The sequence below is a fragment of the Eulemur rufifrons genome, chromosome 2 (assembly GCF_041146395.1).
Source record: "Eulemur rufifrons isolate Redbay chromosome 2, OSU_ERuf_1, whole genome shotgun sequence".
Lineage (NCBI taxonomy): Eukaryota > Metazoa > Chordata > Mammalia > Primates > Lemuridae > Eulemur > Eulemur rufifrons.
This window is the reverse complement of record NC_090984.1, coordinates 18,406,195-18,538,250: the sequence shown is the minus strand read 5'-3', so window position 1 is coordinate 18,538,250 and position 132,056 is coordinate 18,406,195. Positions and strand designations below refer to the sequence as shown.

At 58.8% G+C, this 132,056-nt stretch overlaps 10 protein-coding genes and 2 non-coding genes across 34 annotated transcripts in view; 7 read left to right on the top strand and 5 right to left on the bottom strand.

The window, feature by feature from the left end:
- The window catches only part of PWWP3A (PWWP domain containing 3A, DNA repair factor), an 18,688-nt gene extending 1,889 nt beyond the window's left edge, over positions 1–16,799 (top strand). The window contains exons 3-14 of one of the 2 annotated variants that reach the window (XM_069480940.1): positions 1–51; positions 1,523–1,593; positions 3,165–4,031; positions 5,065–5,166; positions 7,302–7,372; positions 8,771–8,847; positions 9,334–9,394; positions 11,600–11,675; positions 12,087–12,137; positions 12,784–13,220; positions 14,790–14,878; positions 16,390–16,799. The exon at positions 1–51 is cut by the window's left edge and continues 35 nt beyond it. In XM_069480940.1, the coding sequence (XP_069337041.1) occupies positions 1–51; positions 1,523–1,593; positions 3,165–4,031; positions 5,065–5,166; positions 7,302–7,372; positions 8,771–8,847; positions 9,334–9,394; positions 11,600–11,675; positions 12,087–12,137; positions 12,784–13,220; positions 14,790–14,878; positions 16,390–16,450 (2,014 nt within the window). In that variant the 3' untranslated portion in view covers positions 16,451–16,799. Of the gene's footprint in view, positions 52–1,522; positions 1,594–3,164; positions 4,032–5,064; positions 5,167–7,301; positions 7,373–8,770; positions 8,848–9,333; positions 9,395–11,599; positions 11,676–12,086; positions 12,138–12,783; positions 13,221–14,789; positions 14,879–16,389 lie in introns of those variants that run through there. The other variant, XM_069480941.1, reaches the window with a different exon arrangement.
- A 2,334-nt stretch (positions 16,800–19,133) lies between these two features.
- Positions 19,134–19,206, bottom strand: TRNAF-GAA (transfer RNA phenylalanine (anticodon GAA)). The gene has a single exon. It is a non-coding gene; the product is annotated as a tRNA-Phe (tRNA).
- A 130-nt stretch (positions 19,207–19,336) lies between these two features.
- TRNAN-GUU (transfer RNA asparagine (anticodon GUU)) lies at positions 19,337–19,410 on the top strand. The gene has a single exon. It is a non-coding gene; the product is annotated as a tRNA-Asn (tRNA).
- A 191-nt stretch (positions 19,411–19,601) lies between these two features.
- NDUFS7 (NADH:ubiquinone oxidoreductase core subunit S7) lies at positions 19,602–28,049 on the top strand. Its single transcript, XM_069456496.1, has 8 exons — positions 19,602–19,731; positions 22,281–22,317; positions 22,937–23,005; positions 23,376–23,493; positions 24,706–24,885; positions 24,962–25,008; positions 26,273–26,361; positions 27,872–28,049. The coding sequence occupies exons 1-8, from the start codon at positions 19,716–19,718 to the stop codon at positions 27,967–27,969; spliced, it is 654 nt and encodes a 217-aa protein (XP_069312597.1). The 5' UTR covers positions 19,602–19,715; the 3' UTR covers positions 27,970–28,049.
- A 1,140-nt stretch (positions 28,050–29,189) lies between these two features.
- GAMT (guanidinoacetate N-methyltransferase) lies at positions 29,190–32,303 on the bottom strand. Of its 5 annotated transcripts, XM_069456467.1 has the most exons (7): positions 32,062–32,295; positions 31,018–31,163; positions 30,772–30,835; positions 30,382–30,449; positions 30,114–30,224; positions 29,731–29,871; positions 29,452–29,516 (listed from the first exon to the last, which is right to left on the bottom strand). In XM_069456467.1, exons 1-6 carry the CDS (start codon positions 32,240–32,242, stop codon positions 29,755–29,757), a joined length of 687 nt encoding a protein of 228 aa, XP_069312568.1. In that variant the 5' UTR covers positions 32,243–32,295; the 3' UTR covers positions 29,452–29,516; positions 29,731–29,754. The 5 variants fall into 5 exon arrangements, with proteins under 5 accessions (XP_069312563.1, XP_069312553.1, XP_069312585.1 ...); XM_069456462.1 differs by lacking the exon at positions 29,731–29,871 and having other exon boundaries at positions 29,190–29,516; positions 32,062–32,303; XM_069456452.1 differs by lacking the exon at positions 30,382–30,449 and having other exon boundaries at positions 29,190–29,516.
- Positions 32,304–37,462: 5,159 nt separating this feature from the next.
- DAZAP1 (DAZ associated protein 1) lies at positions 37,463–64,353 on the top strand. Of its 9 annotated transcripts, none has more exons than XM_069480948.1 (12): positions 37,463–37,667; positions 47,296–47,336; positions 48,048–48,214; positions 48,497–48,562; positions 50,268–50,375; positions 51,662–51,710; positions 55,045–55,127; positions 57,911–58,064; positions 59,491–59,520; positions 59,877–60,017; positions 61,210–61,386; positions 63,411–64,353. In XM_069480948.1, exons 1-12 carry the CDS (start codon positions 37,639–37,641, stop codon positions 63,584–63,586), a joined length of 1,221 nt encoding a protein of 406 aa, XP_069337049.1. In that variant the 5' UTR covers positions 37,463–37,638; the 3' UTR covers positions 63,587–64,353. The 9 variants fall into 9 exon arrangements, with proteins under 9 accessions (XP_069337049.1, XP_069337048.1, XP_069337047.1 ...); XM_069480947.1 differs by having other exon boundaries at positions 50,265–50,375; positions 63,414–64,353; XM_069480946.1 differs by having other exon boundaries at positions 50,265–50,375.
- A 2,824-nt stretch (positions 64,354–67,177) lies between these two features.
- On the top strand, positions 67,178–68,940 carry RPS15 (ribosomal protein S15). The gene is made up of 4 exons (XM_069456438.1): positions 67,178–67,221; positions 67,550–67,635; positions 68,452–68,686; positions 68,791–68,940. Exons 1-4 carry the CDS (start codon positions 67,219–67,221, stop codon positions 68,902–68,904), a joined length of 438 nt encoding a protein of 145 aa, XP_069312539.1. The 5' UTR covers positions 67,178–67,218; the 3' UTR covers positions 68,905–68,940.
- A 9,534-nt stretch (positions 68,941–78,474) lies between these two features.
- On the top strand, positions 78,475–92,865 carry APC2 (APC regulator of WNT signaling pathway 2). Of its 2 annotated transcripts, none has more exons than XM_069456423.1 (14): positions 78,475–78,615; positions 78,710–78,800; positions 78,896–79,076; positions 79,904–80,012; positions 80,121–80,234; positions 80,588–80,665; positions 80,881–80,979; positions 81,475–81,865; positions 82,354–82,449; positions 85,026–85,165; positions 85,392–85,469; positions 85,688–85,804; positions 85,940–86,154; positions 87,098–92,865. In XM_069456423.1, exons 1-14 carry the CDS (start codon positions 78,475–78,477, stop codon positions 92,148–92,150), a joined length of 6,903 nt encoding a protein of 2,300 aa, XP_069312524.1. In that variant the 3' UTR covers positions 92,151–92,865. The 2 variants fall into 2 exon arrangements, with proteins under 2 accessions (XP_069312524.1, XP_069312529.1); XM_069456428.1 differs by having other exon boundaries at positions 80,118–80,234.
- Positions 92,866–94,959: 2,094 nt separating this feature from the next.
- On the bottom strand, positions 94,960–98,811 carry C2H19orf25 (chromosome 2 C19orf25 homolog). Of its 2 annotated transcripts, XM_069456408.1 has the most exons (4): positions 98,788–98,811; positions 98,423–98,554; positions 96,688–96,866; positions 94,960–95,711 (listed from the first exon to the last, which is right to left on the bottom strand). In XM_069456408.1, the coding sequence occupies exons 2-4, from the start codon at positions 98,550–98,552 to the stop codon at positions 95,613–95,615; spliced, it is 408 nt and encodes a 135-aa protein (XP_069312509.1). In that variant the 5' UTR covers positions 98,553–98,554; positions 98,788–98,811; the 3' UTR covers positions 94,960–95,612. The 2 variants fall into 2 exon arrangements, with proteins under 2 accessions (XP_069312509.1, XP_069312514.1); XM_069456413.1 differs by lacking the exon at positions 94,960–95,711 and having other exon boundaries at positions 96,575–96,866.
- A 3,113-nt stretch (positions 98,812–101,924) lies between these two features.
- On the bottom strand, positions 101,925–108,792 carry PCSK4 (proprotein convertase subtilisin/kexin type 4). Of its 7 annotated transcripts, XM_069480936.1 has the most exons (15): positions 108,598–108,792; positions 108,216–108,320; positions 106,619–106,711; positions 106,414–106,542; positions 106,235–106,311; positions 106,052–106,140; positions 105,616–105,788; positions 105,307–105,519; positions 104,235–104,335; positions 104,054–104,157; positions 103,866–103,983; positions 103,488–103,667; positions 103,132–103,256; positions 102,483–102,605; positions 101,925–102,368 (listed from the first exon to the last, which is right to left on the bottom strand). In XM_069480936.1, the coding sequence occupies exons 1-15, from the start codon at positions 108,790–108,792 to the stop codon at positions 101,983–101,985; spliced, it is 2,211 nt and encodes a 736-aa protein (XP_069337037.1). In that variant the 3' UTR covers positions 101,925–101,982. The 7 variants fall into 7 exon arrangements, with proteins under 7 accessions (XP_069337037.1, XP_069337034.1, XP_069337036.1 ...); XM_069480933.1 differs by having other exon boundaries at positions 101,925–102,605; XM_069480935.1 differs by lacking the exon at positions 108,598–108,792 and having other exon boundaries at positions 108,216–108,531.
- Positions 108,793–109,699: 907 nt separating this feature from the next.
- Positions 109,700–113,874, top strand: REEP6 (receptor accessory protein 6). Of its 2 annotated transcripts, none has more exons than XM_069456398.1 (5): positions 109,700–109,884; positions 112,429–112,522; positions 112,614–112,752; positions 112,976–113,144; positions 113,775–113,874. In XM_069456398.1, exons 1-5 carry the CDS (start codon positions 109,770–109,772, stop codon positions 113,810–113,812), a joined length of 555 nt encoding a protein of 184 aa, XP_069312499.1. In that variant the 5' UTR covers positions 109,700–109,769; the 3' UTR covers positions 113,813–113,874. The 2 variants fall into 2 exon arrangements, with proteins under 2 accessions (XP_069312499.1, XP_069312491.1); XM_069456390.1 differs by lacking the exon at positions 113,775–113,874 and adding an exon at positions 113,306–113,613.
- A 6,086-nt stretch (positions 113,875–119,960) lies between these two features.
- Positions 119,961–126,001, bottom strand: ADAMTSL5 (ADAMTS like 5). The gene is made up of 14 exons (XM_069456377.1): positions 125,963–126,001; positions 125,030–125,102; positions 124,788–124,890; positions 124,331–124,403; positions 124,139–124,230; positions 123,824–123,884; positions 123,625–123,733; positions 122,300–122,427; positions 121,943–122,054; positions 121,508–121,594; positions 121,221–121,384; positions 120,877–121,060; positions 120,731–120,802; positions 119,961–120,462 (listed from the first exon to the last, which is right to left on the bottom strand). Exons 3-14 carry the CDS (start codon positions 124,841–124,843, stop codon positions 120,161–120,163), a joined length of 1,440 nt encoding a protein of 479 aa, XP_069312478.1. The 5' UTR covers positions 124,844–124,890; positions 125,030–125,102; positions 125,963–126,001; the 3' UTR covers positions 119,961–120,160.
- Between the last annotated feature and the right edge of the window lie 6,055 nt (positions 126,002–132,056).

Here is a 132,056-nt window from a genome sequence, read left to right as displayed (position 1 = left end):
GAGAAAAAAGGAATTTTTTCTAGATGTTCAAATACTCTCCCTAGAGGAAAAGTTAAGTGTTATGTTTTTTTAAATACTGTTGTCTTTTTCTGTGCGGAGTTCCGATACTAAGTTCCCTGCCTCCCCAAAAAAGCAAGGCCCACTCTTAAGGGCTTATTACCTGCTTGGTTATTCTAACTCATTAGTGGTCATACTAACTGTAGGAGGGGAACAGTTAATTTAATTTTATGTCAGTTTGGAAATTGAAGATCTAAACAAGGTATTCTCTGAGAGTTACAGAGGGATCTGTGCCAAAATTGAATAAATGTAAATTATACACAGGGTGAACACTCTTTGGGGTTTTTTTTTTTTTTTTTGAAACAGAGTCTCACTCTGTTGCCCAAGCTAGAGTGAGTGCCGTGGCGTCAGCCTAGCTCACAGCAACCTCAAACTCCTGGGCTCAAGCGATCCTACTGCCTCAGCCTCCCGAGTAGCTGGGACTACAGGCATGCACCACCATGCCCGGCTAATTTTTTCTATATATATTTTTAGCTGTCCATATAATTTCTTTCTATTTTTAGTAGAGATGGGGTCTCGCTCTTGCTCAGGCTGGTCTCAAACTCCTGAGCTCAAACGATCCGCCCACCTCGGCCTCCCAGAGTGCTAGGATTACAGGCGTGAGCCACCGCGCCCGGCCTCTTTGGGGTTAAAATAGGGATATTTCCTTCCCAGGGACCTTTGTGTCTTTGTTTGGGAAACCTGTGTGACAGGCCCATCAATTCTGAAATATTTGGATTTTGAGCCTGTCAAATTATTGAGCATTGAGAAGGCAAATAATTGATCATCAGGCAGCACAGTATTGTTCTCCTCGAGAGTATCTGGTGGTGGGAAGGTGTAGATCATCTGGGGTGGTGGTGATTGGAAGGCCCAGATCCTATGTGGTGTGGCACGGGCATGTCTGGCGGGAGAACTCCCAGTTCTGAAGGGAGCCGCCTGGCTCCCTTGCCGCTCTTCCTTGGGAGCTTTCTGTGCCCCACTCCTTCCTGCTCGTGGATCTTCAGAGCTGCCTCCTAAGCTTGCTTGGCCCCAGCTCACACTTTCCCTGCGGCTGGGAAGGTAATTGAATACTCCAGTTTAAAAGGAAAGCACATCCTTTTAAACTAAAACACACCTGCTGGGCTGTAAACAGCTTTTAGTGACATTATCATCTACTCTGAAAATCTAACAAAGGAGTTATTTGTGCAGTTGAAAGTCAGATTTGCCTCATAAAAGTCACAATTTGAATTCATTTTTACTCTTGAATCCAGCCAACCTTTTCTGTCTTAAAAGGAAAAAAAAAAAAAAAAAACCACATGCACCAGGGTCCTTGCTGCCTGTAACCTCAGGCGTATGAATTCCTAGTTGGCTGTGACTTTTGGTTTAAGTGGAAGGTTGAGGAGGAAAATGAATTTAATTCTTTTGTCATCTAAAGAAAAACGTGTTTGAAAATGTCTCCGTGGTGGCATTGGCTGGTGGTGTGTAACGGTCGATTCTGTCTCTGCAGAATTAAGGTGAAAAGCACAGACGTTGAGGTCCTGAGGAAGTCTCAGATTGAAGCCATTGCCTCCTCCTTAGGTAAGAGTGCGTTTCCAGGTGACCATTGGGTTTCACAAAGTGAGAGAGAGTTTTTGGGGGAATAGAGAGACTTAGCTTTCTAGGTGAAAATTCTCCCTATTCACCACTTTTTTTCCGTACAAGGCAACATGAACCCCCTGAGCTGAAGGAGAAGAAAAAATGGATCTGCTTCCTTAAACCTTCCCACAATCTGCCCCTAGAGCCAGTCCTGTTCTTGGCCCCAGCGTGGTCAGGGTGAGCATCCGTGTTCTCCAGTGTGCACAGGAGGTGGGCCACGCCGGCTCCGTGAGCAGGGGCGGTGTTTCCTTTTCTCTTTCCTCATCCTACAGTAAGACTTCTAGATGGTTCTGTTGCTCCCTGGCCAGTCGGGTCTCAGCCCAAGCTTTGAGAAGCAGCTGGTTATGTGTTTGCCATTTGAAAGCAGAGCCCAGGGGAGGAGGAGTTGGTGGCTGCCCATGATGCGTAGGTCCTGTTGTAGGTGGGCACCAGGCAGGGCCGACGTGGGACTCTCTGCTTCCCACGCCCTCTGCATTTTGTAGGTGAGACAGACCTTGCTAAAGCCAGGCCAGGGACGTGCCACCCCCACGCCCTGGGAGCAGCAGTGACTGCGCCCACCTAGTCGCAGTTCAGCAAACCCAGACGTGGCCGTTCCTTCCTCTTCTCAGAGTGGGAGCATTTATTCCAATTGCCAAGAATTGTTTGTCTTGTGAAAAGATGGACCAGAATTCCTCCCGATGGTGCTTATAAAATAAGGCTATTTTCCTATTTTCCGAGAAAAGTGGTTGCTTAGGGCGGGTGCCCCTCTGCACACCTGAGGCGGGCTGACCGTCCTCTCTCATGGCCCCTTCTTCGTTGGCCCAGGTGGTGTTGGGGGGCTGGTTATTTGTGAGTGCTTTTAATGTTAAGCAGGGGATACTATTTTGATTGCGGTATTGTACCTACTGAGTCGTGATACTGCATCCATCATCTTGTTCAAATAAATAGCTCCATATCTACGTGTCGGAATGAATAAATAAAACTATTGCAGCAGGGAAGTTGGGCTGCAAACTAAAGGCCCACGATGCTCTTTTCTGGCTTTGAAATGCCCTTGGAAAGAAGTATTGAAAACTTACCAGCCCACAATGAGTCTTTTTAATCTGCTATTCCTTGCTCCCCTCCCCCCAGACCAGGAATACATTGCCAGCAGAGTTCTTTATGTAGTTGGCATTGGTTTTTATTGACCCTGATTGAATTTGAAATTGTATGGCTGAGAGAGGATTTGCAAAACATTTGAATACATTTTGCTCATGGTATTGTTTTGTAACTTGGAGGAATTTATCTTTTTAGCCAATCAGGTTAAGGTCAGTAAATTTGTGTTTTAAAAAAATGAAGCCTCGAAGTCCTGAATGAATAGCTGCTGTTTTGTGGCCTTGTCTCCTTTCTGAGGAAATGTAGGTGAGAAATGTGAGCCTCCCCCTGACCCATCCAGGCTCAAAATCCAGGGGTCGAAGTTAGGCAAGCATGCTGTCAAAGCGATGCCGTGACAGCGATGCCTGGGTATCTGGACGTAACCAGGCGTTATTTATTTTCAGTCCATGCGACCTCGCAGAACGAGGTTCTTGCTGCACCTCTGGAGGAGCTGACCTACAGACGATCACTTCGGGTGGCTCTGGATGTTCTGAGTGAGAGAGCCAGTCTGAGCCAAGAAGGCTCTTCAAGGACAGTAGGAATGGCTCCATCTCGGAGAGGGAAGCAGCCCGCGGAGCCAGCCCCCTCACTCTGCGATTCGGACTATTCCCCACCTCAGGGGAGGAGGGAGTGTGCACCGCAAAGCCTGTCAGGTCCATCCCCTTGTGAAAAGGACGCCCGGTACAGAGCGAACCACAAGAAGGGGCTCGGGAAAAGTGCACACCCTGGAGGCCTGCTGGCCCCTGCGGCTGGAGATGGTTCTCGGGATGGCAGCGGGGCCAGAGTGCACGGCAGAGATCAGACTCTTGCAAGTAAGAGGGGAAGAAATTCTGCACAGAAGCCCAGCCCGTGCCAGAAGGTACCTTTGCCATCAGAGGAAGAAAATGGCAAAGAGAGTGAGAGAAAGGCAGGCAGCTGGACAGCCCTGTCCCCCTCCTGCAGGGTCAAGGAAGATGATCCGTGTGCCAGGGCCGAGGGCCGGGACCCGGGCCTGCCGTTGGGCAGCCTCACGGTGCCCCCGGGCCCTGCGCACTTGGCCTGCTCAGAGGCCGGAGAATGTCCCTCCAAGAGGCTGTGCCTGGATGGCAGCCAGGGGCCGCCAGCCACTCCGCTGGAGATGGGGGCCCCGGGGCCCGAGCTGTCTCCCAGGCAGGGGCTGAGGGAGCGCATGACCCTGCGCAGCGCCGCCAGGCCCAGCCAGCCTTCCCCACATGCTCCCGCTGAGGACACAAGAAGTCTCCGTCTCCCGGATTCCAGGAAGCTGGAGGAAGGTAAAGTTTGTCAGGGGAGGACGAGGTGCTGGGAGAGCCAGCAGGGTGGAGTTGTGGTTTCCCCCACGGCCATGTTCTAGCAGGCGCTTGTGTATTTTTAACAAGGTCTTGATGAGATTGTTGCCAGAATAGATTCAGAGCAGAGATTTCTTCATTCCTTCTTGTTCGTCTCCCCACTGGGCTATAATTACTTCAACTTCTCCCAAATATTTGTGATTTTAGTTTTGTTGGAAGCGTAGGGCAGGGCAGGGAGGCTGGGGTGGAGGGTGGCAGCGCCCTGCTGGCGCCGGCAGCGGGGAGCGTGTGGCTGTGCGCAGGCCGTGTCTGCGCCCCAGGGATTAACTCTTTTCTTCGTAATTCTCGCAGAAGCAGTAACGCATTCCCTCTAAATGGGGCAGGAATCTCAAAAATGGTTAACTCATCTAAAAGGCTTCTGACTTTTTAGGATTCCTATGTTGATGTGTTTTTGTGTGGTGGCCGCCACGCACCGAGCTAGCACTGTAGCGTCCCACTGTTTCTGAAATGCAGGCTGGGAAACATTAATGACTGCACGGTCAGCCGTCCGAGGATCTGTTCTCTATAAACTCGTCACTAGGTCTGTCTTTAGTGCACACCCCTCTCCTGAGGCCACCTCCTTAGCAGGACTGAAGGCTGCGGGGAGCTGACGTGTGTCTTTCGCCTCTGTGAGGACACAGTGGCTGCACCCCTGCCCTGTTCCCTGCTCCTGGCGTCCGTAGAGCGCTGCAGCCCGGAGGAGTAAGCCATGGGGACAAAAGGAAGCCCACCCAGAACGCACGCAGTGTCCCGGCCCCCAGCCTGCCTCTCGTGCTTTCGCTTGCGACATGAAAGGCATTCTCTCTTTCCTGTCGAGTATCTTTCTCTGAAGCGACTTTAGGCGAAGCGCCCTGTTTGAATTTGGCAGTGTGGGATCTTTTCTTTATGCCTTGGTGGTCATGTGTCACGAAGAGTTTTCTTGGGATGAGTCATTGAGACAGTGCGGTGACAGTGAGAGTCTCCCATGACGTTGTTGCAGATCTTCAGTCTTCCGAAGAGTCCATGGAGTTCAGTTCCATCAACTCCATCCTGGAGGAAGACGAGGATGATGAGGAGCCGCCGAGAATCCTTTTATATCACGGTAAGAAGTGACCACGGAGTGGCCTTCGGCGGTAATGCTACAGTCAGCAGCAGTGTGGGCTAGTGTTCTGAGACTGTCCCTGACATCTGCCTCCGCAGGTCTTTCGCTATTTGATTTTTCTGCTATTGAACTGAGACCTGGAAGGGACCTTAAGAAGTGCCACGTTGGTCCTCTGTCTCAGGAGTAAGGCACACAAAGGGGAGCGCAGGGCTCCTGGGAAGAGGCAGCCCGGCCCTCCCTATTAGACACTGCTCCTTTGCTACCGTCAGTCCCTTCCTCACGTCCCTGCAGTGGGAAGGAGGGATGGCTGGTGGGGAGACGGTTGTCGCCATTGCTGGGGTGTGGCCGCCGTCAGCCTCCTTTGGCGATGGCCTCTGGGCGTCTGACCAGGGAGGCAGGGTCTCCAGCCCCTCCCATAAGCAGCTGTTTGCACCAGAGGGAAACCTGCCTTTAGGTGCCACGGAGCGTCTGTGGAAGGGGTTTGAAATGAGACCCAAAGGTTCCAGCCAGCAATGAGCAGAAAGTCAGTTTGCTTCATGAAGGAAGTAATTTAGAACCAGTGACATTTTTTAGACTCTCCCATTAACCATCCATCTTAACCTAGTCTAACCTTTTTTTTTTTGTTTGAGCTTTTTTGTTAAAAATTATAGATTCACAGGCTGTTGCAGAGATAGTGCGGGGTCTGGAGGGCCTCTCACCCGGTTCCCCCACGGTGATACCCCATGAGACTGCAGGGCAGTCACACAGCTGGGAAGCCGCGTGTGCGTGCAATCTTATGTAGTTCTTTTTTTGTCCAAAGTGCTTGAATGGTTTTCCGTCATTGAATGAACTTAATTACAATTTTGCATTTTCCCTTTTTTCACCTGATGCTAACCCAGATTTTTTTACTTTTCCGCATGATCTTGTAATCCTTCTTAGTGGCGACTGGTTATTATTTTCTAGGGGTGGCAAGTTTTCACTCACTGAGTCCTGCCTCACCCGTTGGGCGTGTCTGGGCTCCAGGACCTCGGGTGCTACAGGGCCCCCGTCCTGGGCTCCAGGAGACCGTTTCTGTGGGATCTGTTTCCAGAGTGGGGTTTGGCCGCAGAGGAGGGCGCTGTGCCTTCCCCAGGGGCCTTTCCACCCCCACCGCCCCCAGCCGGGGTCTGGTCGCCAGGGCCCAGGTGTTTGCTCTTTTGTCTGTCGGCGGCTCGAGCTGGTTCGCGTCTAGCCCTGTTTTTCACCTGTCAGCCAAGCGTGGTCTGAGGAGTCACCGATGGGCCTCTGAATTGGCCATTTGTCTGCATGGCCCCACCTGGTGGGAACCCGTGCAGGTTGTGTGGGCAGTAGATGTCTTCCCCAGCTTGTCTCCACTTTCATTTGGTCTTTTTTTTTTTTTTTTTTTACCTTACAGGCATTTTGATTTTTCTAGAATTAAATATTGCAGCGTTTCCTTTCTCCTACAGTGTCAGCTGGGAACCTTTGTTCCGTGTGTATAAGAACAGCCTCTGTTTTCTCCTAGTGTTTGTGTTACTTGATTTTTTTTAATTTAATTCATTCATTTTGGGTTTTTTTTTTTGGTATAGAAAACGTAGTTAAATTGCATTCATATATAGTTTTGTAGTTATCTCTTGGTTTAAATAATTTTACCCCATTTTTATCCTAGTTTCTCAGATAAGCCTTGTGGAAACTTGGAAATTAAGTTCGTAGGTTTGGATCTTTATTGTGTGCTACTAACCTCATTTCTGTTTAGTACACACTCTTTCTTGATAGTGTCTTATTTCAGAGTAATTTTAGATTTACAGAATTGCACGTAGAGGACAGAGAGTCCCACCTGCCCTCGCAGCTTCCCTCTTGCTGCCCCGCACGTTTGTCCCAGCTGAGAAGCCAGCACCGCACCATGCTCCGAACCGTTGCCATTCTGTTTTGCGGTCTCGTAATTGGCAGTTAGTCTTAAGTGACACGCGTTACAAATCTGCCTTTCAAATTCTCTTGATCTTTTAAGTGAATTTTGTTAAAATCAGATCTAAACAATATCACAATAATCATGTTTTCTCAAGCTGTTGCACTTGGTGCTTGATGTGGATCTGACTTGTCTATTCTATCTTTTGTTTTTCTTTCTTTCTTTCTTTCTTTCTTTCTATTTTTAATTCTAGAACCACGTTCGTTTGAAGTAGGAATGCTAGTCTGGCTTAAATACCAAAAATACCCCTTCTGGCCAGCAGTGGTAAGAACAATCTCCTCCGTCTTTTAAGAGCAGTTAGTCAAATCCCATGAATTTTATTCCACTCGTCCTCAATTCTTGACAGTTTGACCTGAGTTTATGTTTTCATTAATTTGTCATTGCTGGGGAAAAACAGTAGGTTTATGAAAATTTCTGGGGATACATTTACCTAAATAAAGGAATCTGGTCAGTTTGGCATGAACAGGTCACATTTTTGCCAGGCAGGCTTAGAAAAACCTGCCTGAAAAAAGTCTTAGTGATTTGTTCATCTTAAATACTGTGTGTTTCAAATTTTTTTCCCCATGAAAGTTCATTAATTTAGATTTTGTGGTAGGGATGGGTGGTATGGATAGAATCGGATATCTGGCACCCTGTCACGGTTCCCGGTGTGGGTGGTGAGGTCGGGCGTGCGCAGCCCTTGGCCATGCCGTCTGCACACCCAGCCGTGGTTTCAGTGTCGCTGTAGGGAGGCGCCTCCCGGCCCTGCCTCCCCTCCGGCACGGACAGGGTTCTGATCATTCTAGCTAGAGTTCTTTTGCTTTTCTTTTAGAGACAGTGATGTCTAAATCTAAAAGGTATCTGCTCTGCAGTAATTAAGAGGTGCTTTTGTTATTTTAAAGATTCTTATCTCACTAGAGCCACCAATGCCTCCATATGACTCTGGTCACAGAAAACATAGACTTGAACTTGTTGCGGTGTTTGTTGGACACGATACGTGGGTTAAATACATTCATAGCAGAACCAGGCGCCTCCTGGCCAAGTCTGTGGGGGCCCCTCCGTCGGTGCTCAGCACCCGCATGACCTCCTTCCTGCACCCTCATTTCTCTCAGTTCATTGGGTCCCTGCCAGGCTAACAAGTCACTAATGTGACAGGTTCCTGGGGTGTGAGAGCAGGCCGCCTTGTCCAAGGCCCAGCACTGTGTGGCCTTGTTTTCCCACCGTAGCCCTGGGAGGCCATGGGATGGCTGGGCTGTGGAGGGAGGCTGGACCCATGGCCCCTCCCGTGTGGTCTGGGCTTGTTCTTGGGCCTTTCTGAGTTCACTTCACTCATCCAGAAAGTGAGGAGAATAAACCTGCCCTGTTGAGCCGCTGGGAGAGTCGGTGGGGACGTTATTTAAGGAGGCAGCTGGCAGTGGCAGGTGTGGTTCCTTTCACTGAGAAACCAGAACAGACCCAGCTGACTCTGCGCAGAAGTAGAAGTACTTAAGAGTGAGGCATGGGCAGAACTCAGGGCATTTCGTTGCTGTGGCCTCTGCCAGGGTCGCCCCGGATCCGGTGGCGTTGCCGTGGCCGTGTTTCGGCTGCTCACGAGGCAGCCACATGAGGTGATATCAGAGAAGCAGTCACAACCCACCATCTCTTCTTTGTGTTGACGCTTTGTGTCCTTGGATTTGCCTACAGGTCAAGAGCGTCAGGCGGCGAGACAAGAAAGCTAGCGTGCTTTTCATCGAAGGAGACATGAACCCAAAGGGGCGGGGGTAAGGCCACTGTTCCTTGCTCCTTGCGGTGGCCCCAGGTGGGGCCTCGTGGCTCTTGGGGCAGCATATAGGCCTCAGCCGCTGTGCCGAGCCCGGCCAGGTGCCTTCCAGCGACTTCCCCCTTGCTAGGAAGGGAAGCCAGCAAAGGCTGTGTGCGAAGGAACCAGCCAACACTCTGGTTTCAAACCCTACTTGCTGGCTGTGAAAGGCGGTAGACGGGCCTCGCCTTGGACCCCCCATTCCCCAAAACTACAGCAAACCTGATCTGTGTGGGGGCTGTGAAGACAGCATCCCTCCCCCCTGAATTTGGCCATTTTGTTAGTTGGTCGGTCATTTGCCCATCGTTCCCTGCTCGGTCCCTGATACTGGGACGTGTAGCCCGAGTGGGGATGTGCCCTCACGGCTGAGGGACCGTCACCCTCGACAAACAAATGCATTGAGTGAAGTTCCTGCCCGTTAACGTTTCCCTCTCTCTGCTTCGTCAAGGATTACGGTGTCTCTGAAAAGACTAAAGCACTTCGACTGTAAAGAGAAACAGGCGCTTCTGGTAGGTGGATTACAGCATGCACTTGCCTCTTTGGTTTATTTTGTAGCTCGTGAATGTGGACAGTCAGGAGAGTGGCACTTGGAGCTGGCACTGTGCCCACTCTGACAACAACTTTGGGCATCGGTCACAACCCCCTGGGAAGTTCCTGCCCTGTTTCCCCATTTACAGGGAAGGAAACCAAGGCTTGGGGTGGCAGGCAAGGCTGCAGCGGAGAGGTGGGTGCAAGGCGAGCTCCTCCCTCGGCCGGCTGTCCCCAGGCCGCCCTTTAGGACAGGGCACCCAGGTGGGAGCCCTTTGAGTTCAGAGCGCAGGAGGCCCAGGCGCTGGATGTGAGCCTGACGGTCCATGGGTGTCACGTGGCCGGCGGTTCCCCAGAGCAGCTCCCTACGTCCGTGTGTCTGTGGTCGGCTTTTCTCATGCACCCTGCAGACAAGCTACACGGAGTTTGCCCAAGTCAAAATAGTCTGTTTCAAGTTTGGAAACCCTCATTTCATTGTAGCAGCTTTAAAAAGAACAACAAAACCAGAACACTGGGGTAGGTGGATGAGGGGTTCACGGGGTCCTTGGCAGCTCTGTGCAGTTGTTTTTGCTTTTCGGGACTTGGGTTAGGCCTCCTGTGGGCAGGGGTCTGGCCTGCTCTGCCAACTGACTGCAGCCTCAGCCACCCTGAGGGCGGTGGGTGTGGGTGGGCTTTTCCTGTCCTTATGTGTGCCCCTGTGGGAGGCTGGCGCCCATGTCACATCCAGAGCCTATGCCTCCAAGGGGACCCGGCTCCCTGCCGGCTGCTTGGTTTGTTCCCTGAAGCTCTTGGGGCACCCGGGGTGCTGGGAGGGGCGGTGGCCACGGTGGGCCTTGTGCCTCTGAGACACTGACCAGTGGCCTGGCTGTGCTGAGGTCACTCTAGGAAGTGTCCCTTTCGCTCTGGGGCCACTGAGATGTGTCCAAGACTAGAAGGACGTGTCGGGCAGGAGGAGAGCAGGCTCCTTGTTGTAGCTGTGTGTGTTGAAACACGTGGAGGATGGGTTGTCTGACACCACGGTGCGGGTTACAAGGACGCAGGATTGTCCTCGTGCCCCAGGACGCTGGCAGGGTGCTCACGGCTACTTGAGCAGTCAGGCATGTAGGTCCCGAAGTCCGGTTCATGTCAGTGGTAGTAAGTATGGCCCCCAAGGACTGGTTTTGGGGAAGCAGTTTGTTAGGTAAGCACTGGGGGCTGCCCGGCCGGCGGAGATCTTGGGGTGCCAAGCCTCTTGGCTCCACAGGCCGGTTACCCACCTGGGGATCTATGGGGCTGCTCTGTCACCTTCTCTAAGGATCCGCCCAGCTGCCGTCCCAGTTGCCGGCCTGAGCCTGGCCAGAGCCACAGCTGCCTGCACCGGCCTGATACCTGCTGAGGGGTGGGCGCCCCCAGTGCCCTGGCACAGGTGCTGTTGGGAAGGCTGGGCTGGGACAGCAGTTGGGATGTCAGGCGGGGTTGACCCAGGTGTGTCGTCCCGTCCCGGCTCCTTGATTTCGCCTCGATGCCCCTGCCCTTTGGTGGCTGGTGGTATCTTGGGTCCAAGTTGCAGCTGCCAGAGGTGGATGGACGGGGCTGTCATCGTTTTTTTGCTGGTGAGGACGGGGAGGCCTGGGCGCATCCTGGCGCTGACACACATCCCTACCCCGGGCTGGCCCGCCTTGTTCCAGGTAGTGCAAGCAGGCACAGGCGCCTTTTAGAATGAGATGTTTCATGGCGTGTTTTATTTTTATTTATTTTTTACTTGCTTAGAGACAGGGCCTTGCTCTGTCTCCTGGGGTAGAGTGCAGTGGCATCATCACAGCTCACTGTATCCTCCAACTCCTGGGCTCAAGTGATCCTCCCGCCTTGGTCTCCCAAGTAGCTGGGACTATAGGCGTACGTACACCATGGTGGTACCCTGCTCATAAGACTTTTTATGTTTTCTCTGTCTGATGACGTATTGGCCACACCCGAGGTGTTTTGTGCTATCTACGCCTTAGGACTGGCCCAGCGAGAGGGGTCACTGGTCGCCATATTTTGAGGAGTTCAGAGCCCGGACCTGGGCTTGGTGCATTTCTGCCAGGCCCTTAACAGGAGAGGAAATGGGGGCTCCAAGGTCAGGTCCAGAGCTCCGAGAGTGGCCTCTGGAGCAGGTGCGGGGGCGGCCCACACTGCCGTGCTGATGCCTGCTGTGGGTCTCGTTGCAGAACAAGGCCAGAGAGGACTTCGACCAGGCCATCGGCTGGTGCGTGTCCCTCATCACCGACTACAGGGTCCGGTTAGGTGCGTGGAGGCTCTGCACGGCCCAGAGCAGGGGGGCGGCCATTCCCTGTGGTGGGCGGAGGGCAGGCCCCTGGGCGGAGTGGATACAACTGGCAGACACGGAAGACGGGGTTTCCTTTCAGTGAGAGATTTGGTTTCCATCCGTCCCAAGTCTGCGGTCGGGAATTTATAAAACGTGGCCTTGTTAGTAAAATGCATTGGTGTCCTGTGGTCCCCCCAGGAGACTCATGCCCAGCAATGTTTCCGGGGGTGGTGGGAGCAGCAACCGTGACCTTGACACCGTCGTGGGAGGAGGTGTCTGGGTCAGGCTTAGACTGAAAGTCCCCCAAGGAGGTGTTTTGGTCCCAGAGCCTGGAGGACGTCTCCAGAGTCTCCTCTGTCTGAACGTGGCTCCCCCTCCTCCCCCTGCAGGTTGTGGGTCCTTCACCGGTTCTTTCCTGGAGTATTATGCTGCCCACATAAGTAAGTCTCGGGCCTGTCTGTGGAAGTACGAGCTGCTTCTCAGCCCCTGAGAAAACGGTCTTCAGTGTCTTGGGCTGTGACAGTGGGTGTATTGGCCTTGGGCCATCCACATCCACACAGAACTGGGCCCCCCAGGATGCGGTGGGGCTGCTCCCTGAATCTGGCCTGGGCCCCTGGGCACGTGAGCCACTCACCCTGTCCCTGCTGAGGCTGGAGGCCGTCACTGAACGCTAAAGCATTTGACCAGCACTTCTCCTTGCCTGTGCCACGTGTTGGTGATTGAGGGCAGAGGGTTCTCCCTCCTCCCCCCCACCGTCCCCGACCCTGTTAGGGAGTGGAAATAACTGTATTGATTCTTCATCAGTCGGGGGGTGCTCTGCTCTTCAGGGTTGAACTTGGCTAAAGGGCCCAGTTAGTGGGGAAATATCAGGGATCCTCCCAAAGGAAGAGCCTTCACAACGTGGAAATTCCTCTCCAGAGGCTCTCGGGGAACCTGAAGCCCTCTGAGCCACCCCTGGGTCCTAGAACCCCAGCCTTGGGCAACCCGAGTGTGGCTGGGGAGGGTGTGACGTTTGCTCAGTGGTAGCGGGAAGGCGGCAGAGACCCGTCCGCCCAGCGCTGGCCCCCGGTGGTGCATCCTTTGCAGGCTACCCCGTGCGGAAGTCTATCCAGCAGGACGCCCTGGGGACCAGGTTCCCACAGCTGAGCCGAGGGGACCCCAAGGAGCCAGAGGTGGACAGCGCCCTGGGACGGAGGCAGCCCTATAGGAAGGTGCTTCCCGATCGCTCTCGGGCTGCCCGTGACCGGGCCAACCAGAAGCTGGTGGAGTACATTGTGAAGGCCCGCGGCGCCGAGAGCCACCTGCGTGCCGTGCTAAAGAGTGGGCGGCCATCGCGCTGGCTGGAGACCTTCCTGAACTCCAGCCAACCTGTGACCTGCGTGGAGACGTACCTGGAGGACGAGGAGCAGCTGGACCTGGTGGTGAAGTACCTGCAGGGCGTCTGCCAGGAGATGGGCAGCACCGTGCTGACGCGCACCCACGGCGACAGGATCCGGTTCGTCCTGGACGTGCTTCTGCCCGAGGTGACCACTGGGTGCATCTCTGGGGGCTTGGGGATTACATGCTGCGTTTGAGGACGGGAGCTGTCTGAGGTAGAGGTGACTCGGGCTGGAGGAGGCTCGGTTTCCTCAGCACATGAAGGGTACCAGGGCCATGTCCTGGGACGCCCGGCGAGAGCCTTGAAACCGTGGTTAGGATGGTCCATGATCTTGGACTTCAGCTGGGCTGGGGCTTGGTGAGGTTTATGCCTGGAGCGTGAGGGAGGCCCCGCTGGGTGTCTACATGAGAAAGATGTTATCAAACTCAAAACCATTCACCTCCGTAACTGGAAACTTCCACACAGTCAGCCCTCATGAGCACATGGGCCCCCTGGGATGATTTCTCTGGGCAAAAAAAAACCTCAAAACATTTTTCACCCGTAAATACTGTAGTGCGTTTCTTTAAAACTGGGCATTTCTGTCCTGAGGGGACCCTAGGTGAGGTCTGGGGACATTGGTGGTTATGATTGGGGTGGGTGGAAGCACCTGCAGGGCCCAGGACAGCCCACCCCAGAGACTGCCCCAGGGAACCTGCTCTCCACCGTAGCACAGCACTGTTACTTCACCTTAAAGGTTAACAGTGTTTCCCTAATGTCGGGTATCTGTCGTGTTCTCAGATCCTTTCAATTTTTTTTTTTTTTTTTTTTTTTAGACAGAGAGTCTCACTCTGTTGCCTGGGCTAGAGCGCCATGGCGTCAGCCTAACTCACTGCAGCCTCCAACTCCTGGGCTCAAGCGATCCTCCTGCCTCAGCCTCCCGAGTAGCTGGGACTACAGGCATGTGCCACCATGCCTGGCTAATTTTTTATATATATATTTTTAGTTGTCTAGGTAATTTCTTTGTATTTTTTTTAGTAGAGACGGGGTCTCACTCTTGCTCAGGCTAGTATCAAACTCCTGAGCTCAAATGATCTGCCCGCCTCAGCCTCCCAGAATCCTAGGATTACAGGCGTGAGCCACCGCGCTCGGCCTCAGTTTTTTTGGGTTTTTTTTTTTTTTTTTTTTTGAGACAGGGTCTCACTCTGTCTCCCAGACGGGAGTGCAGTGGTGTCATCACAGCTCACTGCAGCCTCCAGCTCCTGGGCTCAAGCGATTCTCCTGCCTCAGCCTTCTGAGTAGCTGGGACTACAGGTGCCACCACACCCAGCTAATTTTTACATTTTTTTGTACAGACAGGGTCTTACTCAGGTTGGTCTCGAACTGCTGGCCTCAAGTGATCCTCCCACTTCGGCCTCCCAGAGTGCTGGGCATGAGCCCCTGCACCCGGCCTTAAAAATTTTTTTTTTTTTTTTTGCAGTAAACTTACAGATTTTTTTTAAATGCACTTGTGTGTTTGGGTCTTGCCTTTTATTCTCTGGTTTCAGTGACATAAACGCATCTCTAGCCCACACAGTAGCATTGTGGATTTTATTTCAGAGCCTTCATAATAAGCAGAGGCTTTGTGTCTGGAGGCCGTAGCTAGCTGCACTGGCCTTTCGCGGCGTCCCAGGCACGTGCACCCCACGGACCGGCCGGGCATCGCCAGCCACAGCTAAGCTGCTGTCCCCTCTTGCAGGCTATCATCTGCGCGATCTCCGCAGTGGATGCGGTGGACTATAAGACAGCGGAGGAAAAGTACATAAAGGGACCTTCGCTGAGCTACCGGTAGGCCGCTCCAAGTGCTGCTTCCAGATCATTCTCAGTTCATGTCTTCAGGGGTTTTGTTTCTGCGCCGCCGGCGGTTCTGGCTGGAGCTGCCCACAGCTCACTCTTCCTCAAAACACATGTTAGCGAAGGGCCAGGGAATGGCCACAGGCCCCGCAGAGGCAGCGCTGGACATTCCTGTCCTATAGATGGGTTTGGTGGTGGTCCAGGGTTCCCGAGCTGGTCAGTGGTGGGCAGAGCTGGACACGTGTCCAAGGCCTGCGGCTCGGCCACGGCCTTCCCTGGGGTCGCCAGCTTCGGGGCCCGATCCTGTGGCAGCTGCATATGCGGAGCGCTGGTCGCGTGCCCGGGCGTGTCCATCCTAATCTCTCTGCAGGGCTGATTGTATTTTAAACTTGTTTCCCTCTTGATCCAGCCCATGGCTTTGAGGCCCGTGCAGCAAGATTAGGAGGCAGCAGTCACCCCAGATGGTGTCTGGCCAGGCAGAAGAATGCTGTGATCAAGATGTTTCTCTCACTTCGGTGTGTTTAGCTGCCTTGGATGTTTGGCCCCAGAGCCCTTAATCCCATCTCTGGGCTCGGTGCCAGGCCCTGCCGGAGTCAGGCGGGGCGTGTGGGCAGCGGCAGGCCGAGGCCAGGGCAGGGTCTCCGTCCAGGCCAACGGGGCAGGCCAGGGCTCCCGCCATCACAGGCACATGGTCACAGCGGCTCCCAGGAGAGCCATGAGTTCTCCGCAAGGCAGGAGGAGGTGTGGCCTCGGGGCCACCTGCGGAACCATCTAGAGAAGAGCAGGGCAGCAAGTGGTGTCCACTGTCTACCTGGGGCCTCAGTCAAGCTTCTGGGAGCATGTCAACGTCCTGGCACCGGGACCAGTGGCTCCAATGGCCAGACGGAACGTGAATGCGTCTCTAGCCACACGATGGCGATGGCATCGTGGAGGGAGGTCCCCTCCCTCCTGATGTCCTTTTCACCTGGGAGTCACAGTTGAGGAGTTGTGCACAGGCTGACTATGTAACCGTGGCGTGCGAGGTCATGGTGTGGGCCGTCTCCGCTCCTCCCGCCGCCGTCTCTGTGGTTGCCTCTTTCCAGCCGCTGACATGGCTCCAGGTGCCTGCCAGTCAAACATCAAAACCAGCATCTTGGTTTATCTGTGTCCTGCGTGGCCCTGTTCCCACGGGGCTGCTGGGCACTTGATCGTTAAGGTGATTTTTCTTTACAGGGAGGTCATGTAGTAGGAACAATTTGATATTTCATACTCTTTCTGAAAATATCTTTAAAAAAATTGTACTAAAATACGCATAACAAAATTTACCATCCTAACTCTTTTTAAGTGTACACAGCTCGGTGGCATTAGGCACATCTGCGTAGCTGTGCAGCCGTCACCACCCTCCATCTCCAGAACTTTCTCATCTTCCCAGATTGAAGCTCTGTCCCCATAAACAGGAACCTTCCTGTTTTCGTACTCTTTAAAACACAAAATGACTAAAGTGAAGTATCTTTTGTTTTCTGAAGGGAAAAAGAAATATTTGATAACCAGCTCTTAGAAGAAAGGAGCCGGCGCTGTCGGTGGTGAGGAGGCTGCTCCGCGGCAGGGGGGTCCCGGCCGGGCCTGCGCCACTGGAGCCCGGGACGCGCCGTCAGGCCCTGATGTTCTTCGGGAAGCAGAGCCCGGGGCTTGCATTTGTGCTGGATCTGTCTACGTCGTCCTGGTTTCCACACTTCTGAACAGCGTTTCGTTAACGTACCAAAAGCCAGTTCTGTTTTCCTGGCACTTTGTGCAAGATGCATTTCCTGAAACGTTTTAAAAGGACAAAAATAGATGGATGGTGTGTCTTTTCTCGTGACTGTACTGTGTGATTAACAAGAAGTGGCGTTTGTTTTCTATGCATCTCGTCTGATATTAAATGGCAGTTTTAAAAAGGTGTCTGGTATGAATACATCACTGCAGAAACGTCAGTGCGTTCCTCCGGTTTTTTTTTTTTTTTCCCTTTGTGTGATTTCCACTTAACATGGTTCCTGAATGTGCTCCTGTGTTTCTGAGGAAACAGTCTTTGTTGGAGGAGGAGCTGGAGACAGGCGGCTTCCTCGCGTGTTGCGGTTGCTGCCGTCACTTGCTCGGGAGAAGGAGCTGGGCAGGCGCCTTTTCATCGGCCTCTGTGCCCAGCCCCGGGTGGGGAGGGAACAAAGGCTGGAGGGTCGCGGTGCAAGAAAACTAGCTCTGTCCTGTCCTCTGTCAAAGGTGATGATTTTACTGGTTCCAGCCCCAGACAGCGCCCCAGAGAATCCCATTTCCCCTGAGTGAAGTAGCCCCTCCCAGGAATGGAGGCTTCCTTGCGGCACTTTGGCACCTCTTCAAAACGTCGATTTTAAAAAAGACATGTGCACAGGGTGAGAATTCCAAAGCACAGAAAATCGCATTTGTGTGGTCAGAGTCCACATTCCCCAGCCTCCTCCCCGCCTTCCTGTTTGCCCCTTGCCATCCGGCCAGGCTTATCCAGCCCACTCACCCAGCAGACTTGGCCCTGTGGTCCCCATTTCAGGGGTGTCCTGCGGCCCCGAGTCCCTGAACCCAGCTCTGCCTTCCATGCAGTCAATCCACCTGCCAGCCCCATGCGCTGGTCACACCTGCCCTTGGAGCGTTGCCCCAAACCTAGTGGCGGAAACGTTCCCTCTCATGGCCTCCGTGGATCAGGACTCCTGGAGACAGCTGGGCTGGGTGGTCCCAGGTGTCCCACGAGGCTGCAGTCACACGTGCCAGCTAGAACTGTGTCATCCGAAAGCTTGACCGGGGCTGGGCCTCCCAGGAGCCTTGCTCAGGGCAACGTGTTGGCCAGAGGCCCCTCCTCGGGCCACCGGCGTGTCCCCTGACCCTGGCGGTTGGCTCCCCTGAGAGCAGCACTGTGCTGCTGGTCACAGGGGGCAGTCCTGCTCGAACATGAAAATGCTGTGTGGGTGGCAGAGGTGAGCCCAGGGGGCCCTGTTGGCCCCAGCCCTCCCTCCAGACCAACCATGGCCAGGGACTGAACGCCCTGTCACCCCTGCCACCAGCACTAAGGCTGAGAGCCCCCAAAACCCTCCATGGACAAGCTCCTTGTTCCTTCAGGAAAGAGTCCATGGTGCTGGGTGGCATGATCTGAACATGGCATGCCAGGGACACAGCATGTTGCTGTCCCCAACCCTGTGAAAAAAAAAAAAAAATCTAATAAACCATTAACAAAGATCGACAAGAGAAACAAACCCCAATGGAGGGGCGCTGCCCCCACGAGAGATCCTGGCCAGCCCTGCTCAGGCCTTCCAGGGCATTGGGAACAAGGAGCGTCCTGTGGGGGCCCAGACAGTGCCCTGGTGCAGGAAAGGACGTTAGGGGAAACTGGGGAAACCTGAATAAAGTGTGGATTTCAGCTAATAACGATGTACTGATATTGGCGTGTTAATGGTGGCAAACATACCGCACTCACATAAAATGTTAATAATAGGGGAAACTGGGTGCGGGGTACGCCGGAAACTCTGAACTATCTGTAATTTTTCTATACATTAAAGTTATCCTAATACAAAAAGTCTATGTAAATGTAAAAGCCATACAGCAGGGGCAGCTGCAAGAACTGCAGAGGGAAGAGGGCCTGTGCACCTGACAGCCCTTCAGATTCTGTCAACTCTCCAGTCCTTGCCCTGCAGGTCTTCCCAGCCCAGATCTGACATCCTTCCCTCTCCTGGCAGATGCCCCTCAGGTGTAGCGGCCTCGGGCCCCAGCCTCCTGCCTGCCTCATTCCTCTGGATGCAGATGCGAGCTCCCCAAGGACAGGGCCCTGGTTTGGCCTGGCCCAGCACCAGGCGTGGTCCTGTGTTTGTCTACTTGGCCTCAGTTTCCCAGTCTTTAAAATGGGTGGATTGTCCAAGTCAAATGACCTGCAAGCAGAAAGCATTCTGCAAGCTCCATTGCGCTAGTTTGGGTGTTTAGTGTTAGTGTTTATGGTGAACACTGGTTCTAACCCACCAGTTTAGAAAACATTGAAAATCATGGTTTGTGGTGGGGGTACATGGAGGAAGTTTGGGCCGTAATCCTAATCCTGGGGGGCGGGAAGAGGGTTTTGGGGTTGCCTGTTGTGTCTGAGCCCTCCCTGGTTGGGGTCAGCCAACATCCTGGTCCCTCACGTGCAAAGTGGGGTGAATTTCAGGGGAAGGGACCCCGGGGCCGGGAGGAACTGGACTAGTCCCGTGCAAAGGATAATAATGCTTGTTCGGGGCGCCAAAACTCTTGCCGAAACCCGGGATCGAACCAGGGACCTTTAGATCTTCAGTCTAACGCTCTCCCAACTGAGCTATTTCGGCGGGGCAGCAGGGGTCGCTCTTGCCCGGACTCCGCCCCACGCCAGGTCGCCCGCGCGCAGGCGCAGTTTGCTCTCCGCGCGTGAAGCGCGCATGCCTCGTAGGGTCGCACGGGGCGCCCGGCCATAGCGCTGTCTCTGTGGCGCAATCGGTTAGCGCGTTCGGCTGTTAACCGAAAGGTTGGTGGTTCGAGCCCACCCAGGGACGCGCCTATGTTTTTGCCATCCCGGGGGGATGAGGAAGCGTACGTGGCCTCTGATTTTTCCTGGGCGCAGCGACCTCCACGCGCTCCCCGACGTCATGCTGTACACCTCTTGGCGCGGGGGCGGGGGATGGAGTGTCCCGGGGGCGCGCGGCGCGGGCGCGACAACCGAGGCCGAAAGCGCAGCGGAACGTCGTGGGCCTGGGTTCTGGTTTCCTCACGCGCTCCGGGCCGCTTTGAGTGACGGCCCAGGGGACCCGGAGGGTTTAGGGGAACGGATCGCAGAGGTTGTCTGAAGGCCGAGGCCAAGATGGCGGCGCTGTCGGGTTAGCAGGGCTGACGGGGTCGGAGGGTCGCGGGACGCCGGGGTCGGGGTCGGGGGACGTCGGGTCCCGGGTCGGCGCAGCGGTGCGCTCTCCACGCCGGACGCTCCTCGGGCTCTAGCCCTGCCTGCGGTGAACGGTCTCTGTTGCTGCGTCCAGGTTACAGTCGGGGAAACTGAGGCCCGGCGGGTCGTGACGCAGGCCCCCCGCCTCTGGGGGGCGCTCGGGGAGGGGGCTGGAGGGAGCACCGCTCATTGCCCTCGACATGCCCCGGAGAGAGCCGGGCGGGCATTGCACTCACCTGACAGGCTGGGAAACTGAAACCCCGAGAGGGTCTGTGACTCCTCGGGGTCCCGGGGCGGATTCTGGGTCGCAGGGTGCTCATGTAGCTCTGCCCGATCTTCCACTTCCCTCAGCACCCGTGGGACGGTGACGGCCTCTCGCAGGAGAGCAGGAATCTCAGCCTGTCCTGCCCCGGGGACCTTTTTGGTATCAGATGAAGCCTGAGGACCCCTGCTCAGATAAAGTCATTAAATGCATAGAATAAAATCCACAGGATTGCAAGGAAATCAGTTATACTAGAGACAGTGACCAAAATATTGTTTTGATGCGTGACTTAGTAATCTAAGTGCTTGCATTATTAACTCCTGGAATGCCGAGGTCTAGCATGGGTCTGATTAGGACTGTAAATTTTGAAGCATTGAGTGGGAAATGTGGCTTCCATGTGTGGGAATGCCTGCAGCCCAGTAGCATGGGTAGGAAACGTCTGTGATTTCGCTGGTGAGAAGTTCCAGGTCCTGCTAATAATGGCTTGTTTTGTTGCCCAATCTCAGAATGGAACGAAAAGGTTAATTTTCACATTTTCAGTAAAATGTTGGTGACAATGAAGAGATTGTTTTGTTTTGTTTTTCCATGCAAGTTCATGGTTCTTCTGAATTCTTACCAGCAGGCCCCTTGTTAAGAATGTGCCTGGTCTGTTGGTAAGACCACCCTGTGGGTATAAGAGAAAAAGAAAAGAAAATAAGAATGCCTGGTCCAGAGGTATAGAATCCGGTCACCTCAGAGATACTCAAAGGGACATTTACTTTGCTGTGAGTTTATCCAAAGCCCTACATTTTCAGGTGGGGAAACTGAGGCACAGAGACGGGCAGCTTACGCAGGACTCTGGGGCTGGGCAGTTAGCCTGTCTCTTGTGCCCAGCCTCAAGCATGCCAGGAAGTAGGTGGGTCACAGTCTTGTGTCCTTCGGACAGTTGGAGCCTGGATGGGGCCCAGGGACACAGCCTGGACGAGGTTAAGGCCAGGGTGAGGGAGGGGCGCAGAGGAGAGAGAAGAAGGCTGTGTGGGTTGCCTTCAGGGCAGTCAGACCCCAGCCCTGGACCCTGGACCCTGGAAGCTGCCCTCAGCCTCACCTCCCCGTCATGCACTAGGTTAGTCTGCTAGGACTGCTGCGCAAAGTGCCACAGACCAAGCACCTTACACAGTGCAGACCGAGCAGCTTACACAGCAGAGTATTTTCTCACAGTTCTGGGGGCTGGAAGTCAAGATGAAGGTGCTGGCAGAGGTATTTCCTGGATCCTTGGCCTTTTTTTTTCTTTTTTTTTTTTTCTTAAGAGACAGGGTGTCACTCTATTCTCTAGACTGGAGTACAGTGATGATATCACAGCTCACTGCAGCCTCAAACTCCTGGGCTCAAGCGATCCTCCTGCCTCAGCCTCCTGAGTAGCTGGGACTACAGGAGTGCACCACCACGCCTGGCTAATTTTTTTATTTTTTAAATTTTTGGTAGAGACAGGGGTCTTGCTATGTTGCCCAGGCTGGTCTTGAACTCCTGGCCTCAAGTGATCTTGCCTCAGCCAGGCACATACCCTGCACCCAGCCCTAATTGCCTCTTCTCATAGGACATAGTCATGTTGGATGAAGGCCCACCCTAATGACCTCATTGTACCTTAATGACCTTGTTAACGAACCCACATGGGGGTTTCAATGTTACACCCTGCACAGAAAGCCAGTTACTGAAATGAGGATTGTCAAGGAAGAAAGAATTTATTGCATGGGACACGTCAACTGGGAGGGAGATGCTAGGCACGGCCAAGGCAGGGCGGCTCTGGCTCTTGGAGACAGATAGAGCCAGGTGCCGGATGCAGGGGGCCTGGGGCTAGTGCAGGCTGGGTACCCTGGGAGTAGGGCCGGCCCTGTGCAGATATGGGGCGCCTGTCAGACAGAGGGAACAGCCATGTGAAGGCCCTGAGTGTGAAGGTTCTGCGGCAGGAATGAAACAGGCGGGGGTGAACATCGCCAGGGCAGGCAGCCCTGGTGCAGGTATGGGGCCTGCACAGGGGAGCCCAGCTCGCTCAAGTTCTGAAAGCGTCCTCTTTACCAGATTGTTAGTTAGATGCAAGACAGACCGAGGGTGAGAGCGAGGGCCTGCCAGGCGGGTGCCTCATGGGAAACGCCTGGCGGCTTCACCCTGCGGACCATGTGGGCACCTGAGCCTGTGGCCTCTGGGGTGCCCGGCACTCACCGCTGCCCACTCCTGTGGTTCCCCTGCAGCTCCCGGTCTGCTCTGCTCCCGGATCCTAGGTGTGCGGTGAGTGCCTGTCTCCACCCCTGAGCTGGGAGGGCCCTTACGGAAGGTCACGGGGTGAGTGAGCTGCAGGACTGGGGCTGGCAGCCTTTGCACAGCACCTGGTGTGCTTTGGCCTCCCCGCAGGGACAGCCTATTTTGGCAAAGGCTGGCAAAGTCGGGACTTGACCACCTCTGTCCACCCGGTGCCCACAGAGCTCACTTGTTACTCGTCACAGGAAGGCGTCCTGTGAGCTCCTGCTCAGACGCAGCTGTGTGCATGCCTCCTGCCCAGGGGACCTGCCGACATCCCCTCAGTCCCATGTGGAGGGCCTGGTCCCAGAGCTTCCCTCCCTCTATAGTCCTGGGACCATCCTTGCTCGGACACCATCACTCAGCTGAGCTGCAAGGTGCAGTCTGCTAGAACACTCTGTTAAAGTCTGGGCCAGCGTCAGGGGGTCGGGCGAGGGCCACTTGGCCCCGAGTTCTGTCCACTGGCCTGGACAGAGAGACAAGGGGCCACTGGGCAGAGGCATGAGAGGTCCCTCAGCAGAGAGGGGACGGATGGGAGAGACTCGGCCAGAGCTCTGGGGCAGCCAGTGGGGCCTCGGTGGCCACTAACCCATGGTCTGTGTCCCGGCAGCTCCAGCATGGGAGCAGCTGTGCTGGCCCGAGACGTCCATCAGAGCACGGCTGCTGACGGCCCAAGCAGGTGAGGCTCAGGGGGAGACTGCACCCCACGGCGGCCCTCCCACCATTCCCTCTCCTGCGGTCTCCGGCGCCGCATCTTGGGCCTGCCTTCTGGTCCAGGCTTCTAGCGCACATCCCCAAAGCCCCAGAGAATGGCCACCTTTCATTCCTTTGCCCCTCAGGCGTGTCCCCAGCCAGCCCTGCTGTGTCCTGTGGGCTTCAAGGTTCTGCCCGGTGCTGCCCTGGGACCCTGCCCACAGCCACTGCCCTGTCCCTCCCTCAGAGGAGCTGTTGTGCACCAGGTCCCTGGGTAGGGGCTGCGGGGTGGCAGCATCTGCCTCCTGGGAGTGCTGCTGGGCTGACAGCTCCCTGGGCCCCTGTGTCCACCTTAGCACCCAGCCCACCATGACGAAGGCCGGAGCCGTGGTCCCCAAACGAACTGCGCTTCCCAGCAGCCGGGGCGAGTATGTGGTGGCCAAGCTGGACGACCTCATCAACTGGGCCCGCCGGGTGAGCCCCCTGGGTGCCGGCAGACCCTCCTCTGTCCTGAGGACCTCCCTCTGCATGCATGTACACGCATGCACATATATACACATGTGTACACACACAAACGTGCACACATGCATGCACATGCCTGATTCTGTCTGGGGATTCACCCTCCTCTGCACCACGGCCCTGTTAGCTGAGGCTGGACGTCCCCACCCATGTGCTGAGGCACCACTGGGGGGCCTATCCTTTCCTGTCAGTTCTCTTGTTTTTTCATATAAAAGACATTTTTAAGTTGGGAAACTCACATGTGCTGAAAGCAGCAGATCCCTCTCAGTAAAAATCCTAAACCTGCCCCTGCCCCACTGCAGGGTCCACCCGTTCAGCACGTGCGTGTCTGGCCGGCCAACGGCTCTGTCCTCTGTCCAGGACCCATCGTGCTCGCCTGTGGCAGGCCCGGCCTTCACAATCCCCCATTGACAGGCGCATGTGCCTGCTTCTCTTGTCTGTTTTTCCCCATCACAAACGATGCCACAGAGAATGTCCTGCCAGGGACAGATGCCCACTGCAGGACTGTGATGGAGGAAACCCGGGCCAGGTTGGGGCCTGTCCAGCTATGGGTTCTGGTCAGGTGGACCTGGCCACCCTTCCCCGCTCTGTAGCCCGGGCCTGTTGCCCATGTCAGCACATCTGCTGGGGCAGCAGGAGCCACTTCAGGTCTTAGAACCAGGCACAGAGCGGGGACAGTGGAAGAAGTGGCAGGGGGGCGGCCAGTGGATCCAGGAGGGCTTCCCGGAGGCCCCGGTCCACGGTGTTGGGGAACAAGCCCTGGGGAGTGTGGTGTGGGCAATGGTCCCAGAAGCCAGAGCAGGCCCCCACCAGCTTCTGCAGGCAGGTGGATCAGGATCCAGTTAGCCCCGAGTCCCAAGGTTTAGACCTGTGTGGCCACCAGACACTTGGGGCAGCTGCGCGCTCAGAGTGTGGCTGGCGCCCCCACATGGAAATGATGGGATTTAGGAAAAACCAGGTTGAATGACTATGTTATTAAGACTCATTTCACTTGATTCTTTTTTTTTATTAACGAGGCTGGTAGAAAGCGTTGGCCATGGGAGAATGAGCCAGGGAGGCTGTCCCCTCCCAGGGAGGCGGGAACTCTACGTTCCTCCACAGGGTGTTCATGGTGCGTCCTGCAGTGGCAGCCATTGCCTCTGACCCTGCGCTGGGCCCCTCCCCCAGAGCTCCCTGTGGCCCATGACCTTCGGCCTGGCCTGCTGCGCAGTGGAGATGATGCACATGGCCGCGCCCCGCTATGACATGGACCGCTTTGGCGTGGTCTTCCGTGCCAGCCCGCGCCAATCCGACGTGATGATTGTGGCCGGCACACTCACAAACAAGATGGCCCCGGCACTCCGAAAGGTAGGCTGCGGCCCCCACTGCCCCGCCGCCTGGGACCCCGAGCTGCCCGCAGACCCCGTCTCCTTGTGTCTTCCAGGTCTACGACCAGATGCCAGAGCCCCGCTACGTTGTGTCCATGGGGAGGTGAGTGCTGCCCTGGTCGTTCCCTGAGGGCGTTTATCCAGGGGTGACTCAGTCAGTGGAACCCCAGGTGGCAGTGAGCAGGGCGCTGCCCTCCGGCAGGTCTGGTTGTGCCCGTGCCCGTAGCCGCCACCCCACCCAGAACGTTTCCTCCCAGCCACCTACAGTCCAGGCTGCACACGTTTCTACCTGGTTCCTGGCTTTGTGGACATACAAGTGATGCCAGGAGCTTGCTGTGGATGGTTTTGTATTCTCCCGTCTTTAACTTGCCATGCTTTCATTAAAAAGTGTTTAGTCTCTTAGCTTTTTGTTGAAATAATTCACATACCATAAAGTTCACCCTTTTAGAATAATTCAGTGGTTTTTACAGATAGTAGTATGCAGCCGCCATTTCTAATTCCAGAACATTCCGTCACCCCAAAGGAAGCCCTGTCCCCATCAGCAGTCACCACCCCCCTCCCCAGCCCGTGACACCCACGAATCCATGTCCCGTCTCTGTGGATCTGCCTGTTCTAGACATTTCATATAAATGGAGTCACACACTGTGTGTCCTTCTGTGTCTGGCATCTCTCACTGAGCACGATGTCCTCGAGGTCCATCCACGCTGTGGCCTGTGTCAGAGCCTCGTTCCTTCTCGTGGCTGAGTGATATTCCAGTGTGTGGATATGCTAGTAATCCCATTCTAAACAACTGTAGACTATTCCAGACTTTACACAGTCAGTCCCCAGATGCCAGGCAATCAGGCTGCTCCCACTTTCATGGTGTGAGAATTAACACAGGTGAGCTGTCCCAGGTGAAGCCCTGTGGTGTCTCTGGTTCTCTCCCTGGTGGGACCCAGCAGCCTCACTGGAGCAGAGCTGGGAACAGGGCGCAGGTCTCCAACATGAGGCCCAGTTGCTGTGCAGACAGGCATGGGCTGGTTATAGCCCGGAAGTCTCTTGTCACCCAAAGGGGCGCTTTGCGACAGGGCTTTTCACCCCTGTCATGGTCCCCAGGGATGGTCAGAAGCCCCGCTTAGGGGGTGAACGCTTTTCGTGCGTGTGTCAGCCCTGCCTTTGCTCACAACCCACCTGGTCCCCTGCGAGGTTTTGCAAGCCCAGTTCGCCTTTGTTCATTGCTTATCTGTGACATCCTGTTGGTTTTTGGCCTTTTCTGATAGCTGGGACCCGGCTTGCAGTTGAAAGCTGGTGAGGGTGTGGAGGTTGGGGTGTAGCCTGGAGGTAGGAGGGTGGGCAGGGCTGCCCTCACAGTGCCTTCTGTCCCCCAGCTGTGCCAATGGAGGCGGGTACTACCACTATTCCTATTCGGTCGTGAGGGGCTGCGACCGCATCGTGCCAGTGGACATCTACGTCCCAGGTAAGGCAGCCCCAGAGGACTCCAGCTTACCCCCACTGGAGGAACCCACACCCCTGGGAGAGGGTGGATTCTGCCCATTTTAGGCACAAGCAGATGCAGGTCCAAGAGGAAAAGCAACTCCCCAAGCCTTTCCCCTTTGCCAGGGGAGGGTGAAACGTCCGCGATTCTGTTCAGACTTTGGGCCAGTCCTAGTGTCTCGAGATGAGATTGAGCCATGCAGATGTGCCTATTCGAGTTTTAAACTATAGTTTCAGGCTGGGTGTGGTGGCGCCTGTAGCCCCAGCCACTCGGGAGGCTGAGGCAGGAGGATCACTTGAGCCCAGGAGCTGGAGGCTGCAGTGAGCTGTGATGACGCCACTGCACTCTAGCCTAGGTGACAGAGTGAGACCCTGTCTCTAAAAAAATACATAAAAAAATAAACTACAGCTTCATGTGGTTCTGCCTAATAGAAACAAAACCGAAAAAGAAAAAAAAAAAAAGCAATTAAAAGTGCAAACTAGAGACATTCCCCGAGGCTGCGAATGCTCCTCAGTCCTCACCCTCACAGAGGGCACGCGAGACTCCCTTGGAGCCAGGGTCGCTGGGATGGGCAGACTTAGCACGTAAAACACAAAAGGCTCAGTTAACTTTGTCAGAAAAACAATGCATAGTAATTTTTTAGTATAGATACATGCAATATAATATTTGGGCTGTACTTATAAAAAATGTGGTTGTGTATCTGAAGTTCACATTGAACTGAGCCCCTTTATTTTATCCGACGATCCCGTGGAACTCCCACACCTGGCGGGGTCGGAGAGGGGCATCCCGCAGGGGTATCTGCCCTGGCGGTCAGTGGCGGCAGGTCAGGAAGCGGTGCTTACATGGGGATGGGGCAGAGACGCCCGGTTCTTGGTTGTCCTGTGCTGTGGCCTTAGTGCGGGCGCAGAACCCCCAACCCTGACCCAAGTCATGTTCCAGCACCTCTCAGAAGGCAGAGAAACAGGTTTTGACGTTGGATTAGAGTTAATTGGAAAACTGCATTGATTGTTTAGCATTCTGCAAATATTTATGGAGTGCCTTTTCCAGGCCCACGCCTGCCCGCGGCCTGGTACTGGGAGTCCCCCAGGCAGGGCGAGAGGGGGAGACAGAGCCTGACACAGACATGCCCGGCCCCACTTGTGGGGTCAGAGAGGGCACAGTGGAATGAGGCTTTGATGCATAGGAGTTCACCCCGTCGGTTTGTTTGCCTTGACCAGGAGCCAAACCCCTGGTCAGTTGCTGCTTGAGGTGTGACCTTGGGCAAGTCTCCTCTCAGAGCCTGTTTCCCATCCCTCGGATGTGCCTGTTGTGCCTCAGGCTCCGCCTTCAAAGGCCAGCTAGGGACCCTGTAGATGTCCAACAGGCTGCACTTCGCAAGCATTTGTGAGGAGTTTGGCCAGCAGAGGAAGGGGATGGGCCCCAGACAGCTCTGTTGTTTTGGCCGGGGCTGGAGAGTGTGGGGAGGGAAACTGAGGCACAGTCCCACCCACAGGCTGCCCGCCCACGGCCGAGGCGCTGCTGTATGGCATCCTGCAGCTGCAGAGGAAGATCAAGCGGGAGCAGCGGCTCCAGATCTGGTACCGCAGGTAGTGCCGCCGCTGTCTCAGGAGCTACCAGAGCTGTGTCTGTGTTGTCCCTGGAGATTGTCAATAAACCCGCCCTCGGGCCCATTGCCTGGCAGCGTATGTGTGGGGGGCGCCCTCTGCACTAGCATCCGAGCTGCCCTCACTCCAAGGCCTGCAGGGTGGCCTCTGGCCTAATGTGAGCTTTCGTGGGTCCCCCCTGGCCCCCCCCCCCCGCCCGTTTCTAAAGGCTAATGGCTCTATGAGAGGGGGCCGAGGCGCCTCCTCCCCTTCAGAACCAAAGAGCTCCAGGGCAGGGCTAGAGAGGAACAAGCCAGTGCCCCACTGGCGGCCCTAGGCCTGGAGTCTCACATGGCCTCCCCCAGGGCTGTGGGGAGAGCCCCGGCTCTGCCTCCTCCCCACCCATCACCCCGCCCATCACCCGTGGAGTCTGTGTCCTCATCACGGGTATGTATTCACCCAAGAAATGTTTGGTCGTCCCAACTGCAGGGCCTGACACTCCGATTCTGCAGGTCCATGGCTGCATGTCAGGGATGGCTCTGGGGACTAGCAGTTACAACTGGTCAGGCTGGGCAGGGGCGCCCAGGAGACTGGTGGGGGTGCAGGTACCATGCCCACGCGGAGAAGGGCAGCCTTGAGAGGGGACGCTCAGGGGGGAACAGTGTGCGTGGCAGAGGGAACAGCTTGTGCCAGGGACCAGGGCCCGAGGACCCCAAATGCAGAGCCATAGGGCAAGGGCGGGTCGGTGGAGGTGCAGAGGGAGCAGCCTGCACCAGGCGGCCAGCAGGGCACCACGGCATGGGGCAGGCCGCAGCCAGGGTGCTCCCTGGGGCAGGGCCACACTGTGCCCGGCTCCAGTGGGCGAGGAGAGGAAATGACTTTGAAAAGGGCAGTGCCCTGGCCGTGGGGGCTCAGATGGTGCCCTGCTGCTCTGGTGCCGAAGGTCCCAGTGGATTGTCTGACTCCCACTTGCCTTGGTGCTGCCGCCCCCGGACCCTCCCCGAACGCCTGCTGCAAGCAGGCAGGTGGTTTCATCTCTGACTCCGTCAGTGGGTCACGGCTATCCGGGAGGAGGTGGCCATCGCCTGGCCATGTTCACCATGGGAAGACGGGGGTGGCCAGGGCCCAGGACCCTGGAGGGGAACGCCCACCTCCTCCCAAGCCGCTTGGCAGATTTCTGCCTGTCTGAGCGGGAGGAGTGACTAGCAGCAGTTGCACACTCACTACTGACGGGCCACGCCCAGTGGCAGCGTTTATTTCACCCTTGAGGCCCCGGGAGGGTGGCAGTAGCCTTCCTTGCAGTGACATGGCCTGGGGCTGCAAGAGGCCAGGGCCTGGCTGCCTGTCCACCAAGGCACTGAGTGGGGGCGGCAGGGCGTTGTCCAGAACTCCAGAGACCCCAGGGTGGTGGGCTCAGTGCTTGGTGACCAGGGGCGTGATCATCTCAGGGAAGGTGTAGTAGCGGCAGTCGGCCGGCGGTACCAGTGCCATCACCTCCGTGCGGATGTTCTCCCTCCGGAAGCCTGCATCCAGCAGTGCAGGCACTTGCGTCTCCTGGTGGGAAGGCAGCCAGGTCACCTCTGAGGGCCGGAGGCATTCACACTGCACCTGGTGCCCACCCCTCATCGGAGAGCGTTTACAAGAACCAAGACCCTGGGCGGGCCGGGTGTGGATATGAATGTCCCAGCTGTCCTGGAGCACCAGCCCCAGACCGGGTCCCCAAGACTCAAGCCCACCACGGGGCACCTGCATTTCCCTATGTCCTCACCAGGGCAGCGGGCAGACCAGAGGGTCATAATGGGAAAGAATTCGTGGGCTCCGCGCGGCACAGGGCTCTGCATGGAGCTTGGCTTCGGAGGGTGGCTCCCTGTGCCACCTTGCTGGGCAGAGGGCAGGGTCTGCAGAGGCTCTGGGAGAGGCACAGCTCAGCCAGTGAGGGCACGTCCTGGGTACAGGGGGCCAGAGGGAGGGCCCTGGGGAGCCATGGGAGGTGGGTGAGTTAGGGAGGGCCCTGCCCGATTCCTAAATGGAGACTCTCCACATGGTCCAGCCCACCCAAGGGACCAGCCCCCGAGGCCTGTGGCCCCTCCCCAGCTGGCCCCAGGCCGCTGCTGGTGGTGGTGGTGGTGGGGGGACCCCAGGAGGTAGCACCTGGAACATGGTGGTGATGTCCGAGTACTTGGACTTCATCAGCTCCCCCCAGGAGGTCAGGTTGCAGTAGGTGAGGACACCCCCTGGCTTGAGCAGGCGAAAGGCGTGATTCTGGGGGGACAGATGCTGGTCAGGCAGGAGGCCAGGGGGAGGGCCTCCTGCATCCCAGCAAGTCAGGGACAAAAGTGGGAGGACAACACGTGCCCCACTTGGCACCCCACCCCGCTGAGGGCCAGGGCCACAGTGCTGACCACTGACCAAGCCCCACCTTGATGAAGCTGAACTGGTGCGTGTGCCAGGTCTCCTCCGACAATGGGTATGTGTCATATAAGATCCCTGCTCGGGGGCAGAAGCCACAGGTCAGGGCTGGGCCAGGCAGCCTGGCTGAGACTCCCCCCACCAGGATGGGTGAAGGCAATGTGGGCTCGAGAACCTCAGAGGCCGCACTTTGAGGTCTACACATCATGTCCATCACCTGCCACTCGCCAGGCCCTCAACATGCATCCTCACATGTCCTCACCCACCAGAGCTCTGTTCCCCCTACCCCGCTGAGGACAGATCAGAGGCTTGTATTCTTTAGAAGGTCCCTCTGTGAGCAAAGGAGGGGGCTGGATAAGAATGGGAGGGCCAGCATATCCCTGTGATAGGTCCCCCTCACCATCAAAGTGACCGTCTGGCAGGGTGGGTGCCACCTCCTCCCACAGGCCTTTCAAGGGGATGACCTTAGAGAGGAGAGGAAAAAAGAGAAGACTGAGGGTCAGAGTGGTCCCCAGGATCTCACTCCTGCAGAAGGGAGGGGCAGAGAGATTCCCCAGGGAGAAGACTACATCTCCCAAGTCTGTGGCTGCCCCAGACCCCCAACCCGGTCTTGGGTCCAGGGCTTTGGGCCCAAGGAGGGGGATACCTTGTGTGGCTGCTGCCGGGCCCAGTCCTGGAGCCGCTGGAAGACGCCATCATTGCACTCGATGATCCAGTGCTCCTGGATGGGGGCCTCCTGCACCTTGGAGGCTGCGATGGCCATGCCGAAACCCACCTCCAGGACACGGCCCCCTGGCAGACAGAGGGTGCCAGCATCACATGCTAAGCCTGGGATGGGAGGCTGCCTGGAGGCGGGGCCCTGGCCGTGAGTCACATTTGCCACAAGGACCCGAGGGCGGCTGGGCCAGCACCGGCAGAGGCGGACAGAACACAGCAGCGCCAAGCAGGCGCGCGTGGGCCCTGGGCAGCGGCCAGCCAGGGTGGCTGGAGGACAGCAGCGTTTGGTCCCAGCTCCTGGTGGAGGTGGGGGGGTCAGAGCCTTGGACTTTGAGCCCTGGCCCGTGCTGTTCCTGCTGGTGGCCCTTATCTCTTGACTTGGTTACTTTTCTGTCCCCTCTATCTCTGCCGGTCAAGGCAAACCTTGAAACGGTCTTGGGGAGGGGCGGATCCTCCCTGGACCACAGACGGGGACTTTCTGTCCTAGCTTGCACCTGACCCTGGATGTGCCCATTCGCCAAGTGGGAATGCTGAGGCCCGGCCCAGGGAGGGGTCTGTTTGGGGCTGGGGAGCCCCTGCACCTCTCGGGCTCGGGCCACCCCAGGAACAAACGTCTCCCTGCGCTCAGCTTTCATAGGGCTATTCTTAGCGCGGGAGGGGCGGGGCCGGCGCGGGACACGCTGGGCAGGCTCCCACCCTGGCCGTGCCCCTGCCCCGACCTCAGACGGGGAGCCGGCGGCTGATTCTACCAGGGTCTGGCGTCTGAGCACCCAGCCGGTCCCATTCGGAGAGCGGGGGCCTCGCTCCCCCGGAAAGGAAGTTCCTGGTACTTCGGGGGCGCCTAATGTGTGCAGGCCCCGCGCCCGCCGCCCTCCCACCAGGGCCGCGCTGTCCCCCAGGCGAGGAGCGCGAGGCTGGTGCGCGCCGCCTGCAGGGCGCTCTGGAGACCTGGGCCCGCCGCCTGGCCGGCTACCTCGGGAGGTGGCGGCGGCCGCCAGCGAGTGCATGTAGGGGGCCTCCCAGCGCTCCATCACCGGCTTGCCCAAGATGCGCAGGTGCGTGTCCGCCGCGTCGTAGGCCGCGGGCGCCGCCTGCCACGCGGGGCTGCAGTTCTCGCCGGGCGCGAAGATGGGGGGCGCGGCGTGGTCGCTCATGGTGCAGCTGGACGGCGCGTCCCGACTCGGATAAGCGTGCGGGCAGGTCCTGCAGGGCCTTCTGGGCCGGGGGGCGGGGCGGGGCGGGGCGGGGGGCGGAGCTGGACTGGGCCAGGGGCCGGGGCGGACCTGCGCTGCGGCCCCGGTTGCCTCTAGTGGCGGCCGCGTAGACGGCGGGCGAGAGTGGGGTCCCGGAGCCCCGCCAACGCCCCCTCCTTTCTGGGCCCCGAAACGGGCACAGCAGCCCCGCGCCGCGGAAAGCGAGCCGGCAGAGTGCTAGAGACATAGGGACTATTGGAGGCCACCTTAATTGCTGCTGACCACACGGACCCTGAGAGGCGAGGACCCTTCTTCCACCTCGTGGTTCCCTGAGGGGGAGGCTTCGCCTGTGGCTCCGGTGCCCCAGGAGATAAGAGGTGTCTCCCAGTTTCTGGCCAAGCTGTGGCCTCGCAGTGGTCACCTAGGTGTAACCTGGGCTCCATCCCCAACAGTGGCCAAGGGCACAGTGCCATCAGGTGGGCAGTGCAGCCACGGGGTTTACCTTCCAGCCTCAGCTTTCTCCTCTAAAGGGGTGGGCACTCTCGCCCCTCCTAATGTCAGCGAATGAATGAAGCACAACATCCATTGGCTCCGCCTGTGTGAATCGAGCACTTGCTGTTATTGCTGGTACCTCACAGCCTGCAGACCGGGACTGAGAGAGGGCAAGTGGCTTCCTCAAGGGCGCACAGCAAATAAGTGGCTCAGGGGATCGAGATGGGGTGTATCTGACTCCAGAATCACACACACTGCTGGACTGCAGCGGTGCCATCAGAGCTCAACATAACCTTGAAATCCTAGGGTCAAGTGATCCTCCTGCCGCAGCCTCCCAAAGTGCTGGGATGACAGGTGTGAGCCACCGGTCCCAGCCCAGGACCACACTCTTTAAGAAAACAAATAAAGGAAATATTTTTCTGGTTGGAAAGGTAACAGGCCGGGCACGGTGGCTCACGCCTGTAGTCCCAGCTACTCTGGAGGCTGAGTCAGGAGGATCGCTTGAGCCCAAGAATTTGAGGTTGCAGTGAGCTATGATGACACCACTGCACTCTAGCCTGGGTGACAGAGTGAGACCCTGTCTTAGAAAAAGAAAAGAAAATGGAACTGCAAATGTCTGCCTTAGCCTCCTGAGTAGCTGAGACTACAGGCACACAGTCACACCCAGCTAATTTTTAGTTTTTTTTGTAGAGATCAGGGTGACGCTATGTTGCCAAAGTTGGTCTTGAACTCCCAGCCTCAAGTGAAACTTCCACTCTGGCCTCCTAAAGTGTGGGCATTACAGGCGTGAGCCACCAGGCCTGGCCGGTTCCTTGTTTTTAAATAAAGTTTTATTGGCATATGGTCATACCCACTTGTCTACATACCCTCTCTGGTGCTTTCCAGCTACAAGAGCACTATGGAGCGGTTGTCACAGCGACCTTATGGTCAGGAAAGCCAAAAATATTTACGTCCTGACCGTTTACAGAGGAAGTTTGCCAGCCTCCGTTACCGAGCAGTGGGTCGTGGGAAGTGAACATCGTGCATTCATCAAACACATGCTGAGCACCGTCCTTCCAGCAGGCCTTGAGCTTTGTACTGTCCCAGCAATGACCAAGGGAGATACACCTCCAACCCTCCTGGAGCTCAGAGTCTGCTGGGCACCTGGCCCCTAAATAATAACCGAATAACGGAATGGCAGGTGGCCATGGTGGCTGTGACAGAACAATGTCCCTGTGATCCCCATCCCATGCCCACATATCCGTTTTATCAATGACAACGTTGCTGTATTTTTTCTGTGCATATTATAATAGTATATATAGTTATAATTTTTTTATTAAAAAGAAGACAGGGTCTCACTATCTTGCCCTGGCTGGTCTCCAACTCCTGGCCTCAAGTGATCCTCTTGCCTCGGCCTCCTCAGACTAAAGGTGCGAGCCACCACGCCCGGCTATAATTTTTAAATATAAAGGGAACAAACAGGAATTAATATTTAGACACCCATGTTCACAGCAGCATGATTCACAACAGCCAAAAGGTGGAAGCAGCCCGGTGTCTGTCGTTGGGTGAATGGATACACACCATGTGGTCCGTCCACACAGTGGGATACAGTCAACCCGGAGCAAACTTGGGTTTCAACTGTGCGGGTCCACTTCTTTTTTTTTTTTTTTTTTTTTTTTGAGACAGAGTCTCACTCTGTTGCCCGGGCTAGAGTGAGTGCCGTGGTGTCAGTCTAGCTCACAGCAACCTCAAACTCCTGGGCTCCAGCGATCCTCCTGCCTCAGCCTCCCAGAGTGTTAGGATTACAGGCGTGAGCCACCTCACCCGGCCCAGGGGGTCTCACTCTTGCTCAGGCTGGTCTCAAACTCCTGAGCTCAAGTGATCTTCCTGCCTCAGCCTCCCAGAGTGCTAGGATTACAGGCGTGAGCCACCGTGCCCAGCTCTGTATGTGGATTTTTGACTGCAGAGGGTCGCTGCCCCAACTCCTGGGTTGTTCAAGGGCCAACTGTATTATTCAGCCTTAAGAAGGAAAGGAATTCTGACACAGGCTACAGTGTGGATGGACCTTGAGGACATCGTGCTCAGTGAGAGACGCCAGACACAGAAGGACAAATCCTGTGTGATTCTATTCACAGGAGGTCCCTAGAGGCGTCACAGCCGCAGAGACAGGAAGTAGGATGGTGGGTGCCAGGGGCTGGGGAGGGGGTGGGGAGTGAGTGTTTCATGGGGACAGAGCTTCAGTTTGGGAAGATAAGAAAGTTCTGGCAATGGAGGTGGTGATGGTTGCACAACAATGTGAATGTGCTTAATGCCTTTCACCTGAACACTTAAAAATGGTTAAAATGGTAAGTTTTGTGTTATATATATTTTACTACAATAAGCAAAGGGACCAGTTGTGCATTAGGAATGGGTATATTCATGTTGGGAGTAAATTCAGGAAAGTGTCTGAATACCCATTTTTTGTCAGAGCATCTGCCCTGGGGCAGAAGGGTGGATGTGTATGGGGAGGAGGGAAAACAGGCTCTTCTATTTCATCTTTTTTTTTTAATTAATTTATTTATTTATTTATTTTTTTGAGACAGAGTCTCACTCTGTTGCCCGGGCTAGAGTGAGTGCCGTGGCGTCAGCCTAGCTCACAGCAACCTCAAACTCCTGCGCTCAAGCGATCCTCCTGTCTCAGCCTCCTGAGTAGCTGGGACTACAGGCATGCACCACCATGCCCGGCTAATTTTTTCTATACATATTTTTAGCTGTCCATATAATTTCTTTCTATTTTTAGTAGAGATGGGGTCTCGCTCTTGCTCAGGCTGGTCTCGAACTCCTGAGCTCAAACGATCCGCCCACCTCGGCCTCCCAGAGTGCTAGGATTACAGGCGTGAGCCACCGCGCCCGGCCCTATTTCATCTTTTAAAAAAGCTCCTGAAGCAAATGTGACAAAACGCGGACGTGTGTTCATGTCAGCAGCAGGTATACAGCTGTTTGTTATTTCATCCCTTGCAGGTGTCTATATTTTAAAAATATATATTATTTTAAGCAGTTTGCGCCCAGCTTCCTTCTTCGGATCACATCTTGTGCGTCTCATCCACCCCTTGTTGTTCGTTTGTCCAGTTTCTGGCGCATGGATATGTGGTGGTGTCAGATTTTCTGCTCTTCTGTAAGTGGGACGGCAGTCGTCCCGGGACATCTCTGTGCCCACGCTGGGCAGCATTTTGGGATCAGCTCCTCAGCGTGGGTGGCTGAGTGCCCACAGTCTGGAAGGGCAATGCCAAGGTGCCCTGCACTGTGCTCACCTCATCCCGATGCCCAGATCAACCCCATCCTGCAGGCTGCACCCCCACTCTTTCCACCTTCCACTCCCCAAGTCAGGGCCAACAGCCCCTCCCCAAATTGTTACTTATTCATTTTGAGCTCCAAAACACGACAGAGCAGTGAGGACAGCCTTGGAGGGGAGGACAGGCACCTGCCTGATGCCACCCACCCGGGGTGCATCATTTCTCCCCGGCTGGGCCTCTGTTTCCCATCTGTAAATGGGGACTAAGGACAGAAACTCTCCTCTTGAGGGACAGCAAGGTGCTCTGCAAACTGGAAAGTGGATGAGTTTCATTTTAAATGTGCTTTGTTTTGAACTATTTGTGACCTAGTTCCTCATACTTATTTGATTTTATAAAGAGGAATACATTATCAGGTTTCAACGGGCTGTGAGATTGGAGGGGAAGTCAGGAGGCGGCACGTGCCGCCCTCTGACAAAACCACACAGGTCATCTACTCCTTACTGTCAGACGTGGGCTTCTCCACTTCCCACGGTTGACGCGGGTATCATTCTCTGTGGTGGGGGCCATCCTGTGCACTAGACGGTGTTGAGCAGCATCTCTGGTCTCCACCCACTCGATGCCAGTAGCAACCCCTCTCTCAAGTTGTGACAACCAAAACTGTCTTCAGACTTTGCCAAATATGCCCTGGGTGCGAGTGGGGTGTGGGGACAAAATCCACTAGGAATGAGAACCACTGACATACACAATTAAGGGAAGGCACTAAAATAGTATTTGGCTATTAATAGTCATAGTACTTGCTTGGCGGGAAGAGTCAATAATATTTTCCCATAGTCATTGAATTTAGTTAACTGATTAAAATTTAGTTAATTTGATTCGATTCCAGCCCGGCCTCTAACTGTGTGACCTTGGGCAAGTGATTCAGCCACTCTGACCCTCGGGATCTTCGTCTGTGAAATGGGGACACGGGGAGGAGCCAGTGCGCGGGACCCGAGCGCGCGGCCCAGGCTCAGCGCACGCGGGGCGAGGGCGGAGATAGCGCCCCCAGCGGCCCCCGCGCGCCTCCGACACTGCCAGGGGAGATTTAAAAAGGAAGCCGCAGCCGCGCCTGCGCCCCCCGTGCCTAGACCCGAGCGCCGGACGCGCCCGCGCACGCAGGGGGCAAGCACGCGCACGCACGCACGCGGTTCGGCCCGCGCGCAGCCACCGCCGCGGGGGGCGGGGCCGGCGCAGAGACTTCACTTCCCAGGGTGCCCCGCGGCCGCGCCGGGAGCAGCAGACAAGGAAGCGCGACTCGCGGCGGCCGCGACTGCGCCGGCGCGGGCCTCGGCGCACGCACGCATGCACGCACGCAGGGCGCGCCCCTGGCCCCGCCCCCGGAGGCCCCGTGCGGGAGCGCGCCCGGGCTTGCGCAGGGGCGGCGGCGCGGCGGCGCGGGGACGCGCGGTGACCGTTGGCGCTGAGGGGAGGAGGCAGCAGCCGCCGCCGCCGCCGCCGTTGCGCAGATCCGGGCCGCGGCTGTGGGGAGGGCGACGGGGCGGGTGACCTTCCGGAGGCGGGAGCGAGCGAGGAGGCCCGGGAACGCCGAGCGCCGCCGCTGCCGCCGCCGCCGCCGCCATGAACAACTCAGGCGCCGACGAGATCGGGTGAGGACGGGCGGGCGCGGGCCTGCACCGCCAACCGGGCCCCGCCGCCCTTCCCGCCGCAGACACCGCCCCCGGGGCGGGCCGAGCCGGGGGCCGCCCCGTCAAGGTCACGCCGGCCGGGGGGCGGACTCGGGCCCGGACTCGTCGCCACTTCCCGCCGGGACCGGGGCGGGAGCCGGGGGGCGTCCGGGGCACCGCCGCGTCCGACTTCCTGGCTGTGGAACCCAGAATATGAGGCGGGGGCGGGCAGGACCCCTCTGCTGCCGCTTCCCGACTTCCTGGCTGGGGGGGACCCCAAATCGACGCCTGGTGGGCGTCCGGGCGCTCCCACCGCCGCTTCCCGACTTCCTGGTCTGAGGAACCCGGAATGGGAACCCGGGGGGCCCTGGGCGTCCCCGATGCCGCTTCCTGATTTCGTGGCCGGGGGTGCCCCAATGTGAGGCACGGGGCGGGCGGTACCCCTCTGCCGCCGCTTCCCGACTTCGTGGCCGGGGATACCCCGAATGTGAGGCGTGGGGCGGGTGGGATCTCTGTGCCGCGGCTCCCCGACTTCGTGGCCGGAGATACCCCGAATTGGAGCCTGGGGGTGCCCGGGCGCCCCTGGCCTGCGCCCCACCTTGGCTGGTCGGTGCACGTGGTGGACCCAGCGGGGGGGGGGGGTGGTTCCGGTTCTGCTGCCGCCCAACTCCTCCCAGCCGTGGCGCCGGCGTCGGGGTCCCCTAGGGGGGTGGGGGTGGCGGGGGGAGGGTGCGGGGCTGAGGTCACGGGGCGGGGGGTTGGCGCTGAGCACGCGGCCTGGATCCCCTTGCCTACGTTGCCCCGCGCCCCCCATGGCGGGCGGGTCTGGACGCAGGAAGGGGACACTCTGGCGTCGCCGGTGTCAAGAGGAGACTGTAGCACCCAAGTTTCCTCACGTTTCTCTCTGCTCGCCGGTACTGAGCCTGCCAGGGTCCCACGAGGGCCGTTCCCGGGCCTGGAAAGTCTCCTGCGCCGGTTCGCGGATCTGTCCCGTTTTTTTCTTCAAGGCCCACCGTCTGCAGCGTCGACATAATTTTATAGTTAAATTCTTCCGGCAGAGCAGCCTGAGTTGGTGTCCGCGTGGTCGCGTGTTAATTTTTCGGCTCCCTCAGCCCTGCGCAGCGGGTGTTTGCGTGCTTGGGGCGGTGGGTGAACAATCACTTGGCGAAGGGGGCCTCACTGGGCCCACGTCTGGCACCAGCCACCGCCCACGCTTGAGGACCTGAGACGCTTCGTGGGGGTTCTCCCCTCCCCAAGCACAACAAAGCGCACCTGCCTTTGGGGAACAGAGGACAGCACTCAGCCCTCAGCCTCCTGCGTTCGTGGTCGTCGTTCACGGGTGGGGCCCAGCGCGGACTCTGAGGCTGTGCAGGTGCCTGTGCCCATAGTGGGCAGGGGCTGGGAGCTGACTTGACAGCCTGCGGGGGCCAAGAGGCGTGAGATCTTGGGGGCAGCGGGTTCCCTTTCCTCCTGGCCTGGGAGAGCACAGACTTGGGGCTGAGGGAAGGAAGGGGCTTGGGGATGAATTAGTGCAGCTCATTGCAGAGGGAGGAGGCAGGCCGGTGACCCCGGGGACTTTCCTCAAGGTGCAGTAAGCTGGAGCCTGGCTGCCCTTGCAACTTAGCCCTAGTCCTGGGCTGAGGAGCTTGTGGGCAGGGGAGGTGTGCGAGTCCTGTCCCTCCCCTCCCCTCCACAGTGCCCACTCTTGGCCGTGGCTGAAGAGCCCTGGCTAGCCAGCACTAGCCAGGAGGACCAGGCCTCTCTGAGTCGCCTAAGTTTTAAAGTGCTGAATCACACAGCTTTTTTACTACTTTGCAAGTAAAAATCTGTTGCCAGGAAGTATTGATGAGTTTACATCTCACATGGGAAACCTGCTTCCATTTTAGGTAGAAAGTCCAGTCTACGTTTGAACTCCTTGCTTGGTGTCATTGTCCCAAACATTGGTAAAGCACTGGTGGCCCTGTTGAGCTCCTAATGACAGGGCCCCTTGCGATTTCCTGTGAGGAGACCACAGTTGTGGTGGCTCACATGTGGGAGCGTGTCATACTTGGACTGAAGCATGTCTTCCTTTTTAGGCGGGTGGCAGACTCGTGCTGTGAAGGGTCTGCTGTGTCTCTAGTGACATACACCATCCCCTCACGCCTGGCCGACAGCTAGCTTCATGGATCCCCCTCCTGAGGGCTCAGCAGGCTAGAGGAGCTGCTCCTCTTCCTGATGGGGAACTTTGGCCACCGAGCCACCAATGAGAAGGGGGCAGGGAGGGTTCACGGTCCACCATGGAGGGCCGGGCCCAGCACATGGCTGTGGGGGTGCAGGGGTCAGAGCCTCAGGCACCTTCGTCCGAGTCTGCACCTGCTGGAGCTCAGCGGGTGTCCATGTCCTAGGAAGCGTGTCAACACCCAGGATCACTCCTAGGAAGTGGGCTCAAGAGTCATCCTCTGGGCAAGCTCTGCTTTTGCGTTTGAGCCTGGGGAGAGAGTGCCTTGAGTCTTGACCATGCAACCTGAACAGGAGAACTGATGGGCAGCTGTACTGGTCTTTTGTATGTTTTCTGCAGCCCACGGCAGCCTAGGAAGGGAGAGTGCTGGATCTTCAGGGTGGGCAGGACCATCTGAGCAGTAGCAGTTATGGTCAGCACAGTGGTGGGTCTCTCATGTGGCCCACACTTGGGAGCGAGGCCTGTTCTGGTCCTGTCATGTGAGGATGGGGACAGGTACTCACCTGCTGGCTGGATTTAGAGGATTGGGTGCAGAGAGTGGGGGGTCTGGAGGGCTTGGGAGACTGATGAGCCGGGGGCTACCATCTGTCCTGCCCCTCCCTGGGCCCTGGGAAGTAAAGTCTCTGGGCTTCAGGCCCCTCTGTCTTTGGTTCTGGGAGCTGCTACGGTTCTGGGAGCTGCTACGACCTCAGAGACTGGCAGGCTCTTGGCCCACACCAGTGGTTGCTGCTGTCTGGCCGCAGGGCTCACTCCTGGGTTGGCGTGGATGGAGAGGCTCTAAGCGGCTGCCTCAAGTGACCGTTTTGTTCTGCTGGCCTCAGAGGCAGCAGACTGTGTCATGGAGCTGGAGAGAGGTTCGTGGAAGATTTTATCTGGTACACTTGGTTCTGTCTGCGTCACCCTGGGAGTGGCAAGACAGGGACACCTGGACATATCTGAGGAAAGTCATGGAGGAAGGAAGGACTCGTCCAAGGAAAGAGAAGGCAGCATCTGGTGGCTTACAGAAAAGACCCACGCGCGTGGCGTGAGTCTGCAGCTGCCCAGAGCCAGGAAGGGTGACAGCGGTTCCTGCAGCTGGGCTGAGTGATGGTGCAGGGCGGGGGACGGGCCAAAGCCTCTGTCCTTTGTGGTCATGGTTACTTCTAAAATGGATTTTGGAAGCAGACACACCTGAGTCGGGCTCCTGGCGGGGCCTGGAAAGGTGATTAGACGCCCACCCAGGGTGAGCGGAGCAGAGCGGGAGGGCTTGTTGGTCAGGTCGGAGGTGGCCCTGACCTGGGGAGGAGGCCGTTTCTTGCAGTGTAGGGGGCTGTGGGAACCTAATGAGGGTCGGGGCAGAGATGGTCCTTTCTAGGGCTCTTGCGTCACATTTGGTAGTTATTCCCAGGGATGTCGCTCCACCTTGGCACTGTCAACATTCCAGCCTGGATCATTCTCTGGGGTGGGGCCATCCTGGGTACTGCAGGTGCTGAGCAGAGTCCCTGCCTCCACCCACCCCATACCAGGAGCACCCCCAGTGTGACAACCACAGATGTCTCCAGATATGGCTCAGTGTCCCCTGGGGACAGAATTGCCTGAGTGAGAGCCACTGTCTGGGAATGTCTTTGCTCTTTTTGTCCTGGTTCCCGCTGTGTTCTTGCCATTTGCTCCTGTGATTCTGGACTTGTGTCCTGTGTCGGGGAGCCTGTGAGATGGGCTGTGAAGGGGGGACGCACTCCTGAGCAACTTCCCTCCAACTTCAGTGGTCTGCAGCAGGCCGTGCGTTTAGATAGGCAGCGTCACGGCAGACCTGCAGCAGGCCGTGCGTTTAGATAGGCAGCGTCACGGCAGACCTGCAGCAGGCCGTGCGTTTAGATAGGCAGCGTCACGGCAGACCTGCAGCAGGCCGTGCGTTTAGATAGGCAGCGTCACGGCAAACCACACGGCAAACCCTCCCCACACGCGGATGCTCCCAAGAGTGACTTAGCGCTGACACCCACTTCCTGGGAGCCCCTGTCGCGTGCCTGCTGCCTAGTGGTGCTTGGAGTCCTGACTCCGACCCTTCCGTTTGCCAGAGAGACAGTTCAGGGGACCTGCCCAGGGTCACCCCAGGGAGTGGGCAGACCAGACCTCTGGGAGTCCACGCTCCTTTCACTGTCCACGTGGCACAGAGAATGCTTGTGGTCAGCCCAGCTCTATTCGTTACACGGAGTGCTAACTAGAGGTTTGGTGTCTTCCGTCAACTGAGGCCTTTTTCTCATGCGAGCCTGTTTCCCCTGATAGCACCGTTTCTGTGGAGGATATCACGGAGTAGCCACATCTCGTTATGATGTTAGGATCACTTAAGAGTTGTGAGCACAGCATTAGGCAGCAGGTCACTTACTTGGCAAATGCTGATGACCGAGGTTCCTTCCTGGCTCTGAAGTGGTCCAGGAGCACCCTGGTCTGTCTGGGAGGGCAGGGTGAGTGGAGCCTCTTGGGAGGTTGTAGGTGTAAGTAGTTAGTACCAGGTAGAAGGGTGCTCGGGGGGGCTGCTTCACATGACAGCACGTTGCTGTTCCTGGTGCTTCTCATGTGACCTGTGGGCCCCGAGGTGGGGGTTGGGGAGGTGATCTCACCCTGCTGGCAGAAGGCCCGGGCTGGCCCAGGCTCACAGGTCAAGAGATGGGCTATGGGTGAGGTGGTCCTCGTTCTGACCTGGTGGGGGGAGCTTCCTCCCTGTGGCAGCAGGAGGGCCGGAAAGTGGGGTGGCCACCCTGGCTTCTGGGTCTGCTGCCTCCCTGCAGGGAGCCAAGGGCACCTGGGGTGATGCCAGGCTCCATTCAAGGGGGACTGTGCTCTTGGAGGTGAGGTCTCAGTGCGCCTCACCTAGGGAGGCAGGAAAGTCCATGCATAGGCTCTGATTTTATGTTCTTGAAGAAGATAAAGGCCCATTTACAGAACGTCCGGCACTGGTCCTGTGGTGAGTACGGTTGCGTAAAGACTATAGAGAAATCTTTGCGGAATCACCACGTTCCTTTGCGGACTGAGCTCATGAGGGTGATGGTGGTGTGGCCCAGGCGCTGCTCAGCGGGAGGCAGGCTCCCGGCTGGGTACCAGGCCCTGCAGGAAGGCACAGGTCGTGCCCACTGTACGGAGAGGCTGTTTGCTCAGAGTGCCAGGCCGGGCTGTCGCTTTGCAAAGCTCCTTAGGGTGCTGCCAGGAGGCTGGAGCCCTTGGCACTCAGCCTGGGCCAGAGGAAGCCTCTGGAGAGTTACTTTCTGGCATAAATGCCACGCGGCTGCCCTAAAGTACACAGAGCACAAGCAGGTCATCATCCAAAAACATGTTTTGGTTTCAACAGGTGGAAGAGGGTGAATATTAACCCGTCTGGTGGCCACAGGTCGCTTCTGCAGAGCGCTTTCCGAAAGGAAGCCTCCAGCAGCCACGGGCTGAGCACCCACTGTATTGTGCATGCAGATCCTAGGATATGGGGCCAAGTGGAGGCTCAAGATTGGGTCTTAATGCCCCAGGTACCAGGTGTGCAGATCCCAGAGGACATCTGTCAGGACCTCTGGGGAACAGACAGCACACCTGACTCTGGGTTACGTGGGCTGGGGGTGCTGAGCAGCTGCTAGTCCCATGTGGGTTTGTGGGGTGCAGGGTCTGTAGGAGCCCCTGACTCCCAGCTCCAGACATGCTACCAGCCTATGGTGACCAGCGTGAGAGCCATGTTTTAGCTAATCCCTTAATCTGCATAGTCCAATGTTAACTGGCCAATTAACACATTAAATCCACACACTGCCAAGTGAGTGGCAGTCTAAGCAAGGCCAGGCTGTTAGTACTACAATGGGACTGCCAGCCCCAGTGAGTGGGTGAGGTCCGCAGACCCTTGGATGCTGGCGTAGCCCGTTCTGTGCTGGAGTCTTAGGAAGTCTGAACATCAGCATATGTCAGGTTGGTCAGGTTGGTCATGCTGCCTGGGGCAGGGGGGTGGAGAGTGGCTGGTTTACCCTCAGCAAGGGCAAGACCCAGCCATGTGTTTCTGGGGCTTGGGCTCGAGTCCCTCTGCTCTGGCTTCTTGCTGCCTGGCCGGGTTGGAAGCCAGGGGCATTCTTGCTCTATTGATTGGAAACACCTGAACCTCAGAGATGGGGACTTTGTGCTGTGGTCCTGGAGCTGATCCCTGCCTTCGAGGAGGTGAGACCTGCCTCCTGGGGCCTCCTGGGACCTCCTGGAACTTTCTGTCTGTAGACTGGGAAGAATGTGCCAATCCTGCCTTCTGCACAGGAGCATAGCAGACACAAACACGGCAGCCATGGCACAGGCTCACAGTTTTCCTCCTCCGGAGCAGACACACTGTGTAAAATGAAAGATCTCTTGCCATCTACCCCAGATTTCATAAGTGATGAACCTGTTGTTCCAAAGGAAACTTAAATTCTGTTATTTCCTCAGTAATGAAAATTTTTCATAACATAGTTGTGTATAACTTCAGACTTACAGAAAAATTACAAAAATAGTAGCAAAGATTTCTCTATAGTCTTTACCCAACCGTACTCACCACAGGCTAACATTTTGCCTCTTGATATGTGCCGCTCTTGCTGGCTCCTGCCTCAACACGTGTGTATTTTTGTTGAAATATTTGGGAGTGAGCTGGAGACCCGGTGTCCTTCTATGTGGACACTGAGGGCAGCGCTATTTCCCAAGAACACAGACTTTCATTCTCTTTACGGATATAGCGCAGTGGTAGAAGTCTGAGAAGTGCAGTGTTGACACTGTTATCTGACCACGGGCAGAGGGGCCTCTGCCAGCGTTGTCAGGTGTGCCAATAATGGCTACCTCGCCTTCCTCCTCAATACCCCACTTTCTGAAATTTAAATGAGGCTGAACCTGAACTGGTCCGACAAGTTCCTTCCTCCCAGGGCAGGCAGGGATGGGTGCTTGGAGAAATGACACCTGCTCATTACCTTACAGTTTGGGTTTGGGTGCAGCGCTAAATAGAGGCTGGTATTTCTCCAAGTGACTTAGGTTTGGTTTTATTTTTTAATTGTTTTTTTGAGAATGCTTGAACTCCCCTCCCAAGGACTATGCAAACCCCGCAGTTTTTCACAGTTCCAGGCAGCTTCAAGGGCCCTTCACTCCTTCATGGAGGTCACCTGGCACTCCTGCTGGGCGCCGGCCTGGCCCTGCTGGCCAGGAACGTGGGAGGTGCTGGGCTGAGTCAGCACTGCCTGCCCGGTGCAGCCGGCGGGGAGAGGAGCCCAGAGAGGCCATGCTCCTGTGGGATCGCTGGGTCTGACCTCTGTGCTCCCTGGCCCGGCTCTGAAGGGTGCGTGGGAGACGCAGGAGTTTGAGTTAATGGGGCCTAAATCTGAGCCTCCTGCACTGCTTGATCAGCATGTTTCCTCTGAAACTTGTCTACACAGATCTCATCTCAAAGGGACACGAAACACAGGACGGCTGCTGCGCCCTGTAGCCCAGCCTGCGTCCCTACCCTCTCCACACCGGAACTGGGGCGCGTGCTGGCCTGGTGACATTTTGAAGATGGCAGTGGGTACCTTTTTGGTGGTAGGAAAATTATTTTTCACACACTAAGTTTAAAGTTACCCTTATGGAGAAAGAAAGAGTAGGAACAAGCATCTTTGTAAGGGCTGACTCCCTGAGGCTGGGGTTTGTGGCCGGGCAGTCACTGAGTGGAGGCAATGGGTGCGCTGGCCACCTCACAGGGGTCTCTGCAGACGAGCTGGCAGGGACTAGAGAGGGACAGCCACATCCTGGCATGCAGCTCCTTTGACTGCTGATGGAACAGTGGTCCCTTGAACCTGGCAGGGGCCTTTTTGTCTCAAAGCCGAGTGTGGTGTGGCTGTCAGGGACCTGTGTTGGACCGGTATTGTCAGGGTAGCCGGCAAGGTTCTTTGTCTGAGGTGGTGACTCAAGCCTGGAGGATGCTCTGGTCCAGGAAGACCCCCACGTAGCATCTGGGTCTAGTTCCGAGAGTGAGGACTGTGTCACCACAGAGCACACAGCCCAGACTCAGCTCAGTCCTCTTGCCTGGGGTAGGTGGGCAGGATGGGAGACTCCCCTCCTTCTGGTCTCTCGAGTCTGCCTCCTGGGCTTGGGGGAAACCTGAGTGACATCTGAGGTCCCATGAGTGGATGAGCCCCGTGGCATGTGTTAACTGTGCCGAGTGGTGCTGCAAGGTGAGCACAGTTTCTGTGGAGCGGCACAACAGCCAAGGCCCACGGGGGCGGCTGGTGCCAGCTCAAGGCCTGCTCCAGGCCTCTCTGTCCACAGAGCTCCAGCCAGGCTTGTGTGGTCATCGGGTAGACGGTTGGATTCCTGGGGAGAGCTCCAGTGTCTGCCCAAAAAGACAACCAGGCCACCCTGGGGTAGGAGTGTGGACATGGGATTCCCGTTCTCAGCCTGGAGCTTCAAAGACCCTCCCCATTATTTGTGGGACCCTCTTCATGAATGCAAGGTTCATAGCTGAAGCTTTGGCTAGACCCCTCCCCAGGCTGTAATTCAGAGGCTGTGTGATGTGGGTGTCTTTTTTTATTTTTTTTATTTTTATTTTTATTTTTTTGAGACAGAGTCTCACTCTGTTGCCCAGGGCTAGAGTGCCGTGGCGTCAGCCTAGCTCACAGCAACCTCAAACTCTTGGGCTCAAGCGATCCTCTTGCCTCAGCCTCCCGAGTAGCTGGGACTACAGGAATGAGCCACCATGCCCAGCTAATTTTTTTCTATATATTTTTAGTTGTCCGGTTAATTTCTTTCTATTTTTTAGTAGAGACGGGGTCTCGCTCTTGCTCAGGCTGGTCTTGAACTCCTGATCTCGAGCGATCCTCCCAGAGTGCTGGAATTACAGGTGTGAGCCACTGCACCCGGCCTGGTTTGGGTGTCTTAGGTATCTGTTTTTCCTCTCATTTATTGTGTGTCATCTCAAAACTAAACTTCTCCCATCTAAGTACTAACCAGGCCCGACCCTGAGGTTCTGAGATCAGACGAGATCAGACGAGATCAGGCGCGTTCAGGGTGATATGGCTGTAGACCAAAACTAGACTTCTAAATTCCTTTTCCTGGTGATATAATGCTTGCAAAAGCAGTAGGAAGGCACGCCCTGAATCCCCCTTGGAATCCATGTGGGCCTGTGCGGTCACTGGTGCCTGTGTCATAGGAACTCCTTTCCTGCCGTCCTTGTGGTTGGTGTGTCGTCTCTCTGGGTGTTGGCAGGGCTTGGGATAATGTTTCATGTCTGCAGACAGCATGGAGGCTGACATACCCACTGCTGTGAGTTGTGTGCTGTTGGCATCGACATAATTGAGCACGTTTGCATAAACTTCTTCCACGATTAGAACTAAGACCTCGGGATGGGTCAGATGGGGGCATTTCTGAGGCGGAGCCTCTTGATCCTGAATGTTTCTCTTTGAATTGCAGGAAGCTCTTCGTGGGTGGTCTTGACTGGAGCACAACCCAAGGTAGGTATGGGCCTGGGCTCCAGGCTGTGTGGCCTTGGGCTTCAGGTGGTGTCAGCCTTTTGCTGCCATCTTGGGTTTTGTAAAGTCCTTTTGATATTGTCTTGCTTTCTGGACAGGGGACATTTGATTGGAAGTTGGCTGGGGGCAGAGGGTTGTGTTTGCTTTGAAACTGTTAATTTGGCCCTGATGTGTCAGTGTTCTAGGGAAGACTTCAGATGTCAGGTCCTCGCTCAGGCTGAGGAAGGTTCTAGAGGCAGAATGTTCTAGAGGCTGTGGAATGCAGAGGGCTAGGGTCCTGCCAGGGCAGTCATTGAGATCAGAAGGGCAGGAGAAAGTTTGTGAAGTCGGCGTTCCACAGTTACTGGTCGGCATTCAGAGTTGCCACATTTGCATTTCCTTAAACTCTGCTCTCCTGGGTGCCACAGGACCATGTGCCAGTGCTGTGGCCACTGGCAGCTGCTCTGATGTACCTGAGGACAGAGTGCGCGTGTTGGGCAGAATTCCCCTTGTCCTCGACCCACTCCCACCCCCAGACAGTTACAGGATGAGCCTGTTAAATGTTGGTACTTGCGGACGTTTTCGGGTGCAGCTGATGAGCTATAAGAGAGTGTGTGTGTGTGTGTGTGTGTGTGTGTGTGTTTACACCACACCCGTGAGACTTGTGCCTAATACTTTGGTGGTGTTTGTGTTTTGTTTCCAATCTCTGAACAGAGACACTGCGCAGCTACTTTTCCCAATATGGAGAAGTTGTAGACTGTGTTATCATGAAAGATAAAACAACCAACCAGTCTCGAGGTTTTGGGTTTGTCAAATTTAAAGACCCAAACTGTGTGGGAACGGTGCTGGCCAGCAGACCACACACGCTGGATGGCCGAAACGTAAGTGTCCTTCCTGGAGGCTTGCATTGTCTCATTTGTCTGTCTTTGGCTTAGCTCTGTGCCACACTGTGATTGATGTTTGTGGCTGAGAACGTTACAGTGTGGGGTTGATTTAAAAGGATTAAGCCTTGGTGTATAGACTGGATGTTGGAGCAGGGGACAGGGTGAATGGAGCCTGTGGGCGGGGGCTGCTTTGCTGTGCTGGGCTGCTGTGGCTAACACCTTCTTTCCTAGAGGAAATGGCCTTGTATTCACAACTGGCTGGTTTGAAACTTTCTGCAGATCGACCCAAAGCCATGCACACCCCGGGGGATGCAGCCTGAGAGAACACGGCCGAAGGAAGGATGGGTAAGGGGCCGGGGCTGGGTGACCTTGTCAGTCAGGCAGAGTGTGAGGGAAACACGTGCTCCATGAGATGGAGAGACGCAGAGGGCTTCTGGGTGGACCCTGAACAGTTGAGAATCAGTCAGGTTCATGCACTACTGTGAGTGTTTTATCTTGTGGCCAAGAGAATTCTTATTAATCTGCCTTAAGGAAAATAATGACAGCTTACGCCATTCATCGTCGGGAGGCTTTGGTTTGATCCCATGGCCCCCGCCCCGCTGCTCAGCTTCCACCTGCCCAGGCCCTGTCTGGAAACTCAGTGCTGGTCGCTTTTACAGCTGCACTTGAGATCCCCTCTGGCGCCTCTGTGGAGTTTTCTGTGCACGTGGCCCTGGTGCTCATGTGGCTGGTTCAGCATGGGCCTTAGCTTCTGGGTCCAGCCACCACCCACACATACCTCACCTTCCCCCAGCCCAGCGGTCCTCAGGCCGCCACCTGGGGTCGCATGTGATGGTGCAGATGGAGAGCGCTCCGGCCCCACTGACCCACAGGCTTGTACGGCGCTGAGCACGGCCTCCCAAGTGGGCGGCAGGGCCAGGCCTGAGAAAGCCCCAGTTGCTGCTGGTGGATGGACCACAGACCCTGGGGACAGCTTTCATTTTTCCAGCTTTTTATTAGGAAGCTTTCCAAGTACAGAAAAATCGGAAGACTAGTACCACAAACACCTAAATACACCATCTAGATTCATCAGTTGTCACTGTTTTGCTAGGTTTATATATGTATTTATATCCATCTTTGCCTACATGTCCTGCTCCTAGGGACTGGAGAGTGCACATCTGCCCACAGACCCGCCAGCAGCTGAGGCACGTCTGCGGTTGTTCCCGGTGTTACCTTAGGTCCAGCTCATGTCTCATTTCTGGAATCGTTTCACAGACAGTTTTCACACAGGTTCTTTCCAGACTGGAATCCAGTCAGGGTTTATATTTTACCTGATCATTGTAGCAGCTTTATCAAGATACAGTATGCATAAAGCAGACTGAACATCTGACTTTTGACCCATGTACGTGCTCGGGAAGCTTCCCCCACAATCACGGCAATGAACACTCACCCCCAAAGTGTTTGGGACCCCTTAAAATACGCCCTTGGGTAGGAAGAAAGGGCTGGGTGGGAGTGGGGCGGGGGAGAGCAGCCTGAGCCCGCCTGGCCGTTACTGGGTCCCATGAGTGGTATCCATGGCAGGTGCCCTTCGCCCCACGGGGTTGGCACACGGAACTCTGGGGTTGGGGTTAGGGAGGTGGGAGATGAGGGCGGGTCTTACACGGCTCTTCAGTTGCTGGAGAGTTCTGTAGTCATCTCTGTCACCAGCTGAAGAACTACAGCCTGAAAGCCAGTGTCATCTCTCAAAGCTGCCTCTTTCCCATCATTCTGCAATCTCTGGCTTCACGTTGCAGAGCTGCCTGGTGGCAGGACACTGGTGCTATGCTCACGTTTATTTGAAACAGAGCCCTGCAAAAGTGCCAGATCCCTGTCTCCTCGGCTCCCCATGGAAGGTGGATACAGCCTCTCGGCGTAGCTCTGTGTTGCGGTTGCTGTCTGGACTGCTGGATTGTGGAGTGCTTCCGTCTGGCTCTCAGCTGACCCTAAAGCCAGTGCAGTTGTGCACAGCTCACGGGAAGTGTTTTGAGGGTTCCCGTGTGAACTGACTATCTTTTCCTTCTTAAAACAGCAGAAAGGGTCCAGGAGTGACAGCAGCAAATCCAATAAGATATTTGTCGGTGGAATTCCTCACAACTGTGGTGAGACCGAACTCAGGGAATACTTCAAGAAATTTGGAGTGGTGAGTTCTTCACCCCAGCAGCACTGACGGGTTGGGGCAGCTTTTGCTTGGCCCTTGGCCTTCTAGGGACGGTATGGTGGACCTGTGGGTTTACGGGGCTCAGCTGGGAGCTTTCTCTGTGTTCCCATAACCCACCACCCACAACCCAAAAAGAAGACCAAAAACCCAGCCTTTACCCTCATGGCCGTTTAATACCCCAGTAGAGGGTTCCCATGGCTTTTCCAGGCCAATGTGGACCAGCCAGGTGGCCCTTCTGAATCTGTTGTGCCCACTGTGGTGAATTGTTAGATGGTTACAGAGGCATGGGGCTGGCTTGGCCGTGGAGCCAGCTGGGCCTCTAAGGCTGTGGTGTCTCTCGGTGACAGGAGGGACAGTCCTAGGCCAGGTCCATGCTAAGCTCAGTCCTGGGAGCTCGGTTAGCTCCTTCCCTCCACAAGGCCCTGAGATGGGCACACTGGCAGGTGCTGCCACCGCAGATGAGCACAGGTCCAGGCTGGGGCAGGACGCACCCGAGTCTGGAAGGAGCTCACACTGTCCTCCATGCCGCCCTGCACATCGCAAGAGATGTTTTGACCTGTTTCCTGTTTGGTGCTTTTTCCAGGAACAGCAGAGCTCCCCCCCAGTGTGGTTTTATTTTCTGGAAAAGATGAAAATGCTACAGAGTCATTTGGGGATTTAGTAGAGGAAGGATTTTGCAAGGAAGTTGGTGCCCTCCCTGCACCTGAGACAGAGGCACGTGATCACCCCTGTGGCTCTGTGGGACTCAAGCTGTGTCCGGCAGCTCACACATGCCTGGCCCCATCAGCTGGGGCAGCCTTGCTTGCCCTGGGCACAGCGTGGTGTATCAGGCGGTGCCTGAGGGTGCTGTGTGTGGAGCCGACAGTCAGGGTGTATCAGGCGGTGCCTGAGGGTGCTGTGTGTGGAGCCGACAGTCAGGAGCCCTGGCAGAGATGAGGCACCAGCACCTGTCACCTCTCCAGGCTTGCAGCCCATGTCTGAGTACAAAGGGCTTCCATGGGGTCTCCCGGCCCTCCTGTCCCCTGCTGGCTTGTGTGCCCAGGACCGTTGGCCATGTGGTGGCCCTCAGCCTGTGTCCTGTCCCTGCCGGTACGGCCTGCTGTCTACCCTCAGAAGTCAGAGCTACATGCTGGCCTTTTGCCTCAGGATGTCCCAGGCTGGAGTCAGATGCTCCCAGCAGTTGTTACTTGGCGTTTGCAGGAAAGAACGTGTCCTCTGAAACTGCTCCTGTGTCCCTGGCCCGGGCCTCACACCGCCCTTCCTTGCAGGTCACCGAGGTGGTCATGATCTACGATGCAGAGAAGCAGAGGCCACGAGGTAAAGGCAGATCTAGTTTGTCCTCGACCTTCTTTACCTGCTCTCCCCTCAGATGGCAAACTATTTCCCCCGCCAGACAGTTAGGTGGTGGCTGTAGCAACCCCTGCCTCAGTGAGGGCGATTGGAGACAATAACTAGAGCGTAGGCCTCCACGCAGTCCCTCAGCCTGTCCGTGCAACTTAGGTCAGATGTCACACTGTGTTTTTGACTTGTCCTTTTGAATAAGTTTTTACAACTTGACGTGAATTTCAACATGGTTTCTGTTTTTAAATGTGTACTGAGAGTGTGGTTCTTTTACATTTTGACCTTCTTGCTTATGGCGTCTCTCGTTAGTCCTCGCCAGTGTGGTCAAGTGTCACCTCCTGTCGTCAGCCAGATGCCCAGCTCGGCTGGCACATGAACTCTGTTATCCATCCCATGCTGCTGCTTTTTTTCTTGTTCCCCCTCAGGTCAGTGGGGCAAGCGGGCAGAGGGGTTAAGAGTCACCTCAGGGCCTCCCACATCGTGTCCCACAGCTTCCCACGCCTGCTTGTCCACGTTGGTCTGTGGAGCTGGGGCCATGGGCACCCGACTTCCAGGCCCTTTTTTGTGGCTGCTGCTGTTTGTCCCTGCCCGTATGTTTTTGGTTCATCAGCCGCCTGTGGGCCGGCCGTGTGAGCAGCTCTGCCAGCCCGGCTCTGCCTGCAGTGTCCCCACCACCCCCAGCCCCAGTGCCCCAGGTCAGTCAAGGCAGCCCTGTAGCACGCCGAGTGGCGTCGCCCACAGCATGCGCCCGCCATGCTGGAGAATAGTTTGCCATTTGAACTTTCACCCGCCTCCTCTTCATGATTAAGGAACGTATCCTCACTTCATGTCAATTAAGCTGTTAAGTCTTAGTCTTAATTTAATTTAGACATACATGCTTAGTGACGTACTTAAGTGTTTCATAGTAAAGTACAGTAATGTTAAGTAAGTTGTTTTTCCTTTTCTCTCTGTGAATTGTTTGTGATTAACGATATCTCTTTAGATTTCTCTTCTCCAGGTGCTAAATTATATCACACAGGTACAGGCCAGTCCCGCAGTCAGAGGAGGGAGCGGCTTTGCTCCAGTGGGGTGTAAACGAAGTTTCGGGTGTTTCTGTCCCGCTCCTCAGCGGTGACGCCGCCTCTTGACAGACGCATTCCTAGACAGCCCGCTCCGGGGCTCCTTACCCACGACTCACCGCCTCTTGCACTATAAATGGACCAAGCGAGCCCTGTGGTTTCAGATACTCCTGCAGTTTGAGAAAATGTCAACTTTTAAATATGTTGTTTCATCACCTATGTTGTGTTCCCAGTATTGCCTCCAATCTTATGACACTTTGAGTGCTCGGGAATCTGAGGGCTGCTCCTAAACCCACCCCCCACCCCACCCTGTCCTCTGCGGCTGCCTGAGCCACTGCCCTTTTCCTCGCTGTCCTTGTCCTGCGTGGCCTGGACGCAGCTCGTGTTACTGAGCCCACGTTGCAGGCAGGGGTGGGAGGAGCTGGCGTAGAGCTTCAGGGCTGCCATCGGGCTTTGACAGCGTCCCCGCGGGTACCAGTGAGGGAGGGTAGAGACACCGCGGTGCTGCTCGGCAGGTCCTCCCAGAAAGCACGTTCTGTTTCCCTGACCTTTCTGCATCTTCTGAGATCTGTCTCTCCCTCCCCATCTCCTTCCTCTCTCTTGGTTGACTGGAGGTAGCGGATGTGTCCCCTTACGTGGATCCCAGTGTGTCTCGGGCTCCAGGTGTCTGTGTGTTGAAGCCCCCGCTGCTCGGGGTCCCTGACTCTGGCCTCCCTGCTCTGGCCTGTCCCACTCACCTCCCACGTCTGCCATTCTTGGGTCTGGCCCTTCGGCTTTGTCTCCTGTGTGCTTTGCCTTCGTGGTCCACTCCCCTTCTGTCGTGTCGCAGACTCACACCCACACAGTCCTGCTTGGGCTCACACGTGTTCACAGAGAAGGTACGGAGGCTCCTGGCCCCGTTGTCCTTGGCTGATGACCTTTGTCTCCTTGGTTCCTGAGCTGCCTTTTACTCGTTTCCATCCTTTTCCTGCCACCTGGTCCCAGCTGACTGCAGGTCCGGCTCCCATTCTTCAGCTTGCAGGCCCCGGGGTGGCTGCTCCTTCTGGGGCCTCCTGCCTCTCCGACCCCACACCCTTCTAGGCCGCGCTCACACCTCTGTCCGAGCACGGTGCGTGCCGTCCCCGCTGTGTGGTGCTCTAGAGCTCGCCCACCTTCAGCCAGTTCCCAGCTCTTCCACGTCCCTCTTTGTCCTTCCGAGGTCTTCAGGCAGCTATCTGCCCCCAGCTTCCTTTTGTCTTGAGCAGATGGGCCATCTAGGGAGGTGCTGGTGCTCCTAGGGGTCCTCCTGCCCGGGGGATGGCCTGCTCAGTGGGTCTCTTGGGCCATCAGACTGGCGGGGCCTGGAGGCCCCAGTGTACTCCTGCATGTAGAGGACGAGACATGCCCCACTAGTGGGGCCGCGCTCACCCCAGACCAACCAAACTTCGTTTATACTGCCACTTTCTTGTGTTTGGGAAATGCTAAATTTTTTTTTTTTTTTCCTTTAAAATTTTCTTTTTTGATTACATGGTGCCTCTTGCTCTTGCTGCTGACAGCAGAATTTGACCTGCTGGAACCCGTTGTGGCCTGTATCTCTGTGTACTTTTTATTTATACACATATATATGCATATATGCCTACGTATAGTACCTCTGATAGGACTCCTTGGGCTTACCCAACGGCGTTGGATAAGCTTGGCGAGGCACTAACTGTGATAGATACCGTACTCTGTTTAACGCTTAGACAATATATGGCTGCTGTCAGCACTAGCTGCAAAGCAAATTGCCAGCCAAGGGGGAGAGCCCTGGGTTTCAGAAAAGCAGAAACACATCCACGTGCACACCCTTCCTGAGGCGGGGCTCTCCACGGGGCCTCCACGTGCAGGGCCGTCGCTGCCGACTTGCTCAGGTGAGAGCCCAGGTAGTCCCCTGGCACGGCTCTTGGCACAGTGGGCACCTCACCACCCGTCGCCCTGGCTGCTGCCTGTTAAGATGTGCCCCTGTATTTTTCCAAATTTATCCGTGACGTTCATTCTCAGACCCTCCAAGTGCCTCAGTCAGCAGAGCTGCGGCGGGAGTGTGGACATCACTGTCCACTCTGTCCAGCTGAGCTGGCGATTTGCGGGAGGGAGAGCCTCGGCCCAGGCCACGCACCCCCACATGCAGCTTAGCTGAAACCCTCGGTCGATCCCTTGGCCTGTCCCTAATACTGTTCATCATCCTGTTTTGTGTCACAACACCCTGCTACCTTGATTCACTCTTCGTCGTTGGCTAGGTTTTGGATTTATTACTTTCGAGGACGAACAATCAGTGGACCAGGCTGTCAACATGCATTTTCACGACATCATGGGCAAAAAAGTGTGTAGTTGTAGTTTTATTTTACCTTAAGACCAAACCAAGTCTTAGGCAACTTGGGGATTTCACTGGAAAAGAAAATTCCGTGAGGGAGAAGAGGTTGGGCAAGTTCATCCTCTGCTGTGAGGTGGACCCAGGTCCACAGAAGTGAGGCGGGTCCCATCCTTCCCAAATGGCTCTCTGTGCCCGGTGGACATGTCCCAGCTCTGCTCCTGGAGCCCCTCCCTCAGGGTGACCTGGGACTAGGGCAGGTGGTGGCGCTGGGGATGCAGGCCCTGGTGGGGTGGGCTGGCTCCAGTGAGGTCGCAGTGTTGCCTCAGGCTTGGTTTCAGTGACCTCTCCTTCAGATGTCTGTCCCAATCCCTCCTGGCTAATGCTGGCCTGTGATGCGATGCACAGTGGACCTCTGAGAACCGAGGTTCCGCTTAAAACTGAAAGATGGAAAAACATCATGAAGGATTGGTTTTTTTAAATTGGGTCACTTACTGTGGAACTCCGGTACCAGCCACATGCTCTCGATAGTACTTAACCACCATGCAGTCAAGTGACCTCTGGTTGTTTCATCTTCATACTGTGTTGCCCCACGGAGGTGAGCAGGGACGGAGGCAGAGCCCCCGGGCCAGCCCCTGCCAGGTGTGTGTCAGAAAGGGGTCCCCAGATTGCCATTTCACCTGGACCCTTGGAGCTTTTTGAGAAGTTAACTCTGAAATGAATAACTGGTAGAAATTCTGCAGTGTGGAATTTCTTGCTGTTAGCAAAAGCTTAGGGGTCCATTTTCTCGGAATTCCTGTCTGGGTCCTTCTGAACCCTGTCAGCACCCCCAGGCAGCAGCCGGCCCCCTCCCAGCGTGCGGTTCTGATCTAGCCCTCACTGGTCGGGTCAGCCGTGCAGTCCAATTCCCCAGCCTCTCCACAAAGCCAGGGGCGCTTTTGTCCAGTAAAGTACTGTGGTGAGAATGCTGCATCCACCCTGTACCCCTCTCTCCACCCCAGCCCCACTTCTCCATACCAGAATGTTTAGAAACTGGATTTTGTATATTTATTTTTGTATACAGGGGGCTTAGATTTTGTTGCAGACTTCATTAATTCTATTTGAACCCAGCTAAAACGGAAGACACACTCCCTGTTCTGACATTCACTGCAGCTTGTAGTTTAAAATTAGCATGCAGGTTGCAAGGGTGCATGACAGTTACGAACAAAGTTCAAAGGAGTCTGTGTTCAGTATTTTAAGGCACTGTGACATTGAAAATTTGGAAGAAGCGTGGTCTTGATGTGTGGGGCAGAAAGGGCTCTGTGCAGAGCACGTACCTGCTCCCGTCCCTGGGCAACCTCTCCTGGGCTCTCCCAGCCACCTCTGACTGGTCTGAGGCGACCTTGATGTGTAGGTTGTCTCCCAGGCAGGACACACAGGTGTCCGGCTTGCCCATTGCCGACCTTCACTGGTCAGCAGGACGTGGCCGCACCGCTGGCCCCTCATGGGGGTTTCCTGTTTGTAGAGGGCTCGGGTCGCAGGTGGTAATCAGAACTGGATACCAAGTGACTTTGCACTGGTGTGTTCAGATAGGAAAGGGTAAAAGAATTTTTTTTTTTAATTACAAGGACTGCTTTGCTTTGTAAGCAGGAACCAGAGTCCCCCAAGGAGAGTGTGTGAAGACTCGCTAATTTGAGTTCTTTGAAATGGGTCCCTTGGTCCTCCTGTCGCATTGCCTTGAGCTAACGGGATTCTGTTCCCATAATCCTGTCCTGGTAGCGTCCTTGGGGCAGCGGGACGCTACTTCCTGTCCTCTAACAGCAGAGCTGAGGAATTCTCCAGACTGAGACCCCCAGGGTGACTCCGGGTGGACTCATTGTCTCTTTATTCTCATCAAAATTTATCACAAAAATAAGAAAAATTTAGGATTCATGAATGCTGAGGCAGCCTTCAAGTTGGGGGATCTTTTTGTTGTTGTCATCCTGCCCGAGTTTTAAAGGCTGCACTGAGGATAAGTAGGTCAGGCTCAGTGGCCCCATTGTTCCGAGCCTCTCTGGCCTTACTCTTCCAAACAGGGTGGCTCTGACACAGTCAAAGGGAAGGGTCCGGGTTGCTGACCTAACACAGTATGAAGATTGCTTACTGATTCAAATGTCCATTTTATTGCATGTTTGTTTACTTTTTTTGTTAGATGTAATGTAAGATTCTCTTATCACATCCATTCCCTCTGACATTATTTTGAGTTAATTGAGATTCTTTAAGCGTTAGCCTGGGGAAGGTAAGTCTTTATCTTCCATTAGACATTTTAAATAAAAATCTAAGTTAAAACACCAACTGTGTTTCTCAGGTATGAGCTAAAGCACAGGCGGGCGGGCTCTGAGTGGTCCCGAGGGCGCCACGGTGGCGGGTGGGGTCCCGAGAGGCCTGCGATGAGGGTGCCAATTACAGGGGAGATACTGGTCCCTTTTTGTCCTGTGTTTTCAAGAGGCCATTGAAGGAGGACGCTGCCATTTAATGTGAGCAAAGATCCCTTGTCACACACGACAGTCTGTCCCCGCGTCCGCAGCGTATGGGGCCCAACGTGTCTTACGGTTGCATCTGTTGTACCTGAGAAACATTTTTTAAACAAAAAAGTTAAACAAAAAAAAATTTTTTTAAGAAAAAAATGCTACTGGCCTAAATAAGGTTTATAGTTAAGTATTTAGTCTTAAGTCGTAAGATGCTAAGTGTAGTCGTAAGTTACCCGAGGGTGTGTCTGAAGGGAAGGGGTGCTGGGGCCCATGGCTTCTTCCTAAACCAGAGCTCGGTTTGTTTAGGTGGAAGTTAAACGGGCCGAACCTCGGGACAGCAAAAGCCAAGCGCCGGGACAGCCAGGTGCCAGCCAGTGGGGGAGCCGGGTCGTGCCCAATGCTGCCAACGGCTGGGCAGGCCAGCCCCCACCAACGTGGCAGCAAGGCTACGGCCCCCAAGGTAAGGCTTCCCGAGCCCTGGGCAGACCAGATGGGGCTCGGCACCAACGCGTGGCCTCTGCACAGGCTCCCTTGCTCTGGGGCCCAGAGATCCCTAGGGGTGTGGTCTGCAGCCCCCGCCCACAGAGTTTTAGGGTGCAAGAAGCCACCACTGAGGCACGACATGCTCACCAGGCAGTGTCAGGAGGGGTGCAGCGAGGCGTTCCCAGCAGGACTCCCCGTGGGTCACCAGGAAGGCATCCTGCTATCTCCCTGGCCCTTGGGAGTGGGATGGCCTCAGGTGCCCATCTGCTGTCTGGTGGCTGAGTCTTGCTTGAGGGCTTTAAGCCGGCGCACCGTGTCTCGATGCTGGCACTCCAGGGTTTCAGGAAGGGCTGTGGCAGGTCTAGGTGTGAAGTGATTCGAGGTCTGATATTGCCAGGTTGTCCTGCAAAGTCCTTTTCCCTTGCTGCCTGCAGTGTGGACATGTGAGGGAGGGTGCCTCCAGGGGCCATGAGGACCTGGCAGGCTTTGGATCTTTGTCACTTGCTGTCACCTCTGCTAAGTGATATGCCCTCCGTGGCCAGGACCTGCATGTGGTCGGTTCTGCCGTGATGTTGATCTTCTAGAAAATGCTGAACCAGCAGGGTTGGAGCTGGCCACCCGGAGGCCCATAGGGCTCGCCCTCCCAGCCCCAGCCCCCACCTGATGCCGAGGCTGGTGGCAGGGTTCCACTGTTCCTGATCTGCAGCTTCCCTGCTACTATTCCTTTTTGTGTGTGTGTTTTGTTTTGTTTTTTGAGACGGAGTCTCTCTGTCACCCAGGCTGGAGTGCAGTGATGTCATCACAGCTCACCGCAGCCTCCAACTCAAACTGCTAGGCTCAAGTGATCCTCCTGCCTCAGCCTCCCAAGTAGCTGGGACTACAGGCACCACCACCATGCCCAGTCCCCCCAGTCCTAAAACATTTGTTTGACCTGACATTTTCTCTCAGGAGCCTTTCCATGTTGGAAATAAGGAAACAAACAGGCAAACCATTTTCTGTATCCAGATGTTTGGGGGCATGTGAGGATTGTCCCTGTGTCCTTAGTGCTTAGAACTGAGGCTGCTCTGGTGTCTCCCGTGGAGCTGGGACTGCGCCCTGTGCCTGGTCAGCCCACAAAGTGCCCACTGTGTGGTGGGGCACCAAGGGAGAGGCACTTCCAAGACAGGCTCTGTGGGAGTAGAGGGGTGTCCCCTGCTCAGGCTGGGTGAAAGGAGGGCCTTCCCTGCAGACTGGGTTCCCCGTGGTGCCACCCTGAGAACTAGGCTGCTGTGCCCCTGTGCTCGGAGCACCAGGGGAGTCCCGGGTGGGCCCCATCCCTGGTGCCCACGCTTTGCGGCTGCTGCTTGGCAGTGAGTGCCCGAGCAGACATTGCACTAACCCTCCTCTTCTGTTTCCTCATCTAGGAATGTGGGTGCCAGCGGGACAGGCGATTGGTGAGTCCTTGTGTGTGGAGGGAAGGGGAAGGATAGCACCCAACAGGCACAGTCTGATGCACATGAGGGCTCAAGGCTCAGGTGGCAGCTGGCCCCTCTGCAGTTGGTAAAGCCGTTGCTAGTGTCTTTCCCGGGGCCTAGAAACAAAAAAAGTGACAGGGTCTTACTCTGTCGTCTAAGCTGGAGCACAGTGGCACCACCCAGCTCTCTGCAGCCTCCAACTCTAGGGCTCTTCCCTGCTCTCACTGGAGGAAGGAGGGTGAAGGCTGCACTGGGCCCTTGGCCCTGGGTCTGGCTGGGGCGGGGGTGCCATTTAATGCCCTCCCCTGCCCCTCACCCTGCCTTGTGTGTTCCAGGTGGCTACGGACCACCCCCTGCGGGCAGAGGAGCCCCCCCGCCACCCCCACCATTCACATCCTACATCGTGTCCACCCCTCCCGGAGGCTTCCCTCCTCCTCAGGGCTTCCCGCAGGGCTACGGTGCCCCACCACAGTTCAGTAAGTCTCGGCAGCCCGTCTGCTCCTGCGGAGGGACAGAGGGCCAGGCGCGTGGGCCAGGCTTATGCTGTTGTCTTGACGTGCACCTGTGCAGTGGAGCGCTGGCTGATCAGTGGTCATGTGCCACCAGATGCCTTTGCCTGTGGCCCCCGTGGTTCTTGTAGGTCCTGTGAGCTTGCAGCACAGGCATGTACACCTGGCTAGCCCTCCCTTACATTAGCCCCTCGGGAGATGGGCATCTGGCCTCCTCCCCAACCGTGACCGACTTCCCGTGTGCCTGTCCTTCTAGTCAGAGAGCGGGATGTGCAGACTCAGCCGTAGGCCCGGGATGTCGCCTGCCCTGTGCACAGGCCCAGGTGTGGGGCCTCAGCGCCCTCTTTTGAAAGGCCCACCTGGCTGACTGTGGGTTTTCCAGTAGCCCCATTTCAAAAGTAAAGAGAAACAGGAAGTACCTTGTGTCACTTCACCTAGTGTCACCAGAGACTCAACCCGTGACCAGTATCACATGTCCCACAGTCCTGCTTGACGTTAAGTCCTTGGCACCTGGGATGTGTATCACAGTTGGAGCACACGGCAATTCGGATCAGTCACATTTGGGGGCTCAGAGGCCACATGTAGCCAGTGTCTGCGGACTAGGCAGTTCAGCTCCCTGGTCCCAGCCAGGGTTTACCACACCATGGCCCTTTGGCTCAGTGACCGACTGGCAGCCTTGTATGGAAAAGGCTTGGTCTCCTGTCTTCTCTGATCTTGTTTCTAATAAGATGGGTTGGGCGTAACCTGAGGCTGAGGTCTGGCAGGTGGGGGTGTGGTGGCTGCCGCTTCTAGCACTTCGCTCAGTTTGGAAAGCTGGTGGGTGGCCTCCACCTGTATAGACGATTTATCTCTCAGAGCACGTGGTCTGGGCTCTGCATGGTGGGAGATTTTTGTCCCTTTTAAAGAGCTGTTTTGCTGTGGAATCACTTGCTACTTAAATACGCTCCTATGCTACACGCAGTGGATGCGCCATGAGCTGTGCCTCGGCCCAGGAGTGTGGCTCCATCGTCCGTTACGTGGCTTTTTTAAGGCCTGACCGCTCTGTGGGTTTTAGATGGAAATCCATCTGGGCAGCTCCTACCAGGCCGGGCCCTGGGTCTGCCCCTCCCTAGCCAGCCCCACAGCCACACACCGAGTCCTGCCTGTCCTGTGTCTGCAGGTTTTGGCTATGGGCCTCCGCCTCCACCTCCAGATCAGTTTGCGCCCCCTGGGGTTCCTCCTCCACCAGCCACCCCAGGGGCAGCACCTCTGGCCTTCCCACCACCTCCGTCTCAGGCCGCCCCCGACATGAGCAAACCCCCGACGGCTCAGCCAGACTTTCCCTACGGTCAGTATGGTAAGTGGCCTCCTGCCTTCGTCCCTCAGGTGGGTCCCCCAGCATTTACCTGTGTTGGCGGGTGGCAAGGAAGACAGCTGGTGGTGGTGCGTGGCTGGAGAGAGCTTGTGCCACTCAGGCACCAGCCGCGGGTGAGCAGGACCTGCCGGGCATAGAACACCCGCCCCATAGCAGGTGCCCCAGGTCCCTGGGTTTGGGGACCTGAGCCAGGACTGGGTCAAGGGGAGGTTCCTGGGGTCACAGGCAGATGGTGTAGCAGCCACCATCAGTGTGTCGGTGCTCAAGGTGCTCTGTGTCTGAGGTTGAGGCCCTTGGTGAGGGTGGGGCCTCAGGCGCTCTGGCTCCTGGCACCATCAGCCCCGCTCCAGGTGCAGACCCCTCACGGGGTGGAGGTTCAAGTCTGTAGCAGGCCCTGGCTTGGACACAGGCGTCATGCTGGACTTGAGAGCGCTGGTCATGGCTTGGTGCTGCCTAGACGGGATCTATGGACAGTGGCACATGTGGCTTCAGGGTGGGGCTTGTTGGAGGACAGGGTCAGGATGGAGTGCAGTTCTGCACCAGTGTTCTTGCCCTGCATGGAACCTGATGTCAGAGCCAGCTTTGGTCAGGGTGGACGAAGTGACCCCAGCAGGGAGGGCTGGAAGCCTGGGGATCCCGCTCCTTGCAGTGGCAGCTCCTTGCAGCACCTGAGGACATGGGGCGCCTTCGTGAGGTGGCCTGAGCTCTTGCCCCAAGGATGGCCACGGGCTCCACAGTGCCTGTGAAAGTATTTCCTCCACTCTGTGTTGCCGACCGGGAGGTCATCTGGCTTTGGTTGTTGGAACTGTTTCTCCTGAGGCATCCATGTGCGTCATGCAACACAGCACCTAGGTTCCCCAGGCCCTTGCCCAAGCCCAGCCTGGGTCACTGTGTGCATTGGTTCTTGTCCCTCTGCAAAGCCCTGACCCGTCCACAGCTGGCCAGGGTGCTGAAGCGCCCGTGTGGGGTGTGCACATCTGCCCACTGCTCTCTGTTGTGGCCACCTAGGGTTAGTCCGCCCTGGTCTTGTGTCTGACGGGGCGTCGGTACCTGTTCTCCAGACCCACTGGGCTCTGGCCGGTGGTTTGTTTACACCTCGTGGGCAGGCTAGGTAGTGATGCCACCTCTGCAGGTGCTGCAGCTGCCACGGCCCTCCCGCCTGCCTGCACCAGGAAGCGGACAAGGTGTCTTCGGCCATCCCACGTTGGGGTGGACTCCTGCAGTGTTCTCTGGGCAGGGGCCCTTGCTGGTGCCAGGATCTTGACTGGCCACAAGCCTCTGGCAGGCCCACCTGTACCCATGTGCACCCTGACTGGGAGCCCTCAGGGCCTGGGATGGGGCGTCCTCCAAAGTGTGTGCATTCAGTGGGCAGGAGCCAGGGCCGTCTCCATCTGAGGACAGTGCTGTCCACATGGCCAGAAGCACCTCCCACGCCACTGAGGTCAGCGGTGGGGACAGACTAGCTGTGCAGGGCCGGGTGGTCCCTCTGCCGATGGAGCCATAGTGAAGTTGGGTTGGGCCCAAAGGCCTGGTTCCCCACATGCCTGTCAGCGGACATGCTCCTGCAGATGGGCCGGTGTGGGGGCCATCTGGCACTGCCCAGCCCCAGAGCGGTGATGAGGGGCACCCAGGAGGGGGGCGGTCAGGGCTGTGCCCCGAAGCAAGGACTGGTGGGGTGTTTTTTCAGACCCTGAGAGTGGTACCTTCCATGTGAGAACCAACTGCCAGGATGCCCTTGTGTGGGTCCTGCTCACATGACTTTGAGGGGTATAAAACCCCCCTGGGTGCGTTTCCTTGGGAAAGGCAGTAGGCACCTGGGCGCCTGGCCGCCTGGCCATTGCAGGGCACTGGTGCCTCGGTTGGCCTGCCCGCCCCGTGGGAGTGAGGACTCTGAGGCAGGACAACAAACAGTCCAGGCAGCCTTGCTCGGAGGTCAGCGCCAACCACGTGGGGCTGCTGCTTGGGGACTACCACCCTCCCGGAGCTCACAGGACTCTCTCCCCCAGCAGGTTACGGGCAGGACTTGAGTGGCTTTGGACAGGGCTTCTCGGACCCCAGCCAGCAGCCCCCCTCCTACGGGGGCCCCTCGGTGCCAGGGTCTGGGGGGCCCCCTGCTGGTGGCAGTGGCTTTGGACGAGGTCAGAACCATAATGTGCAAGGATTCCACCCCTACCGACGCTAGCCTGCAGCACACAGACGTCTGCACAGCTGAGACCCAGGATTCGAAACTTGTGAACTCGTGACAATCACAAACTTGGCGGAAAAGTAGCGACTCAACCTTGGGGGAGGGGGGAGGGGCGCGAGGCTTTTGGAGGCGGCTGTGGGTGTCTGGACTGAGGTTTTTAAATATATTTCTTTCTCTAACCCATCAGCACAATAAAAAAAAGTCACTGGTTCAACAACAGGGTTTAAAAAAAATGTCTTCAGCTTTAATTCAAAACTTCAGGTTTCTTTTTCTTCCTTTTTTTTGAAATTATTTTCCTGAGCCTTTTGTTTTACCGTATATTGTAACTTTTATGTTAAAGAAAAAATATACATTTACAAATTGTGAGATTTTTAAGAGAAATTTTCTACGATGTATACTGGCTTATTTTTTAATTTAAAACAGGGTTTCCGTCGGCACTGGTGGAAGTGGGGCATGTTTTTAAACCCCTCACTCCTGGCTTAGGGGGTTGGGACTCGTTGGTCCAGAAACTCTGGGAGCTTAAAGAAGAAATCTACTGAGAGTGTTTTGTTTTTTTGTTTAATTCCTTGCTTTTGTCGACTGACCTGCCTGGTAGTGTTTGCAGGTGCACTGTGGGGGTTGCGCACAGCCGGCCGCGAGACACCGCGGTGACGCGGCAGCAGCCTTGTCGGAAGCGATCTCCCTCGGGCACGTGGCTTCAGGGCAATTCCCATTGACCACTTTGACCCTGGTTTGAATAAAGAAAAGTGCGTTTGGATTAGAAACCCACGTTGTGTCCGTGTCTTCCCTCCGTCTCAGCCTGCACTTATGCTTCCTGAGCCTGGGAAAGGTCTGGAAGCTCAGATGTGCCCTCGCCCCAGCCTCTGCTCTCCATGGTCGAGGTTCTCGGGGAGCTCTCCTGGAGTTGTCACCCAGGGCAGTGGCCTGACTGGAGCGCCAGTGCGTCTTGGGGTTCTGGCAGATGTGAATTTTAGGGTGCCCGTTGGCCACTTGTCTCTGGGAATATGGGCTTCAAGCCTGTGTCCCGCCCACCTGTTCCGATGCCTGAGGGTGGGAGTGCCGTTGCAGTGCAGGTTCCTGGCTCTGTGGCCCTCTCCCATCTCAAGCCTCTTAGTCACATTTAGCTACAGAAGGTGACACCACAGGTTCTGGGAATCAGGGCAGGGACGGCTCAGCGGGTAATGAACGAGACTGACAGAAACCCCATCCCCAGCTCACTCTGGGGCAAGGAAGAGTTGACCCAGCTTGTAGACAGCCAAAAAGAGGCATGGCCCCCGCATGCACCTTGGGCCAGGCCACACAACCAGCCCTGCGCTTCATTCTCAGAGCTCTCTGCTGTCTCCTCCAGAGCTGCTGCTGCCCCGGGTTATGGAGGTGTGGGGGTCAGGCAGGAGGGGCCCTCTCCACGCCACGGGAATCGTAGCTGTAAGAGCTCCCAGTCGTGAGGTCAATTCTCTGCAAAATTAATTCCCCTGGCAAAGGAGCAACATGAAAAAATTCACAGGTTTCCAGCCATTCTGAGTGCGCCCGGGATGGTGTTTGCTACATGAAAATGGGCAGACACCTGTTGGGTGACATCCCAGTGCCTGCAGGTCCTTGTGCTCCTTGGGGACAGGAAGGCTCTGGCATGTTTGGGGCAGAGTTTGATTGGCTTCCCCCGGGACTGTGAGCATGGCTGAAGGGGGCTCAGCTTTTTCACTTGATGCTGCCCCTGGCTAGCCCCAGCACCACAGCTAAGCTCAGGGCCCGCCTGTCCCCACCCGGTTCCGGGAGGGTGTGCACAAACTGAAAGCTTTTGAGCCAATGGTCTGGAGCCACGTCCCCCTCCACCCACCCTGAGGACCCTATGACTACATGTGGGGCCTCGTGGACTCCCTCAGTTCCTTGTCTTCTGCCCTGGCCATTTTCTTCTCATTGACTTGCCCCTAAACACTGTACAGCAGACGGTCCCAGACAGGGAAACTGAGGCACAGCAGAATGAGATGGGGCAGCACAGGCCTTTGTTTCAGCAGCTCCCAGGTCATCGGGCCTCCGGGCCTTTGCACTGGTCCGTCTAGCAGAACTCAGTGCTGCTCGCCCCTCTGATACCACTGCTGATGTACAGCCAGGTGTCGCTTAAGAACAGAGATATGTTCTGAGAACACCCTCCATGGCAATTTCGTGGTGTGGACATCACCGGGTAGTCACGCAGACCCAGGCCCTACTGCGCACCTCGCTGTGCGGCGTGGCCTGTTGCTCCTGGGCTGCCACCTGCACAGCTCGTCCTTACTAAGTACTGCAGGCAACTGTGACGCGACGGTTAAGTGTGTGTGTCCCTAAACCTATCTAACAGAAGAGGCACAGTAAAAATACGGTATTACAATCTTAGGGGACCACCGTTGCACATGTGGTCTGTTATCGGCTGTACCTCAGTTTACATCTGCCATGTCCCTTTTTGCTTTCTGTGGGTTGCCCAGCTTTTTCCTGTATTCTTCTGTTATGTTTTCTTTTGCATTAAATAATATTCTTTATTTTTTTGAGTGATTTTTTTTTTTTTAGTGCTTGCTCTCTATTTTTTAAAATTATGGTAAGATACACATAAAACTCACCAACTTCACCGTTTTTAAGTGTGATTCAGTGGCTAAAGCACATTCACATTGTGCAACCATCACCACCTCCATCCCCGTGAGACACTCACTCCCCACCCGCCCCCAGCCCCTAGCACCTGCCATCTTACTTCCTGTCTGGATCTGGCCACTCCAGGGACCTCCTGTGAGTGGAATCACACAGGACTTGTCCTTCTGGGTCTGGCATCTGTCACTGGACATGATGTCCTCAAGGTCCATCCACGTTGCAGCCTGTGTCAGGCCGAGTACTGTGTGGATGGACCACGTTGTGTGTCCACTCAGTGTGGGTGCACTCTGGGTTGCGTCCACCTTGCGTTCCCTGTGATGGCACTGCTGTGAGTATGAGTGTGCATGTACCTGTGAGCCCTGCTCCCTGTTCTTTTGGACATTTGCCCAGAAGCGGGACTGCTGGGTCACGCGGTTCCGCATCTTACTGCATCACCCTCAGACTTACGCTGATTTAGTACCAGCGAGATACAGACATCACTCTCAGTAGCTGGTCCCCTATGTGAGCAATGGTGGTTGCACTTACACATCTGTTTATGTTATGAGCCCAGCGATGTGCTGTCACAGTTGCTGACTTTATGTGCCTTAAAGCCTGGCCAGTGTCCCGTCTCCCCTGTGCGCCCACATCTGTAAGTGACCTTGCTCATTGTGTGTCCATGTGCCTCCCCCACTGGGACCCGAACCCCCAAACCCCACCTGCTTGCAAACAGTGAGCGCTCCATAAGTGCTTGTTGAGGAAAGCGCCATCGTGTAGGGCACAGCACGAGCCTGAGGCTCAGAAAAGGGCAGCAGCGCATCCCAAGGGCCTTCTCTGGAGGCTGGGGCTCCGCAGACCACGGGCGGCCCCTTTGGTCCCCGCGGCCTGTGTTCTGCCCTCCGGACAGCAGGGGGCGCGCGTCCGCCGCCTGGGAGACGGAAACGCGAGCGCGCGCACGGCCGAGGGGCGGGGCACGCCGTCGGCCTTGCGATAACTGCGCAGGCGCGGGCAGGGGTGGTCCTTTCTGAGGAGCCGGCAAGATGGTGAGTGTTAAGTTTGGCGCGTACCGGTCGGGCCTATCCGGCTCCATCCGAGCCCTGGACACCCCGTGGGGGCCGGGGCCAGGCCCCGCAGCTGCGGCGGCCCGCTCCTGGCTTCCGGGGCTGCGGGATGGGGGCGAGGGCGGGCCCCCTGGGTGTCAGGACGCCGCGGGGCGGGGGAGGCCGGACGGGCCCCCGAAGCCCGGAGCCGTGCGCGCCTACCCGGAGGGTCTCGAGGTGCTGTGTCCCCGCGGGGACCTCGGCCCGGTGACCCCTCCGTGAGGCCGCGGGAGGGGGGTGTCGGGCTCCCGCTGACCCCCGGCCCGCGCAGGCGGAAGTGGAGCAGAAGAAGAAGCGGACATTCCGCAAGTTCACCTACCGCGGCGTGGACCTGGACCAGCTGCTGGACATGTCCTAGTAAGGCCGGGCGGGGGGCGTTACGGGCCAGGGCCCCTGGGCAGTGTCCTTGGCGTCCCTGGCCAGCCCGTCCCTGCGCGACGCTGCTGCGGTGGGGTGAGCGCGGTTAACTCCGACGTGTCTACATTGGGCTCCTTTCCAGCCCATTGGAAGTGTAAATGGTGCATGTGTTCCACGTGTCCTAACAACGGGCCACGGGTGGGAGTTGGCGGGCGCCGTGGGCTTTCCAGGCGGGGTGGCGGTGTTCTGCCCCAGATGTAGGGGGGCAGGAGGGCCTGGCCTTCCGAGGCCACGGAGGAGGCTTGTGACACCTGCGGGGTACCTGGCACAAAGGAGCCTGCTCCATGGCTGGGGCTTTTTAAGTCAGACCCTCGCTTGGATTTTTTTTAGATGCTTTTGGCCCAAGCAGTGTTGTTGTTATGGGATCAGCATCTTGTCCATGAGGTTCCAGCTGCTAAGCCACCCTACTAGACACTGTTTTTTTTTTTCTCCTTAATTTTTAAAAAATTTTTTCTTTATTTTGAGATAGTCTCTGGCACAGGCTGGAGTGCAGTGGCACAGTCAGCTCACTGCAGCCTCGAGCTCCTGGGCTCTAGTGATCCTCCTGCCTTAGTCTCCCAAAGTGCTGGGATTGTAGGCCCTTCTTATTTTCTGTCTGTGAACCGCTATGTGTCAGTTCTTGTATTTGAGGGGCTCATCCCCAGTATTGGGTAGGGGGTGTCAGTGTGACCCTGGCCTAGGCATGTTCCCTGCAGGCCCCAGGGCAGGGTGGGCGGTCTCAGGGCTTAGTCCCTCCACCTTACCCGTCCTCCCCAGCGAGCAGCTGATGCAGTTGTACAGTGCGCGCCAGCGGCGGCGGCTGAACCGGGGCCTGCGCCGCAAGCAGCACTCACTGCTGAAGCGCCTGCGCAAGGCCAAGAAGGAGGCACCACCCATGGAGAAGCCTGAGGTGGTGAAGACGCACCTGCGGGACATGATCATCCTGCCCGAGATGGTGGGCAGCATGGTGGGCGTCTACAACGGCAAGACTTTCAACCAGGTGGAGATCAAGGTGCGTGCAGCCTGTCCCTGAGAGTCGTGCTGGGCCTGGGGCGGGTGGGTTGCCTGTCTACCGACAGTCACCTGACACCCACCTCTGCTCTTGGCCTCCCTCAGCCCGAGATGATTGGCCACTACCTGGGGGAGTTCTCCATCACCTACAAGCCGGTGAAGCACGGCCGGCCCGGCATCGGTGCCACCCACTCCTCCCGCTTCATCCCCCTCAAGTAGCCTGCTCAGCCAATAAAGACACTTCTTTAATCCCAAGTGCACCTGTCCTTCAGAGTGTCTGGGGTGGGGGGTGTTAATCATGCCCTTTATAAGGGGCCTGGTGCACAGTCCAGGGCTGTGTGGAAGTGCTGGGCAGTGGCACCCCTCCAGCCCCTGCTCTCCCAGGGCCCCTCAGGCTCCAGTTGCAGGTTCTTCCCACAGGGGAGGCATGTGAGCTACAGGAACCTTTGGGTGACCTGAGCCTCTGTCCCTCTCCCTGAGGACCTCTGTGCCTCCTGCAAGCTCCTGGGAGGCTACAGCTGGCCCCAGTCCTCCCAGCCTTGGGTTGAGACTTCTGGGCTTCATCTCCCAGGACAGCGTGTGTCCAGTGGGTGGGAGCATTGTCCCTGTCAGCACAGCGCCGAAGGGCCCTAGCTATGCTCCCTGACACATTGCTGAGTGGATCTGTCCCCTTCGTAAGGGGAAGCTACGTGGGCCTGCGGTGTGCTTGAAAGAACAAGAGGAGGTGGCAGTTCCTCTGGATGGAGTGGGGTGGGTGTCCGGGCCATGTTGGGGCTCCCTGATAAGGGAACGTGGCAGGGAAGCCCAGGTTTTGGCCTGAGTAGGTGAAAGGTTGGAGTCCCCATCTGTGGGGGTGGGGGGATAGGGAGATGTTAGCTTTGGTGCCCACTGAGTGTCCAGTGGAGCAGTCTAGGTGGCTGTTAGGTGCTGCACCTCAGGCAGGTCCCCCAGAGAGTGTGGCCTGTGTGGGAGCAGCAGCGAGGGGGGGTGGTCAGGAGGAGACATTGAGAGCCCACACCCCACCCCCACCTGTGGGCTCTTTTCTCTGCAACATTCTTCCACATTTAAGCATAATTCGCTAATGCCATTACATCTTGATTTGGAATTGAAGGTTGCAGAGAGAAAGCGGGGATCACTGTGTCTCTAATCTCTGGATGGGAAGCAGGTTGGTGGAGTGGAAGGAAGGCTCACCAAGGTTAGCACCTTGGTCCAGTTCAGCAGAGGGACCACAGCGTACAGATGCGATCAGGGAGCGTGGTTAATGCAGAGCACGCTAGACCAGAGGGCCGAGCACAGGAGTGCTCTGGAGTGAACCACGTGCCCCTGGGGCTCCAGGCCTTGGGAACCCCTGCTGGGAAGTAAGGAACCCAGAGCTGGCAGACTTGGGCATGTGGGTGATCAACGCTCAGAGATTTTATACATATATATAAAATACTTCAAAGTTCTCTTCTGGGCTGTCCTTAAACCTGACTGGGCTTAAGACCAACTGTAAAACTTTTTTTTTTGAGACAAGAGCTAGAGTGCAGTGGCGTCATCATAGCTTACTGCAATCTCAAACTCCTGGGCTCAAGCCATCCTCCTGCCTCAGACTCCCAAAGTGCTGGGACTACAGGTGTGCACCACCATGCCCAGCCCAAGTGTAAAAATTTTTCCGCAGCGGCTGCACCCTTTCACATCCCTACCTGTATGTCTTTTTGTATTTTTCTCGAAACCAAAAATACTCAGCAAAAGGTACAGAAGAGCCGGGTGTGCTGGCTGATCTGTCTCAGCACTTCAGGAGGCAAGAGGATCGCTGAGCCCAGGAACGGGAATCCAGCCTGGGCAGGACAGGGAGACCATCTCTAAAAAAACAAAATGGCTGGAGCTTTAGAGCCACCAGGTCCACCCGCAGGAGCAAAATATGCGTGTGTGTGCATGTGTTGGGGAGAGGTTTGTGAGCCACACCACGGTAGTGGGCAGAGGCACCAAACTGGGAACAAGCCGGGGTGTGTGGTGGGGGTGGGCTGCCTGCTGTGGCTTTCTCCTGGGCGATGCTGCTTCTGCACGGAAGGTTTGACACGGCACCGTTCATCTATGTGGTGCTGTTACACGGCACGCGCAGACACTCACGAAAATATTTACTGTCCTGCCCTCTGCAGGAAGTTTCTTGTCTATAAAATTGTTCCCGGGGACCCTTTGGGTCATGAGTCACCTTTCCAGCCTTCACTGGACATGTTCCAGCCTGGTCACCACGTGTCCCCTGGGTCAGCTCAGGGCAGGGGTGGCTAGGAATCATTACTTAGCTTTCTGCAGTTTGAATCAATCATGTGTGATCAGGGAAAATATGTTAGTACTTCAAGTGGAAAATCAGTGTTGGGGATAGGATATCCTGGGGCCAGCTCAGGCTGCCTCCAGCAGACAGGTGGCCCCTCCTTCCAGGAGCAGTTTCAGGGCTTAGTGGGGAAGGGGTGGGAGCCTTTGGGACCGACCCCGTGTGTCTCACTGCCCAATCCCTCTCCAGACTCGAGGCCAAGGCCTGGGCTCTGTCTTTGGACCCCTCGGGCCACATCACGCCTGTGTTTCTGCCCCTCTGCTCCCACCCCCGTGGGCGGGGCCGGAGCGACCTTCGAGCCCTGCTGGACCCCATCACACCTTCTGGTCAGGCAGCTTGAGGCTCAGGTCCCACACCCCTCCTGTCCTGGATCCGGCCCCTTCTCACCACCGACCACTGCCACCAGCCTGGCCAGGCTCCCACCGCCTCCTGCCTGGACGGCGATTTAAACACAGACTTGCCCCCTTCCCCACCCCCCCGCGCGACACCAGCCTGTGCCCCTCTCCCCGCCGCTCCTCACTCCGGCGTGCTCCACCTCCAGCCTTGCCGGGTCCCACCGAGGCACCTGCTGCTGAGGGCCTGTCCTGTCCTCACCACCCCCTTTCTGGCCTGGCCACTGGTCCTCTGCCTTCCCAGGTCATAGTAATACCCCCTCCCCGGCCCCCACCCAGGTGGGGTCCCCGCACTCACCCTGGACCAGCGCAGTCGCCTCTGCCCTGGTCTCCTGGCGCTGCCCGCGGTCTGTTCTCCCCGCACCTGCCAGAGGGCGCCCGTGAGCACCAGGTCGGGCGATTCCCTGCTCTGCCCACAGCCCTCCATGGCTCCCACCTCCCCTGGGGCCCTTCCCGCCTTCACACGCCTCCTGCCCATTGCGCCACTGCTCCTTCTGTCTGGACGCTCCCCCCACACTACTCGGGTCTATTCAAGTGCCCCCTTCTCAGCGCCATCCCCCTGCCCGGCCTCTGTTCTGTTTATGTCAGTTTCTCAAGGGCAAGGGTTTTGAGTGTTTTGTTCCTTGCACAGGGACCAGCTCACAGTAGGTGCTTAATAAAGGTTTGTTAAATGACTACGTGCGGTACTGCCCCCGCACGGCGGCTCCTCCATGCCCTGCGCCCAGCTCGGAGCCTGGCAAACGGTTCGCAGCGAATGTTTGCTGAATGACTAATGAACTTGGGCGCCGCCCGGGCGGAAGCAGGGTGAGCGTCCGAGCGGGCAGCGGATTAAGCCGCAGGGCGACGCCCGCCTCTGTCCCTCCGAGATCTCCATTCCGGTGGGACCCTCCTGCACCTCTGGGGTCCCCCAACCTACGTGAGAGCCCCCCCGCCTCGCTCCGCCACGCGGGACCCCCAACTCCAGCCTGGTCGGAACCCGCAGCCGGCCGAGGCCCGCCCCTCGCCCCCTGACCTAGCAGGCGCGTGCCCCGCACCTCCAGTTCTCGAAGCCCTCCCGCGGCTCCCCGGCCCCATGGGACCCTTCCTCCGCCCCCTTTCGGGGGAGCCCCGCCCCGGCCCCGCGGTGTGACCCTCCCCGCCCCGCTCCGCGCAGGCGCAGGCGTCCCCGGTCGCGGCCCCCACCCCCACCGCAGCGGCCGAGGGGCGGGGCGCGGGCCGGTCCGGGCAGCCGCGGCTTCATGGGGCTCCTCGGGCTGCTCAGCCTGCTGCACTCGGCCTTCTTCGGGGACCAGGTAGGGCTCGGGGGTCCTGCAGCGGGATGGGGTCCGGCCTTGGCGCAGCCCCGGCAGGTTCCAACCGCGGGAACGCGGTCCCGGCGGCGGGGGGCGCAGGGGCAAGCGCACTGAGACTTGACGAGTCGGGGGTCTAGCGCAGTTGCCGTGGAGACAGTTGCCAGGGAAACAGCCTCTGGATGTTCGCCCGGCTGGGAGCCCCTTCCCGGAGCCGCAGCGACCCCTCCCACCCCCGGTCTGCGCAACTGCAGGCCTCGCCCGGCCCAGCCCTCCGCCTCCTAGGGAGACCCCCGTACCCCTCCTCTTTGCGCGGACTGGCAGACTGGTGCTGGGGCCAGCCGGGGCGGTGGGGGCTGCGGCGGGGACGCACTGTGCGAAGGCTCTGCCCTGCGCATGATGGAGGCGCTGAACCACGCCCTGCGCCTCTTCAGGCCTCAGTTTCCCTTTCTGGGCACGGAGCGTAGGGCCTACTTTCACGTTCACCTAGGCTGCTATTCATAATATCCACCCCCACCCGACCCCAGCGCTTCGTCGAGCTCTAATCGTTCTGAATCCTGGGGCTATGCCATCTCCCGTTGAAGGGGAAACTGAGGCTGGAGGGTGCAGCAGAGAGCCCAAGGTCACGCCTCCAGCAGGGCCAGAGCCTGATTGCGGAGCAGAGGCGCCCACAGAGGACACACGCGGAAACCGGGGGAGCTGTCCGCGGTGCTGACGTGGCTGCACCTCTCCCCGCTCACTGCCTGGGGAAACTGAGGCCCAGAGCCGTAGTCGTGCTGCAGGGCGCGGCCTGCACTGGCCTGCCCCACCCCTCCCCCACCTCCAGCGGCAAGGCCTCCTGACCTGCCAGGGCTTGTGAGTGGGGTCCCCCAGCCCGCGGCCGGGGCTCCATCTTCCCACGCTGACCTGGTGCCTTGGTGCTTCGCTCTGCCCCCACCCAGCTGGAGGGGGCTCCCTGTTTGCGGCCTCAGCTCCTGGCACAGAGGAGACTCGGGGGGAATGGCAGCATATCAGGGGGCAGGGACAGCCCTGAGGTCGGACTCAGAAGGCCCAAAGATACTCTGGGGTGAGCCCTGTGCCAAGCTGCGTGCTTGGGCAGAGGGGTCACAGGGTGGGGTTGGGGAGACGCAAGCCCCTTAATGGACTTAGCTCTCAACCCAGTAGCAGCAGGGGACATGGAGGATCCCAGGGAGGGAGGCTGGGAGCTCGCCCAGGGCTGAGACCCCCACACTGTGCAATGGGGGAGTGGGGAGGTCTCAACCCCCCCGGCTGAGGTGGGCTGACACCCCGGGGGGACTGTAGGGGTTCTTGAGGCATTTGTGGTTCTGAAATGTCCAGTGATGGCCAAGGCTGGCTGTGCCCAAGGAGTTACAGGGTCAAGGATTTGGTGCAGGGACTGTCAGGGACTTGACGTTCCAGAGACGTGGGGCAGAGGGCGTCTTGTCTCAGAGTCTCAGCCCCTCTGCCCCCACTGGCTTCCCCAAAGCCCTGCCTGAGAGGGGCCTGGGGAGCTGGGACATCTGAGAGTGGACAGGGGAGGTGGGACTTAGTTTCCTTGGAAGGGAAGGGCAGGGATTATCCAAATTCTCCCCAGTGAACAAAACTGGAAGCTGAGGCCAGAGAGATGTGCCCAAGGTGACACAGGGATGGGGAGCAGAGCTGAAGCCAAGGCCCCAGGCTCTGTATGGCCCCCACAAATTCCAGCCTTGCCCAGCCCTGCCCTGGTCTCCTCATGAGCCCACAGGGGACTGTCCTTGTGCTCAACCCTTCCTGGCTTGCCCAGGTGAAGCCCACCACCTGCTCTGCCCCATGGCTCCAGACACCCACTGTCCCTGAGCAAGCACTGATCTTCCCTCAGCCTGGGCCTCTTTTCCCTCCTTGGTCACCTGGCCAACTCCTGCCCAGCCTCCTGGAAAAGCCCCTCTGCCCGTTGCATGCAACCCCTCCAAACCCAACAAGCTGAGACAGTTGCATCCAGCTCTGGAGGCTCCCAGATGGCCAGGCCTGGGGCTCTTGGCCCCAGCATTGCTGGCCCAGGACAGGGTACTCAGGGCCTCTGGCTCCAGACCCAGCGGAAGCCAACATTGTTCCTCCTATGCCCTTGGCTGTGGGGCCTCCCAGAGCCCAGAACTTCCCAACCTGTCCCGTCATTCCCTGAACCAGCGCTTGCAAAAGCTCCAGCCTCCTCCCCATTTTACAGAGGAGGAAACTGATGGTTGTACGGTGTATGATTCTCCTTGGCTCCTTGTCCTGCGAGCTTGGAGGACTGCGCTCAAGCTGCAGGTGCGGGCCCTAAAGTGGCCTCCGGGGACCCACTGAGGATCTGGGATGGACTGCAGGGCCCCCCTGCTCTGAATTCCCTTCTGTGAGGGTGAATTCAGTGTGGGATGAGGGACAGTGACACAGGGAGACCCAGACTAAGGAGGAGACAGAAAGACAGAGGAATGGAGAGATGTGGGGAGGGCCCAGAGTTACAGGAGGACCTGAGGCTCTGCCGGGAGACAGGGAGAAATGGGGGAAGGTGCAGGGTCGCAGGTGTTACCCTGCGTGCCTGCCCTTCCCCCACCCCCTATCAGCCAGGACCCTGGGGAGCTCCAGCCTGGACTCCTGTCCCGCCCTGACCGCGCAGGTGGGATCTGCGGGGAGCAGGCTGGCCTGGCCCGGGCACCTTTCCTGGGATACACCCCCAACCCCCGCCAAGATTCTGATGTAACATCCACGACTTGGTGTTTCACCCTCGGATGCTGCGAACCCTGCTGCAGGGGCTCTGAGAGGCGCTTTCCTCCTGCGACAGTGTGAGCGGCACAGGACCCCGGTCCTCGGGGCGCCCCCTGCCCCTCGTGGGGTTCATCCTCGGCGCACGCAGCCCCCCAGCCAGCGCGGGGGCCCGACGCCCGGCGGCCGCCGCTGGTCCCCGCCCTGGACCGCCATTGGCTGTTGCCATGGCACCAGCTCGTCTTCCCGCGCCGCCATTGGCCGCCGCGCCCGCATCCCGCATCCCGCATCCTCCCCCGCGCGCGGTGGTCTCGCCCAGCGCCTGGAGCGGCGGCGCCGCCTGGCCAGGCCCGGACCGGGCTTTGTCCGCCCCGGAGGCCCCTGCCCGCGCCGCGGAGACCCCGGAACCCCCGAGTCCGCGCTCCGCGCCCGCCCTGTGTCGCGATTTCAGGCGAGGCCCGCCGAGCTGCGGGTTGGGAGGAGGCCCCAGCTAGCCCAGCTGCAAGTAAGCCGCGCGCTCCCGGGTGGAGGGCAGGGGGCGCAGCCTCCGCCTCGCGTCAGGGTCTCCATCGCCTTCTCCCTGCCTTGCCTGTCAGCACAGCGTCTGGGACCTGTTTCTCTAGGGTGGGAGCTGGAGGGAAAACTGAGTCCCAGGGAGGGGGGCGTCTGTGTCGCTTCAGCGGGTCCCGCGCACACCCACTCACGGGCTTCAACACCCGGAGATGCTGGGAGGCGAGGGGTAGGTGAGGTTGCGGCTGTGCGCCTTGGCGGGCGTCAGTTTCTGTCTCTGTAAGCAGGGATTTGGGTTGACGGTATGACAAGGGCCCCTTTGGGGCTGATGTTCCACACCCGTGTCTCCCTCCCCTAACATGTGGCCGCTCACCACCCAATAAGGCCAACCCACGGCTACTGGTCCTTTTCCTGCGGTGATCTCTCAGAGAGGCAACCTGGGGTGGGGGGCAGGCAGGAGGGCTTCCTGGAGGAAGCTGCATTGTACAGGATGGCAGGAGTCCAGCAAGGTGCTCTAGGCAGGGGAATTGCGTGTGCAAAGGCCTGAGAGGAGACAGCAGCCAGTTTCCAAGTGAGTCAGGATGTATGTGGAGGAGTCTGATCCTACCCTGAGGTCGACCACAGGGGAGCCATGGGTGGTATGTGAGCATGAGAGGGATGGGGTCGACTTGTGACTTTCCAAGCTCCCTCTGGCTGTGCAGGAGGAGCGGATTTGGCCTGGAAGAGGCTGGCGAGACTGCCCTGAAGGAGGGGTGTCAGGAGGTGGGGGAGGATGGCCCAGCTGGGCAGAGCATGGAGGGGCTGGTGGAGTGTGGCATCGGGGACCCATCTGTGGGGAGCCCAGTGGGTGGCTGTGCTGCTGAGCACACCCTGAGGAGGACACAGGAGTGACCACCAAACGGGGGAGAGTGAATGGGACTGAGACTTGGCCTGGGTGATGTAGGGGCAGCTGGAGGAGGAGGGATCGTGTGCATGTTAGTTTGTACTTCATCTGGTCCTTTGCCTTGCTGGGCACGGTATGGTGGCCTCAGCCAGAACACAGGGCTTCAGCCAGACCCCAGGATCCCCCCAGGCTGCCAGCCTCCCCACCTGACACGCCATCCCAAACTCTGTCCTATGCCCTGTGACCATCCCACCTGACCCTCGCACCAGCCTGCAAGCCCGGCAGGCTGGTCAAGCTCTCCCCAGGCATCAGACGGTGACCCAAGGCCAGGAGGGGGCGGGTCTTGTGTCCCCAGCACTGCCTGGACTTCTGAGTGTCTCCGGGGTGAAGGTCTGGGCTCTAGTCATGCCTCGTCCACCTCCTTACCGGGTCTGTTTCCCCAGGCCTCAGTTTCTCCCTTGGGAACAGCCTAACCGTGGTCCCTGAGACTCAGGACTGTGACAGGGAAGAAGCCAGGTGACACTGCCAGGCACACAGTAGATCCTCCAAGCAGGTTGCTGTGGCCTGACCCTCCCCCATTTGTGCATTTGGTGACATCGGTCCCCGGGTAGGAGATGGGAGAGGAGAATGAATGAGCAAGTGAGTGAATGTGTGTGGCCAGGTTGGGGGGGGCCGGCAGGGCAGGGCTGATTTGGAGAGGGGGCTCCCAGGGAGGAAGTGGTGGAGGGGATGGGCTGCCATTAGCGCGCCTCAGACAAAGGCGGAGGGAGGGGGAGGCTAGCAGGAAGGGAACAAAGAGGGAAGGGTGGCTGTGGGGGTGGGGGGGACCCTGGGAGGGCTGAGCCCAGAGAGGAGGCACCCGCCAGGCGGACAGAGGGAGGAGGCTGGGCCAGGGGAGAGGAGACAGCGCAGGCACAAAAAGGCAGCGGGCGGCCACAGCGGCAGCAGAGCCAAGGGGATGGGGTGGGGGACTCCGGGCCAACGCGCACCTTCCGAAGGCTGACTGGAGGGTGCCGGGCCATGCAGGTAGCTGCCCTGGACCCAGCTGCTCATGGCGGGGCTATGGGGCTGCGGAGGTCGGATCTGGGATGTCTGGGGTGGTCCTGGTGGGCTGGGGTCCATCTCTCCTGCTCTCTGGCTGCCAGGGGCTCCCCCAGATGTCACTGTTGGCCTTCACAGTGTCCTTGTTGTCCACCTGGGGGTTCGTCCACCCAGCCTCTCTGGCTGTCAGCCTGGCGGGGGGGTCCTGTCTGTCTGTCGGTTGCCCTTTCTGGCTGTGAATGTGTCTGTGAGCCTGGAGGCATTGGGCAGACTGTCTCAGTGGTCCATCTGTCTGTCCAGCTAGCAGTCAGCATGTGTGTCCTGAGAATGAGGGACAGACCTGTCTGCCAGTCAGTTGGGCATTTGGCTGTCTGTGTGTCTGAACGCCTGTATGACGGCTTGGCCACTCTGTCTCCTGTTGTGGCTACCCACATCTCTCACTCCATCTGCCACGCTGTCTTCCCTGGGCCAGCATTGCCCCGCCTGTAGTGGTCCACACCAGCCACTCCCACCTGGGACCCACCCCCAGGGCCAGGTGGCAGGGCTGGGGCCTAGGTCCCCGGCTGCCTGGAAGGCATCACCTGCCCCTCCGCAGACCTTCAGCTGAACTCCCTCACCCCGTGGCCCCAGGCACTGCAGGAACTGAAGATGACGAGTTCTGTGGCATCCTACGAGCAGCTGGTGCGGCAGGTGGAGGCCTTGAAGGCCGAGAACAGTCACCTGAGGCAAGAGCTTCGAGACAACTCGAGCCACCTGTCCAAGCTGGAGACGGAGACGTCTGGCATGAAGGTGGGGGCCTGGGTGGAAGACGTGGCCCAGGGTCACAGGGTGGGTGGGTCCCCGGCAGGCTGCAGCAGTGGTCTCTTTCCCACCCCGCCTGCAGGAGGTCCTGAAGCACTTGCAGGGCAAGCTGGAGCAGGAGGCCCGAGTGCTGGTGTCCTCAGGACAGACGGAGGTGTTGGAGCAGCTGAAAGGTGAGGTGCTGGCCAGGGGCCCACCCCCAGTGGGAGGGGCACAAGGGGGTGGGTATGGGTGCTGAACTCCGCCCTTGCCTTCTGTGCCCACCCAGCCCTGCAGATGGACATCACCAGCCTGTACAACCTCAAGTTCCAGCCGCCCGCCCTGGACCCGGAGCCCCCCACCCGGACCCCTGAGGGAAGCCCGGTGCATGGCTCTGGGCCCTCCAAGGACAGTTTTGGGGAGCTGAGCCGGGCCACCATCCGGCTGCTGGAGGAACTGGACCAGGAACGGTGAGAGGGTGTGAGAACCGGACCAGGGGCAGCCCCAGCACTGCCCCCCCCGAGCGCCCTCCACCCTCTGATTCGCCCACTGAGCCGGACCTACCCACCCCTGAGCCCCTTCTGCCTGTGCCGTGGGGCTCCTCTGCCTCAGCTGACCCCAGCAGGAGGACAAAGGGGGGGTGTTCTTGGCAGAAGAAAAGGCTCCAGGGGGCTGTCCCCAGGGGTCCCCGCCACACAGGCGTCACTAGGGACAGGGCTGTGCCCAGAACCAGGCCTGGAGCCAGAGGGCCTCAAGGCAGCCTTTGTAGTGAGAGGGACACGGCCCAAGGAATCTGGGCCCAGGGCCCGTGGGGGGAGGCAGGGTCTGGGAGCCCAGATAGGCTGGGTTGTGTCGGGTCAGATGAGGCAATTCCAAAGTCGCCTGGGAGTTAAGCCCCTTAAACGCCCCCAGCCTCAGACTTCTGCTTTGCAAAATGGGAGTAGGCGTGTTTCCCAGAGAGTTAAGAGAGAACTTCCTTGCACCTGGAACACCCTGTGCCTGAATCCCGCCTTGTGTAAGCTGGCAGATTAGCGAGTGTAGGACAGGTGTCAGAGTCAGCACAGCCCCCATCAGTCTTTCTCCCAGGACCAGAATTTACAAACGAATGGCCTGCTCTCCTTTAAATTCATTTCCTGTGCTCCACTCAATTAATTTCGGCGCCCCCCTTACTCTGGTGCCAGGAGAGCCACGGGGGGACATTGCCATGCTGCCTGTTAAAGTGGGCATACAGTGAGCACCAAGTGATTGCAAAAATCAAAGCAAACACCACGTCCACAGCGGCCCGTCCCCTCCGCAGGTGCTTCCTGTTGAGCGAGATTGAGAAGGAGGAGAAGGAGAAGCTCTGGTATTACTCGCAGCTCCAGGGCTTGTCCAAACGCCTGGACGAGCTGCCGCATGTGGAGACGGTGAGCGGCGGGGGCCGGGGGCCAGCCGTGCCGCCCCGGGGCGCGGGGGTGGCGGGGAAGCCCCGGCCCGGGCACCCCTCACCATGGCCCGCCCGCCCTTCCCAGCAGTTCTCGATGCAGATGGACCTGATCCGGCAGCAGCTGGAGTTCGAGGCCCAGCACATCCGCTCCCTGATGGAGGAGCGCTTCGGCACGTCGGACGAGATGGTGCAGCGGGCGCAGGTGCGGGGCGGCAGGCGGTGGGCGAGCAGCGCGGAGCTTGGGTTATTGGTGGGGTTTAGGCGGTGGGTGGAGCCATCCATGGTGGGGGAGTGGGAGGAGTCAGAGCCTGGGGGTGGTGTCATACGAGGGAGAAGGCGGAGTCAGAGCCCAGGGGCGGGGTCATACCGGGGAGAAGGCGGAGTCAGGGCCCAAGGGCGGGGCCATACCCGGGAGAAGGGAGACTCAGAGCCTGGGGCGGGGTCATACCAGGGAGAAGGTGGGGTCAGAGCCCAGGGGCGGGGTCATACCAGGGAGGAGGCGGAGTCAGAGCCCAGGTTGCGCTCAGCTGTGGCTCGCGTGTTTCCCCCACGCAGATCCGCGCTTCGCGCCTGGAGCAAATAGACAAAGAGCTGCTGGAGGCGCAGGACCGGGTGCAGCAGACGGAGCCCCAGGTACTGCCGGGAGGGTTGGAGCAGGGCCCCAAGGGTGGTGACTGCTCAGGCAGCACGGAGACCCCTAGGGCCCTGCCCAGGGCGGCGGGGGTGGGGTGGGGGGGCGGCCTGCAGCCGTCACCCACAACGTCACGGAGGAGAGGCGGCATCAGCAGCATGGGCACTTTGTGGGGGGTCCCCGGACTGATCTTCCAAGCCTGGGGCTCTCCCTGTAGGCTCTCTTGGCGGTGAAGTCGGTGCCGGTGGACGAGGAACCAGAGACAGAGGTCCCCACACACCCTGAGGACGGCACCCCTCAGCCGGGCAACAGCAAGGTGAGGGGGGTGGGGGCGGCTGGCTGGGTGGGGTGGGAGGCCCTGTACCCCTGCCAGTCCTGGAGCCGCTTTCGCGCTTTCATCCAGCCCACCAGTGAAGGAGGGCCGCCCGGAGTCAGGCCGGTGGTGAGGCTGGGGCCCGGCGAGGTGGATGGGTATACCCATGCCGTGTGTTTGGGGTACTCTAGACGTCTCTGTGTAACCCCCGAAATGTGCACTGCTGCCCCTGGGAATGCCGGTGAGGCTGGTGGGTGGGGTTCGGCCCTCGTGGGCTGGGCGTCTCTGCAGTCCAGTGTATCCCCCTGGCGACCCCGCCCATCTCTCAGGTGTGTGTGTGGCCTCCCGCCAGGTAAGGGGAGCAAGCGATCCTCTTGGGCTGGGGTCACAGGGCCCCAACCGGGTTTAGGGGGTCACCATTTGTGTGTATGGGGGGGCCTGGCTGAGGCGAGTAAGGGAGCAGGGGTCCCTACCCTGACCCTGCCCTCCCGCCCTCAGGTGGAGGTGGTCTTCTGGCTGCTGTCCATGCTGGCGACACGCGACCAGGAGGACACAGCACGCACTCTGCTCGCCATGTCCAGCTCGCCGGAGAGCTGTGTGGCCATGCGCCGCTCTGGCTGCCTGCCGCTGCTGCTCCAGATCCTGCACGGCGCTGAGGCTGGGGCGGGGGGTCGCAGTGGGACCCCGGGGGCACCAGGCGCCAAGGATGCGCGCATGCGCGCCAACGCGGCGCTGCACAACATCGTTTTCTCCCAGCCGGACCAGGGCCTGGCCCGCAAGGAAATGCGCGTCCTGCACGTGCTGGAGCAGATCCGCGCGTACTGCGAGACCTGCTGGGACTGGCTGCAGGCCCCGGAGGGCGGGCCCGAGGGCGGGGGCGCCGGCGGCGGTGAGTGCCCCGCGGGTGCAAAGCCTGGGCTTCTCGGGTGGCTGGCAGGATCTATAGTGCGCACTACGGCCCCCCGCCGGTGCTGCCTGCCTTGTGTGAGCGAGCTCTGGCCGTGGCCTTATGGGGATTGGGGGCTTATGCCTGGTTGGCAAAGGATGGATAGAGCCACCGATGGTTGTACCCGGCACAGGGCAAATATTTAAGTCCCTGAACGCATGGGTTGCGGGTAACTCACGAAAGTTGGGTGCAAATTTGAGATTCCTCTTGAGGACAAGGCACAGCTGAAAGATGGCGGGCACCAGGCCACCTCATTATCGGGTGTTAGGGTGGGCAAAGGAGGTCCCAGCAGGCAACAGGTTGCAGAGCTCAGCTCGTGGGACCCTTCAGGCCTGTAGGGGGGAGAAGGCAAGTGGGTGGGGACCTTTGGGGCTCACCCAGGGACATGTCCTGGGGAAGGGGGGGGTCTGACCCAGTCCCCTTGCACACAGCCCCCATCCCCATTGAGCCGCAGATCTGCCAGGCCACCTGTGCGGTGATGAAGCTGTCCTTTGACGAGGAATACCGCCGTGCCATGAACGAGCTAGGTGAGTGTCCCGGTTTGCCACCTCTGGGGAGCATGCCTCCAGCTCCTACACAGCTGGTGACACCTCAGCTGCTGTGGGGCTGAGCCTAGGCCACCTGTGTTTATCCAGTCAGGGCCAGGGGCAGTGAGGCCCAGAGAGCGACAGAGACTCCCTGGGGTCACACAGCACCTGTTGTGAGTAGAGAGTGATCCTGGGCCCTCTGTCCCCATGAGCCGCATGCAGCTCCCCAATTTGGCCCGAGGTCTCGGGACCCATTCATTGGGGACAGGCTTTCAGCCATGGTGTCCTGGGGCTCAGAACAGACGAGTGGGTGGGGGAGTGGGTGGGAAGCCACCAGCACAGTAAATGATTCCACTTTCCCACAGAGTCAGCTCTGCTGGGTGGTTTGGGGCAGTGTGAGAGTGTGTGTGTGTGTGTGTGTGTGTACCCATCCAAGGGCCAGGAGGGGGTTGGCCTTGTGAAGTTTTAGGTTTGGGAACATTATGACATCTTCCTTTGGTCAGTATAAAAGCAATTGAAACGCAGAAAGGGAAACACCAAACGCCAAAAACCGCGTGCTCAGTTGTACCTACTTTGTACAAAGCGAGATCCTGCTTCACACCCCGGGGATGGTGGGAACACTCAGGTGTTTTCTGCAGTCATGTCAGTCTGGTTTTGCAGCAGTGGGCACTGCAACCCCTGCTGAGGTTCAGAGCAAGTTGGGACAACCTCTCTGGAGGGGTGTTTGGCGACAGTGGACACCCCTGTGCATCACCCCTCCCCCATCTGGGAATGTATCCTCTGGCCACAAGTGCAAAAAACTCGAGGAAGGCAGTGACCAACCCAAACCAGGAAACTGGAGACAGCATCAATGTCTAAGAGTAGGGGACTGGCTCAGCGCAGTGGCATATTACACCGCCGCGTAAAGTCTCCAGGAGCCAAAGTGCACAGCGGTCCATGCAGTGCAGCCCCATTTCCATGACGCACCCGTGCACACGCTCGCTGATGCTGTTCCAGCAGGTGGGGCTGCAGCGAGCTCCGTGGCTACAGCTCCTGCCAGACAGAGCAGGAAAGGAGGATTTCAGCTTTCATGGTATCACCTGCTGACCTTAAACGTTTGTACTACATACATGCGTCACTTTTATAGTATAAAACAGCAGTTCTCAAAGTGGGGTCCAGGGATGCCTAAGGGTTCCTGAGACACTTCTAGAAAATACACAAGGTCACAATTTTTTTCCTCTCTGTCTTTTTCATTCTAATGACTGGGCCATCAGGGACAATTATTTTATCACTTTATTTATTTAGAGGCAGGGTCTTGCTCTGTCACCCAGGCTGGAGTGCAGTGGTGTCATCACAGCTCACTGCAGCCTCCAACTCCTGGCCTCAAGTGATCCTCCTGCCTCAGCCTCTTGAGTGGCTGGACTACAGGCATGAGCCACCATGCCCAGCCATATCACAGTTAATTCGATGGTAACGGCCACAATTTTCCTTCTCCACTTGTCTTGTCTTGCAAGAGTTCAGAGTTCCAGGTAGCTGCTCCCACTCTGATAGCTGCTGGACTGTGTATTCTGGGGTTTAAAATGTTTCTCTGTTTTAATTCCCAGTGCCTTAACATATTGAGAGCTAGAACTTTCTCCTCTTCCTAAACTGAAGCTCTGTTCCCGTGAAATACCAGCTCTCCATACCCTCCCCAGCCCCTGGCACCCACCATCCTACTTCCTGTCTCTGTGGATCTGATGACTCTAGGGACCTCCCGTGAGTGGAGTCACATAGGATTTGTCCTTCTGTGTCTGGCGTCTCTCACTGAGCATGATGTCCTCAAGGTCCATCCATGCTGTGGCCTGTGCCAGAGCCTCGTCCCTTTTCATAGCTGCGTGATATTCCAGAATGCGGATGGACCACGTTGTGTGTGTCCACTCACTCCTTGTTTGACACTTGGGGTGTTTCCACCTTTTGTGAATCGTACTGCTGTGCACACGGGTGTACATGTTTCACTTTGGAGGTTTTTAGACACATGTTGCCAACCTGCTTCCTAAAAGGGGGTTCTCCACAGACCTGCCCAGCCCAGAGGATGATCCCGTTTTCCCGTCATCTGTGCCGAGGGCCGGGGAGAGTGGGCTCTGTGTTTTCATGACACGTTCTCCCTCCCACTCACAGGGACCATCCCCCCACCACCACATTCATTTACTCTTGTAAAGTGAAAACCTGGTTTTCCTGCTGCGTGAAGAAGCGTGGGTGTGACAGCCACCTCTCAGCATGACCCCATGATGGGGACACAGTTCTCCATCTAATGGTCCTGGGGGTGGGGCTTCCCTGAGGAACTGTGTCCAACAGGGCAGGGAAGGGTATTCCAGGCATCTGGAACAGTGTGTGCAAAGGCTGGGCAGCCTGGAGGCAGGTGTGAAGGCCACAGGGCACTGGAGGTCTCAGACCTGGGCTTGGAGGGGACTTGGAGGCAGGCTGGGATCCGATGGAGGGGACATCTAGGCAGGGGAATGACCCTGACCAGGCTGGAGAGAGGACGGTGGGGTCCTGGGGGCGCTGGGCAGTGGGCAGGGCTGGTCCCACCGGCCCTCAGCCTGGCTGGGTCCCCACAGGTGGGCTGCAGGCCGTGGCAGAGCTACTGCAGGTTGACTATGAGATGCACAAGATGACCCGGGACCCGCTGAACCTAGCCCTGCGCCGCTATGCAGGCATGACCCTCACCAACCTCACTTTTGGGGACGTCGCCAACAAGGTGCCCGGGGACAGTGGGTGGGCGTGGTCAGTGCCCCCCTATCTGGGGCTCCAGGGATGGTCTGAGCCTCCCTGCACCTCATCCCAGCCTGGAAATCGCCCGGTTTCCAACTGGGTAGACTGAGGCCTAGAGGGCAGTGGGGGAGGGGATGGAAGGTGGGGAGTGGTCTCCCTCGTGCCCCCTGACCCACCCACTGTGACCATGACTATCTGGTGTCACCCCAAAGGCCACGCTGTGCGCACGCCGGGGCTGCATGGAGGCCATTGTGGCCCAACTGGCCTCGGAGAGCGAGGAGCTCCACCAGGTACCTGGGGGGGGCGGGCACTGGGACAGCCCTTTTGGGGGGGCTGTGGGCATCTGCCCTGTGCTGTCTCAATGGTCAGAGGCCCCTCCTCAGGGGCATGAAGGGCCGGGGGTGATCTCCACATCCTCCTGTGGGGGCGTCCCCTCCGGCCACCTGCTGGGGGGTAGGGGCCACCCCGGGGCCTGGGTCCCACTATGCCCGTCCCCGTCTCGCCCCAGGTGGTGTCCAGCATCCTGCGCAACCTGTCCTGGCGGGCCGACATCAACAGCAAGAAGGTCCTGCGGGAGGTCGGCAGCATGACAGCCCTGGTGCAGTGTGTCCTGCGGGCCACCAAGGTGGGCAGGGTGTGGGGAGGGGGGAGCCGCCGTGGAGACATTGGCGGCAGGGGGTGAGCTCTCTGACTCGGGGAAATAGAGCCCACAGCTCTGGCCGCTTGGGCGGCTAACGCCTCCCTCCCATCCTGCACCCAGGAGTCCACCCTGAAGAGTGTGCTCAGTGCCCTGTGGAACCTGTCGGCCCACAGCACGGAGAACAAGGCGGCCATCTGCCAGGTGGATGGCGCCCTGGGCTTCCTGGTGAGCACGCTGACCTACAAGTGCCAGAGCAACTCTCTGGCCATCATCGAGAGCGGCGGTGGCATCCTGCGCAATGTGTCCAGCCTTATCGCCACCCGCGAGGACTACAGGTCAGCCCTGCCCCACACCGCCCCACCGGCGGGCACTGAGGGGAGGTGGACACCCCGGGGACTCCAGGGATGGGACCGGCGGATCCTGCTCCACTGCAGATTGTCCTCCTATGAACGGATGTTCCCAGTTTGTTCCCCGGGACTCATTTTCCAGTATAAGTACATCCCAAACTTCATGTGAGATATACTCATGCTACAATGTTCATTACATTACAAACTATTGTTAAATAATATAATACTCATTCTTCATTAAAGTATTTGTTACTTATTAAATAGTAACAAAGAACACTTATGTATGAAAACAAAAAAAAATTGTTTTTAGTGTAAATATATGCCAAATACTACATGGGATATACTTATACTAAAATCTTACCTTGCTGAAATAAAAAATTTATTATTAAATTATAACACTTATTATTTATTAAAATAAAAGTATAGCTGGGTGCGCTGGCTCACAGCTGTAGTCCCAGCTACTCAGGAGGCCAAGACTGAAGGATCGCTTGAGCCCAGGAGTCTGAGGCTGCAGTGAGCTGTGATGACACCACTGCTCTCCAGCCTGGGTGACAGAGCGAGACCCTGTCTCAAAAACAAGAGTATATACATGTTATTTACTATATATTAATAGATAATATTCATGAAACTATAGAATTTATTTTTAGTACAGCTCAAATATTGTGTGGGCTATATTCATGCTAAATTTTTACTTAATAAAATGAATAAAATATTAAACAATACTAACACTTTTTAAAATAAGAATTATTTTTAGTATATCTCATGTAATATTTAAGATATATTTATACTGAAAATTATTTATTTTTATGAAATTCAAACATAACCAGATGTTCTACGTTTTTATTTGCTAAACCTACAACCCTCTACTTGGTGCCACAGGGGAGGGCGGGTTGCGGGTGGCCTGGCCCTGACCCGCCTCCCTGTGCCACAGGCAGGTGCTCCGGGACCACAACTGCCTGCAGACGCTGCTGCAGCACCTGACGTCCCACAGCCTGACCATCGTGAGCAACGCCTGCGGCACGCTCTGGAACCTGTCCGCCCGCAGCGCGCGCGACCAGGAGCTGCTGTGGGACCTGGGTGCCGTGGGCATGCTGCGCAACCTGGTGCACTCCAAGCACAAAATGATCGCTATGGGCAGCGCCGCCGCCCTGCGCAACCTACTGGCCCACAGGCCTGCCAAGTACCAGGCGGCGGCCACCGCCGTGTCGCCAGGCAGCTGCGCACCCAGCCTGTATGTGCGGAAGCAGCGGGCGCTCGAGGCAGAGCTGGACACCCGGCACTTGGCACAGGCGCTGGACCACTTGGAGAAGCAGGGCCTGCCTGTGGCCGAGCCCAAGGCCACCTCCAAGAAGGCGCTGCCGCCCCTGCGGCACCTCGATGGGCTGGCCCAGGACTATGCCTCAGACTCTGGCTGCTTTGACGATGACGACGCGCCATCTCTGGCCGCGGCTGCTGCCACTGCAGAGCCGGGCAGCCCTGCGGCACTGTCCCTCTTCTTGGGCAGCCCCTTCCTGCAGGGACAGGCGCTGGCCCGCAACCCACCTACCCACCGCGGTGGCCTAGAGGCCGAGAAGGAGGCCAGTGGGGAGGCGGCTGTGGCGGCCCAGGCCAAGGCTAAGCTGGCACTAGCGGTGGCACGCATCGACCGTCTGGTGGAGGACATCTCTGCCCTGCACACCTCGTCTGACGACAGCTTCAGCCTCAGCTCCGGGGACCCTGGGCAGGAAGCGCCGAGGGAGGGCCGCGCCCAGTCCTGCTCACCCTGCCGGGGCCCCGAGGGTGGGCGGCGGGAGGCTGGCGGCCGGGCGCACCCGCTGCTGAGGCTCAAGGCAGCCCACGCCAGCCTCTCCAATGACAGCCTCAACAGCGGCAGCACCAGTGATGGATACTGCCCACGTGAGCACATGCGGCCCTGCCCGCTGGCCGCGCTGGCCGAGCACCGCGAGGACCCTCGGTGTGGGCAGGCTCGGCCCAGCCGGTTGGACCTTGACCTGGCGGGTGGCCAGTCTGAGGCCCCAGTGCGGGAGGCTGTGCCCACCGATGCCCGCGTGCACACCATCAAGCTCTCGCCCACCTACCAGCATGTGCCTCTGCTCGAGGGTGCGACCAGGGCCAGTGCAGGGCCCCTCGCTGGGCACGGGCCCTCCCTGGGGGCCCGGAAGCAGGCCTGGCTATCAGCGGACACCCCGAGCAAGGTGCCTGAGAAGCTGGCGGCCGCCCCGCTGCCTGTGGCCAGCAAGGTGCTGCAGAAGCTGGTGGCACAGGAGGGGCCACTCTCGCTCTCCCGCTGCAGCTCCCTGTCATCACTGTCCTCGGCCGGGCGCCCAGGCCCCAGCGAGGGTGGAGACCTGGATGACAGTGACTCCTCCTTGGAGGGACTGGAGGAGGCCGGCCCTGGCGAGGCGGAGCTGGACAGGGCATGGCGGGGCTCTGGGGCCGCCTCCCTGCCCGTGGCCATCCCGGCACCCCGGCGGGGCCGAGCCCGGGGCCTGGGTGTGGAGGACGCCACGCCATCCAGCTCCTCGGAGAACTATGTGCAGGAGACACCGCTGGTGCTCAGCCGCTGCAGCTCAGTGAGCTCGCTGGGCAGCTTCGAGAGCCCATCCATCGCCAGCTCCATCCCCAGCGACCCCTGCAGCGGCCTCGGCAGCGGCACCGTCAGCCCCAGCGAGCTGCCTGACAGCCCCGGGCAGACCATGCCACCCAGCCGCAGCAAGACCCCGCCTCTGGCACCCGCGCCGTCAGGCCAGCCCGAGACCAGCCAGTTCAGCCTGCAGTGGGAGAGCTACGTGAAGCGCTTTCTGGACATCGCTGACTGCCGCGAGCGCTGCCGGCTGCCATCTGAGCTGGACGCCGGGAGCGTCCGCTTCACTGTGGAGAAGCCCGACGAGAACTTCTCGTGCGCCTCCAGCCTCAGCGCGCTGGCGCTGCACGAGCACTATGTGCAGCAGGATGTGGAGCTGCGGCTGCTGTCCCCCGCCTGCCCTGAGCGTGGTGGGGGTGCAGGGGGCACCGGCCTCCACTTTGCTGGGCACCGCCGCAAGGATGACGGGCCAGTGCCCACAGGCTCTCGCGCCCGCTCGGCCGCCGACCAGGAGCTGGAGCTGCTGCGCGAGTGCCTGGGGGCCGCCGTGCCCGCCCGCCTCCGCAAGGTGGCCTCAGCGCTGGTGTCCGGCCGCCGGGCACTGCCTGTGCCGGTCTACATGCTGGTGCCCGCCCCAGCCCGGGAGGATGACTCCTGCACAGACTCGGCCGAGGGCACACCGGTCAACTTCTCCAGCGCCGCCTCGCTCAGCAATGAGACGCTGCAGGGACCCCCCAGGGACCAGCCCAGGGGGCTGGCAGACAGGCAGAGACCCACAGGCCGCCCAGCCCCGGCCAGGCAGGCTGCCGGGCACCGGCACAAGACGGGGAGCACAGGCCGGAGCACGGAGCAGGCCCAGGGGGCCGGCAGGAACCGGGCAGGGCTGGAGCTACCCCTAGGGCGGCCCTCGAGCGCCCACTCGGACAGGGAGAGCTCATGCCCAGGCCGGGCCCGCGGGGATGGGGCGCTGCAGTCACTGTGCCTCACGACGCCCACCGAGGAGGCCGTGTACTGCTTCTATGGCAACGACTCTGAGGAGGAGCCAGCCACCACCACACCAACCCTCCGGCAGGCGTCCGCTATCCCCCAGGCCCTGACCAGGGAGCACCCGGCGGGCAGGAAGGAGGCCCCGGCCCAGGCCAAGGCTGCACCTCCTGCCCCGGCACCAGCTCGGGCCCAGCCCAGCCTCATCGCTGACGAGACCCCACCCTGCTACTCCCTGAGCTCCTCTGCCAGCTCCCTCAGCGAGCCTGAGCCCCCCGAGCGGCCAGCCAGACGTCCATGGGGCCAGGAGCCAGCGGCCACTAAGGACCCAGGCCTGGGAGGTGGGCACGACAGCTCCCCCAGCCCGCGGGCAGAGGAGGAGCTGCTGCGGAGGTGCATCGGCTCGGCCATGCCCAGGCGCCGGCCCCCACTGTCCGGGCTGCGGCGCCGCAAGCCACGAGCTGCCCGGCCAGATGAGCGGCCGGCGGAGGTGCCCCGGGAACACGGAGAGGAGGCTGCAGGCTCGGACCAGGCGTCCGACCTGGACAGTGTCGAGTGGCGTGCCATCCAGGAGGGTGCCAACTCCATCGTCACGTGGCTGCACCAGGCGGCAGCTGCCACCCGAGAGGCCTCCTCAGAGTCCGACTCCATGCTGTCCTTCCCGTCCGGGCTGTCGATGGGCTCTATGCTGCAGCCCCCCAAGCACAGGAAGGGCCGACAGGTGGGGGCAGCAAGCGAGGTGGGCAGTGCCCGGAGGCCAGAGAAACGAGTTACAGCCTCAGCCAAGAGCGGGGGCAGCCCCCACTCCCCTGGAGGCCCCGAGAAGCCCCGCAGCTCTCAGAAGACTGCGTCCGGGGTGCCAACTGTGCTCCGAGGACGGACGGTGATCTATGTGCCCAGCCCAGCCACCCGAGCCCAGCCCAAAGGCGCCCCTGGTCCCCGTGCCACACCGCGAAAGATGGGGCTCCCTGGTCCCACACAGCCAGCGGCCCCAGCCAAAGCCCCCAGCCCGGGACAGCAGCGGTCTCGGAGCCTGCACCGGCCTGGCAAGACCTCAGAGCTGACCACGCTATGCCAGCCTCCGAGGAGCGCCACGCCACCTGCCCGCCTGGCCAAGACCCCCTCCTCGAGCTCCTCCCAGACCTCGCCCGCCTCCCAGCCCTTGCCCAGGAAGTGCCCGCAGGCCCCCCAGGCTGCCGGGCCCCTGCCTGGCCCCGGGGCCTCCCCTGTGCCTAAGACTCCGGCGCGCGCCCTACTGGCCAAGCAGCACAAGACGCAGAAGTCGCCCGTTCGCATCCCGTTCATGCAGAGGCCAGCCAGGCGGGGGCCGCCGCCCCTGGCCCGTGCAGCTCCAGAGCCAGGCCCCAGAGGCCGGGTGGGAGCCGAGGGAGCCCCGGGTGCGCGCGGAGGCCGCCTGGGCCTGGTGCGCGTGGCCTCTGCCCGCTCCAGCGGAAGCGAGTCCTCCGACCGCTCAGGGTTCCGGCGACAGCTGACCTTCATCAAGGAGTCTCCTGGGCTGCTGCGGCGCCGGCGCTCAGAGCTGTCCTCGGCCGAGTCCACGGCCTCCGCCCCCCAGGGCGCATCGCCTCGCCGAGGCCGGCCCGCGCTGCCGGCCGTCTTCCTCTGCTCCTCGCGCTGCGATGAGCTGCGGGCGGCGCCCCGGCAGGCTTTGGCCCCGCAGCGGCCCCCAGCCGCCCGGCCAGTGCCGAGCGAGCGCGCACCCCGGCGCACCAGCTCCGAGAGCCCGTCCCGCCTGCCGGTGCGCACGCCTGCCGCGCGCCCCGAGCCCGTGAAGCGCTACGCGTCCCTGCCCCACATCAGCGTGGCGCGCCGCCCCGACGCCGCCCCGGCGACCCCTGGCCCAGCCGACGCCACGCGCCGCAGCAGCGACGGGGAGGCCCGGCCCCTGCCCAGGGTGGCCGCACTGGGCACCACGTGGCGCCGCATCCGGGACGAGGACGTGCCCCACATTCTGCGCAGCACGCTGCCTGCCACGGCGCTGCCCCTCAGGGCCGCCACGCCCGAGGAGGGCCCGCCCGGCCCCCCGCCGCGCAAGACCAGCGACGCGGTAGTGCAGACCGAGGAGGTGGCCGCCTCCAAGACCAACTCCAGCACATCCCCGAGCCTGGAGAGCAGGGATCCCCCGGGGGCACCGGCAGGCAGCCAAGCCGCTCTCCTGGGCAGCGACGTGGACGGGCCAGTCGTCACGAAGGCACCCAGCGCTGCCCCCTTCGTCCACGAGGGCCTGGGCGTCGCCGTGGGAGGCTTCCCCTCCAGCCGGCATGGCTCCCCCAGCCGCTCCGCCCGCGTACCCCCCTTCAACTACGTGCCCAGTCCCATGGTGGCGGCTGCAGCCACCACCGTGTCCACCGCGGAGAAAGCCCCAGCCACCACCTCCACCAGCTTCCTGGAATAGTGGCCTCGCTGGCCTTCTGGAACATTCTCTCCCGGCCCTGCGGCCCAGTCTGGCTGCCAGGGGGCTTGCGCTATAGATGCTCCCAGTGGGTCGCCCCAGGGCCTCTGCCCACCTGAGTCTCACCTGCAGAGCCCCCACCCAGCACCCAGCGGCCTCACACCCCGTGGGAAGGCCTCGCTGCTGTGCTGTGGGTGCTGCTGCTGGGCACAAGCCCTGCCACCGAGCGCACGCGGGGCGCCCTGGCCCAGCCAGAGACCACCTGGGGGCTCTGTGGTCACTGGCCTCAGCCCTCAAGCAAGACTCCGCCCCTCTGGAGAGCCTAAGCTCCTTCTGCACCCGCAGCGCCGGAGGCACTGGGGGCGGGGACAGCAGCTGCCCGAGGGGGGCACAGGCTGGGGAGGGTGGCACCATCCGGGCTGGCGCAGTGAGAAGGCTGTAATTATAGCAGCAGCGGGTAATTTGTTAATGATGGCTTTGCGGGGCTTGTTTTCATTCTGAGCCCCAGCTGGGGGAGTGTGAGGTGAGGGTGTGGCTGAGCCCAACAGAAACACACCCCCACCCAGATGGAGGTGTTCAGGGAGACTGGAGCCAACACCCCGGGGAGGTGCCGACAAGGGTGGGGGGTGGCAGGGGAGGGGGCCACCAGGTCACCCTGCCCCCTACGCCCCCTGCAGGAAGACGGAAACAGGTGGTGTGCGGAAGATGGGAGAGCACCTGGTGCATATCCCGGGGGCCCGGCTGACATGGGGCCACACTGTGCTCCGGCTGCTGGCAGTGTCCTCCAACCCCACCTGGAGGAGATGCTGGCTGCCAGCTGGGTTGACCCCAGAGGTCCCTGGAGTCAGGATCAGCCAGGCCCAGCCGTGGTGGGGATGGAAAGGAGGCCTGGCCTCTGTCCCGCCAGGGACTGCACTTTACGGACGTGGTTGGTTGTGAGTGCCGATGGCTGTGCCGCTGCGGGTTTTGTTCCGTTTTCAATTTCTTTGTCATTTATGACTCATAAACTGCGGGGACCTCAGAAGTCCAGGGACAGCACTGCTGGGGGCAGGGGAACCGGAGGATTGAGCCTCAGCCTCCACCAAGCTAGGGAAGCCTGAACTCAACGCAGGGCTTTGGAATGAGGTGGGAGCCCAGGGTCCGCTGGCTGGAGGTGTGGAAGCCGGGACTGCCAAAGGCTCCGTGAACAAGGTGCTGGGAAGTGTTTGGCACCTAATGAGGCAGAAGCAGACAGGGAGCAGGGGCGGGACTGCCGGGCAGGCACACCCTCTCCTCTCTCCCTGGCCAGCGTGTCCTCGGCTCCACGGGGGCCTCTGCTCTGGGACTCCAGGGCACGTGGCAGGTTCCAGCTCTCAGCACGTCTTCCTGCAGAAAGAGCCAGCGACCTCTTTCCTGCCGAGTCCCAGCTCTGGGAACAGCTGCGCTTTCCACACGCATCTGCTGCCACGGCAGCCCCACGGTTGCTCCCGAGGGGCAGAGGGGCAGACGATGGACCATGTGCCCGTCCCAGTTCTTCTCTTGGGAGAAGGGAAGGAGGGCTCGAGAGGCAGTGCAAGGAGCTCAGAAGGAATCCTGCTCCCTCCTGTCCCCCCAGTCCCCTGGCACGACCAGGGCCAGCCTCTGACAGAAGGAGCTGTCCTCAACTCCAGGACTCTTTTGAGCAACGCTGACCTCAGGCCCCACCCCAGAAATAATATGCTGCTGCTTCTATAGATGTGACCATGTTGCATTACTACTCTCCGAAACGCCGTGTCCTGCAGGACTGATGCCTGGGGCTCCGGCTGGACCTCGGTGTCCTTAAATCACCAACGAATGCAGGGGCTGCTAGGACCTCGCTGGCAGGCAGGGCTGCTGCCCTGCCGGTGACTGAGCAGGGAGGGGAGGATGACGGGGGCTGAACAGGGTGACCTCCCCGAGTCCCCCTCAGGACGCAGCAGGGCATCTCTGGAAACTCCCTGGCCCCTTGGGGCAGGACTGGTGGTCTCTCCTGAGCCTTCAGACTGGGCACAGCGGCTGACTGCACCCGAGATGGCCTGGCAGTGGGGAAACAGCAGGCAGACCCCGGGCCACCCAGCTGCAGACGAGGTGCAGCCCGGCCTCTCATGCACTGTGAGACCCTGGGCAGTGATCTTACTGCCCTGTGCCTCGGTTTCCCCACGTGGGCCGTGGGGAGAACTCCCAGAGCTACCTCTCAGGCTAATGGGGTGGCTGCTGTGAGGGGGGACATGCCTGGCGCTGCTCCCAGAACCCGGGCCTGGTGGGATTGCCCGTGCCACCCCCCTCAGCCCAGCCCTGGGCCAGCAGCAGGGACCTCTGGGCTCCTGCCAGCCACTACCCTGCCACATCCTACGTCTGGGGTCACTTCTGCCTTCTCTGCTCTCTGCAGTAGACCAGAGTCTCATCTGCAGACCCTGCTCAGCCACTCTGCACCTGGGCCACGTGGGGTCCTCACTGGCCTGTGGAGCATCCCTCGGCCAGCCTCGGGGACAACGAGGGTCTGATGTCCCGAGGCACCCCAGACCACCGCCTGCCCCCAACACCACCACATCTGGGTGCTGAACTTGAGGTGCCGCACCCACGAGCGTGGCCTGCCCTAGCAGCCAACGGCATTACCTCGCACGCCCCATCTGTCACCCGGCCACAGCACTGGACTCGCGCCTGACCTCTGGTTCATCCTGCTGACACCCTGTCCTCGTGCCAGGTCCCTGCACAGTGTTAAATGGATGTGTACATAGATGAAACCCCCCATCCGTCCCCATCAATGTAAAGCCATCTGTCTGGCGGAAAAACGACATGTGGTCAGCTGTCCGACTCCTGTGCACCTTTAATAAACAGAGCTGTTCAACTGCCCCGCGCTGCCTGTGGCTTCTATTCCCCAACGGGCCGAGGACCAGGCAAGGGTGGGGGAAGACTTTCCATCCAGGTCACCAGCCTGTCCCCATGCCAGGTCCACATGCTGGGCGTGGAGCCTTGCTCCTGCCAGGAACAAAGGAGTGATGCTTTGCTGGACAGATGCCTCCGGCCAGGCCCCACACGCAGGACCCGGGCATGGGGGTTATTTGGGGCAGGGGAGGGGCTAGGTGAGGCTGGCAGGGTCTCTGCCTGGCCCCCGGGGGAGCTCCCAAGGGTGGACGGCACCCCAGAGCCAGGAGGCCACACCTGGGTGTCCACACCCAGGCTCAGTCCTGGCTGCAGGCAAGTGGACACCTGCAGGCCCCTCAGAGCTGGGGATGGAGGGGCCAAAGGCCAGAGGCCTCAGACGGGGCCAACACAGCGCCTGCTACCGGAACCACGGCCAACAGCTGTGCAGGGGCTGGGCTGGGGGAGCCCGGGTGGCCCCACAGCAGAGCCACTTCCAGGGAGCTCAGCCCTGGCCCAGCTTTGCAAGAAGCAAAGTGGGGGAGGGGTTGGCAGGGCCTTACCCAGCACCCGGGGGTTTCTGTCCCCAGACAGGCAAGCAAAGCTTCAGGACAGGTGACCAATGAGAAGCCCCCAGAGGTTCAGGCTGGGCCCCCCTGAGCCCATTTCTGGTTCAGACGGTCTCTCAGGCTTCTGCAGGTACCCCTTGTACGGGCAAAAAGAAACATCTTTCACGTTCCAGAAACAAAGCAGATCTGAGAGGAGGCGTGAGGTGGCCTCAGCCAGGGTCCTGCCTGCTAGCCACTCGCATCCCTCCTAGGGCCCCAGGAGTGGCTGGAGAGGTGCCATTCAAAAGGCCCATCAGACAAGCTGGATTTTAGCTGCAGGGCCCGGGGGACACTTAGGGGCCGGGCCTCTGGACCATCTCCCCCAGGCCCCACACTGCTCTAGTTCCTGCTTGATGTGACTTTTATCATGAAAGGCCCTTTTTAAGGTCCTCTGCCATCCCAATCCCCACCTGCCCCAGGGCCAGAACCTGCCCCTGCCCCGGTGGGTGGCAGCGTGAGACCCGGACGACCCCAGCCAGCTCTGGGCAGTGACTGATGAGCTGTCCTGTCAGCCAACAGTGGACGCTGAGCCTGGCAGGGGGCTTGGGCATCTTCTCTTGGGGGCAGCAGGAACAGTGACCCCGGCAGCCCAGGGTTGTTTTGAAGATGGGCATGGGAGGAGGCCCGAAAGCGGAAGGAAGTGGGACCAGAGGCTGGTGGTGGCCCTCAGGTGGCCCCGATGCCGGGCTGGCACCCATTTGACTGGACCACAGTTAACAAGTCGGTGCCACACCCCAACTGTGGGCCTGGCACAGGATTCAGAGGCGGACAGACAGTTGAGTGCCGGCCCCCAGAAGCCCCATCTCATGTTAGGGCCGTGGCCACCATGGGTGGAGGAGGGGACAGAATTGCAGCAGAACAGGCGTCCTTCCATCTGGCAGGGCACACAGACGGACAGAGCCAGCTGGGCGATCAGCATGACAGAGGCCAGCCTGGGCCAGCTCACTCTCGGGTGCTGGGGACCCACATGAAGTGCCGGCCTGGACCTGACGGGCGATTGGGTCCCCGGGTGGGCAGCCCCGAGGTCAGCCCGAGGAGGCAGCCGCGGCCTCCAGCAGGGCCGTCTGCTTCACCTGGTCCACCTCCCGCGCCAGGTCCTTGCCGGCTTGCCGCAGGCACTCACACTTCTGCCTAAGCCCGTCGCCCGCCTGCTGCAGCCGCTGATTGGTGGCCACGTAGGCCCGGCTCTGCTGGTAGAGCTGCTCCCACTGGGCCTTGGTGTCCTCCGCCCTCCTGGAGGGACCTGGGGGTTCTGGGGACAGGATACAGCAGCACCACTGGTCAGGAAAGCCCACAGTGCAGACTCCTGGGCACACCCTGCCACACCAGAGCACCCCACAGGGCGTTTTCCCTGAGCAACCTTTGGGGCAGGATCTTTTAAAAGTTACGAAAGCTCCCTGGCCACCCAGCCGGGAGACACAGGCCCCTCAGCAAAGGGTGTGGCCAGGGGACAGGTCACAGACAAAGCCCAGCCCTTGCCATCGGGCATGGCTCTCACCCCTGCTCTCTCTCTGGGAGCCTCTCCTGTGCCTATGTGACCTCAGGGACCCAACACTTGGGAGATGTGACGACCCATTTCCCAGCAACTCTCACATCTAGCAGAGACCATGTACAGACCCCCTGCTCTGATGAGAGCCCAGGCTTGTGGCAGCAGGGCCAAAGAGCACAGACTTAGGGTCACTCAGAGACATGTCCAGGTACCCTCTTCCCTGGTTCCCTTGTCTATGCATGGAGACGCCCTGCCCTGCCCGGCAGCCGGGTGGGTTCCCACTAATGTAGCTACACATCCAGCTCTGGCTCAGAGAACACTGGTGTCTGATTAAAAACCACTAATTTACTGCCTGTGTTAGTAATAAGGTGGGAAAGGCCAGGCGGTGCACATAGATAAGGTGGGCCGGCAGAGAATGCCCTCTCCCTGGAGCAAGCCCCTGCACTGCCATGCCTCAGTTTCCCCAACCTAAAATGCCGGTGCACCTGGGCCTGCACCCATGATTCTTAAACTGGAGTTCGAGTACCCTTTGGTGACCCAGGTGCCTGGCAACAACAATCCAGCACATGCACCTAGAGCAGCAACATCCCATGGAACTTTCCAGATGATGGAAATGTCTTCCACCTGTGCTATTTACTAGAGTAGCTGCCAGCAACTCGTGGTTCCTGAAATGTGCTTAGACAGATGTTACTTAATTTAAAAATTGTTCCCAGCCAGGCGCAGTGGCTCACGCCTGTCATCCCAGCACTCTGGGAGGCTGAGGCGGGAGGATCGCTTGAGCTGAAGAGTTCAACACCAGCCTGAGCAAGACCCAAGACTCCATGTCTACTAAAAATAGAAAAAATTAGGTGGTGGCACATGTAGTCCCAGCTACTCAGAAGGCTGAGCCAACAGGATCGCTTGAGCCCAGGAGTTGGAGGCTGCAGTGAGCTGTGATGACACCACTGCACGCCAGCCTGGGAGACAGAACAAGACCCTGTCTCTAAAATTAAAAAAAAAATTTTAAAAAATTCAGTATTAGCTCCCTGGCCCTACAAAAACAGGCAGGGGCAAGGTATGGCCTTGGGCACTGGTTGCCCCATCCCTGTTTTACAGGACTCCTTTAAGATCGGCCCCACTTAACAGATGAGGAGAGGGGGCCCCAGAAAGGATAAGGATCCCGCCTACGGACTGGCCCCCGAGCCTGGGCTCCCGACTCCATGGTTTCACCCAACCTGTGGTCACTAGGGCCCGGGGTGGAAGTTAAGGGTGTGCTTCTCCCCTTCCCCCTCGCTGCTGGGGTATCGCGTCCGCCCCTCCCCAGCCTGGGCCCCGCCTACCTTCCCCGGCCAGGGCGGTGAAGACGGGGTCCCCGGCCGGCGCCCCCCGCACGTCCTCCAGGATTTGCTCCACCGTGGGGGGCGCGGGCCGGGTGGGCAGCACCACGCGCTTCTTGGCCTTAGAGCCCATGCCTGCAGGCGGGAGAAGGGCGCCTTGACGAAGGTGTCCACCCTTTGGCCTTAGCCTGGGCCATTCCCCCCGCCCAGAGAACTCATACGCACCCGTCGCGGCCCAGCTCCCGGGGAAGCCCGCCCTGCCCCTGGCCCTCCCTGTGGCCAACCACACGAGGCCCGGGGCTTCGGGACCCGGCTCGTCCCCTGCCTCAGTTTCCCCACGAAAACCCCTACCACCGGCCTCTCCTAACCTGGGCGCGCGCCCGGAGACACAAGCGCCGCCGAGGCACCCACTTCCGCTTCCGGTCGGAGCGCGGCCCCGCGTCCGAACACGTGACACGCACTTCCGGTCCCCTCTAGCTCCGGCCCGCCACTCACCGCCCGGCCCCGCCCCCTCTTAAAGGGGCCGCGCCAGGGAGGGTCCCGGTCCGATCCGAGGGAAGGAGTTTCTGGACCAGCACGGTCTCAGCCTCCCTGGGGAACCCGGGTCCGGAAGCGCAAGGGGAGCGAGTGAGTTCGAGTCCGGGCTCCCCAGGCTGGGTAGCAAAACCTCCGAAGTTTGGGTTCCTGCAAAAGGGGGACACCCAATACTTTTGGGGACAAAGTCCCCGGGCACCAGAGGGGCCCTGGCACACAGTGAGCGCTCAGCACGTGCTGGCTGCTCTAGTCACCGAGGGGGTCACGGAGGTAGGAAGCATGTCAGCATCTCGCCTTCCAACTCTGGGTCAGGGTCGCCCCTCCACTTTCTAAAACCTCCCTGCCCCTCTGGGAGGAGTACTGGGTGGGCATCTGGGCCCCTCCTCCCACGGCTGGGGAAGGTGGAAGGCAGCTGTGTTTTTTAAGATCTTTATTGAGATGCAATGTACATGCCCTACAGTTCCCCTGCATAAAGTGTACAATTCAATGGTTTTGGAGTTTTTCATATATTTAGACTTGGGCAACCATCAGCATAGTCTATTTCCAGAACATTCTCATCACCCCAAAAGAAACCCTGCTCCTGTTAACAGCCACTCCCCACCTTGCCCCACACCCAGCTTCCCCTCTCCGTGGAATTGCCTGTTCTGGACATTTCATATAAACGGAGTCACACACTGTGTGTCCTTCTGTGTCTGACGTCTCTCACTGAGCACTATGTCCTCAAGGTCCATCCACGCTGTGGCCTGTGTCACAGCCTCATCCCTTTTCATGGCTGAGTGATATTCCAGCATGTGGAATATCAATCAAGTTGGTTTTGTCCAGGGGTGGGGAACATTTTCATGTGGGAAGGCCGAATTAATTTAGCTGTAATCAAATAAGGCCCCGTTCAAGAAACTTCAATTAGATATACTTAAAAATGTACATTTTGTAAAAGTCTAACTACTATGTACTTAATACTTTCAAAAAATGAAAACTATTTGTTAATTTTAAAGTTAACCTTTTAATGGCTTGGTTGTGTCTGATGTTTGTTGGAAAGCATTTGAATGTTTGGTTGCAGCGTGGAGGTCCGCAGTTTCAGTTGATCCTGTAGACGGGTATCAGTCATTTGTGACCTTAAGGGAGTATTGATTTGGGTCAGGTAGGAGAAGATAGATTCGCAGCAGTAAGTGGTTGAAAAGCAAGTATTTGGGGGCATGTTGCTGAAGGCCTCCGTATTCTACTGCATTTTTCTATGTTTCGCTTGCATCTTTCTTAGCATCAATGACTTTAAAATGTCATCTACTGAGAGCTCAATCAATTCCATCTGTAGTTCTTTAGGTGCCTTGGTGGTATCCACTAGGTAAGGCTGAAATGCTCATTTGAGTGTGATGTCATGATTCTCAAAGTCAGTGAACCTTTCACTGTGTTCTCCAATTATTAATAATAGGTTTAGGCTGGGCGCGATGGCTCACGCCTGTAATCCTAGCACTCTGGGAGGCTGAGGTGGGAGGATCACTTGAGCTCAGGAGTTCGAGACCAGCATGCACAAGAGCGAGACCCTGTCTCTACTATAAATGGAAAGAAATTAGCCAAACAACTAAAAATAGAAAAAATTAGCTGGGTATGGTGGCGCATGCCTGTAGTCCCAGCTACCCGAGAGGCTGAGGCAGGAGGATCGCTTGAGCCCAGGAGTTTGAGGTTGCTGTGAGCTAGGTTGATGCCACAGCACTCTAGCCCAGGCAAGAGAGTGAGACTCTGTCTCAATAAATAAATAAATAAATAATAGGTCTATAGCAGCTGCGTATTCTTCAAATGATTCACATATATCATCTGCTCATCAATGACCTTTGCTAACTGGGGCAAATGTTCATCCAAAATTTCCTTTTGAAGAAATGTTTTGAAAAAAGATAGCTTTTTTCGAAATGCTTAGATTTTTTTGCTACATATCATATATAGACTTAGTCTGACCTTGTGAAGAAATATTCAAGTTGTTTTGATTTGACATGATTATCGCACAGAAATGAACATTAGGACTCAGGTGTGTCCACTTCTCTAGTGTGTGCGAGGACACAGGTGACACTTTCATAGCTGGCACCCACCCTGGCACCCTCTTGCTCACACTTTGCACACCTGGGGACCCACCTGCAGTTCCAGAGAAGTGGAAAACCCGCTCTATGGATGGGGAAGTCGAGAGTCCATAATTACACTCTCATGAGCCTCCATCTCCCTATGGCCCTCAGAGACCCGAGAAGTATAATTACTGGCACCTCGATAGACCTGCCCGGAACCGGCCACCTGATCTGTGATATGCTGATCACACTTCTGTTAGTTCTTGGTGTTAAAAAGTTACTTATTCTGCTGAGAAGTACACTAAAAATAAACTTTAATTTTTAACATCAAAATAAATAAAATAAAAATAATAAAAAGTTTGGGCTAGGATGGGCCATGTCCCATGGTGGGATGCTAGGTGTTGGTAACATGTGGGCATCGCTTGGGGACCCCATCCCTTCCCCACTGTCCTTGGGCCCGATTCTCCCATTGGGGCCCAGTGGGTCTTCCAGGGGCCCATGTCTGGGGGTCCCAGCTGGAGTCCGCCTGAGCCCCGGGGCTCTCAGGGCTGCCCTGCTCCCAAGGAGGCCTCAGACTTGGCACCTTGTATTCAACCTTTATTTGCAAACTCTGAGGTTGGACGCTGTGCCCAAGACTGGACAGCATCATGTTTTCCTCCCTCCACTTTCCCTGGGATTCAGGGACAGGGAAGGGATGGTGGTCCTGGTCTGGCCTCTGTCCCATCCCTCCTCTCCCCCAAACACAAAATGTGTACGAGACTCCTCTCTCTGCCTTCCACCTGGAGGTTCCACCTGGCCCCACCAGCAGTGGCCAGCCGGGGCCCGCTGGGGCCGTTCTCGCCCCTCCAGGCCAGTCCAGCAGGGGCCGGACCCAGTGCCCGCCGGTGCCCAGGCGAGGGCAGGTCCACGCTCCAAGTCCGACGACTCCGGGTTCCAGCCGGCAGCTGGTGACAGGGGCGACCCCGGCGTCTGGGACCCCAGCTACGGCAGCCGGCCCGTGGACGCGCCCCCGACGGCCACGGCCAGCAGGACGGGCACCACGGCAGGGGCCCAGTGAGGGGGCCGGTTGGAGCAGGCGCTGGCGCTGGCGGTGGCGGTGGGCTGGGGGAGGCCGCGGAGGTTGGCGGGCTCGGAGCAGGAGCCCCGCCGCCCGTCGAGCGTGGAGGACGGCGGGCAGGCTGTGCAGTCGCGCGCGGAGCCGCCGCGGCAGGTGTAGCAGGACGCGTGGCAGCTGGCGCACACCCTCAGCGCTGGCGTGGCCGGGCGCCCGGGCCCCGCGATCACGGCCCTCCGCGTATGATTGAAGAACCTCGGGGGGCAATAGGCGAGGCAGCGCCGGCCCAGAAGGTAGGCGGGGCTGTGGCACTCTGTGGGACGCGGGCGCGTGAGCCTGTCGCCCGCCCAGCAGCCCGGCCGCCCAGGCAGCACACGCACACTGCCCGCCGCCTCCCAGCAGGAGGGCCGCGCCGCTGGCCACTCACCCTGGCACAGCCCCTCTGTGTCCCGCCGCACACACGCGCTGCTGGTCACCTGGGGGCCCGGGGGCCGCAATGTCATGTCCTCCGTCGTCCCATAGAGCAGCAGCGTGTAGTGGTACAGCGTCCCTGGGCAGGGGTCGCAGGAGGGGCACGGGAGGAGCGGGAGGCTGTTGGCGCCTGGTCCTGCCAGTGCCTGGGGCACCCGCCCCCCACACCCCTGTAGATCCCACCAGGCACCAGGTTCAGATGGTGCCCTAGCCACTAAGCACCTACTGTGCGCCGGTTGCTAGGCTAACCTGCTAAGTGACTATACTCACTTCTTCCGGGTAACAGCACACCTACTGTGCGCCAGTGGCTGGACACCTGCTCCTCCCAGGTATCAGCACACCTATTGTGTGACAGTGGCCGGACACCAACTTCCCCTGGGTATCAGCACACCTATTGTGCACCAGTGGCCAGATACCTACTTCTCCCGGGGAACAGCACACCTACTGGGTGCCTGTACCTGGAGACCTACTCCCAGCTAACGGCACACCTACTGCATACATGTTCTCTCGGAGGAGCCCCTGGGAACCCCTTTGGCAGGGGGTAACAGGAGGGGCTGGAGAGCTGAGTCCCTGTCCTACCCGAGCCCGCCTGGCCTGGCCCTCACCCGTGTTGAAATAGTAGCCCTTGTTCTCTAGGCCCAGGATCCACAGGCCCTGTGGGTTCTCATCCCAGAAGTGGGTGGACATGAAGATCCAGTTGTTGTAGCCTTGGCGGCTGATGTCCAGGGGCCTGGGACAGACAGGTAGGCAGGGGAGAGAGGCGGCTTTGCCAGCATGGCCGTGAAGACCCGCAGAGCCACAGTGTGTGTCTGACCCCGTGGCAGGGGCGTGGTGGGTCCGACCTGCACAGGCTGCCCCGTGAATCCAGAATGCACGTGGCCCCCTCCCTGTGAGGAGGCCCCAGGAAGACAGCGCTCACTGACCCCTGCCAGGTGTGAGGCTGCTGCACCCTGGCGCACACCTGATGGCCACGAGGGTGGAGCGGGTGCCCATGGGGCTGGTGAGGGAGATCTCCAGGTCCCCGCGGCGGCTGTAGGACAGCGACAGCTGCACCTGCACGTGCTCCAGCGAGCGGATGTAGTTGCGGCTGCCAGCGCAGGCTGACACGTTGTTCCCCACATGCATGAGCGGCAGGATGGGGCTAGGGGAGCGAGGGGGTGAGCACCCTCTTGCCGGCCTGCGCAGGATGGGTGGCCAACAGGCGGGCGGGGCTCGGAGGTCATGGGGTCCAGCCCCTTGGTGCGCTCATGGGTAACTGAGGCCTCCAGGCCTGCCCCCCTCCCCCCGGCCCCCCTGTGGGGAATGACAGCTGTGAGGACAGGGCGGGGAGGGCCCTCACGTGGGGTTGTGCAGGACGTTGACAGTGCATTTCTTCTGGGGCCACGTGGGCACCCAGGTGCGAGCCATGTCCACCAGCAGCCCGGCGTCCAGCAGCCCATAGCCGTAGTGGTGGCTCACTGTGCAGAAGGACGGCTGTCACTGGCCCTGTGGGCCTGGCGCCCCCACCCCCGCCTGGCCCTGCCGCACCTTGACGCCCCACGCCATTGGTTCTCCAGTCCTCGGCCTGCAGCTGCGCAGGCCTGGATGCGCGAACCACAAGGTGCTGCATGTCCCTCCATGTCAGGAACGGGCTGAGGGGGGAGGACCTGTGAGCCCAGGCCCGTGCCTGGGGGGTGGGGTGGCAGGTAGGGACCCCACCATCACCTACTTGGCCTCCAGAGCCAGGGCAATGATGCCCGCAGCCAGCGGGGCTGAGGCTGAGGTGCCTGTGTGCTTGTCCGTGCACTGGTGATGCAGGTCCGTGGTGACCTGAAGGCAGAGAGTGGCAGGCCTCGGGGGGCCCAGTGTGCAGTGAAAATGCAGCCCTTGTTCAAAAAGTACCAAGGACCGAGTTCAATAAGTACCAAGGACTAAGCTCAAAAGTACTAATGACTAAGCTCAAAGAGTACCAAGGACGAGTTTGAAACGTCAGGTCTAAACTCAATAACTACAAGAACTGAGATCAAAAAGCACTAAAGACTGAGTTCAGAAAGTCTCTGCTGGGTCGCATGCCTGGAAGCCAGCCCTGCCTGGGACATGTGGGGGATGGCAAAGTGGCAATAGGATGGCCTGGTCCTAGGCCCCACATCTGTGTGCCAGGGGCCACCTGGGCAGCCATGGGAGGAAATGGGTTTGCTGGTGTTCGGAGAGCACCTGCTATGTGTCTGGCCCTGGGGCCTGAGGGAGGCCCCAGCCCCTCCTGTCCCAGCTTCAAGGAACCTTGGGTGGTGCCATCGAGGGCATGTGTATCAGGCAGGGGCTGGTCCAGCATGGGGAAGAGGTCTGGGTGGACTTCCTGGAAGCAGCAGCCCTAGGGTGGAGGTGTGAAGGAAGAACCATGGGGGAAGAAGGTGGGGAAGCATTTGGGGCAGAGGGAAGGGCCTCCACGGTGGCCTCAAGGCAGAAGGGGCCTGATGGAATGAGGCCAAAAGTTCCAGCAAGGAGGTGAGATGGGGCCCAGCGGTGGCCTGGGCACAGGGCTTGGTATCATCAAAGAGCCACAGGGAGCCAGAAGAGGGCTCTGACCGGGCTGATGGGGTTGGATCCGGGTTTTAAAAGCGGCTTTCAGGGGAGGAGTGAGAGACTGGCAAATGACCTGTCAGGTGCAGTGTACACAGTGCTGGTGACGGTGCCCTGAAGCCCTGAGCCCTGACGTGGCACCACATAGTTCATCCGCACAGCAACAAACCGCTGGGAGACAGGAGGGAGGCTGGGGAGACCCCGTCGGGGGCGTCACTCACGATCTGGGGGTCAGTGGCGACGCCGCTGCTGTAGGTGGTGGTGAGGGTGGAGGCGCAGGCCTCGCTGTACCAGGGCACGCGGCCCTGCTGCGTGGTGCTACCCACGGACAGCGTGTGGATGCTGTTGGTGTAGCCGTCACAGTTGCAATTGTCGTAGTGGAGGCCGCCATTGCCCGACGCCCAGATGAAAAGCGTGCCCAGCCCGCCACGGCCCTGTGGGGTGGCAGGGGACATGTGGAGAGGGTGGCCTCGGCCCAGCCCTCGGAGCAGGGGCAGGCTGAGCCAGGGCCTGGGCTCCCGCTCACCCACTTTGGTCACACCACGCCGGAAGGCCTCGCGGGTGAGGATGCCAGGGCCGTCCACTGTGCGGCCGTCGTCCTCAGGGCCCCAGCTGGCGCTGTAGATGTGGATGTGCTGTGGCTGCAGGCTCAGTGACTGCGCCTCGATGACGTCGGTGATGGTGCCGTCCAGCATGCGCACACCTGCACAGGTGCCCGGGCCGCTGCCGACCAGCCAGCCCCATGCCCCGTGCCCTCGCAGGCCCACTGCCACGTCCCGCCATCCCACCGTCCCCCCCAACCCCCCATGCTCTCTCTGCCCGTGGGTGAGGGGAGCTGCTCAGCTCCCCTCGCCCAGCAGGGAGGAGGAGGTGGGCGCAGGCGTCTTCCTCCCCAGAGAGCTTGCCCAGCTCTCCCCAGTGTCACCCCTTCTATCCCCAAGTGGAGCCTCTGGGGACACCGGGTACCTCCAATCCGGGCGTTGAAGGCGACGCCTGCACCGCAGAAGCCATTGTTCACGATTGCTGCAACCTCCCCAGCACAGCGGGTCCCATGCCTGGTGCCAGGGCCGAGAGGGGCACCGTCACAGCCCCTGCCCCCCCGAGGGGTACTGGGTTCCACCCCCAGGCACCGTGGGACCCCGGGCTCACCGGTTCTCGTCGCTGGGCGTGTAGCGGGGCTGGGGGTCTGGGTCATAGTCATTAAAGTCATAGCTGGCCAGGGGATCCTGAGGGTGGGTGAGGACGTGAGGGGGTGCAAGGTGTCCCCAGGGTAGGGGCCAACCTGAGGACACGGGGCAGCCCCTAGCCCAGGCCGCCTGAAGTCTCACGTAGTTGGCCCAGAGGTCTGGGTGGTCCTTCTCAATGCCGTCGTCCAGCACAGAGACCACGACGCCCTGGCCGGTCAGCCCCTGGCTCCAGACCTGCAGGATGTTCAGGTCCGGCTGCACCTCCTTGTTCTGCGCAAGGCAGGGGTCCTGGGGTCAGGGGGGCTGTGGCCCACCCTGCCCCGCCTGCCCCGGCCCAGCCGCTCACCATGTACCACTGCTTGGAGAACCAGGGGTCCGTGGGCACTGCCAAGGAGCGCTTCACTCGCCGCCGCAGCGTCTGCTGCTCGAACCACTGTACCTGTGGGGGTGCACAGCTGGACTGTCCGCCGCTTGTCCCTGGGGCCCCTCAGGGTGTGGGAAGGGAGTCAGGAGGGCTGTGGGTCTCCTTTTGGGTCCTTGCCATGGGACCCAGCATTTGCTGGGGCTGCTCTCCAGGGTCCTCACCTGCCTGGGGCTCTGTCTTCAGTCAGAGACGCTGAGGCTCTTGGACCACCCACCCTTGGGCCCACAGACACGTGGCCACTGCCCAGCATGACTGGGGGTCCTTGGGTCACAACCCTACCCCATCCCTCCTGCCTGCTCCTGTCCTTCTGTCCACTTTTTTTTTTCTTTTTTTATCTCTTCTTTTTTTTGTTTTTTCTTTTCTTTCTTTTTTTTTTTTTTTTGCTTTACTTTTACTCCCCTTTTGGCTGTACTGTCCACTTCTCTCCAGCATAACTTCCTAAACTGGCCACTTCCCTCTAGCTCCGCCTCCCCAGACCAGGACACCGCTGGGTGGCCACTCCCACCTCCTCCCTGGTCCTCCAGCTGCCCCTGACTCTCTACAACCTGCTCTCAGCGGCACAGTAGCATCACTGTCTGCTGAAACCTTCCCGTGGCTCTCCATCACCCTGTCCACTGCCCCCAAAGCCCTGCCTGTCCAGCCCCACGGCCTCCCTACTGCTCAGCCACAGTGACCGCTTCCATATTCCAAGGGCCTTGAAGCCATTTCCACCCCATGACCTTTGCACATGCTGTTCTGCCTGCCTGGGCTGCTCTTCTCGGGCTCTGGCCCTTCCTCCTTCTTACCTCCCATACCAGCTTACGTTCCCCACCTGCATCTCAGTGTCTGGGGCCCTCTCCTCCCTCAGTGCTCAGTTTCAGACGTGGCAGCTGGCCCTAACTTCTCCCTCTCCGTTCCACTTGGCTGACCCCTCTGCAAGCCCCAGCCTCACTCTTGCAAACCACATCATGGACCGGCCACTTCTCTCGGTCCCCCGTGGGGCTTGGTCTCAACTTGGTCGCAACTCCCCAGCTTGGCGTCCAAAGCCTTTACTTGACAGAGGCCCTGGCCCAGGCACCTCTCTGAGCATCTGGAAACTGGGTTCTGTCCCACAACAGCCACAGGCTCACTGGATGACTCCAGACCTCCCAGTCTTTGGAACTGATTCCTGTGTCGTAAAATGGGCAGATTCCCTTCCTTCCGCCCTATCAGCTGGGCGGTGGGAATGGGATGTTATCTGTCCCTCCCTACTGAAGTACCTGGAGCCCTTCATCCAGCAGGGTGTGCTAGAGGGAGGACGAAGGGCAGCAGGAGGTGCCCCCTGTGTAAGTGCCCTGCTGTCCTCATGCCTTCCCCACCTGGGTTCCCACTGGACAGACTGGGGACCCCAGTGGATCTGAGATGCAGAGAGAGCAGAGAGCAGGTGACCTGCTGAAGGCCACATGGCCATTCGTGACAATTACAAGAATAACCAAAGGTGGCTAGTGGGCCCCAGAAGGGGACCGATGCCCTGGGGAGACAGCCTCAAGGCCAGGCTCACCTTGGGGTCTTTCTTGAGGCGCAGGCGGTGGCCCCAGTGCGGGGTCAGGGATTGCTGGACCACGCCCCGGTGCCGCAGGTGGAAGTACTGCCCGTCAGGGAAGATCTGGGAAGTAGGGGAGGCAGCCGCATCGCTGGGACGTGGCTCCCCCCCGCCCGGGGACGGGGACCAACCCCCTTGTTTGCACCCTCCGCCCACCTGGCGCCCAGTTGGGGGCTTCACGTGCCCTCCGGGAGTCCCAGAAGCTGAGACTGGCCAAGACAGGGATGGGCTGGGGGTCGTGATATTTGGGGGGCCTTGGGGACTCCTTCGCATCTGTCCGGGTCTGGGAGCACCCAGCCCTCCCCCACCTCCGCGCCCTGTCCATCCGGGTCCCACCCACCTGCCCCAGGTTGACGAAGCCGAATTTGCGTGCCAGGCGCTCGGCCTCCTGGTAGCCCTGGGACACCCGCACGGCCCAGCTGCTGACGTAGATGGGGGCCCGGGCCGAGGCCCACCGTGCAGCCAGGGGGCCGCCGAAGGCCAGGGCCACCGCCACTGCCAGGCGCAGCCACAGCGCAGTCGGGCCGGGCCGCATAGCGGCGGGGGCGGGGCCGAGGCGGGGCCTCCAGAGGCCCCTCCCCCGGCCAAACCGCCGAGTCGGCACAAGCGCCCGCCCTGCCCCCGGCGCCATAGCAACGTGCAGCCTTCACCTCCCAGGGGGCCTTGCGGATACCCCTCCCAGGAGGGATGCGAAGATCCGTCCGAAGTGGGGGGAGGGACACACGGCAATCCCGGTGTCCGCACACCCACGCCCTCTGGAGCCTCAGTCTCCCCATTTGTACGAGGACGGAAATCTCAGCCAAAGGAGTTCATTCACTGTTGCTATGACAGACCACGCCTAAAGGTTTGGCCCCGCCCACTTCCTCACACACCCCCTCCTGCGAAAAAATCAGCCTCGCCTTCTATACGGTCCAACCAGAATTGTTCTTCCGAGTAAGTCCCGCCTCCTCCGATACGCCCCGGCCTGTCCCCGCCCCTCCGATCCGGCACCTGCTTCTTCATGATAGGCTCCGCCCCCTGCTCTGGTCTCGCCAATGAATCCCTTCTCATTTCTCCAATCAGCTCTGCCCTTTCTCCAGCCCCTCCCACAAGCTCCGCTCTCCCACCCCACTCCTCTCCTCCCCCCTTGCTCTACCCCATTCAACAGCGCAGCTAATAATCCCCGACCCTGACGCGGCCCCTCCAATAAGCTACGTCCCGCTCCCGCTCGACCAATCGGCACCCTCGGCCGCCGGGCCCCGCCCCCTGCCGGCCGCTTCGCTGCAGCGGCGGCCGCTGCCCGCCAGAGGGCAATGCGGCGGGGGAGACGGGGCAGGCCCCACCTCCTTTGTCCGCCTTGCCCTCCCATTGGCCCGGGCGGGGCCCCGGGGGCGGAGACAGTCCCAGAGGCGGACACCTGCCCCGGGGCCGAGCCGGGAGGCTTGGGTTGGGGGAAGGCGGCGCGGGCGCGGCGGGGCCGGTACGCGGGGCGGCGGGGGAGCTCGGGCTGCCAGCCCCGGGCCAGCCGGGGCCATGGACGGCCTGCGCCAGCGCCTCGAGCGTCTTCTGGAACAGAGGAACCCAGTCACCGATGCGCTCCGGGCGCTAGAAGCCAGGACGGGGGTCGAGAAGCGCTACCTGGTGGCAGGTGAGCCCCGGGTGCGCCCACTTCGCCACCCGGCGCGCGGAGGCTGTGGGCGCCAGCTCTCGGACCCGCCCCGCCCGCCCCCGGGGAGACAGAGATCGGGAGGAGGAGTGTCACGGACGGGGTCCGGGGGTCCGCCTCAGCCCCTCCCTTGGGCCCAGGCCACCCCCTCTCCAGCCTCGGCCCAGGGTGCCCTCCAGGCCGAAGTCCGGTTCTTCCAGTTGCCCGGCCGCCTGGGGGATGGGGTGCCCTGCGCGTGTCCCCGCCCCCTCCCTCCGACCCCGACTGGCAACTAAAGCAGAGACCTTCCCGCTTCTCCAAGGCCCGAGGCCCGAAGGGGAAGGGCCCCCCCCACCGGGGGACCGCCCAGACCCTCCCTTGTTTCCCTACCGGGACTGGACGGCCCCTTGGCCTGCGCTCTCCCCTTTCTCCTGCTCTGGCCCGGTCCCGAGTAAATATGTGTTGAGTGGGAGGTGGGTGGTTTGCCCCCGGAGCGGGGTACAAGCACTTCTGATCGCAACTCCTTTGCGGTTCTTCCTGTTCCTTTCCTCCTCGTTGGGCAGCCCCTGCCTCTTTCTGAAAATCTATCCAGCGAGCATATAGTAGGCGCTCCTTAAATCCTTCCCTTACTCTTCATGTGGTGCCCACTGGCTCTGCCTTCTCTTCCAGGAAGACCTCCTGGGATGAGCCACAAGGACACTTTGGACCCTGAGGGTCCAGGGGCAGTCAGTCTGGTGGACAGTAGTGCCATGAGTTTTGAGAGTGGGCAGATTCTGGGAGTCCAGTTTCCCCCCCATTTTCCCACCCGCTAGGGGATTCCCACGCCAGGCAGCCCAAGGACAATCTGAAATCTGTGCCCACACCCCAGAGGCCCCCAGGGGCTGTGCCTGTCCCTGGGAGCAGGCCCCCGACATCTGCCCTCATTCTAGCTGGGGAGGCTGTGTCACCAGGGAGGAAACGGAGGCATGGGCAGGCAGGGGCTGCGTGGCAGGCTGTCTCTGTGCCTGTCTGAAGCACTCCCCCATGCCACCCCCACCCCCAGTCCCATATGTGGCTGACTTCTGGGGCTGGCTCCCCACCAGTCCTGAAATCCAAGAGTTAGGGTTGGGGTTAGATCTCTGGGGCTGGGCCTCCCCCACCACCACAGTTCTGAAATCCAAGTTCATCCTCTCATTGCTGAGGCTGCAGGAAAAGGGATTTAGGGCAGGGATGGCCTGCGAGAGCCCCTCCTCCCCTACTGGAAAGGGAAGAGGGGATGTTCCTCACTCCCCTGTCCCTGATGTGGGGACTCTTGGACCCCACCTGCTGCCATGGCCAGATCCCACACCCCCAGGGAACAGACAGCAGCGTCCAGGAGGTAAGCCAGCCTCCTAGGGCCAGCTGGGGGGCCCTCCCCCTCCTGACCTCCGGAGCTTGAGGGTAAAGCCTAATGCAGAAGAGTGGGGGTGACTTGGGCCTCTGCCCTTTGGTCCAGAAGTGGCTTCTCTCTCTCTCTCTTTGCAGATAACAGCCTGGGGAGGAGGGTGGGGGCCACCCCAGCTCTCTGGAGCCCTGAGGCTCCTTGTGTGGCCTTTGCCAGCACTCTCCCCACCTCCCCTTGTTGCGTGAGCTAAAGCAGAGGGAGCACGATGCCAGCACACAGCTGGCGCATAATAAATACAGCAGTGATGGTTATTCTTTTCAGAGTTGGGTGCAGGGTCGTGGAGCAGCTCCTGGTCACGCCCCATGCACACGTTTCCCCCTGAACCCTCCTTGCTGGGAGAATGAAATGGTGGCCAGTAGGTGCTCAATAAATGCATAGGAAGGAGGAGACATTCCCTCTGTTGAGTAGAATTTAGCAACTCTAGGTGGCAGGGGTCATTGCCAACCCCATTTCCCGGTGGGGAAACCGAGGCTCTGTGCAGAGAGAGCCGTGCTCAGGGTGGCAGAGTAAAGGGCCCTCCTAGGCCTGGGGGGCAGAGGGAGGAGTTTTCCGCCTCCCGATAAGACAGGGATCCTCAAAGGGGGCAATGCTGCCCCCCAGAGATTTTGGCTATGTCTGGGGACATTTGCGGTTGTGATGACTGGGGGTGCTCCTTAAATGAGTGGGTGGTGGCCAGGGATGCTGCTTAGCACCCTGCAGTGCCCAGAGCACGCCCACTTCAAAACAAAAAACCAAGAATGGCAGAGGCCCAGACGTCGGCAGTGTCGAGGTAGAGAAACCCTACAGGTTAAGCAACGTGGCCTTTCTCAGCACGGCTTCCCTTTTAGGGAATACCTATCACAGTATTCAAACACTGGCCTCTTATTCCCAGCCCCTCCCATCAGGCCTGGAACGAGACAGTAATTAATATAATTGAAGATGATCACTTATTCATTCAACAAACGTTCACTGGGCAGCTACTCTGTGCCCACAGCACTGCCGAGCGGTGGCTCAGGGCAGGACTCCCTGCCTGTCTGCGGGGAGCTCTAAGTTCTGTGGGGGCTCAAGGTCGTGTTGCTGTCATGGCACAGGGGGTGGGGGGGCGGGGTGCCCAGGCCCCAGCCCACCCCCACCTCTCTCCGCAGGAGCCGGCACTCTGCTAAGCCTCTATCTTCTGTTTGGCTACGGAGCTTCTCTGCTGTGCAATGTCATCGGATTTGCATACCCCGCATATGCTTCGTGAGTGGGGGGCTGGCTGCCAACATGGGGGTGGGGTTGGGGTGCGGGTGGGGTCCCGGGGCAGCCCCCCGAACCTGCCACCTCCCCATAGAATCAAAGCCATCGAAAGCCCCAGCAAAGACGACGACACTGTGTGGCTAACCTACTGGGTGGTGTACGCCCTGTTCGGACTGGTCGAGTTCTTCAGCGATCTACTGCTGTTCTGGTTCCCTTTCTACTACGTGGGAAAGGTGGGCGCCCGTGTGGCACGGCACATGGGACTTTGCTGGGAGGGGAGGGTCACCCAGGCTGGGAGCATTTGGAGGAGACTCAGCTCCTTCCCTGGGGGCCATTGGAGGGTAGGGACCCAATTCCTGCCCAGGGTGGGTGTTCCGTGGGGAGGCGTAGCCTTTGTCCCCACCAGGGACGTCGCACCAGGTGAGGGCCCAGTGTGACCCCGGCCCTGTTCCCCAGTGCGCCTTCCTGTTGTTCTGCATGATGCCCGGGCCGTGGAACGGGGCTCTCACACTATACCACCGCGTCGTGCGACCACTGTTTCTAAAACATCACACAGCCGTGGACAGCGTCCTGAGCAACCTAAGCGGGCGAGCCTTGGATACAGCAGCCGGAATAACCAGGGGCGGTGCGTGTTCGCTGGGCACCGGGCTGTCTGTCTGTCTCCCGGGTCTTGGCCTGTCTGTCTGTCCCACCCTGCCTCCCCTCCTGCCCTTGACAGCCCTCTGTCTGGCGTCTCTGCTGCCTCTCTCACTGTCCGCCTCTCTCCCCTACGCTGTCCGGAAACAGTCCTGCAGGCTCTGGCCCGCAGCCGGGCTCACATTGCCCCAGCGGCTGTGGCCGGGCCCTCGGCTGCCCTTGAAGCCGACCAGGGGGAAGGTAGGGGCTGTGAGAGTGTGTGTGCACAAGTGTGCACTCACGTGTACATGTGTGCACGTGTGCGTGACTGTGCACATGCTCTCCTGCGTGCACGTGTGCGAGTGTGTGTGTTGGGGGTGCTATGTGTGCATCTGTTCATGGGTGAGCATGTGCCTGGGTGTGCACAAGTGTGTGCATGTATGCACCTGTCCGCCTGTGGGTGAGTGTGAGAGTGTGTGCCTGTGTGTGCTGGGCTCTGTCTTAGAGGATGGCCACCCGGCCCCTTGAGCTGACCCCAAGCTCTCCGGGCAGGCTTGGTCTCTGTCCCCAGCAGCCCAGCAGAGCTCCAGGGCTGAGCAGGCCCCCGCCTACCTGACCCCTGCCTGCCCTCTCTCTGCAGTCAACGCAAGCCTGACCCCACTGCAGAAGGACAAGTGAAGATGCACCCCGGCCCTTCCCAGGGCCTGCCAGCTGGAGCGAAGAGGGGCTCATCAAGACCCCAGTCGTCCTCAGAGGCCTCCACGGAACCCCAGGCAGAGCCTCCCACTGGCCCCTCGGATGCCGGCAAGACCACGGGGGCCCCCTTAAATGCCACCTTGGGCAACTCCCAGTCCCACTCCTCGGCCACCCCCAGCTCCGGGTCCCATGGCCAGCTGGGCTCTGGCTCTGGCTCTGGCAGTGGCTCCCAGCTGCCCAGGAAGGCTCGAGGCAAGCGTCGGGTGCGAGGCACCTCTGGCCGGCGCCAGCAGCAAAACCTGTCCGTCACTTCCCCGGGCCCCTCCCACTCCTCCCACCAGTCCTTAGGAACCGAGCAGTGTCCCAACGCCACCCCCAGCCAGGTGCCATCGCCTGTTCAGCCTCCCAGCGGCACCAACAGCCCCACACAGCCCCCAACCAAGGCCCCCGACGAGCCAGGGGACGCTGCCCCGGAGACCCACAGACAGCATCCGAAGCAGGGCTCCAAGAAACCCACCAGCAGTTCCTCTGTGCCCAAGCTGGTCCCCTGCCACTCAGATACCTCTCTGGAGTATGTCTCGGAGTCCACCACCGAGATCACCTGCAGCTGGCCCCACCACAGGCACGGGCTCCCGTGCCTGCCACACTGCTGGCGCCTGAAACACCTGGTTTGCTAGGAGGAGGCCCAATAAAGTTCATCTGGACCAAGCTCTTGCGCTGCATGTGCTCAGGAGCCAGGCGAGGGGCTGCGTGGGCGCCGTCCCACGTAATCAGGCGTGGATCGGGAGCAAATTCGCCCAGGTGAGGTCTGGACAAGTGGCCCAGCTGGATGCAAAGCCGGGAAATGCTTGTCTGTGACTACGTGGCTCCCTCCTGAACGAGTTGTCAGCGATCCTCCTGCCTCAGCCTCCCGAGTAGCAGGGACTACAGGCGGGAGCCACCACACCTGGCTAATTTTTCTTATTTTTTGTAGAGACAGGGTCTCACTATGTTGCCCAGGCTCACTCCTGGCCTCAAGTGATCCTCCTGCTTCGGCCTCCCAAAGTGCTGGGATTACAGGCATGAGCCACCACACCTGCCCTTTTTTTTTTTTTCTTTTCTTCTCTTCTTTTCTTTTCCGCCTTTTTTTGTTCTTCTTTTCTTTTCTTTACCTTTCTCTTCTCTCTCTTTCTTTCCTTTTTCTTCCTTTCCTTTCTTTCTTTTCTTTCGAGGCCAGCACAACTCTGATAACAGAATTAGGCCAAGACAAAACAAGAAGGGAAGCCTGTTTCATGGATATAGATGCAAACAAATCTAAGTAAAAAACAGCAAATCAAATCTAACAGTGTATAAAAAACATAGAACACCCATATTCAAGTTGGGAGTGGGGTTCCCTGGGGGCAGAGCCTGAGGAACTAGGTTGGAGGCCAGGGGCAGGGGGAGCGCTGCACAGAGACGTGGTCACAGTGAGCCCCAGAGTGTGGGCTATACCCCGGTACCCACAGACCTGTCTCGCTGGCTTCACCCCACCCTCAGGGAGGGGGCTGTAAGCGCTCATCTCTCCAGGAGGCACCTCCTAAGATAAGTCTCTGGAGCAGGGAGCCACTGGGAGGCGTCACAGTCACAGCAGGGGCTTGCTGTAACCAGGGCCACCTGCCCCTTCCGCCAGAGCTCTGCTTCTCCAAGGCTCTCACTGGTCACAGTTTCTGGTGCAAACACAAGGACAGGGTTAGTAGGATAAAACACAGACCCGGATGTGACATTGGCTCACGGGGCTTGAACTCAGTGGTTTTCAACCAGGAGCGATTTTGTCCCGGGGATGTTGTTGGCCCTTGTCTGGAGACACTTTTCTGCCCAAACCCAGCAGCCGAGAACCGGCTCTCCTGGATGCAGCAGCCTCGCCTGCCAAGTTTTCCAGAACAAAAGGCAGCTCCGAGGGCCACCAGCACTACAGCCCCACACTGCATGCAAATGAGGGAGGAGCAGTGGGGCCAATTCATTCATTCAATCCCTCATCTCTTATTGAGTACCTGCTGTATGCCAGCCCCTACTCCAGAAGCCAGGGGGACACCAATGGCCCAGAGAGAGAAAACCCTGCTCCTGAGGATTTGGGGCAGTGATGACACGGTAAACGTGTAACATGCGGTCATCAGAGGGGGACGAACCACATGGGGAAAGGCGGCAGCAGCAGGGAGCTGGGGGGTGGGGGTCAGGGCCTGCAAGCTGAAGGAAGGTCACAGGAGGCCTGTAATTGAAGTGACATGTGAGCAAAGACTTGCAGGAGGTGAGGGAAGAAGCCAGCCACATGGGTGTCTGGGAGAAGGTGTTCCCAGGAAGGGCACAGCCTGTGCAAAGGCCCTGGGGCAGGACCATGCCTGGCATCGTGTTGCAGGCACAGCAAGGAGGCCTGTGTGGCCGGAGCAGAGTGAGGAGGGGGAGGGAGGGAGGAAGGGAGGATGGGGAGTGGACAGGGGCGTGGGAGTTTGGATTTTATTTCCAGAGCACTAGGGAGCCTTGGGAGGGTTTATAGTCAGCAAATGAGATAATGTGATGTAACTCTTGAGCTGGGGGCAGGGATGGGGGTGGGAATTATCTTCCAGGCAGGGGCACAGCCCGTGCAAAGGCCCTGGGGCAGGACTGTGCCTGGCGTGTTGGAGGCACAGGAGGAAGCCTGTGTGGCTGGAGTGCGGTGAGGAGTGGAGAGTCTTGGGTGCTAGACTAGGCAGGTTATCAGAAGGCGTGGGGAGGACTTTGGCTTTTCTCAGGATGCAGGATGTATCAGGAGGGAGGGATGGAGGGTAATCATTAATTAGTCCCCCGGTGCGCACCCTGTGGTCCTCAGGATCTGCTGCTGACTGGCCCGGCTGCGTTGCAGGATGCTGGGGGACAGGAGGGTGCCCGGCTCACTCCACACGCGGCATGGCCTGTGGCCCTCACAGTCAGAGCGGGCAGCGAAAGAGTGGCCTTCGACCCCTCAGACTTGTTTTGTTTGAAATTTCAGCATACAGAGACCTGTCACCAGCTACTCAGGGCTGATGACACAACAGGACCAGCCCCCTCCCCAGCACTGTCCACCCCCAAGGTGATCCCCACCCTGCCACCTGCCACCTGCCACTGCCAGTTTTCAGCCCCGTCCTTGAACTTCTCATAAGTTCTGTCCTCCTTTGTGTCTGACCCACGCACTCAGTGTCACATTTCTGAGATCCGGCACGGTGTGATGTGGACTGTGGGGCCTTTGTCCTTCTTTGCCGGTGCATAGAACTCCGTTCTGTGGATATGTTAACACCCCAACTTCTCTAACTCACTCCACTGTCGATGGACATTTGAGCTGTTTCCGGTTTTTGGCTGATGTGAGTAAAGCTGCTAGGAAAATTCCAGAATCGGCCTTTGCTGGGCAGAGGGTGTGTTTCCCTTGGCCTATGCCCATCGGAGGTTGCAGGGGCAAGGGAGTGTTTGAGGTTCTCAGGGCTGCAGTGACAAATGACCACAAACTGGTTGTGGTGGTGGTGGGGTCTTAACACAATAAGAATTTATCCCCCTGAAGTTCTGGAGTCCGGAAGTGTGAAGTTAAGGTGTGGGCAGGGCCCTGCTCCCTCGGGGGGCTCCAGGGTGGGCTCCTTCCTGCCTCTCCCAGCTCCTGGGTGTTCCAGGGTTCCTTAGCTTGTGGCTGCACCGCTCCAGTCTCTGCTCTGCATCTTTTTTTTTTTTTTTAGACAAAGTCTCGCTCTGTTGCCCGGGCTAGAGTGAGTGCCGTGGCGTCAGCCTAGCTCACAGCAACCTCAAACTCCTGGGCTCAAGCGATCCTCCTGCCTCAGCCTCCCGAGTAGCTGGGACTACAGGCATGCACCACCATGCCCGGCTAATTTTTTCTATATATATTTTTAGCTGTCCATATAATTTCTTTCTATTTTTAGTAGAGATGGGGTCTCGCTCTTGCTCAGGCTGGTTTCGAACTCCTGAGCTCAAACGATCCGCCCGCCTCGGCCTCCCAGAGTGCTAGGATTATAGGCGTGAGCCACGGTGCCCGCCCAATGTTTGCTTTTAAAGCTGAAGAGCAGATGGGGAGCAGTGTTTATTGCCGGATGTTACATGATGATCTTTGGAAAATGTTGCCATTCCCAGCAGTGTTAAGAAGTGATGGGGGAAAGTCGCGGCTCTGTGGAGTCCTCTTGCTCCGGTGAGAACCGCGCGCTCCTGGCTGTGGGGGCGCGGGGCAGCCTCGCGTGCGTGGAGATGGCCCGCTGTCCCCGCCTTTCTCGCTTCTGGTCACCGCTTCTCTGCCTTGTCCTAGGCCCGGGCATCGGTCCACAGCCTGGGGTCCGTGCCTAGAGTGACCCCTGCAAGCGCCGGGCAGCCCCGTCCAGCTGGCGCAGTCCTGGGGCCGACTTTGTGCGAGCCTGGTGGCAGGGCCGCCCCACGGAGCTCCGTGGCCGAGAGGGCCCGACACCTGCATCCCCTGACACATCCCTGAACCCAGCCAGGCAGCGGGGACAGCCTTGGGGACGCGCGCGGGCAGTCCAGGCGGGCAGGAAGAGGGCGTGGGTGCGACGCTGCTGCGGGGAGGCCAGAGAAGAAGGCAAGCGTCCACGCGGGACTGAGTGCCCGCGGGGAAATGGAAGAGGGCGCTTGGGGGCCCCCCCTCCCGCAAGAACTTGGGGTGCGGCGAAGCCCTTCATCCCCCGTCCCGCCGGCAGGGGGCGCACAGGCCCTGCGGGTCCGCCCAAAGCTGGCGCGGTAGGTGTGGGTCGCTCCTGGACCCCTCCGCCTGTAGCCACGGTTGCAGGCGACAACCACGGTGGCACCACATAATCGGAGTGACTGCTTGCTCCCCGGGCCACGTGCTGCTGGGTCCCTGGCACACAGTAGGCGCTCCATAAATACTCGCCGGGAATGCGCCAAGGGGCCAGGGAGGGACTCCAGGAGAGCGCAGTTCCCACGGCCAGAGGCAGGAGGGGCGGAAAGGGTACTCACTCACGGATGGGGAAACTGAAGCCCGGAGAGGGGCAGGGCCTGGCCTGAGGTCCCCTGCCAGGTCAGAGGCTGAGTCCAATGAAACCACGCACTCCGCGGGGACTCCCGCAAGAAGGACTTCCCTCTGCGTCCGCTGCCCCGTTAGTGCCCCCCTACCCTTCACCCGCTCTGGCTGCTGCCGGAAGCGGCCAGCTGTGGTCAACGCTCAGTGGTCCCCTGGGGCCCTTCCGCAGACAGTCCACTGACCCCAGGTGTCTGGTATCACAGAAGACAGATTGTCCCAAATGACAGCATGAGCCCCGCCAGGGGGTAAGGAGGCAGAAGGGCGGGCCCTTGGGAGCACCCCACGAGGGTAGGTTTGCTGAGCGACTATGTGACAGCCCACAGACATCCCCCAATACACTCATGGCCCAGGTCTGCCCTCCTGCATGAGGCTGGGGTCCAGCAGAGAGCAGTGGCTCTCACCTGCCTCAGCTGGGGAGGGGGCACAGGACCTGCAAAATCCCCATGTGTTCCCCACCTGCCCCCATCCTCATATATCTCTGCCCTCACCCCCACACAGGGTCAGACGTGCTGGGAGGAGGCAGGGCCTGGATCAGGAGGAGGAGGGCATGAGGGTATATGCGTGACCATGCGTGTACAGACTATGAGAATGCAATTGTACATGTGAGTCTATCAGCATGTCCCAAGTCTGTGGCCAAGTGCATGTGACTGAGGTGCCCTTGGTTTTTTTTTTTAAGTGCTCATAAAAATTAATTAAATAGCAATAAATGGGAGTGAAGAACAATGGCGTCGACTGGAAGAAACCCAGCCAGAAATGCGGAGGCTGTCAAGATTTTTCTCTGAGGTTCCTGGCAGCCAGGGCAAAAGGGGAAATTCGTACATTACAGTGCCTGGTTAGGCATGTCTTCTAAGGGCTATGCCTGTTTGTGACAGTGTCTCTGAATACATGAGGGTGTAGTGGGGGGTGGCAGAGAGGGGAGAGAGCACAGAGTGTCAGAAGTTAAAGCATGATGAGCTTTCTGGTACCCAGGACAAGAGGGTGTTATGCTTGTTCAGGACAGTGTCTCTAAGCAAGTGAGTGTGAGTCAAGGAGAATGAAAGTAGAGTATGAAATAGCTATGAGCTTCCTGGCAGCCAAAGCGAGAGGGAAAATAAGAGTCTCTTCAGTGCATCCCCATCAGTGCCTTCCCACTCATGACTGTGGATATGGCTGCATGCGGACATGTCCAAGTGTGTGAGGGGGAGTCACGTAGCTGTAGAAGGGAGATATTTCTGAGCTTCCTGGAAGCCAGGGTGAGAGGAAAAATACATTGACTTCAATTGAGCGTGGTCACATGTGTCTTTCTTGCTGCATATTGTGGAGACTCCTCCAGGAGCTCAAAGAGGACAGCGCCGGGCAGCCAGGCGTGCCCGGCTATCCTCCGCAGGGCTCCAGAGCCGAGCGTAGCCAGCGTGGGGCAGCAGCAGCCGGTCCTGTGTGCCATCGGGGCTGACAAGGCGCCGGACAGCCAGCAGGTACTCTCGGTGGGGACTCAGCAGTGGGCAGGGGCAGTGGCCTGGGGCCCACACGTACTCGCGGGCCCGCAGTGGGGAGCGGTTCTTGTAGACCAGCTGCACACGCACCTCGTAGCGGGTCTCCTGGTCCTGGCGGTGGCGGCCCAGCACACGGGCCTGGAACACTGTGGGCAGGGCGGGCGGGAGGTGGCCGGATGGTGCACCCTGAGCACCTCTCTACAGCCCCCCGATTGCAGGAACAGAAAACTGAGGGTCAGGTGGGGCCTCAGGGGCCCTGGGGTCAGCATGCAGTCAGTGAGGTGATCAATGAGGGATCAGTGAGGGATCAGGGCCAGAAGAAGGGGTTGGGGTAGAGTCATATCAGGGCCAGAGGTCAGCAGGCTAGGCCAGGTTAGTTGGGGGCTGGGAGAGGGTAGGGTCAGGGGGTCTCACCGAAGTCGCTTCCGCAATAGTGGAGCAGCCGGTGGGCGCGGCCGCGGGTGTCAGGGCAGGGTGGGCAGGGGTCTGTGGGGGGTGGTGATGTGAGGGGCACAGGTCTCAGCCCCAGCTCGCCCGCACCCCGGCCGTCCCCACCTCACCTGGGGCCAGGGTCGGGGTCCGCGTGGGGATGGCAGAGGGGGTTTGGGGGGGCACCACGTCCCGGGGCTGCGGTTGCCGCAGGGACCAGCCCAGGGCCTGCACCTGGGCCTGGAAGGGGCCGTAGTGCTCCCGGGGGAGCCAGAACTCAAATTCGATGCCGGGGTTGGGCTCCTGTAGGAGGACCTGGAGTTGGGGGGTCGGCGCTCAGGGAGGTGCTCCTGACAACCGCTTCCCCTGTGACCCTCTGACCCTTGCCTTACCTACCTGACTGACCCTAGCCGCCCCCCTCTGACGCCTGACCCCAGCCAACCCCCTCTGACCCTCTCAAAGGCCCAACCCGCACCTGCAGGAGTAGGTCGTGGGAGGTGGGCCCGGCTGCACGCAGCGTCTCCTCCGGGCTTGCGTCGCGGGTGTAGACCACGTGGGTGCCCATCGCCTCGTAGGTCCCGGGCCGGCTGACCACCCAGTCCCCGTTGAGCACGTAGCGCCCGTCGCTCCCCATCAACGCTGCAATGGAAGGGTCAGCCGGGCTCCCCTGGGGTCCCCTCCTCTGGCCTCAGTCTCCCCAGCCACACGCGGGACAACTGCACCCAGGCGGCAAGGGCGCCTCCCCCCCGGACCCTCTGGTACCCAGGTGGTTGCGGCTCCGGTGGGCCACGCGGATGTGTCTGGCGCCTGCGGGGATCAGGGTCACGTTCCAGTACCCGGCGAAGGCACCTGGGCAGGAGGGTAGGAAGGTGTTGGGGTGCCACTGGGGGCGTGTCTGAGCGATGATTTGAGGGTTAAATGGGACGCTACGGTTGAGACAGCTACCCAGGGCCGCGGGAACCAGCAAAACGCCCCTCTCTAACCGTCTACAATTGTTATCGCCTAAGTGCGCCAGGGAAGGTGTTAAAATCCCCATCTGCTCGGGGAAGGGCGCCGCAATCTGTCAGCGCCCAATCAGGATGAGGAGCGGGGGGCTGGGCCACAGACTGCTCAATCAGCACGGGATTTTGCTTCCAGGCTGCGGCTCCTTAAAGGGCCCGCTCTGGACGTTCTGGGAGGACGGGGGCAGGCGGTCACCGGCGTCACGGAACACACGCTGCACGAGGAGGCAAGAATCGTTGGCCCCGCCACAGCGGCCGCAGCGGTCCTCGCGGGCGTCCGAGCCCAGCAAGCCGTCACAGCCAGTGCTCTAAAGGGGCGAAGGACAGGACCGCGCGTGTCACAGGAGGGGCGAGCCCTGGACAAAGGGCGGAGCCTGGGGCAAGGGGACGGGCCCTGGAGGGAGGCTGGGGGTGGAGTCTATGGAGGGGAGGGGCCTGGAGGGAAAAGCTGGGGGTGGAGCCTATGGAAGGACGGAGCCGGGAGGGAGGAGGCTCGGGGCATGGCCTGGACGGGAGGTGGGCGTGGCCAGGGCGGGGCCTGGCAAGTCCTTACAAGGCAGCGGCCAGCCACGCAGAGCTCCTGGGCACCTGGGCTGCAGGTGGTGCCATCCAGGACACGGCCAAAGCTGTGGTAGAAGGCATGTCCCTCGGCCAGGCAGTTGAGGTCACACTGGTTGGGTGCTGAGGGTAGGAGGAGTTGGTGGCCTGGGGACCTCTATCCTAGTTCCAGACCCCACAACAATCTCCCTCAGGCAGCCATCCCCTTGGGCAGATGAGGCCCAGAGATTCAGCCAAAGCTGCGCATTGAGGCTGAGGCAGAGCTAGGACTGGACCATAGGTGTTCTGCCTCCAGCAACTTGAGATTCCACTGGGCAAGTATCCTGGGGCTGCATTCACTCATTCATTCATTCATTGTCCAATCTTATACTAGGAGTCCTTGCATATTATTTATATTAACGTCATTACCCATTCTTCATCCATCCATTCATTCATTCATTCCACACATGCTCATTGAGCACCTATTTTCCAGACAGGGTTCTAAACTCTGGGATACAGCAGCAAGCAGAACTCACTCAGCACTTGGGCGCCCAATAAAAAGTGTTAGTCCCATCCTGACCAAGTCTTGTGTAACCTAGCTGTGGCACTAGCCCTCTCTGCACCTCAATTTCCCCTCTACCTGACAGTGGGGGCAAAATGGGCTGTCTGATCACACCTGCAGGTGGACAGCCCTGGTCCCTACTTCTCCTCATGCTCCCTCAGGCTCCCAGCTCCCTGGAATGGATCCTGAGCTGGCCCTAGTGGGACTTTGTGGGGATGGGATCATGGCAGGTTTCCGTCAATTCTCAGGGCAAAAAGAAGAAAGAAAGGAAAAAAGGAAGGAAGAGAGGGAGGGAGGGAGCCCATGAGCTCGATGAGTGAGACTTTTTCCGTTTTAGGCTTTCCTTCTCTGCGCCTGCCTCCACGGTGGCGTCTCAAGCTGCCTGTCTCCCTTAAATCTGGAGGCGTGCTGCCCTGGGCACACAGTTATATAACTTACTATTTTTGGCTCCCTGTGGCAATATTTCCTGCTTCTAGGATAAGTTTGAGGACTGTTGGCCTCTGGGTACAGCTCTAAGCAAAATCCTCAGCTTGGTGTTCAACTCCGTGCAGAACGGAGCCTGCTTCCCTATACCCCTGCCTGGGACCTAACACAGGCTGTTTCTCCTTCACTTCACCAACTCCTACATATCCTTCAAAGCCCCAGTGTGAATACCCCCTTCTCTGTGCAACACTCCAAGTCCCTCTTCTTCCTTAGCAGTCACCTCTCCCAGTAATAAGTTCAAGTAATGAATTATTCACTCTGGACCAACTCTGACCACGGTCAGCCGGGCTACTCACCCCCGTAGAAGGGTACCCATCGGTAGGTCTTCTGAGAGCCCAGGACAGGGCGGCCATTGTAGAGGGCACACTGTAGGTCTCGGAAGGGCACGGCCCCTGGGGGGCAGTCCTGGAGGCAGAGGGAGGTGGGTCAGAGGTGGGGACAGCCCTAGGGAGCCCAGAGGCAGTCTTGGGGATCTGGGAGGGGGACAGGGTTTACCGGCAACTGGCAGAGGCGGTACTCGTGGCTGTCGCCCCAGCATGGATCTTCCCCGGGAAAGCTGCAGAAAGCAGGGCGGCCAGAGTGTGGTCAGAACCCCCAGGGACCCCCTCGCAGAGCTGACCTGTCCACCCTCCACCCCCGCCAACCCCACCCGCATTCCAGCGGGATCAGTGGGATTAAAGGGCAGAGCGTGTGTGGGCAGGCTGAGGGTGCGGCCAGGGGCTGGGCGGAGTGGCAGGAAAGGAGGGGCAGAGACCCCTCCCGGGCCACCCATCGGAGCCCCGAGCCCCCAGCCCAGCTCCTCCTGCGCACCGGATGCAGCGCCGGCTGCGGACAGAGACGCCCCGCCCACAAGAGCTGGAACAGCGGCTCCAGGACCCCCATGGAGTCCACTCCCCTGGACCCTACTTGGGGAGAGAGAGGCACGGTCAGCCTGGGTGACCCCATGCTGCTGGCCTGGTCCCCATTCCCATCTGCCCCCCTGAGCTCCTGCCCCACCCTTACCTGAGCACTGCCCCCCAAACCACAGTTCAGGAGGGTCCACAGCACAAGCAGAAGGTTCTGGAAGGGCCAGGGTCTGGGGGCACAGAGTGTGGGAGGGGCCTATGCAGTGGTGCCACCGCTATCAGGACAGGGATTGAACCCTAGCTCTGCCCTGACTTGCTGTGTGATCTTGGACATTAACTAAACCTCTCTGAGCCACACTTTCTCATCTCTGAAAAATGGGGTGATAATAGAGTCCTCCTTGCAGGAAAGTTGAGGGTCCCTTTGGATCAGGTAAGAAAACAGGAAGCTCAGAGCCTGCCAAGGACCCATCTGCAGTTATTATTGGTTGTGTATTTTCTTGTCATGCACACAGTATACGCTTAATCATTGAAGACTGAAGGACTCATTAAGGATGGTACACAGGGGGCTTCTAGGGTCAGGGTCCCCTCAGCATTCCCCCCGGACCATTGTCTACCTTCCTGTGTGGCTGGAAGCCAGCCACACTGTGTTCCCAGGCCTCAGTTTCCCCATCTGTGCAGTGGGAACCAGCTGGACTCAGTCCATGGTTCTACGAGACCCTGCAGAGGGTGTGGCTGGGTCAGGAGCCAGGTCCCGGCAGAGGCCCCCGGCTGCACCCCGAGGCCTCCACGGCTCCCCCTCAGCACCCAGACCCGTGGATTGGGAGCCCCGGATCGGGGTGGGACAGGGAGGGGTGACCTGGCCCGGGTCCAGTCGGCGACTCATGGCCTCATCTGCAGAGGGTGTGGGACGAGGGGAGCGCCAGGGCCACCTGCAGAGGGAGAGGGGCTACAGCTGAGGCTGGGGGCAGGGAAGGGGGAGGCAGCTGTGGGGGAGGGGAGACCTTGCCTCCCTGAGGCTTAGTTTCCCCATCTGTCACCGGGAAGATGAAGTCACCTGCCATCACACCCTCCTTGTGACCATGCCTGGGGGGAGAAAGGGGGAGGGAAGGGGAAGCAGCCACCTTGGGAGTCCCTTCACGGCTGGGCCAGGCCCCCAGCAGCCAGTAGGCCTGAAGGTCATGCTGAGTGAGCTCAAAGCTGTCCAGCCTGAGGGATCCTGGCAGGGAGAAGCCCGGGCCACCTGGGCCCGCAGCCCCTTCAGAGCCTCAGTTTCCCTGGTTCTCAGGCCCTACCAGGGGCCTGGAGGCTGAGCTGTCTCCAGGTGCTCTGAGGAGCAGGCCCTGGTCCCTCCCTCCCTGCCCCCAGCTGTGCGGCCAGCTGCATCTCCCTCTCTGGTCCAGGGCCTGGGCTGGCCCAGGAAGCAGGAAGGAGTCTGCAGGGCAGAGTCAAGGCCGGGGAAGAGGACTCGACCTCTGCCAACCCCCCAACCCTGAGCCCTGCCTGTGGGGCGGGCCTAGGTGATGGGACATTGGGGTCTCCCAGGACCACCCTTCCCATTCCCCAAAGCGCCCTCGCCAGGGAACAAGGTCCCCCCTCCCCGTTTTGGCTGCACCCCTGGCTGGCGGTGTGGTCTCAGGGCAGGCCACCCCTCTGGGCCTCAGTTTCCCTCAGAGGAAGTGGGACCGAGCTCACCCGCACCCCAGCCCGACCGGGCCCAGGGAGGAGGAGCAGCGGACGGCGCGGCCAGGACGCCAGCAGGGACAGTGGGAGGATAGGAAGAGGGACTTACCGGCTGCGTAGAGCCCAGACAGCACGTCCAGGCTCCCCGAGCCACGCCAGGGCGAGCGGAAGCGGCGGGGCCCGAGGTGCGGGGCGTGGGGAGCTGGGCGGCCCCTCCCACCGGGGCCTCCGAGGGCGCGCCCAGGCCGGGCCAGCGGGGGCGGCGGCCGGGGGCGCCCCCGCGCGGCCGGCGCGGATCTGCGGCAGGGGACTGCCCCGTGCGAGCCTGGGGCCCCCAGGGCTGCGGCCTGGTGTCCGGGCGTCCGGGAACCGGCGACCTTGGGAAGCCCGAGCAGCGGGGACGGCCCGGGGACTGACCGCCCCCACCCCCACCCCGGGGCTGCTATTCCGGGCGCCGTGCTCAGGGCCAGGGAATGTGCGCAACCGAGGTCGCCCTGTCCCGATGCTGGGAGTCGGGGCGCTGCCCTCTCCCAGCGCACGCCCGGACTGCGTCCCCGTGAGCGGTCACAGCCCCCTCCCGAAGGGGCGCCCTACTCATTGGTGGGGGACCCCGCAAGCCTGGGCTTCCCTCCTGGGGTTCCCCACCCCAGGTCCCGACCACCCCGAACGCAGGGCCCCAGAGCACTGGGGAGCAGCTCAGCGCGGGGGCCGGGCGCGGGGGGCGGAGGGACCCTCCCAGCTGGCGCATTCCCGGGCGCTGCTGTCACCAGAGGACGCGCCCCAGCCCGCCTCCCGCCCTCCCTGCCCGGCCCCGGGGCTGCCAGCTGCGGCTTCGGGGCCAGACCCGGGTGGGGAAGGTCTCTCTGCCTCGCTGCCGCAGCCCCACTCTCTCCGGCCTCAGTTTCCCCATCCTAGCAATGGGGCCTGCAGGGGTGTCCATCGCGCATCTTCTGGAACGTGGCTCTTTGAGTAGACCGGCGAAGCCCAGGTCGCTCCAGGGCTCCCCGTCACCCCACCCTCTTCCACCCAGAGGGGATGCCGGGACGCCCCAGGCTTCGGGCTCCACTGTCCTCCGGTGTCGCCCCCGCGGCCTCCCCTGGCGGGAGCTGAGAACCTGAAGACACTAAGGGGGCGGTGGGGTTCAGCCCTTCTGCCCCCACAGCCTCTGCGGGAGTGCCCCCTCTTCCGGGAAGCTCACCAGGCACTCCCCACTGGGAGGGCGTTCTCTGGGGTTGGGGCCCAGTGAGCGGGAGTTGCCAGTCCAGCCCTGTCTGCCCTCCAGCCAGAAGCACCCCAAAGCGGGCCACCCAGTGCCATCTTGGGGCACCTACACTGTGCCTGCAGCAGCTGCGCACCACCCGGCCCATCCCGGGCCAGCGGGACAGGTAGCTCCTGGAGGGTTTAATCCCACCTTCCAATGCCAACGCTTGGGGTAAGCAGCCTAGACCCACCAGAGGCTGGCTAGGGGGACCAAGAAGGCACTCACTGAGGAGGTGAGGCCACAAGGAGGTCAGAGTGCAGGGCAGGAACAGCATGTGCAAAGGCCCTGAGGCCGGCATAGGGGACTAAGAGGCAGGACGTCCAGGAACAAGTGGCCTTGGGGAGGAGTGGAGATGAGGTGGGGGGGACGGTGCTATGAGTGGGGTTTGAGCCCCGGCGGGAGGGGAGCTTTGGTGCTGGAAACACCACCCCATGTGGGGACAGGAGTGGGCAGTAGGTCATCCTGAGGGGCAGCGCCTTGTACTGGGGTGTGGCAGGATGGGGAGCAGCAGGTGGGTCCCAGCCGCGTTTGGGAGCAGAGTCGGCAGGAGGTGCTCATGGATCTGGGTGGGGGGTGATGGGCAGAGGTGTCTCTGGGTGCAGGGAGGTGCCCCATCTCCTACGTGGATGGGCTGGGCAGGGTCTGGCTGGAGATGGGTGTGTGGGTGTCATACGCACATGGGGTGTTTAGAGTTGTGGATGAGGTTAGGGTGGCTGGGGGGCAAGAGGAGAGCCAGGGGAGCCTGGGGTCCCTGAGGGAGGACGATGCTTCTGTGAGGAGGGAGGGTCGGACTCTGTCAGATGCTGCCACCAGGTCAGTGGACAATCGTGTCCCCCCTGATGTGCCCCATTCCTGGAGGCACAGTACACAGTGCTCTGCAGGGTGTGCAAACAGCAGGCACTGTGCCCTGAAAGGAAGGTATACAGAAAGCTCTGTGCACTGCAAGGAGCAGGCATTATGCTCTCTGTAGGAATATGTTCAGCAGGTGCAATGCAGGAGGGGTATACAGCAGGTGTTGCATCTTGTATAAATGAATGCAGCAGTAGACTCTGCCCTGCAGGGAATGCATACACGGTAGATACCATGCCCGGCAAAGACTGCACCCTGTAGAGAGTGTATGCAGCAGATGGTGCCTCCTGCAAAGAGGGTATACAGAAGGCACTGTGTCCTGCAGGGAGTGCATCCAGCAGGCTGAGGCTCAGAGGTTCCTGATGTCCCAGCCCAACTCACCACAGCCCCCTGCCCTTGCCTGGACCCCAGCCCAGGGATGAGCTGGGTCCCCCCACTCTGAGCTCCAGCTGGGACCCCCTCCCCAAGGCAGGGCCAGGACAGGACGGGGGACTGAGACTGAGGTCCCATTGGGGGGGGTGCGTCAGTGGGCCTCCTGCTTCCTCAGTGCGCGATGGCCTCCAGGCTTCGCCGTGACCCACTGCACGGCAACAGCAGGTGCTGTGCACTTCAAATTTGTTAGGAGAGATGTCATGTGTTCTGACCACATATAAACCACCAAAGGGACACACAGAAACTTGGGGAGGTCACAGATATGTCTGTCACTGTGATTGTGGTGAGGCTATCACGGGTGTTCACATGAGTCCAAACTCATCCAATTGTACACATGATATATGTTATATATGTAACATATATGCACATTTATACATCCATATGAAAATACATCCAAATACATCCATATAAAAATTTTTAGTACATCTATATAAAAATTGGTACACAAATGTTAATAGCAGCATTATTCACAACAGTCAAAAGGTGAAAACAGTCCATCAGCGATGAATGGACACACACAACGTGGTGCATCCACACACTGGAGTATCAGTCGGCCACAGAAAGGGACGAGGCTCTGACACAGGCCACAGTGTGGAGGGACCTTGAGGACGTCGTGCTCAGTGAGAGACGCCAGACACAGAAGGACACACAGTGTGTGACTCCATTTATACAAAGTGTCCAGAACAGGCAGATCCACAGAGACGGGATGTGGATTTGTGGGTGCCAGGGGCTGGTGGCAGTTAACCGGTGATTGCTCATGGACACTGGGTTTCCTTTTGGGGTGATAGAAATCTTCTAGAACTAGAGAGAGGTGAGGTCATGGTTGCCTGGCAATGAGAATGTACTAAATGTGACGATACTAAATTTTCTGGTTACGTGCATTTTGCTACAGTTAAGAAAACAAAGAACGAGACCCTGTCTCTACTAAAAATAGAAAGAAATGATCTGGACAGCTAAAAATATATATAGAAAAAAATTAGCCGGGCATGGTGGCACATGCCTGTAGTCCCAGCTACCCGGGAAGCTGAGGCAGGAGGATCGCTTGAGCCCAGGAGTTTGAGGTTGCTGTGAGCTACGCTAATGCCAGGGCACTCTTGCCCGGACAACAGAGTGAGACTCTGTCTCAAAAAAAAGAAAAAAAAAAAAACAAAGAAATGATGTAAAACTATATGTATTCACTCACTCACACACTCACACACTCACTCATTTACTCACTCACTCATTCACACACTCACTCGCTCATTCACAAGACTGACACAGCCCTGGGTTGCATGTGTGTCGAGGAGGCCATCAAATATGTGCTCAGATAATTGTGAAATTGTCACAGCAGCAAGAGCTGAAAAGTGAGTCTCACTGTGTCTGGAAAACTCCAGACTGGGAGCCCCGAGCTCCTTTTGGGGAGGGGTTACTGGGGGACTTCCCTGAGGAGAGGACACTGAGGCAGGACCTGGAGGATGCAGGAACCATAGACACGAGAAAGATGCTGCTCCCGGCACAGCATGTGCAAAGGCCAGGCGGCCACTGAAGCAGAGTGGGACCAGGACCGGCATTGAGGCCAGAGAGGGCCAGGGGCCTGACACGGTGTTAGGGGCCTCGGAGAGGGGGTAGGGAGCAGGAGAAGGCTCTAAAAACCTACTAAAGGCTGGGTGTGGTGGCTCACGCCTATAAACCTAGCACTCTGGGAGGCTGAGGCAGGAGGATCACTTGAGGTCAGGAGTTCCAGACCAGCCTGAGCAAGAGCGAGACCCTGTCTCTACTAAAAAAAATAGAAAGAAATTAGCTGGACAACTAAAAATATATAGAAAAAATCAGCTGGGCATGGTGGTGCATGCCTGTAGTCCCAGCTACTCGGGAGGCTGAGGCAGGAGGATTGCTTGAGCCCAGGAGTTTGAGGTTGCTGTGAGCTAGGCTGATGCAACGGCACTCTAGTCTGGGGAACAGAGCCAGACTCTGTCTCAAAAAAAAATAAAATAAAATAAAATAAAAGTTAAAAAAATAAAAACCTACTAAAAACCAGCCAGTTGTCTTAAAGCACATTGTTAGGTGGAAAAAAAATTAGAAAAAAAAAAATTTCCCCTTTCTCCTCAGCCTCCAAATTTAAAAAAATTATGTATAATATGGTGCTATTTATGTAGAAGAAAAGTATATGTATATATATATATATTTTTTTTAGACAGAGTGTCGCTTTGTTGCCCAGGCTAGAGTGAGTGCCATGGCGTCAGCCTAGCTCACAGCAACCTCAAACTCCTGGGCTCAAGCGATCATCCTGCCTCAGCCTCCTGAGTAGCTGGAACTACAGACATGCGCCACCATGCCCGGCTAATTTTTTCTATATATATTTTAGTTGGCCAGATAATTTCTTTCTATTTTTAGTAGAGACGGGGGTCTCACTCTTGCTCAGGCTGGTCTTGAACTCCTGACCTCGAGCGATCCACCCGCCTTGGCCTCCCAGAGTGCTAGGATTACAAGCGTGAGCCACCGTGCCCGGCCGAAAAGTACATATATTAGTGTAAACTCAGACAGGAAATTAAAAGAAATAAACACCTAGCATCACTCACAGTGACCTTGGAGAAGGATTGTGGGTGACTTTAGAGTTATTGCCTTACAGGTTTTGTTTGAATTTTTTTCTAATGATCTCCTAATTCCTTTCTTTAAATAAAATGTTTATTTTGGAATTATTTTATTTTATTTATTTATTTATTTATTTTGAGACAGAGTCTCACTCTGTTGCCCAGGCTAGAGTGAGTGCTGTGGCGTCAGCCTAGCTCACAGCAACCTCAAACTCCTGAGCTCAAGGGATCCTCCTGTCTCAGCCTCCCGAGTAGCTGGGACTACAGGCATGCACCACCATGCCCGGCTAATTTTTTCTATATATATTTTTAGCTGTCCATATAATTTCTTTCTATTTTTAGTAGAGATGGGGTCTCGCTCTTGCTCAGGCTGGTCTCGAACTCCTGAGCTCAAACGATCCGCCCACCTCGGCCTCCCAGAGTGCTAGGATTACAGGCGTGAGCCACCGCGCCCGGCCTGGAATTATTTTAGATTTACAGAAAAGTTGCAGGGATACTACGGAGACTTCTTGTATACCCTTAGGTGTTGGCAGAAGAATGCTCCTCCACCTGTCCTAAGCACCTGTAGGTATGTCACTTAAACAACAAAAGGGACTCTGCAGATGGGATTAGGTTAAGGACCTTGTGTGGTCACCCTGGGTGACCCGGGGGCCCCGTGTCAGCACAGGGCCCTCCCACGAGGGGGCAGGAGGGTCGGAGGCAGAGAGACTGCAAGAGGCTGCGCTGCTGGCCCTGGAGGGGGAGGAAGGGCCCCGAGCCGGAGGAGCCGAGGGACCCTGGGAAAGGCGAGAGGCGGGTTCTCCCCTGGAGCCTCCATGAGGGACCCACCCTAATAACACCTTGATTTTATTTTTTATTTTTTTAAATGCTCTTTTTTGTTTGGTTTGGTTTTGGGAGACAGGGTCTCACTCTGTCGCCCGGGCTGGAGTACAATGGCATCATCGTAACTCACTGCAGCCTCCAACTCCTGGGGCTCAAGTGATCCTAACTAGACACCTTGATTTTAAACTTCTGACCTCCAGACTGTAAGAGGATACATTGGCATTGTTTCAAGCCACTAAGTTTGTGGTCATTTGTTACAACAACCATAG

Coding starts and splice junctions, on each gene's coding strand:
- NDUFS7 (XM_069456496.1), top strand. Junction 23,006..23,375: donor GCTGCTGACGGCCCAAGCAG/GTGAGGCTCAGG, acceptor TGTCCACCTTAG/CACCCAGCCCACCATGACGA. Junction 24,886..24,961: donor TGGCCCCGGCACTCCGAAAG/GTAGGCTGCGGC, acceptor TGTGTCTTCCAG/GTCTACGACCAGATGCCAGA.
- GAMT (XM_069456452.1), bottom strand. CDS start 32,242: ATGAGCGACCACGCCGCGCCCCCCATCTTCGCGCCCGGCGAGAACTGC. Junction 30,836..31,017: donor CCCGGCAGCAGCCACACAAG/GTATCCCCCTCC, acceptor CTCCTCTCTAAG/GTCATCCCCTTGAAAGGCCT. Junction 29,872..30,113: donor ACATCACCACCATGTTCCAG/GTGCTACCTCCT, acceptor TGCCTCTCCCAG/AGCCTCTGCAGACCCTGCCC.
- DAZAP1 (XM_069480942.1), top strand. CDS start 38,066: ATGCCGCTTCCTGATTTCGTGGCCGGGGGTGCCCCAAT. Junction 38,104..47,295: donor GTGGCCGGGGGTGCCCCAAT/GTGAGGCACGGG, acceptor TTTGAATTGCAG/GAAGCTCTTCGTGGGTGGTC. Junction 60,018..61,209: donor CGGTGCCCCACCACAGTTCA/GTAAGTCTCGGC, acceptor CTGTGTCTGCAG/GTTTTGGCTATGGGCCTCCG.
- RPS15 (XM_069456438.1), top strand. Junction 67,636..68,451: donor CAGCTGCTGGACATGTCCTA/GTAAGGCCGGGC, acceptor CGTCCTCCCCAG/CGAGCAGCTGATGCAGTTGT. Junction 68,687..68,790: donor TCAACCAGGTGGAGATCAAG/GTGCGTGCAGCC, acceptor GGCCTCCCTCAG/CCCGAGATGATTGGCCACTA.
- APC2 (XM_069456428.1), top strand. CDS start 78,475: ATGACGAGTTCTGTGGCATCCTACGAGCAGCTGGTGCGGCAGGTGGAG. Junction 78,616..78,709: donor CGGAGACGTCTGGCATGAAG/GTGGGGGCCTGG, acceptor CCCCGCCTGCAG/GAGGTCCTGAAGCACTTGCA. Junction 81,866..82,353: donor GGGCGGGGGCGCCGGCGGCG/GTGAGTGCCCCG, acceptor CCTTGCACACAG/CCCCCATCCCCATTGAGCCG.
- C2H19orf25 (XM_069456408.1), bottom strand. CDS start 98,552: ATGGGCTCTAAGGCCAAGAAGCGCGTGGTGCTGCCCACCCGGCCCGCG. Junction 96,867..98,422: donor CACCGCCCTGGCCGGGGAAG/GTAGGCGGGGCC, acceptor TCCTGTCCCCAG/AACCCCCAGGTCCCTCCAGG. Junction 95,712..96,687: donor TGGCGCGGGAGGTGGACCAG/GTGAAGCAGACG, acceptor TGCCCGTACAAG/GGGTACCTGCAGAAGCCTGA.
- PCSK4 (XM_069480932.1), bottom strand. CDS start 108,530: ATGCGAAGGAGTCCCCAAGGCCCCCCAAATATCACGACCCCCAGCCCA. Junction 105,789..106,051: donor CTTCAACGCCCGGATTGGAG/GTACCCGGTGTC, acceptor GCACCTGTGCAG/GTGTGCGCATGCTGGACGGC. Junction 104,336..105,306: donor TCGCCACTGACCCCCAGATC/GTGAGTGACGCC, acceptor CTCTGCCTTCAG/GTCACCACGGACCTGCATCA.
- REEP6 (XM_069456390.1), top strand. CDS start 109,770: ATGGACGGCCTGCGCCAGCGCCTCGAGCGTCTTCTGGAACAGAGGAAC. Junction 109,885..112,428: donor GAAGCGCTACCTGGTGGCAG/GTGAGCCCCGGG, acceptor CTCTCTCCGCAG/GAGCCGGCACTCTGCTAAGC. Junction 112,753..112,975: donor CTTTCTACTACGTGGGAAAG/GTGGGCGCCCGT, acceptor CCTGTTCCCCAG/TGCGCCTTCCTGTTGTTCTG.
- ADAMTSL5 (XM_069456377.1), bottom strand. CDS start 124,843: ATGGGGAAACTGAGGCCTGGGAACACAGTGTGGCTGGCTTCCAGCCAC. Junction 122,428..123,624: donor ATGGGTACCCTTCTACGGGG/GTGAGTAGCCCG, acceptor TCCTACCCTCAG/CACCCAACCAGTGTGACCTC. Junction 121,595..121,942: donor GCGTGTGTTCCGTGACGCCG/GTGACCGCCTGC, acceptor CCTCCTGCCCAG/GTGCCTTCGCCGGGTACTGG.